Raw genomic sequence first — 144179 nt, 5'->3', positions numbered from 1 at the left:
TTATTTTACAGTTTCCTTTAGTTTTTTAGACAGGAGTGGAACCTGACATGGGATGTGTCTGAAATCGTGTACTGCCTTAGTACACAGTAGGAAAAAAGCAGTATGCCAGAGGGTTAGTATGTCCGAATTCTCAGTAGGCGAGAAACAGTGGGTGATAAATACCCAGATGGTGTACTGCTTCCAGTGAGACTTTGCAGTATGCAACCGATGGACACTAGGCTAGTCAAAGATCCCATAATGCAACGGGACTGGTGCGGACGAGCACGGAGCACAGCATGTCGGCTCTTTTTAAGTATTAAACCTTGGTTAAACAGGACTTGTTTAACCCTACCCGAATAAATTGTTAACTTGTTGAAGGTTTAAATAAGAAAACAGCTGTCACAGCATTTGAAACCTTTTTTGGGATCTCCATCATGCCTTTGCCAGCCAAGCTAACGGCAACGAATTTACCGCAGCCTGTTAACCCCGCCCACATTACATTACTAATTCAGTTAACTTTCCTGAGGTGCATTTTGCCACTAGTGCAGTTGCTTTAATCTGGTGGCCCCATTAATATTTTTTATGTTTATGATTATGTCACAATGACAACTTGGCGTATGTAGTATGTCTGGGATTGTATTCATACTACACACACACGCACTGATTAGTACATACTGTTTTAACGGTCAAGCAATAGGTACTGCATCGATTTCGGACGCAGACATGGTCTTCTGCTGTTATGGCTCATCTGCCTCAAGATACAACATGTTGTGCATTCTGAAATGCTTTTCTGCTCACCATGGTTGTAATAAGTGCTTATTTGAGTTACTGTATTGAATTAAATTAAGTTCAGTTCAGTTCTATTCAAACACTTTATTTGTCAACAAGGGGCAATTTACGAGGTCACAGTGAGTAACATGACCAATATACATGAGAAGCATCATACATTAAATAAATAACACAATGTGCACCATGTACACATTAAATATAATCTGCTACAGGCAGATACCTAAATAAAAATTCAAACCATGTATAAGAATGTATGAATATATATATATATATATATATATATATATATATATATATATATATATATATATATATATATATATATATATATATATATATATGTATACTGTGTGCAGTTAAGAATATAAAAAAGTCACGGCATGGTAAACAAAGGGGTCAGAGATGGTTGAGAATTTAAAATCTGCTCCACTCTAGGAAAAAAGGTTGCCTTCCTCCTTTGTGTCCTACAGCCTGGACAGCGAAGCCGTCGCCCTGAGGGGAGTCACTCAAAAACAGAAAACAGGACATGTGAAGGGTCTTATAAAATCCTGCCGGCAAACCTCAGTGTTTGCTGTTCACTTATAGTGGAAAGAGCCCTAATAGGAAGTCCAATCACTTTTTGAACAGACTTTAACTGTGCACTCCAAACAATTTCTATTTTGTAACCTTCTTGTCAGCTCAAACCAGTCTGGTCATTCTCCACTGGATGCATTTTGTTTCTTTTTTTGGTTTGAATTATTCTGTGTAAACTCTAGAGTCTGTTGTGTGTGTGAAAACCCCAGGAGATCAGCACTTTCTGAAATTCTCAAGCCAACCTGTCTGGCATTAACAACCATGCCACAGTCAAAGTCACTGAGATCACTGAGATTTTGTTTGATGTTGATGTGAAGCTCTTGACCTGTATCTGCATGACATATAATATATTGCACTCATACACAATAGTACACAAAAGGTTTCCAGAGAAACAGGACATGAAGACCTGTAGGAGGAAATTACCTCCTACACACTCAAAAGTACTTTGCTTGCATTGCTGATTAGCATTTACATTTACATTTATTCATTTAGCAGACGCTTTTGTCCAAAGCGACTTACAAATGAGGAAATACAAGCAAAGCAATATATCAAGCGGAGAGCAATACAAGTAGTGATACAATACACGATCTTTTAATTGAGTTCTAGAAAAGCAAAGTGCGCAGAGTAGAGGTGTAGAGTAGAGGGGTTTTTTTAAGGATAATATGGGGTTGGCGTTTTAGGGGTTAGTTCGGTGTTCATGGAAGAGGTGTCTCTTTAGCTGTTTTTTGAAGATAGTGACAGATTCTGTGGTCTGGATTGAGGTTGGAAGTTTATTCCACCACTGAGGGACAGATAGTGTGAAGGTTCTGGAAGGGGACCTTGAGCCACGCTGAGTAGGCACTACTAAGTGTCGGTCATTAATTGATGGCAGATTGCGTGAGCAGAACAATTTCTGTTTGGTTTCTCTGGACACTTGGCACACGATATGCTATATTTCCCAATCTTTTACTACATCTCCTATTAAGAAACATTACGATCATGATAGGAGTGGCTCACAAGTGAATTGTTTAATGAGGTTGAAAATAACCTTCACAGTCACCAGATCTCAACCCGAATGAACGCCTTTGAGAAATTTTGCTAGACACACCAACTGACGGAACATTTTTGGGAAGTTTATTCCTCCAGTATTGTTTCATAGACCTGTTGAATTTATACCAAGCTGCACTGATGGCCTAAAACCACACTAAGTAACTTTATATCGTTTTTTTGTTTTGTTTTTGTTAGCTTTAATTTCTCACCCGTTATTCCTTATGTGTAGTATCTTTTGTCAGAATACTTCATTTAAAAACAACTCATTTTAGCCAGTGAGTAATTCTGCCCTGACATTGCAGCACTGGGACAGGACGTAGACAAGACACCCAGATGGACAGATGGACAGAGTAAGTGTTGTGTCTGGGAACAGCTGAAGGCTTGTCGCCTTGGAGGTGCGCTGTTTTTTAAAGACCCATCCTCAATCCCACAGCCCCACACCTCTCGACTGACACCAGAAGAGCATTGCTGAAGGCAGATTTCAGCAATTCAAAGAAAAAGTTGCATAAATGCTCATTCAAGTTTAAGTAAATCATTTTGATTCCCCAAGAGCTGAAAAGCTCTCCGGGTGAGCAACCATTCTCTGCAATCCACATTCGGCTCAGTAGGAAGTCAAGATATTAAGCCTTACATTTCAGAGCGGAGTCCCACTGGGGTCAATGCTCGACTTCGTTTACTGACCAGCAGCATTAAAAGAGCTACATGGTGAGAATGAGTTTACTGTCCTGTCTGTTTTATTTTTATCTCACCAGGGGACCTTCCCTTCGAGGTGCTAATTACAATGTGATATTACCATCACCCACCTGTCTATCTTTAGGATGTGCTGGGCGTGGATTATATATTTAGATTTAAAGACTTATAAAGAATATCAGATAGCAGAACTTTAAAAAGAAAAGAACACAGAGGAAAGTTGTTTTGTAAATCTTTATTTTTTATTTTTTTTATTTTCCCCCCAAATATATTGCAATTAATAAATTATGAGCTGTAAAAAAAAAAAATACAAAAAATATAAATACGGATATAAAATATTCACTATTTACAAACTTTACAATATTAACAGCACTGAAGAAATGAATAGCCCTTCAGTAAAAATGTCCTCCATGGCAGTTAGCACTGTTCATAATAGCAGTATTGCTGCTGGGGAATCCAGTAATCCTGAGCTGGAGATGAAGGCAGGCTGCTATTCTCTGCATTCTATTGTACACACACACACAAAAAAAGAAATTACATATTAGTCATAATTAGTAATGTGTTATATGTTAATGCATAAGCGCAATTCTTAGGTAATTATTTGCAGATATTAAAGATACTGTAATATTGAGTACCTACCTGACAGTAAGACATATTGAAGACCTCCTGTGTGGAGAAGTTTGGTGTCTGAGGAGCCACTTGGTTAAGGCTCTGTTCATAGAAAGCTGCCGTGTTTGGAGCCTGCATTGGCGCTGAAGGACTCCCGTGAGCTGCCGCTTCTTGCCCGAGCTCCAGCTGAGCCGACAGGTAAGAAATGTAACGCATGGTGAGGCGCAAAGTCTCGATCTTGGTCAGCGTCTGTCCAGCAGGAGCCACTGATGGAGGCAGGTAGGTCCTGAGATGGTGCAATGCTTTGGTCAGGTCCCTCATCCTGAGCTTCTCCCGTTCGCTCGCACTCTGGCGCTTCAGCCCAGGGAACTTAGATCGCGGTCGTCCGGTCCTCTTGCCCACCGTGCTATTTTTCTTCTCTTCTTGATCAGTGTTGTTCATCAAAGGGAAGAGCTCTGGAAAGCTCTCCTGACCTGTTCCATAATGGAAAGTTGGTGGAGAGAAACAACAGGAATCGGTGGAGGAAGCCGGTGAGAGGCTGCTGCAGGCGCTGTAGTAGCCGGCGTCAGAAGCAGAGAATCTTTGCTCCAGGAGGCCCTCACAGTCAAACAGAAACTCTGTGTTATCCTGAAGCTGGATAAGAGAGCTGGAGACATCCATGGTTGCTCAGATTGAGGAAAGGTCTTGAGGAGAGGCTGTGTGGTCTGACTGATGCTGGAGCAGAGTGGAGCTCTTGTATATATCCTCCATGAGGTGTGAGGTGGCACCTCTAGGAGCTGTTCTCAGGCCAGAGAGGAGAGGTGACACCACAGGCAGGGGGTCCATGGGAAAGGGCAGCTCATCCAGGCTCAAGGCTGAGGTGTGAGCGCCACAAGAAACACCTAGCAACTGATCCTCACAACCAGGAAAATGTCTGAAATCACAATTAACACTTCAGATATTTAGATACAAAGTTAGGTATAAATATGAAACATACTATAGCTTCACTTAATGGCCTTTTCTAGTTAACGAGGAAGATTTAATGTAAAGTAAAAAAGTAATAGCAAAGTAATGGCAGAAATGATTTTTGAAGTGGCTAGATTGTACCTGATACATGGTCTATACAACTCAGCCTTCATTTCGGTCAACAGTAAATAAAGTAGGACCTGCTCGATTCGTTAGTTATTATAATCACATCTCGTTGCTGCCGATGCTTGATGATTTACAATGACTTTAATTTACACACCCTGTTTTGTTTTATACAATATCTGTTTAGCCTTATATTATCTTGCTCTTATATGTAGTGCATACAGTATATTCATGTGATTTTACTCAAAACTCTGTCATTATGCCTATCGGTCTTGTCAAGCACTGTGTACACAGTTCCGTCTTGGCTCATGGTTCTGGAGCAGAGGTTCTCAAACTTTTTTGCAGGCAAGGAGTTTACCCCTGAGTGGAGATTTACTGCATTTGATGAATGCAACTTTTCAAATATTTGGCTCATTATTGAAATATGTACTACAATATTTTTGCTATTTATAGGAGAGAAAGACCTTTTTTTTTTTTTTTTCTTCCATTCCTGAACTTTCTACTCACAGAGCACATTAAGTCCAAGGTCACTTCTTTTGGGGTTTCCGAGGTTTGGATTAAACCGATTCAACTCAAGTGAAAGGCTAATCAATAATAAGTTTAACTTTCATAACATTGGCTTGTGTAACAAAGTAATAATAATAATAATAATAATAATAATAAAAACAACAACCTCCTGACTATGCTTGTCAGCCCCCACTACTCTGGAGGAACACTGTTTTGTCATTCTGTACTCTACACTAAAGTTGACCTTTTTTTTTGTGATGCATCCTGAGCCTAAATCTTGGACTGTTTGAATTCTGTTAAAGACAAATTAACATTGCATTCAGTTACATTTCTAACATTTTCCCCCCATCTTTGAATAACTTTGTTTTTAGACTCTAATCCTATATTATACCTGTATTTCAATCTATCTTTTAGAAAAGATCTTAAGTTTGGTTACTCTCTAAAACACATTGTAGATAATAAAAATGAGTTGTTATTATTTTATGATAATAATTATCATTATTATTATCATCACCACTCAAGCATGTTGCTGCTCTGGTGGTCAAGTCAATTAAGGACTGACACTTGTCCATGAATCACAGAACTGCCGATTTTTGAATATGATTTCATATTATTGTTCCACCAAATGCAAAGAATTTATGTATTTAGGATTGCACTCTTCTTGTCTGAGATAAACATGTCATTTCTCCGTTTTCTAGCTTAGGAATCACAGATGTAAGTGCTCTTATAAGCAATGGAACAGTCATATATTTAACTTGACACATGCTCTCTAGTTTCAGGTCCTGGTATTTCTCCAGCTTCTCCTATTCTTATTTTTGATGAATCATCACTTGGGATTGCCACGTCAGTCAAAGCTCTTTGTGCTAGGTGGGTTTACTATTGTCTGGCTAAGTAATATTACTTTACTATTACTTTTTTGAAGGTCTTGTAAACTTTCAGAAAAAAAGGTTATTAAACTGTATTTTTTCCATCACTGAGGTGGTAGTTTAAAGTGTACACCTTTAGTACCTTCAGTATGTATCTTACCTAGAAGGGTGCATGTAGTTAAAGCATTATTCTAAAAACTTTTAGACTTTTAAAACTTTTAAAAATGAATTACAATCCATTTATGTACCTTAAATCCTTTTTAAAGCTACGTTATCCACATTTATTACCGGAGTTATGTATCAAAGGTACGGAAGTGACAAGGAAAGGTACAATTTAGTGCTTTTTTTTCTTGGAGTGAAGGATCTTTGCTTTTCTACTTTCTAGTTGTATTGGAATTTTTTGGAATTGGAAATTGTTTCTGATCTGTTTTACTTTATATACAGAATTAAGAAAGTTTATACTATTGTTTAAATTATGTTGTACTTATACTATGCATCCCAATGTGCCAGAGAAGTCCAATTGTATATAAGCTGAGGTAAATCTGTGTCCTAGTAACATAATCCTGATGCACAGAGTTGTGTCATTGTGCATGTATGCATCTTGTGTATGTATTATAAAATCTGTAATGGTACAGACTATGATATTGCAATGTAATACTTATCCTGAGAGGCAGAAAATTCTCCACGCATGTTAAATTAGCAACAAACGTTGGCTTTAATTGTAAGTTAAGCTCTTGTAAATACGTGTTATCTAACATATCATGTTTGCCACTCACTGCAGAACCTTTAAGCTCAGAACGTAAACCCTGGCTGAGCTGCTGTGGTGGGAACGTGGATTAAAGTGGTGGAGCAGGTCGCTATGAGTCATTCCCACAAACTAAAGTGTTACATTTGACTCCTGGAAACTTAGAGAACGCACACAGCACATGCCATTGCATCCCTAAGCCACCCCCTCACCCCCACTCCCTCCCACCAAACAACCACCAAAAAAACAACAACAACAACAAAAAACCCCACCAGTCTCTCTCTTTCTCTTAGATACACATAATAATGTCTCTATGTATTTTTTTAAGAAAAATAAAACATGCTGAATGTAATTATTAAAGCTGATATACAGTATAATTATTCATATCTATAGAGTACGTATTGCTCTGATTTATGCAACAGACTGGAAAATTCCTCACAAAATGCCTGGATACCCTGGATGGATTTGTTACAAAAAAAAAGAAGAATTCTGAACAAAATTTTTGAAATCCCTTCATTTATGAGCACACTACAGTGCAGTTATACAGTGTATTTTTCTTTAAATTCACATAACCTCTTCTTTTTCCCAAGTCTTTGGTGTGAAATGGCACCTCAGGATCTTCCACTGGTGTGAAATAAAGAGGGTCAAGTTCCCACAACATTTCCACGCTCTCGGCCTAGATTAATCTCAGAGTCTAGATTACATTTCTATCTATCTATCTATCTATCTATCGATCTATATATATATATATATATATATATATATATATATATATATATATATATATATATATATATATACATATAAATGTAATCTGGACTCTGCAAAAAAAAAAAATTACAAGGTGTGAGATGTTAATTCGGAGATCCCTTCAAATGTTATTTAACACACATGATTATGAGTTAATTAACACATCAGCACTACTTATTCATGTCTTTAAATGCTGGGTTCGCCTCTGAAGATAAAAGAGTCTTGTGTGTGTATTGGGATTATGCTTTGCACATCAAATACCATCGCTAATCAGCGCCAAAACAAACTAATTACTTCAAATCCCGTCATTCACACCACTATGTTCTATGCATTTGAAATGTGACCCTCTCACTCGAGGACAACGTTAGTGTGGGAGATGGTGGATGCGGGGTGTAGGGGACGGATTTGTGGCTAGACACGGCAGCGTGAAGAAGCTTTTCACATTCAGTTAAGCACTCATTAGTTACAATAAGCTTCTCTTAGCTATGACTGAATACACATCGCACACTGTCAGAAATAAAAGGTACCAAACTGTACTTTTCCTTGACATGCAATTCAATGAGATATCTTTTGTAGCTTTAATATGTAGCCTTTATGATCTTTTACCTGGGAATTTTGTATAGCTTTTAGACTAAACCTTTACATATACATCAGTGTATGTGCTTTAAATTATTTATCAAAGTATAAGGATACATACTAAAGTTACAAAATGTCCCCTTGAATGTATGACAAAGAAAAGTACACTTTGGTACCCTTATTTCTGACAGTGTGGGATGTGTACTCTTGATTGCACCACCCCAGCAACAAGGACAAGTACAGTTTGCTGTTTTTATTTTTAAAAGTACAGCAGCTTGTTTTTCTGAGGCGAATTCAAATGCTAGTTTGCTATTCATATTTTATAGTAATGGAATTTTGTATGAAACCCTTTTCCCCCTCCTGTTCTCTTGCTACTGGCTGGTAAAAATAAATAAATAAATAAAAAATGTATAAAAGGTTTTATATGATTCCCTTTGCCTGATAGCTAGCATCAGAAAGCATGGTTTGCTAGCTAGTAAACAGAATACTAGCTATCAGACAAAGGAGCTAGCTAGCTTTTCCTGGTAGATAGAAGAAATAGGCTAATAAATATTAGAGCAGGTTAACATTTATTGTACAGTAACACTTTAGAAATCGAATAGACTATATTCAACAATATAGTTGATGAAGTCTTTACCATTTAGACCAAACAAACAGTGTGGTTTATGAAGGACATCTAGCATTACATTTAACTACTATTTACTAGAATGTTAACGCCACTTTATTAACTGTCACTACTAATCTACAGTTCACTTTACAAATCAGATTTCTGTATTTAAAAAAACAAACAAACTCTATTTGATCTTGACACGAAACATATTCTGCTTGCTATACTTTCTAGTTTGCTGTAATACATGTACATTTAGCTTATTTTCTATCATTATTTACCCATCATTGATTACAGATTTGATGGCTCACCTCACATATCAATCAAATACGAACACAAATGCAGTTCATTTACATTTTCATTTCTCTCTTTGTAATGAGAGGAGATGCAAAATATCATTTTATTCTAAATCCTGTAATACAAATTCAAATGTATGTTTTAACACGTTACTTCCATGTCTACAGGAATTCTCTTGAAGTTATTTTAGCCATGTGATAAAAACTGATAAGAAAGCAAACACAGACTGAACAAACACATAGAGCTGATGGCTGTCTGATAGTAAGGTCAACGTGTTAAACTGAATTGAAAGTTGCTGTACTCTTTATACTTTACACCTTCTTCCTGTTACTTTGAATCTGTAGACCACTGTTCAAATCAGAATCAACTTTATTGGCCATGTTTATTGACATATATAAAGAATTAGCTTTGGTTAGATTTAGGTTCTACCAAAGGAATGTACAGGGTGTCCCAAAAGTCTCAATACATGCATACACATCGGTTGTGCCTTCGTCAGTGGATGCTCGTGGACGTCCACTTCTCGTTTGGTCCGCAACACTTCCAGTCTTTTTGGATTTGTTAATAAGTTCGACAACAGTGTCGTGTGTGATGTGCTCACCATGTTTCCTGTTAAAGTCCATCGCAACCTTGTGACAGTTTCCCAATCCAGCCATGAGAATGACGTATGTACAATATGCTCTTCTTTTGGCAAAGGCATTCTTAAAGGTAAAAATCTGAAATAAATAAATAAATAATATAAACTAAGTATGAAACATTTTGGAAGAGATTTTGCTAAAAAAGTGTTAATTTCCCCAATGTATGGAGACTGTTGGGACACCCTGTAGATTTTGCATTTTGCATTATGAAAAAACTGAAGGTCAAAAGTGTTATTTGTTTGGGATAAGTGAAAATTTGAGCTATTTCTCTGACAGTGGTAGCCATGTGAGTTAAGCATAGCCACATTTTTTTTTTTGGATGAGTGTAAGCGCAGGAAGCATGCTTCATTTCTGAAGTTTCTCTTACAGCCAACTCCTCCAATCCATCTGCATAGCTAAGCATCAAGAATGTTATAGTTGGATCAGGTGTGTTTGGATCAGGGAACACGTCTAACTTTGCAGGATAGTGGGGTTCCAGGATATCAGTTACCGCTGTGGCCTTTATAAAGACACGGTTCACAGAAAAGCATTTGGCTAAACATATAGGTATACAACCAGCTCAGGAGATCTGGGAACCTCCTTAACAGGACCGCTTTAAAAGCATGCCAAAAGATAATGTATAAAATTGAAATTTATAAGCAGTGTGCTCTTTGCTCTTTGCAATTCCAGCAAAGAGAACAATGTTCCAGGTTTTTTTTTGTTTTGTTTTGTTTGGCAATAGAGTAACAACAAGATTATAAAATTCCTGTAAAAGCGATTGATAAAAATCATGTTAATACCTTGATATACAGTACTAAACACATCGTAGGACACACAGAAACTGATTCTGCAGCTTATTACTATAGAACAGACTTATGTTTTCATTTAGTCTTTTAGTCCCACGGTGACTTTCTGGCAGGTCTGGGATTCGAACTGTGCTGCTTGTTTATGAAAACGTTACTTTCCTTTGAAAATATGAAAACTCTGACTTGGACTCTTATAACTACAACAAACAACCTCTATAAAACACCCACACAAAAAACTCAACATGCAAGTGAGCCACATAATTTGAATGACATCAATGCTAAAATCTGGTCATGTCTGAGAACCCAATACTAGCATAGTAAATAATTCATGCCGTAATACTTAGCATGGTAGTCGTACAGTAATTTGGTATTTCACTAGTTGGTGGAGGCATGGTAATATATTAACAGTGTCATAAAAGAGAACCCATTTTGATTAAGCATGGCCATCTCTGAATTAAAACAGACCAATCTGAATATAAGAGTAACCGTGTAGCCTGAGTAGTATGTATTAAATGTATGAAAAACAAAGCAATATGACTATGAATTGCACATGCATTTGAAATAATCCATTTATATGCCTGTGGTTTAAATTATGACTACTGTTTTATGTAGACCTATTACACTGTCACTAAAGGCCAGTGAGCAGAGTGAATAGTAACACAGTTATCCGTCAGTTTATTGTTAAAGCCAGTGTTCTGGCGCCATCTTTTGGTTAAGATACTATTGCCCAGTAAAATTATTTTTTTTTTATTGAATTTGAACAATAATAAGAAGGGAATTTTTTTTTAATGAACTAGTTAGGTCACTTTATCAAAACAATCATATCACAACTAACATCGAGAGATAGAGAGAGAGATAGAGAGAGAGAGGGAAAGAGAGATAGAGCGCACTTCTGCTTTACTAACTCTTGTCTTTAGCCTACCTACATACACTTCAACCAAATGTAACTTTGTTTTGTGGGGTGACTCCTGTGCAGGAAGAATTAGTAATGTCTCGTTGGCCAACGAATCGACTCTTTGAACCAGCTCTTTCAAGTGAACACTGGGAGCCAATTCCCACCACTCCTTGTATGTATTTTCTTTATTGCACCATGCTGAATGAACTCTAGAGACTTTTGTGCTTGAAAATCCCATTAGATCAGCAGTTTCTGAAATACTAAAACCAGCCTGTCTGGCACCAACAATCATACCATGGTCAAAATCATGAGATGAGATCACATTTTTTTCCCCCCATTCTGATGGTTGACGTGAACATGAACTGAAGCTCTTCACCTGTGTCTGCATGATTTTATGCATTGCACTGCTGCCACATGATTGTCTGATTAGATAACTGCATGAATGTGTAGGTGCACATGGTATTGTGTAATATATAGGGTTGTGTAATATTCCAGGTTTGGGCCTGGAGCCCATCCCAGGGAGCACAAGGTGCGGGACACCCTGGACGGGGTATGTATGTGTGTATGCATGTCGCCCCCAGTCCATAGTCATGCGTATATATACAGTTGTGCTCATAAGTTTACATACCCCTTGCAGAATCTGCAAAAGTGTTAATAATTGAAAAAAAATTAAGAAGAATCATTAAAATCACATTGTGTTTTATATTTTGTTCTGCCCTGAATAAGCTATTTCACATAGCAGATGTTTACATGTAGTCCACAAGACACAATAATAACTGAATTTACACAAATGAACCGGTTCAGAAGTTTACATACGCTCGATTCTTAATACTGTGTGTCGTTACCTGGATGATCAACGGCTGTTTTAATGTTTTGAGATAGTTGTTCATGAGTCCCTTGTTTGTCCTGAACAGTTAAACTGCCCACTGTTCTTCCTAAGAGTAAAATCCTCCAGATCCTGCACATACTTTGCTTTTCCGGCATCTTCTGCATATTTGATCCCTTTCCGACAGCAGCGCTATGATGTTGAGATGCTGGAAAAGCAGGATCTGGAGGACTTTTCTGAAGAACCATAGGCAGTTTAACTTCTCGGGACAAACAAGGGACTATATAACACACAGCAAAGTATAATGTTATTGTAGTATACAGATGGTAGAGAAAGACTTTGAGAATTACTGAATTAGCTGGATCTTATTGCTGAGCTGTGCTGAACTGAACAGTGCCAGAATTCCCATAGGAGAAACTGATTCTCATCATTATCATTTTTTTGCTTGACAAAACTTCCAGGGGTTACAGAATTACATTCCCCCAGCGTTATTGCTTCAGTATTGCTTCATAACTTGCGTGCACTCAAGGTCTTTCTCAATACTACAAACCGTAAAGCCTTCATTGTTTAGAATTTACATACATGTCAGAAAAAAATTAGTTGCCAGGATTGTTTAGTTAAAATACAGGCTTTATTATAAATACATATTAAATATAATTTTGTATTTATTTTGTATTTACAAAAGACAGATAACATACATACATATATATATATATAAATTAGTATAAAAATTAAATAATAATCTAATCTAAAGCTACATTTTTAGACATTCATGTTAATGGACAGCATGTTTCGGTGTGCTAGTGAGTTTGGTGGTAGAAAGTATTGCAGTGTTTAGCTCCAAAAGGCCGGGGGAACGAGCTGATAGCCGTAAACCTGTAACAGAGAGCAGAGGGAATATTAGCGATACGCCTAAAATATGTTTCTGTCAGAAAGTAGGCTTTAACTGGTAATTTATCTACCCTATGTCTAATGTATTAGTTGATTCACTACTGAAGGTTTCAAATCGATCAAGAACAGTATTTGATTTGTTTTGATCACTACTTCAACAATGCAAGAATCTAAAGCTATTTCAATCGGAGACACGTTATATTAGTAGAGATAACTGGAATCGTGTCTCGATAACTGATCACTGATAACTGATTATCATTGCATTCATACCTGGCAGGACTGTGTGAACTGAGCACACTGCTGTTGCTGAAAGGTATTTGTCTCCGGGCTGTAGATCTGATCCGTCATTGGTTCTGAGAGCTGTGTGCTGTACTGGTTCATGTCCACTCCCTGCTCTGAGTACTCCAAACTGCTCCCAGTCTGATGCTGTTCTGCATAATCATCATATCCTTGTCTCTCTCCCCACTCTGTGCTTGTAGATCTGCATTGAAAGTAGCCGAGAATCTCTGGAGAGGTTTTCCATCCATCTTCATTGCTCATCTGCTTCCTCTGAGACAGATATTCTTCACTGAGCCCGAGCTGAGCTGACAGGTACGAGATGTAGCGGATGGTGAGGCGCAGAGTTTCAATCTTGGTCAGCGTCTGTCCGACAGGAGCCACTGATGGAGGCAGGTAGGTTCTGAGATGGTGCAGAGCTTTGGTTAGGTCCCTCATCCTGAGCTTCTCTTTCTCGCTGGCATTCTGACGCTGCTCACTCGGGTTCTTCAGTCTAGATCTTCGCGTCCTCCTGACAAGACCAGAGGGAGAACTGGGCATTTTGGTCAGTCTGGAGGTGGCTTTGTGAAGCTTGTTGAGTTTGGGTTGGTAAGACGGAGAGCAGTTGAGGTCCATGGAAGGTGCTGGAGAGACAGTCTCAGGGGAGGAGATGCTGTAGAGCTCAGAATCAGAGCTCGGGCTGCTCCACCGGCTGTGAGGATGGTGGATGACGTTGGAGGTATCCATACTTGAAAGGTGGAAAGCGAATACAAGCAGGAGAAGCAGGCTGCAGGAAGGTTGGAGAGTAAATGAAGCTGGAGGTTTTTATGCTGGAAGGTCAGAGAGCGAATGAAGGCAGGACCTGGAGGCTGGAGGTTTTTATGCTGGACTCGGAGGTGTGAGGTGACACCTCTGCAGCCTCCATGCAGCAGGACTCTGTGTGGGAAAGAGCTCATGGAGGCTGCAGGAGCGGAGGTGTGAATTCTGACTCCTCTTCCAAACAACAGCCCAACACAGTTCAACTCTCAGACTGAATTCAGCTTATTTCAATATTTTAATATTAAACCAATGTTTGTTAATGTAGGAGCCTTGTGTGTGTTTTTTTTTTTATTAAAAAAAAAATGCTTTTTAGAATTTGCTAATACATTCATTGCTGAATTTGACAATGGATATGCATGTAAAGACTATCCAGTATTTACTGAACTACAATGCTTATCTTTTTAAATATCTCAAAAAGTTCTGCAAAGTTTTAAAGAACTAATATATATATATATATATATATATATATATATATATATATATATATATTTAAAAATACATTCTTTCTCCTTCTGTTTTAACTCCTCTATTTTTAAATTGGAAAAAATTCACAAATCTGTAATCTGAAACAGAAAACATAAAAAATAAGTCAACATAATTTCTGAGCTTTGAGGTTGTATTTCAAAGGCTAAGCAGCATACTTGACCTTAATGAGGTTTAATTATGCTTAATAACCGCCATTAGTGCGCTACACTTGAGGTGTGACATTTACACTGAAGAGTGATCAGGGCGTCTCCAGATCTATGAGTCAAGTAGCCATTGACACTGAAGCTGTGAAAATGCAGCATGCTTGGCCAGTCATGCGCAGAATATCTCAGCCTTATTTCATGTTTCAGCTCAGCCCATTGAACCTGACCACGAAAGCATTAAATTGTGTGACATACAGCACTTAATATCTATGATTATTGCTTCTGATTATAACGCTTATCCTGTTGGACATTTTGGAAGTAAAAGCTCAGATGAAAAATCCTATTTTCATCACATCATTGATCGGTGAAAATTATAACCGCATTTGAGTTGTATATCATGTATAAAAATGATATCTAAGATTATAACATTCAAACGTAACCTTGGGGTGGAAAGATGCAAAAAATAAAAATGTCAAACCAAAACTTACTACACTGTCCATTTAGGAATTTTAGCTCATACCCAATAACATGTGATGGCGTATCAAATCATTTGAGGCAGAAATAGCCTATCAATAACGAGAACCTTTTAATCAATAAACAAATGAAACCCCTAGCTTTCCCCATTCTACTATTCATCCATCCATCCATCCATTTTCCATACCGCTTATCCTACACAGGGTCACGGGGGAACCTGGAGCCCATCCCAGGGAACTCGGGGCACAAGGCGGGGGACACCCTGGACAGGATTGCCAATACAATCACACACCCATTCACACACTACGGATAATATGGAAATGCCAATGCATGTCTTTGGACTGGGGGAGGAAACCGGAGTACCAGGAGGAAACTCCGGAAGCATGGAGAGAACCCTCCAGCTATTCATCATGAAGCATATTTCAAGTAAAAGCATATTTCATATTAAGTAAAAGAACAATTGGTACGACAGCTGTTGTAATGCAATGTTTACCAATCGTTCTTTTACTTAATGTTAATAAGAAAGAAAAAAGACAGTTTTCATAACAGTCATGTTATGGTGAAACCACAAAGCTCTCCTGTCAGAGCTGCTCTTATAGAAATGTAATTAACGCCTTCTGACCAATCCGATCTGAGAATTCAACAGTGCTGTAGAATAAAAATAAAAGAACCTAGCCAACATTTTTAAATTACACAGATAGAAAAGACTTGATTCAGTGTCTGTGCTAATGCTCTTGAAATCAACTAGAATTTTAACCACTTATAGGTGAAAAAAGCCATCTAGCTTTAATGTCTCAAAATTGTTTGCTTCCAAACAATATGGCTGATATCGCTGTGGCAAGACAGTCCTGTAAAGGAAATACAGTTTAAATATAAAGTACATAAAAAAACAAAAGCAACTATATTTTAGTAAATGTAGCTGTAGTTTGTTTACTTTGTTGGGTTTTATTAGTTTTAACTTTACACAGTCTTAGAAGAGGGGCAGTGTAACTAACACAGTAGATATGGATAATGAACAAAAAGTGTTGGGTGAGATTAGCGAACAGGTAGACCCAGGTCATTGTCGTGGTTAATAGTGTAATAGTATCAGGTAAAAGATTGCTTAGGAGACTCTGCTTGTGAAGGAAAAGCCCAAAAAGCAATTTTCACTTTTATTCATGTATACACTTGTACATCCAGGAAACACAGCTTAACCACTCTGTAAGACGGAATGCTAATGTTAGCACTAGTGTTGGTAACGACTTTATATCTGATTTGTCAGGCTGAGGCGAAGTCATCTTTCTTCTTGAGGCTTCTTGGCGCAACTCTTTATTACAGAAAAGTAACGAATAATCTAAGTTTTAGTTACACTGCGCCGACACTGAATCCGATTTCTGAGCTCTCTTCACATTTCGCACAGATACTCCGGATTACTGCACATATTAGTATGAATCTCCCATACCACACGCCGATTCTGAGATTAGCGCTGAATTACATCAGACTATATACCGAGAAAGAAAGATTCCTAGATATTTAATGTTTGTGGGTTAATAACATATATTCTTATATGCTTAATGTACTGTATACGTTTAATGTATAAGTTAGCCATCATATTTATTTCATTTAAACACATGATATGAAGACTTTACTGACATGAGACTGTAAAGTAGTCACAGTTCAGATTCTCACTGACCCAACCGAACTCTGTAGTGAACTGACTCTGACCTACACTGAAAAGGTCAAGCAGAAGGGCCCGATGACTCTCACGCTTCTCACACGTTCAGCCTCGGTTTTCCCGAAGTGTTCAGCATTGGGGAATTTGGAGCCCTGTTCATCTGTGCAACTCATTTTATTTTTTTCAGGAATCGTCCTCAGCCTTACTCTCGCAGGGAGGGTGAGAGAACGCCAAGGCGATTCAGCATCGTGTTGGGTTTGACACCTCCATGTTTTGGAGGGAAAAGTGAAGCTGGCACCTGTGTGTGTCTTTCCAGTTTTACCTTCCCTTCAGCAGCTCATGGCAGCAGTCCTGAGTAAACACACCAGCTAAAAGGCCATGCACATGTGAAACATGTGTATACGTGTTTGTATATCACTTACCTGGTATTTAATACGTACATATATGGTAATTACAAGTATAAAGTAACTTAAAATCTACCAGGTTTGTACACTGATACTTGCCATAAGGTAGTAATTATTCAGAATTTAAGGAATTAAACACTACAGGATGTGCTGTGCAGTGAGGTGGTGTCACCTGATATAAAGAAGATTTATTCCTCTATTTATACCACAGCAATTTACAATTTGATTTATTAAAGAATGACACACCATACTTTGAATCCACTTAATGTTGTGAAATGTTTCTGAAAAATATCATCACTTATATTATAGCCGCTATAAACACAAATATCGTTCTTTGTTTAAACAAAACGCAACGTGTCATGTTATTAATAAGTCCTCTGACCTGAAGACTTTCCCATGGCGGAAAAGTTAACATCACAGATTAACCTCTGACACGGGTGACTCCTTCCATAAACGCAAAATAAACATCTTCTAACACAAAACTACACAACTATACATAAGTATATATATATATATATATATATATATATATATATATATATATATATATATATATATATATACATATATATAGGGTTAACTTGTTAAAATTATTTGTCGTAAAGCATATTATTTAATAACTACAATGAAACTAATAGAAAGTGTATGGAGTTATAGGAATTAGGAATGTAAGCCTAGACCTGCTGCCATGTCCCTATAAGGAGATAACTAGCACAATTTGAAGTCACATCTTCCATCCAGACACTGTCATACCCTCAGATAATGATTATGATTATGATTATGATTATTATCATGGTTGTTTCAGATTGCATCTCCGCGTAACAGATTTCTCTCTCCATTAAACCCTCAACAGAGCGTGTAATCCTCAGTAACCTTGTGAGACCTCGTGCTGACCGCTGCTCCTGTGGGAAGTCAGGAGTGTGTGTGCAGCATTTTACACCCGAGGTGTGAAGCAAAACAAGCTCTTCTTATCCCAAGCACTGCTTCTATTTCATTCTCTCCAGTGATCAACTTATGATTTCAGTGCATTTTTCCTGCAGAGTATTTGATTATTTGTTGTCAATCGTTTATTTGTTCATTGGTATTATTCCATGTTTTATTTCCTAAATAAAATTACATTTAAAATTTATTAAAAAAAAAAGAAGCCTAAATAACATGATTCATTTACATTTATAGACTTTATCCGACACTGTTATCCAGAACCACTTACAGAAAGGGCATTGAAGTGTAAAAGACGTATCCTCATTCTATTCCAAATAGACTAGATGGTCTAATTACACCATGAGACTAAAACCCTGTTACATAGGAGTTAGTGCGAAATATGGAGGCATGTTCTATGACCTCGATGTTCCCTCTAATCTGCGATATGAGACATTGTTTAACCCTTTGAGAGGTCCAGACGTGAGGTTACTACATACTTTTTTCTCATTAGGTTCACTGTAGTTATGGAAAAATTCATAACATGCTGTAAGATGAAGAGCCTAATGATAAGCTGGGATATTAAGTAGTTAAATCATTTACTGTATATTGTTAACAAACATCTCTCTATAGTTGAATATCTGTAACTATTTTCTCATTGGTAAGAAGAGTAAAATATATGAATACTATCACTAAACTGGATATCCAGATTTCATTTCACACCTTGGCACAAATAAACAGCTACAGGCTGAAGTGTGATTTGTTCACGCGTGTGTGTGCTGCTGTGTTTTTCCACCTGCCTCTTTCTCCTGACTGTCTCAGTCTCAGTCTCTCTATCTCTCTCTCTCTCTCTCTCTCTCTCTCTCACACACACACACACTCACAAAATAAGAGTCAAACTCTTTATTTTTTATATCTGAAAAACATAAAGTAGTAGTCTGTTTAGATATATTTTTAAACATGAAATATAAAAACAGTAAATTAAGCTGTTTTGTTCATATTACCAATTTCACTGCGCTCACACCCCATAAACTATTGTACCTGTGTATAGTGTATAATGCATTAACATGTTTCTGTGGATACAAATGATCAATGATGTTTTTTTGTTCATGACACCTAAATACATCCTTTTGTCCAGATCTGCTGTAATTCAGCTTTAATATCCATCACATGTTTATTATAAAACCATAAAAGTCTGTCACATTGACCGATTGGTGTGAATACAAAGAATTATACGTGGATAATGATATAGGAAATGCTGTATATTGGTGCTGAGAGTATTCCTGAGGGTGCTTGTTACACATTAGGAGCAATAACTAGGTTATGAAATGGTTCTACTGTAATGTAATGTGAAATGTTTGTAATATAAAGGCATGAAGAAAGGATTGTAATACAAAGACAAGGTATAACTTATGTAGTGTGTAGTACTGTGTATTCTGTAAGTATACTGTAAAATAAAGTATATGTCATTCTATTTTTTTCTATAAAATTCTATGGAAATGATGTTATAGTTGAAAGGAAAAGCATTATATACATGCATGAACGTTTGTGTCAGTTGTCAGGTGTTGTGTACTAAAGCTATGATGCATTCACTTTTACACTTTAACTCTTGGCACAATAACCAGTCCAGTCCTCCACATTAGTGGAAAATAAACGTTGTTGTTGTTGTTTTTGGGTTTAAAATGTGCAGTGGAACAGATGCTTTGTGTATCAATCATACATACAGAATCAAATTACTGCCTTCATACTATAACCTAACTTTTTTTTTTTTTTTTAATATTCAAATAAGAAGAAGCTGATACACAGTAAGATAGAAATTCATTTGGTCACAACATGTACGCAAATATAAACTACGGCAAAAAAAAAATCGGATGTAATCTAATCAACAGGTCCAAAAACACCCACAGAACAGAGAAACGTAGAATCTCTAAAGATATATGCTTTCTATAAATATTACAAAACTCTCTCTCACACACACACACACACACACACTCACACACACACTCACACACACACACACACACTGTTCTGTCTTCTGAGGAAGGAACAGACAGTAAATGATTGTCAAAGGGACCATCTTAGATGCGTTTCCAGAAAGATTTGTAATGTCAAGCACTTTGTTTACAACGAGTAATCTGACCCATTCGTTATACACAAAGTACTTCATTAATTGGATCTTGCATGCAGGTCTAGGCAGAGGCTGCTAATTTTAATACAAAAAAAATCACTCATTAATGCATTATTATTATTATTATTATTATTATTATTATTATTATTATGATTATTAGTGGTAGTAGTAGTAGTGGTAGTAGTAGTAGTAGTAGTAGTAATGGTAGTAGTAGTGATAGTAGTAGTGGTAGTAGTAGTAGTAATGGTAGTAGTAGTGATAGTAGTAGTGGTAGTGGTAGTGGTAGTAGTAGTGATAGTAGTAGTGGTAGTAGTAGTAGTAATAGTAGTGATAGTAGTAGTGGTAGTAGTATTAGTAGTAGTGTACTTTCAGCTTGTTTTTTAATTCACTCTTCACCTTAATATAAATAATTAACTCTATATGCTTGTGCTGCTCACTTGCAGACTTGCATTCTCTTACATAAACATATGTCCTTTGTCATGTTATTCTCTAAGATTCATTGTTTTTGGAAAAGCACCCCTGGTTTTTAAAACTAATAAAGCAGTGCATTGGTCCTGTGCTACTGACTGAAGACTACGAGTTCAATTCTCAGGCAGAGCCAGGGTAGTGCCCTTAATTAAACAAGACCTTTAACGGCTCAGCTCTGTGCCTGGATTGGATTCTTATAAATCTCTAAATAAACTGTCTGTCAAATGAAAAAATGTACACTATATGGCCAAAAGTTTCTGGACACCTGACCATCACAACCATATGTGCTTATTTTTAGTTCCCGTTTTCTGTTATTATAATTTCCAATCTTCTGGGAAGGCTTTGCATTAGATTTTGGAACGTGTGGGGATTTGTGCTCATTCAGCTACAAGAGCATTAGTGAGGTCAGACATGTTGGGTGAAGAGGTCTGCGGTGCAGTTGGTGTTCCAGTTCATTTCAAAGGTGTTCAATGGGGTTGAGGTCAGGGCTCTGTGCAGGCCACTCGAGTCTTTCCTCTATAACCTTGGCAAACCATGTCTTCATAGATCTCGCTTTATGCACTGGGGCATTGCCTTGGAACACGTTTGGGCCATTTAGTTCCAGTAAAGGGAAATCCTAATGTTACAGCATACAAACACATCCTATACAATTGTGTGCTTCCAAATTTGTGACAACAATTAGGGGAAGAACCACATATGGCTGTGATGTTCAGGTGTCCACAAACATTTGGCCATATAGTATAAATGTAAGCTAATTAAGGTAAACATCATTTTAACATGTACACAATCAAATCACTTTTCCACCAGTCTCAGAGTGAGACAGTCCAGTTTCCAGCTGGACCATGCATTGCTACGAGGCCTTAATATTTCTGAAGTTTGGCTTTTTGTATGTTAGCTGGGTTTTGTTGATTACTGTAGAATGACTTCACGTGTCTCAGGAAGCTTGAACGCGAGCAGGCCTCCACACGCCATGGCAGAGAAGGACAGTAAGATGGGGACAATCTTGGTGATTCCAACAAACTTGGAGAAGATGAAGGTGCTAATGATGGCTGCCAACTTGCACAGGCCATTCAGCACACCAAAAGCAGTTGCTCTGCAGAGAAAAAGAGCGTAACGTGAGAGCTCAGTGACGGAGAATTTGGTTAAAGATGCTTATTACAACTTATCTAGAGCTAACAATATAAAGGAGAGAAATCACAAAAGTAAGAAGAGACTTCTATAAAGTGACCTTTGTAGTAACTATACTGTATATAGAGGTCAGTGAAAAATAAGAGTGTATTTAGTATGCAATATTATATCCGATTGGTCAGAAAGAGTTGAACTGTTTATAGCAACACAAAATTCAAATCACAGGTTTATATCAATGCGCTCTTTTTAAAGACGTTATTGTTTCTATATAGTAACAACTTACAAAGGACTTGTATAGTTGACGATCCACATAAATAGGTTAAAAAACTGTTGTTGTGGGTATAATAAAGTTTTCTATAGATGTTTATTTAGCTTTTTTGGAAGGAGTCTCCAGTGTCAGCGTATCGCAATAGTTAAATTTGTAAATGGTCTGCACTTATATAGTGTTTTTTTTTTTTTTAATAAAGCGCTTTACATGGTGTCTCATTCACACATTCACACACCAGTGGTAGCAGAGCTGCCATGCAAGGCACTAACTTTCCATCAGGAGCAACTTGGGGTTCAGTGTCTTGCCCAAGGACATTTCGGCATGTGGATTCACATGGACCAGGAATCAAACCGCCAACCCTATGATTAGTGGACAACCCGTTCTACCACCTGAGCCACAGCCGCCAGAGCTAAATGCGTAAGCTTTCTGACACTGGAAAGTCTTCCCAATTGAAGGTGTCTTAATAACATAACAAGCTGCATTAACAAGAGGGAGAAAAAAACAGAACCTGGTGAGGATGCTTTATAGCTGCTATAACATAATTTTTTCATGGATGTTCCACAACTTTAAAGCTAACTGTAAACAGATTTTTAAAAAATTATGCTCCTTACTAAATAAATAAAAATGGTTGCTGTTGGTAAGTTGCTGTATTATAAGAGAAAAGTATTTAACCTCATGGTGATAAAAGCAATTCCGCTTCATGACCACACCATCATTGATTATTTTCGGTTGGTAAACTACTGACTGCTATGAAGGTAACTCAGGTAACAACAACAACATCAACAAAACAAACAAACAAATATACTTTTCTTAGCCAGACAACATTCCAGTGTACAACACTGACAACAAAAATAAAGGCTGAGGATTCTCCACAAGGAGGCGATCTTACTTAAGCAGCAGTGTGCGACTTTGTTGAACACACACCAGCACCACCTGACAAGTGTGAACGTGCGTGCGCTCCCACACTGTGTATATAATTGTATATGATATAATTAAAGATCCAAAACACACCCTACAAAATGCAGCCTACAATCTTCAGCCAGGACCTGCAGACTTAAACCAGGATGTGGAGAAATATGGCCAAGTTGACGCTGTGTATTCGTGCTCTATAAAATAATCTGTGAAATCAGTTTTACCTTTTAGAGGCTGGATAAAGCTCGACTGTTATAACTTCAATTCCGTTCCAAGCAGCTGCAGATGCTGCGTAGAACAGACACTGGAAGCTGACCACAGCACCAGGACTGAAGCAGAGGAAGAGGAAGAAAGTACAGCCAGAGGACACCAGCATGGAGATACCTGTGACCACACACACACACACACACACACACACACACATTTATCTTGCCATCCTTGTGAGGACCATTACCAGAATTATTAATGCTATGCTACACCTAAATCCAAATATGATCTCAGTAACCAAAAGGAAACCTTTAAGCTCTTCATGTGTGTGTGTTTTTTTTTTTTTTGGGAACAAAAACTTTTTTTAGGTTAGTAATCTGACTTTGAAATTGAAAATAATATTTTTTTCTCGAAACTCAAACAACAATATAAAAATGTTTCGTAAATTCACACATTGACATTGAAATAAAAAATTTAAATGATACCCTTATCCGGTATCTTCAATATTTGTTAACCAGGTTTATTTTTTGACAATGACAATCAGAAAGAAAAAAATGTCAGCGATGTAATTCACCTATAATTTTAATTCGTCCTATCTTATCCATCAAGAAGCCTGCGATGATGTTGCCTGGGAGCACAGACAAGCTGCCCAGAAAACTGACTAAATAAATCAAGATGTCGTTTTCCTCCTGGAAGTTAAGATGGCAGCCGCGTTTAGGATGAGAAAATGTGACATTGATGAAGTTGCAGTCGATGAACTTGGAATCAGGCCATAAATCTGCGAAGAACAAAGCAATAAAACTGATACAATTAGCAAGCAACTATAATAAAGGTGGCTGATGTGGTTTAAAATGATTTTACGTCTTTGAATTGAAATACCCGTGTTGTAGAAAAGAGTGTTGATGATGGTGCAGTTCTCAAACAAGGTGTCTGTCGACTTGATGTCCTCGAAGTAACAGTGTTCAAAGGCGGTCTCTTTAAACCTCACGTTTCTCATCTCTATTCCGACAAACCTGTACACACAATACACAGTAATGAACGATCAGTGAACGATCAGGCTAACTAGTAAGCTTGTTAACTTTCAACTATTATATTGAACTTTTAAGTCTTTATTTGATTGGTCAGAAGGTGTTGATTGATTTTCTAATACAGCAACTCTACCAAATCCATCCATCCATCCATCCATCCACTTTCTGTACCGCTTATCCTACACAGGGTCGTGGGGAGCCTGGAGCCTATCCCAGGTGAGGGACACCCTGGACAGGGTGCCATGCCAACCCATCACAGGGCACAATCGCACAAAAATGTTATGAAAAATGTACAATTGTTGATGTAGAGATGCTTTCTGTAAGCTGTTTATATACTTATTTATGGAAGGAGTCTCCAGTGTCAGTGCTTTGTAACACTCAGAAAGTTTTCGACCATGGAAAGTGTTCAGAACAGATGAATGTATGATTACTTAGCAACATGACAAGCTGGGTTTTTGTCGTATTGACAAATTGTGTACGTTCACACATACAGCAACCGACACGACAAAGCCACCAGAGACCATTTGTTTTCAATGAGAGCAGGTGACTTTCGGCGACACGAGCCACAGCAATCGTTGGAGACTAGAAGTGGGCATGTCCAGGGACTCGACAAAGTTGAGAAAAGTTTCACTTTATGCAAATTTGGAGCAAGTTGGTGCAGTGACTACCAGTGGTAGTGAAGACAGTAGAGTGCACGTGAGCCGTGATCCACCAGGCTGCGTGCGAGTCTGAATTGTTTCGTGGACCCAGACAGTCCGGCGCTTGCACTTTTGCCACAGATAGATGGCTGCAATGGCAAAGAGCTCACACTGCTTCTCCTTCATCTCGTAGGATATGATGCATATATACCCTGGTGAATTTTATATACAGGTTCGTTATCAAAAGTGGAATGCTAGTTGTGCAATCCACTGATAAATGTTACTATGGCAACCAGTAGTACTGCAGGAACACCTACTGGCAACTTCATAGTACAGCAACTGACGATTTGCAGAGATAAAATCACTGTATGTGTGAACCTTTAGTCAGAACTTCTTTATATTATTTGCTAAGTTTGTTCTGTCCTGTAAGTAAACTATCCTATGGACAAATAGAAAGGAAAAAAACCCACATACCAGTCACTGATATAATGGCCCTCTGTGTGAATCTGGTTTTTCAAAGAAAAGTTGAAGTGAAAGTGTTCAATCTTATCCTTGTTAAATATCTTGGTCTTAGACTCGTACTCTTCATACTGCAGGTGTTTTATCTGGTCAGGAAACCAGACTGAAAGGCCGTAATATCTACAGAGCAAAGGGAAACACAACAGCAAGTTAGCAAGCTTGTAGAAACCTGTAATGGAATATCATTTAAGGCACATCTGACCTGAAGAACGGGGAGGCATAATGTATTAGATAACTAGTGCAGGAGAAAAAGTCATTTTACCCAAATGCCATCGTAAACCAGACAATGGCGATGAACAATCCATGGAGTCTCAGTTTAGGAGCTGCGAGTGACATCAAGTTCTTCATCACCTTTAAAAATACATGAAGTAACTAATCACTGCAGGGTTTTATAGTCATAAAGCCCTGATTTAAAGCTTGATTTACATTATACCTGCTTGACCAGAGTCATCTGTCTGACCATGAATCTCTGGAAAGCCGTTCCAGTCTCGCTCTGGATCTCAATGAAATCATCCTCCTGAGTTTGAGAAGTTTTAAACTCGGAAACCTGACAAATAGAGTAACCGACAGTTATCCTTTATCCTTAAATACAATCAACAACATGACAAAATAGAGTCAGGTCCAGGCTCTCCCCTAAAAAAAAAGAAAACGCACAATGCTAAGTGCTGATTGTTAGCAAGAGTGAAATTCCTCAGTGAAGATGGAGCAGTATGAAGTACTGAAAGCTTGAGTCTGTACAGATTTACACTGAGCTCTAATCCATACAGTTTTGTGTAGTAGTTCACACTGACAGCTTTGATTGTTTTAGTTGTGTTGTCCACAATGATGTTTACATGCACATCAAATTCCGTTTAGGGTCTATATTTGGGTTGTAGCCATATTCCGAATACGATGTTTATATGTGTACAGACATCGAAATATTCCTGTATACATGGTTGCTGTAAGTATACTGATCTACATATATGCATTTCCTTTCCTGCTGTTATTTCCCAGGTGACTTCCTTGCAGACTAAGCATGCTCATATATGTCCTTTCAGTGGATTTTCTGAATAAGGTGTTTACATGCAACAAATTTCTGATTTAAACAGACATTTTCCAGGGGTGGAAATCAGAATTTGGGGAATCAGAACGTCGCCTTAACCTGCATCGATTTAGATTTAGTCTATGCTGTGATTCACACACCTGAAACACTCTCTCTGGTTCACCTTTCGCCCTCCAGTTGGTGTCATGGACACGTCTCAGGATCATCCAGGCCTCGTCATTCCTTGCATTCTGAAAACACGCATGTTTACAGTTACACTGAGGTTTTAGAAAGTTTACACAGTGGTGCTGCAGCTATTTAATGAAGGTCCAGACATTTCAGATTTTTTTTTTGAGAAAAAAATACTATACTAATATACCTGGCCTGGTTACAATATATTAAGACTTATTGTAAATATGTATACAGTTTTAAAAATAAAGGTGCCAGAAATGGTTCATTAAGGCCATATAATAGCCATTTTAGGTTCCCTAAAGAACCATTGGGCAGCCTAGTGTACTGAAGTGTTGATGCCTCACAGGTTGATCCTGAACTTGGGTCACCTGATCATGCTCGCACACAGCAAAATCCCCATTGTTGAATTAACACCCAGAGTGTTGAATTAACACCCTGCAGTATTTATATATCTCCAATTAGACACAAATGAACTCTGAACATGTTCAAGCAACACGCTGGGTGTTAATTCAATACTGGAGATGTTCACAGCCAAACTGAAATTTTTTTGTACTCTGTCTGGGTAACATGATTGGCATTACCTCGAGGAGGTAGCGTGGGCTCTCGGGCATAAATACGAGTCCAGCGAGAGCAACCACCGCAGGCAGGAAACACACCAACACAAACACTCTCCAGCTGTGGAACTGGAACTCAGTGCCCATACTGAAACCCCAACCTGCAACACACCAGCAGAAATCTCATCTCACTTTATTACCATAACAAGGCTTCTTCTAACATTGATCTGATGTATCTCTAATGTGCAGAGATGTCTAAAGGTGCAGAGATTATTCCTGTTTTTAAAGGAAGAAGACCAAGGGAAGCAGGGTTTGGTTCATTCTTGTCATGGCATGACCCAAACGGAACAGGATTTGAATAACACTTCTTATATAATATATTTTAATGTGGAAAATTGAGACTTAATGTTTTATACTAGAATATAAAACTCCCAGTAGGTTCAGACATTCCTCAGTCTTGCAAATACATTCCTTTCCAATGAGATTCCCTTTCCTTTCCATGTATGAAGCTGCTGGGGTTGCAGATGGATAATAAATATAGATTGATCTTTTGTAAGGACAACAATATGATGGGGCGTGCTGTTGTAGGAAAATAATAAACGACATGGTGGTGGGATGGCCCAACAAGAAACTGAGTTACTCTTACTACCCCAAAGTTGATTATTTTCCAATAACAGAAATGTTTTATTCCTCTTATACCACTACAATTTGCCAATGATTTTATTTATTTATTTAATTAATTGGCACATCATACATTTTTTTATTCATTTATAGTTACATTTAATATTAAGGAACATCCACAAACCAAGTTCTTGCTATCACTAATGTTACAACAGCTTAAAGTTACAGCTTTACCCCTGACTGTTAACATGTAACTAAACAAACATTTAAATAAACAGAAAACTTCACTATATGTCAAACATCAGTGATTATACATGTTTTTAATCCCTTTATGTGGAGCATCCACGATAAAAATAACTTTGTATGTGGTTAGGATAGAAGCAATAATGTATTAGGAAGACTACTTTAATATAAACGTGAGATTTGAATTGCACTACTGAAAACCAAATCTGACCAATCAGAATCGACCTCACTGTGGTATAAAATGGAATATTACACAAAAAAATGAGAAATGATCCACATTATAAATGGAATGAATTAATGTTCATATGATAAGAAGGGAAAAGATTCAAAAGGAGTGTAAAGTAGCCATTTTAGTATTCTAATACTCAGTGTTCATATCCTTATTCATATCCCCATTCATATTTACCTCCCCTCCACCTAAACAGATGCTTCCAGACTTGCCCTCTGATTTTTAAATGATAATTATGGTCTTTATCACCATGGTGATGATTAGCATAAAGATGCTGAAGGTTAATACTGTTATTACCATAATGAGGGATGATTCCCCAGGCGCTGAAGGAAGCGTACAGGCCTCCCAGCATCCAGAACAGACACAGCCAGCTCAGGTGCTCACCCCGTTTATCCATCTGCAGGAACTCAGCAAAGTACGTGTACACGATTGGGATAGAGCCACCTATTCTGTAGAGAACAAAGAAGCACTGGGTGGTACTTACAGTTATACAGTGAGTTAACACAGGGATTTCAGACATTTTGCATGAGGGAAATATGAATGATAATACAGTTATACTTCATAGTCTGACACCATGAGGAGGAACATCTGTTCAACACTGAATGTGTACACTTCTACAAAATGTGTCATTCTCCTTTTGGGTTTTGAGGCATGAAAGCATTAAGAGCAACATACAACGATTAAGGCAATGTCCTACAGGTAGAAACAACAATTTTTTGTCCCTGACAATAATTTTTCAAATCTTTACACCCATCAGCCATAATATTAAAACCACTCACAGGTGAAGTGATTATCATTGATTAACATCGGAATATAGGATCTGCCGCTAACGTCTTGGTGCCAGATACCACAGCACACCTTCAGAGGTCTTGTGGCGTCCATGCCTCAATGGGTCATAGCTGTTTTGTCTGCACAAGGGGGACTTATACAATATTTAGGCAGGTGGTTTTAATCTTATGGCTGATCGGTGTGTACTTGCATTTGTAAAGGAAAACTTGCATTACCCAATTCCGGAGCAGAGTCTGCAGAAGAGGAAGAAGCCATAGCCCTGGGAGAAGGAGGAGATGAAAGAGAAGATGCAGTTGATGGCCAGAGCGTGGAGGAGACATTGACGGCGTCCCAGTTTATCAGCCAGACCACCCCACACTACAGCTCCCAGCATCATCCCCACGTACACAATCAGTCCTGCACACACACACACACACACACACACACACACACACACACATACACACACACACACACACACACAATGCTCATATCCATCTATGACACACAGTATATTTTATATTTACATTTGGTTGCACTGTAGACACAAGGCTTGTTGTTGCGAACTGGTCAGGGAAGATTATAGTTATTGGTTTACCACTGTATAGACTACATGCGTTATTCTTTTTCTTACTGTAAACTTATTTTCAATATAAACCAAAAAAATTAAGTGCTAAGATTTGATTTGACTCTTTACTAATACAGTATATAACATTAATTAGCTAATGATTAGCCTAATAAAATATCCTCCACACAGCTTTGATAACATCGTTACAGTGATTCAGCTCAAACATAGAGGTGAAACAGGTTTGTGTTTTTGGTTAGGTTGACATTTTGCACCAGTACATGAATGGATTACTGAAAGTTTGTGCTTTCAATAGAATCTATCTAATATATATATATATATACCTCTAGAGCACACTGTTTCTATTTTTACACCTATGAGTCATAGGTGAGAGCACCATTTACCATATTGAGAGCATTTCAAGGGACATCTGAGGGCCCAGTTCTGAAATATCAGCCTTCATGAATTGATGAAAGACGAAGGCAGTATTTAACCACTAGAGGTCTCACTTCCACATGGTTTTTCCTACTCTTCTGGAAATTTGTTGGAAACATTTCATAATAAACATAATTGTGCATTTAATTTCTTTTACATAAGGCAAATGTAAATGTCCAAATATAAAATATACAAAATTCCCCCTAACTCCAAAATTACTCAATCAATCAAGGCTTATTTGGTGACTGAAGTTTGCCTCATTAGTACTACAAGGCTAATGTTGCTAACAAGTAAGAGATGTGAGTAGCCTCCAGTTTAGCATCATGCAAACTGAATGCCTAAATGTCCTTTTTGCTCATAACTAGGCCTATATTATTACCCAAATACATTTTAATGTACAAATCTATATTCTACCTGATGCTTTGTGTGGCATGACACCAGAATATGTACTGAGGAAAAAAAAAGTGATCCCGATTTATCTTATCAGATTTTATCTTATAACTATTTTATCTGACTTAAAACTGTTTTTCTAACTATTTTATCAGTTTTTACAACTATTTTATCTGACTGTTTTATCTCTCCATTTTTATAAACAGCAGTCTGACACACAGTAAACAAGTCAGTTTGAGATACTGAGACACGGTATGGGGGAAGTGTGGGATTATGTAGACATGCAGTGATATGATACCAGACACCAGACTGATTGACTACGTTTTGGTTAAGAGGAATAAACATATTTTCTTTGTCCTGAAATTATTTACTTTGTCCTTTGCCCTAATTCTTGACAAAAGCATTGGATATAAAAGTAGGGTTGTTAATACAGCCTCTCACTATTTCTCCTTCTCCTTCTCTCTATCGCTCTCTCCTGTCATCTGGCCTCTGTATTTGTCATCACTCTGCTTTCACTGCAGTTGTGACACCCCCATTAACTTTCGCTCCTAAGTGCCCAGACCAAAAAACCCGTGTAACCTCACTCTTGTACTGCTCCATCTGTCCACCGTTGTAGCATTAGAGCACTCAGAAGTTCACAGTGATGACTTCTCAAGGTGCTTTTATCTGTGCTGTGTTATCATGTCACTTTATAAGAAGGAAGAGATCATCTTTTTCAACATAGCGCTCCAGAGACATTTTCTGCAGTGATATGTACAGTAAATATAATTACATTTATTAAATGTATTTATATCAACTAGGATCTGCTCCTGATCGCTCTGAGCTCTCCACCTTCTGTGTTTCACTACACACTAGGTACACTAGGGATGTAAATGAAAATTAATGCATTATTCTGAATGAACTGGTAAGTTTTTTAAAGCAGGTACAAATGCAGATACGGATTGGAGGCTTGGCAGAAGGGTTTGTCCGTGATTTGGATGAGATTGGAGGTGGACTAGGATCTCTTGGGACACAAAAAGTAAATTGTGTGAGTGGAAGGTTTTTACTTTCATGTAGGACAGGCTTGCGGGACAAACCAAAGGCTTGCGGTGAATCGATGCATTTGTATCATTCATTCATTCAGTCCTTAGTAACTGCCTGGTCATAGTGGTTTAAATTAGGCTACTAGGAGTACATATTTTGGGAAACAAAACCAACTAAATTTCTTAGAAAATTGAGAAAAATACAGTGCTATAAAAAAGTATTTGATTTCTTCTGTATTTGTGTATATCTCCTACTAAATTGTTTCAGAAATTAAAACAAAATCTAAGATAAAACAAGAGCAACCTGAGTAAACACAAAATACAGTTTTTAAATGATAATGTTATTTATTGAAGCAAAAAAGTTATCCAATACCAACTGGGCCTGTGTGAAAATGTATTTGCCCCCATAGTTACTAATTCCCCAAATCTATGAAACTGCATTCATAATGGTGTTCAGCTGGACTAGACACAACCAGACCTGATTACTGCAAACCCTGTTCAATCAAATCAACACTTAAATAGAACTTTTTCAAGTTTGAAGTTGGTTAAAAGATCTTGCCCAGTAACACACTATGCCACACTAATTGAAAGAGATTCCAGAAATGATGAGGTGATTGAAATACATCAGTCTGGGAAGGGTTACAAAGCTGTTTCAAAGGCTCTGGGACTCCAAAGAACCACAGTGAGAGCCATTATCTCCAAATGGAAAAACTCTGCACAGTAGTGAACGTTCCCAGAATTGTCTGACCTGCCAAATGCGCCAAGGACAACATCAAAAGACCTACAGACCTCTCTCACATCAATAAAAGTCACTGTTCATGACTCCACTATCAGAAAGGAACTGGGCAAAAACAGCATCCATGGAAGAGTAGTGAGGTGAAAACCACTACTAACCCAGAACAACATTAAGGCTCGTCTGTATTTTGCCTAAACACATCTTGATGATCCTCAAACCTTTTTGGGAGAATGTTCTGTGGATTGAAGAATCGAAAGTGGAACTGTTTGGAAGACAGGGGTCCCGTTACATCTGGTGTAAACTATACACAGAAGTCAACAAAAGGAACATCATGCCTACAGTCAAGCATGGTGGAGGAAGTGTGATGGTGTGGGGATGCTTTGCTGCTTCAGGGCCTGGGCAACTTGCAGTAATTGAGGGAAACAAATTCTGTTTTCTACCAGAAAATCCTAAAGGAGATTTTCCGGAGTTCAGTCCGTAAGTTGGAACTCAAGAACAATTATGCAACAGACATTGACCCAAAGCATCGGAGTAAATACTAGTCCTAGACGTAAGTGAAAGACTGATCTTCAGTTATCGGAAGCGTTTGGTTGCAGTTATTGCTAGTAAAGGTGGCACAAACAGATTTTAAGTTTAAGGGGACAATTACTTTTTCACATGGGTGATAGGTGTTGGATAACACCTAGTATTTTAATTTTATTTTTTTTGCTTAAATTAAAAAACAACACTCTATTGTGTGTTTACTCAGGTTGCCTTTGTTTTATGTTTTATTTTGTTTGAAGATCTAAAACTATTTAGCATAAGATACAGACAAAAACAGAAGATATAATCAGATATAGTTCTGTTTCACAGCACTGTATCACAGGCAGGGAATCACTATTTGAGATCAATTACGAAGTCGAGTGATGTAGCTGAGGTTGAGGAACAGTCAGAGCACAGTCAAAATTGACAGACCTACTAACACTGCTGAAAAAAATAAAAAAGGACCTTTTAGTTTAGGGTACTCTCACTTAAACTGAATATAGACAAAGAAACATATATCTGGGGCACTAAACAGATACAGATGCAGATACTGTCTTTGTGTTACACCCTTAATATATTACATATATGTGTATTGCATGTATTTATATCACACAGGGTGATGATTTAATGCTAATGATTAAAAGAAATTGACAGTTGATTAAATGAAATTGACAGTTAGAGGCTGTGTAGGTTTGGAGTATGAACTTCTTGCTGGATTAAACTCTCTGGAATGATGTGACCTTGTAGTCTGACCTTTAAAACTGTAAACCTCGTTCACTTATTCATTGCAGTTCTATTTAAGATCTTATTCATGCTGCGATATTTGAATGTTCTAATATTATATGCAACCCTAACAAACCAGAGACAGATGTCCACAAACTCCATTCAGCAACAAAGACGGGTGGCGAAGCGATGCATTTGTATCATGCATTAATTCATTCATACTTAGTCACTGCCTGGTCAGGGTCCCCATGGCAAAATGGCAAAGTGCATGTGCCAAGCACCGGATAAACACCACTAACAACATTATGGGACTGTATACAGTTCCGTTATAAACTGGGAATCCATTGCATGCTCTCACTTTATAGCTTAAAGGTGCAATAATAATTTTTTGCATTTCTTAGTTGTAAAAATAACCAGGAGTATATATATATATATATATATATATATATATATATATATATATATATATATATATATATATAAAACATGATAAATAAACAATTTTTTAAGCCATGGCCTCAGCACAAGTGCAATAAGTTACTGAGAAAATTCAGCCTGAAATTGGCAAGCACCCAGCGCTGCCTGATAATTCTCCTGTGAGCTGAATTTCATGTGTTTATATTTGTATATCTTGGGTTTCAAGCCGATGAACGGCACTATTGTACAGCTTCAAATGCTAATGATGCTAATTATGCTAATAGTGGAGCTTAAAAGCTCAAAAAAAAACATTACAAAGGGAAAAAAGGACAGTCACTACACTCTTGACCATCTCATAATATTTCACGTTTATAATCTTATTACTTGACTTTCTAACAGCTGAATGTCCGAGTGCACTTGACAATTATGTCATGACAGTGATTGCTTATGCTAGCGCTAGTTAGCATGCTAACTCTAGTTGAATCACTGTAGGTTTTGGGAGTTGAGCTTTGTCTACATGGGCAGTCCGGGGAGGTGAGCTCAAGTAATATCAAATCTTATTCTAACTCCACCTAGGAGACCTAATCTTGATAAATTTTGACACATCTTGCCAAATGCTCCTTTAAAGCTATTTTTTTCTTTCTTTTCACAAATGTAATTAGAAACTTAAACACACTCTCTGGAAATAAAATGGTTTCCTTCATGAAAAAGATTCTTGGCATTTTGATTCTGGGTTCTGGGAAAACTGATTAACTTTCCAGTCATACAAAATGCTTGAAAAATGGCAAAACATCAAAAGTCTCGGAAATTTATTAGTTACTTTCTGCAAAAGTGTAGCTTGGCTATAAAAATACCCAAATTGCACATTTGCACATTATTTTCCTCAGCTGACACAATTACTTTATATCACCCATTAAAGTCAGTGTTTGTTTCTGTTTATTCTATGGTTATTTGACCAGGAGAGTCCAAAACATGCGGATATATTGAATTTCTGTTCAAATGTAAGTTTTTTTTATTGACTTAGTCTCAAATTGGTCTTATGGTTTTCATCCACTCTTTAAAATTCTACTATTAACTTTAACTATTAATTAAATATTAACTATTATATTAATTAACTATTATTATAATAGTTAATTAAAATTAACTATTAACTACTATTTAACTGATTGCTTTACAACGAACTAGTCATTGGTCTCTAATCATAAGTAAAGCTATATACTTACAATATTTAAATAAAACCTGGTACAGTAATGTTTCATGTACATCTGTTTCAGTGTTGTACGTGGAAATATTCTAGAAAAGACCTGGAAAATGATTTTCCTTCAAATTCCTGTTTTAGTTATTATTCACTTACCCAACGTGCCCTTGTCGGCGTTGGACAGGCACATGTCCTTCTCTGCACTGGGCAAAGCGAAGGCCACTACAAAACACTCCACACCATCAGCCATGAGCGCCAGGCCCAGCACGGTGAAGAGGGTCCACTGGAAGTGCCCATGGCCGCAGTCCTCCATGATGGTCTCGTACTGCTCAGCCAACGTCTCCTCATCTTCCAAAGTGGCCAACTTGGCTTTCAACCTGGCCTCCCGATGAGCAGCTCGGCGCGCCTCCTTGATTTCGTCTGGGTGCGGAATGCCCTGATATTCCCCTTCATACATCTGTTCATCCTCATCGTGTCCTTCAGTGGCATCACTGGCTGCATCTTCCTCCTGCGCAGGGTAGTTGTGTCCGTAGGGGTATCCATCCTCACCTTCCTCTCTGTAGGTGTACTGGCTTTCTCCTTCATTGTCTTGCATGTTGTTTTGGTAATGACTGTCCATTGTGACCACGTTTTGGAATTGCCTTAGTATCCTCCAAATCACAGCTGGCTATATTAGCATAATCCTCAGAAGGCACTTTGTCTGGATCTCAGAATCACTATTCCAGTGATGACAATATCCTATTTATGGGTTTGCTGCTGGGATCTGCGGTTGCACCATAGGCCTCAGAGTCTATTGTGACAATTTATTTCTCGTTGAAAGCTTATGTTAAAAGAGAGAGAATATTAGTGACTATGATCAGAAATTGAATGTTGGAGTTTCATAAAAAGAATGTACTTCATTTGGTAATAAAGTGACAGTTAAGAGTCTCAGAAACGTATTCAAATATTATGGCAGACACATATTGATCCATTCATAGCAATGGTTATTTGCCTTTGCATTTGTATTTGCACATAACAGCAACAGGCAGTTGAGACTGTAATAGTGAGGTCTAGTGATAACATTCATAAAGCCTCCTCATGTAAGGAATAGAACATGACAGAGAGTTACAGGAAAATAATCCATGACAGGGTGGCGTAAGGTGGCCCGACACAAAGCGGAGATACAGTTACCACCTCGACAACAACGTTTAAAATCAATTTTATTACTTTTTTTTTTTTTTTAACATTTACAGTTAATGTTGTGGAGCATCCATGAAACAAATTATCTCTGAGAAAACAAAAGAACAGTTTTACCTTTGACTGTTACAAAGTGCTGACACTGGAGGCCTCTTCTAAAATGTTACATAAACATCTCACAGCAAACGTCACTATATCAACTATTATGCACATTTTAATACATTTATGTGGAGCATCAGCCATGCAAGTCCCTGTGTAAATTGTTATTACAGAAATGATGACATATTAGAAGATTATTATAAACCTGTGATTTACATCACCACTAGCAGTATTTTATATTACTAGAGCTGCTGTTATTCAGGCCAATCAGAATTGAGAATTCTGATTGTTTAGAGCAAAGCTTACATGGGAGTGGGAATCACTCAGGATAAATCTTGCCTGATTTCTATATATTAACAGTATGATCCATGTTGATATCAAAAAACAGAAATATCATGTACAAGCATTTGGACTTTAAACACACAAACGTATGGGGTATTGTGGGTAACAGATATGCATTGTTTTCATGACAAAAAATGAACAAACAATGCCTGATTAGTTTTTGGATTGCGCAGAGTTTTTTTGTGATTATTGTAGCCAAAAATATTTGATTTTGCTGCGGCTTCTTTTCAAAATTTGGGATACAAGTTGCAGAGTTGGGGTTTTTTTTTTTTTTGTGGAAAACTACTCGGATTGGCAAAATTGTAATCGCACGAAATTGTTTTGCACGGTCTTTCACAGTGGTGTTTGTTGGTAAATGAGACCTTTTAGCTGTGCTCATGTTTGACGCATTTAAATCGAAGAGGACTTTGACTGATTGTGCATTCTGATGATGTCACATGATTGGCCCAAATCTGCAGAAAATCAGCGGGAATTTAGAAAAAATTGAAAGCTGTACCAAATATTGTGGAGTTTGCTTGAATTTGGCGTAAATTTCTGTGATCGCGAAATCCTAGAGGGACTGAAAAAATATTTTTGTATTTATTTTGTGTGAATAAATACAAAAAAAAAATGTTCATCTTGAATGAATAGATAAATAACAATAAATTAAATAAACAATAGAAACATGATGAAAGAAACAATTTTTTTTACATCTTGTAACCCTCTGTAGTGATTTATTGCTATGAAATACTATTTTTGCCATGTAAGGGTTTATGTGGAGGACAAAAAAGAATTTGGTGGAAATGAACGGGGAATAAAAAGTGTGTCATAAAATTCAAATAATCATTCTTTTTCAAGTCACAACATTCATTTTGTGACTCAGAATTATTTTGTTACTCATAAAATTAAAAAATTATCGTCACCCTTTTGTGCACAAGAATTAAAATGTATGGGGTTTTTTCTATCTCTGTACACAACATTGCCTTTATTTCTTTTTTTTATTTCTGTGGACAGAAATGTGCAGCAAAATGTCATTTCCTTCTGCCATGAAAGAAATGCAGTTTGTGGCACAATTCAGTCTGTTCATAAAAAATGGCCTTGTTACAAATGGCACGCCCTAAAAAAAGATCCTCAGTAAGACATTTTTACTAGAACATTTAGAAAGTTGGCTGCTCTTCTTAGACTCTTACATGGTTAAGAAATTGTTTCAAGAGCTGTGATTTAATCCATCTGCACTGTGGGGAATTTCGTTCTGTTGGGTGATCCAGAGTGCAAGAGGGAAGAGAGTACAAATAAGAAATGGAAATAATGATCGTCAGTGATGAGGTAAAAAAAAAAAAAACAAACCCCAGAGAAATATACCAATAGGATGACAAACTGCAGTGTTTTATAAATCAAATTCAAAAGTGAATTTGGAAAGCTGTGTGATGGTAGACATGTCACACTCTTCCAGTGTCTGTTGGAATCTACTGGATCCACATTCACCAGCAAGTCTGTCTGACGCCACACTAAAGATGTGACAGATGAAAAGGGATTATAAAACAAAATCCCCTGCTTTTAGTGTGTAGCCTGTGTGTCTCTGGTGTTGAAACTGTCATTGTGATTCCAGATGGTGTTTCAGACATGTACATTACTGCTATGACTGACATTAGAGCCAGTAAGAACATTTAAGTGTGTTAGAATACATTTTATACTACAGCACTACTAAATTGCTCAGAAGGTGTTGAGTAATTTTCTACAACAGCAACTCTGACCATAGTTCTGACTGTAAGACAAATCCCTGTAATATGTTAGCATTTCTAACAATAATCAAATGAAAAGGTATGACAAGGTCATTGATACGGTGAAGCTTCCTTCAAGAGGATATTTATTTAACATTTATAGAAGGAGTCTCCAGTGCCAGAGCTTTCTCACAGTCAGAGGTAAAGCTGTTTTTTAACTGCTGTAATTTATGTGCTAATATTTCACAGACATTCCGCAACATAAAATGCAACTTTATTTATTTATGAAATATATATATATATATATATATATATATATATATACACACACACACACACACACACACACACACACACACACATATATATATATATATATATATATATATATATATATATATATATATATATATATAAAGATTGTGTGTGTATATATATATATATATATATATATATATATATATATATATATATATATATAGTAACTCAACTTTGTGTTGGGCCATATCACACCACCCCGTCACTGATAATTTTCCCGTAACAGCATGTCCCGATGTGTTTTATTCCTTACATACAGTACATGTATACCACATATGTCTGGTTCTGGTTATCTGTAATATATGTTTTTAAAATATGCAGTATTTTTATAAAAGGCGTTGACCGAGTGTGTAAAAATGTACTCATTTTTATATATACACTATATCACAACTACGGCTTATTTTTATACCAGTGGATTGCATTATGTTTGATTCGTTTTTGACAATTTATTTATAACATTATTGATATGAATTAGATTTTTATTAAAGCCAGGAAATTATGTTGATTGGATAAACAATATCTGCAAGATGACATTGAAAAGAATCAAAACAACTCCACATTGTATGCCTTAAATAGACATATAATTTATATGAGGGGTCAGACATACTTTATGAATCAGTACTGTGGAGAGATACAGCTTTGCATTGACTATAAGACATACTTTTAATCCTGAAATCCAAAAACTGTTGCTGTCAAGCTTTACTACTGAAGAATGAACAAATATACGACTTACCAGAATGATCATTTCTTTTTGATACAAAGCTGTTTCCTTAAAAAATGGTCAAATAATTCCAGGATAAGGAATTTTCGAATGCAAACCCTGTCAGTTTAACAGATGGGACAGACCAGAGGATTAGGATGCAATCTCACAACCTCCCCCCCCCCCAATCAGCTCTAGAGAATCTCCCTCTGCCTGGAGCTGGTAGCCTGAATGATACACTCTGTTCCAGCCAGAAGAACACTGAACTTTACAACAGGGGGAATTGTACAGAAATAAAAGAAAAGTTCCATTGCTACTGTGCTCAAGTCATCAAGCTGTTTCTTTTCTGTGTAGTTACTATGTTCCAATGTATTATAATGGAGGGCTTTGCAGTTTCTTGGTAACATCACAAGCTGCATTATTTTTGTCTCATTAACTTCAAGAGAGAAAAAAGTGAGCCCTGGTAAGGGAAAACCTACTGATCGTTCTTATAACATATTATATAACACTAAATGTAACTATAAATGGATAGCAAGCACATGTTTTTGTTAGTATTTGGAAATTGCTGTGGTATAAAAAAAATACAGCACTTTGGAACGTTTGCACTGGGTTGCATCGCACCACACCATCATTGAACAGCATGCCTCATGTGTATTTTGTGCCTCTCTTTGTTTTGTAGCTCAATTGTGCTCCTGTATCAAATGTGTTGAATATTGCAATTCGGACGTGGAAGAATGACATTTCATCCCATTGTCTGTGATATACTTGAACTTGGACTTAGTCCTGACTTGAGCCAAATTTCATACTTTGACTTAGACTGGAGGCTTATTGTTATATGCTCTTATTATTACTCAACCTACACTATTATAGCCTACTATATAAATCATAAAGGCCATCTTCCCTTGTGCAAGAACTTGGGTAGCAGTTTAAGGACTTTGGATTCGACTTTGATGAAATCACTTAGGCTAGGCATGGACTACTAATTTGACTTGAGGGTAAATCTATTCACTGTAACACTGTTCAGTAGGAAATATAATGCCCTGGCCTTTAACAGAACCTGTGTATTTCAGAACATCAAGCTCAGAAAATCAGAACATGCTAGCATCACTCACTTCACACTATTTACTAGATAATACAAATGAAATACTGTCAACCCTCCACTGTAGTTGGTTTGGCTTGCTTAGACATAATCATGGGTAGGTGATGCCGTGCACAGAGGTAAAGCTGCCTAATCCCACAGCCAGATAATTCTACCAAAGAGGATTAGCTCCACCCAGGCAGAGTCATTGGCTAAATTTAGAGCACACATTCCCCATTTGCTCCACCTCTCTACTTTTTCATGCTGGCTTAGTTTATTCAATCATCATTCAGGCCAGAGATTTAACCAGCCCATTTGCGTGATGTATAACGAGAAGCCTAAAAATGGTTGTTAGTGGCAGATGGCTAGTGGCTGAAATGTGTGGTATTCAGTACATTCATCTCAGTATCTCAAACATAAACTGAGTCTTTTTGTTCCTGGAAAAGTAATTTCTTAGATTAAATTGGTAGCTTGGTGATTTCCTTTACTTCTTGACCTCACGTCTGGGTTGGTTCTGTCTCAGAATGACCCTCTGTTGAATGCAGTAATGTGTGTGGTTTTAATTTCCTGGAAATTGTTGAATGGATGGGGACAGGACCTTACTGATTGTCAAACTGTCCTGTTAATCACAAACGTGTGAGGCATTTGGACTTGATTCTGCATGAAACCTGATGAGTAGTTATACACTTCACACATGAACATCTCTATCTGGAAATTTTAGACAATCGTTGGACATTAAAGGAGCCCTCTGAGATCACTGACCTTCCCAATCTTCCCCTCACACCGAACACTTCTGCTGACCCCAACACTTCTGCTGACCCCAAACACTTCTGCTGACCCCAACACTTATGCTGACCCCAAACACTTCTGCTGACCCCAACACTTCTGCTGACCCCAAACACTTCTGCTGACCCCAACACTTCTGCTGACCCCAAACACTTCTGTTGACCCCAAACACTTCTGTTGACCCCAACACTTCTATTGACCCCAAACACTTCTGCTGACCCCAACACTTCTGCTGACCCCAAACACTTCTACTGACCCCACATTTGATTGGTGTGTTTTTTGGTAAAGAAAATGTAAATAGAAACCTGAAATAAAGATAATAACAAGATCCGTTGCATGGAAATATTGCGATTAACAAGTTTTAAGACACATTGTAATTATATAATTAATTAATAATTATACACCTACAAACAATGATGCACTCTGTAAAATGTGGTATATGATGAATAAAAGCCTTTGTGACACGCTGTTATTGGAAAATAACACCTTTTGGAGTGCATGTCAGATCACACCATGCTGTCATGGATTATTTTCCCATAACAGCATGTCCTGTCATCAGATCTAGTATACCTGGCAAGCTATTAAATCTTCTTATTAAATCTAATAACAATTCTGTTGTAACTAAATTGCAGTGGGGCCAGTTCCACCCTAGCCCCCTTGTCACACCCCTGGGCATTTTTATTGAAGATGAACCGATATCAGGTGTTTGTTGCATGGTGCTGCAAATAATAAGTCCACCAAGTTGATGGGATGTTTGCAATATTTAATATTTCATAATAATGCAAAATGGATCAATGCATTTGATTGTACTGGGAGCAGGATAGAAGAAAATAATGACATTTGCCAAATATGCAACAACTAAACGGTGTGAAATCACCTGCGATAGAGGAGGTGTACAGCTGTCCAACTGATGCTTTGGATAGATAGCTCCATCTAGTGATACTTTCTTGTTGCAATGGGCAACTGAATGACATGACTTATGGTCTATCCATATGTAACCATATGTATTATCATGCAAATCACTTTGGGTTGTACTTGCTACCTGATTATGAGCTTCTTTTTCTCAGCTATGTAGTGTCCTTTTGTCTATTTTTACAGCTAACACACCGTATCTGTAGAACCCACAGTACAGGAAATCGATCTGACAATGGGACCGTATGATAATATTAGCTATGTAGCCAAGTAAGGAATAAAACATGACTGGGTATGCTGTTATAGAAAAATAAGCAATGCTGGGGTGGTATGATGTGACCTGAGTACAACATTCAGGCTATGCCAGTTTTACAATGCTAAAGCTGGAGACGACATTGAAAAAAGGTAAACAAACATCTCCTCACAGGATTTAAAAAAAATCTGTTTATGTGGAAATCTCTTCAAGTTCCATAGTTGTTACTATAGAAACAATAATGTATTTGAACAAACACCTTGTTATGTGTTGTGTTACATGAGCATGAGCTACAGCTTGAAAAGGTGCAGTGGTTGGTTTCACATGTCTTGGAGCACGTGTAGTATTAGTCTTCACCCTGCCCCAGTGGTAGTTGTCATGGGTGGGAAATGGCATATATATATATATATATATATATATATATATATATATATATATATATATATATATATATATATATATGGTGTTCATTTGTACTGTATCTGAACAGTTCCCTTATCAGACTTGACTTAGATTCAACAAATTAATGTATGTATAATTAGAGTTTAATCAGCTGTTACACTCAAATTACACATGCTCATTAAATCTTGTTTTAAGACAGTGTTAATGATTGATTAAATATATCTAGTCTTGTCTGTGGGTAGAAATGACCCATGAGGTCGGCCGCACACAGCACAATCTTTTCTGCACTTTGCTTTGAGTTCTTGAGGCTTTCTGGCGAAGACTCAACCCCCGCCAGCTGCGCTTCCTCCCCCAGCAAGCCCTTCAACTTACAAAACCGCTTTTGTAGTTGCACAAAGGCTGCATGTTCTTCTTTGTGGCATGCTTGCTCCTCATCTCCCTACTTTTTGCAGTTCTGCAGATGAGACGTTACAATTCTGCGCACGTTCCCTTTCCCCTGGCGACAAACAAACGTATTCAAGTGTGGCTCAGCATGGCCGATGCAAGAGACGCCTTTCTCTTGCTGGTTCCTATTTATCTAACACCAGAACTCTTTGCCTGAGAAGACAGTGGCAATGAAGGGATTAAAAAAAAGAGCTCCGTCCCTGTAGCAACACTGTAATACAAACAGGCATGTGCTGATACTGCATTTTGATCACACAGTAATTACTTAACTGATTATTATAGTTTAGAATGCTGTGATTTAAAAAAAAAAAGCTTTAAAAAATTATGTTACACTTTGGCTAGCATTCAGTGAAGTGTTAAAATCAGATTCTTAATGATTCAAAAATCTAGACACTCTATGACACTTGTCCTCACTTGAATCTGGAGTAGTTTGATTTATTTATTTTTTGTCCAACGTAGGTCATAACACTTTATTTCCAGGTGTCATGATAGCCCGGACATACTGAAAAGAGAAATATGCTTTTATTTTAATATGTCAGCCTTAGAGTTCCTAACACTGAGCTCTGACAAGACAAAGTTTACAGCTGATTGTCCCCATACAGCTGAAATTAGATTCATACTGCATTATCTGGCATTATAACAAATCCAGCTGTCCTTGCAAAACTCAATGTCATTTCAGTGTGGTAAATTTAGAACGCAAAGCAGAGGATATTGCTTCTTTATTCCTGCACAGCACATCATTAAGGCTTTTTGGTAGGTTGACCTTTAGGGGCACAAAGGCAGACCTCAGGACAGTGGATTCATCCATCCACCCATTCACTCATGTATGCATCCATTTTCCATACCGCTTATCCTACACAGGGTTGCAGGGAGCCTGGAGCCTATCCCAGTGAAACTAAGGCGAGGACACCCTAGACAGGGGCCAACCCATCACAGAGCACAATCACACACACACTCACACACTACAGACAATTTGGAAATGCTAGTCAGCCTACAACACATGTCTTTTGACTGGGGGAGGAAACCGGAGTACCCGGAGGAAACCCTTGAGGCACGGGGAAAACATGCAAACTCTGTGCCCCCTACAGTGGATTTATAGTGGGGCAAATCCATTACAATAAACCATAAGAGCTGCCCACTCTCCCTTTCTTTGTCCATGACTATCTATCTATCTATCTATCTCTTTTTTTATTTATATTTCTGGATACTTACTGTCTGTGTTGGCATCCTCCAGGTTTCCCCTCCCCCATCTCCCAAAAACATGCTCGTAGGTGGATTCTGATAAAAAATAGCTTATTATTAAAAAAATAATAATAAAATTCTAATTTAGCTTATAGTTACCAATTTAGCATCAAACAGATTGCTTATATGGTTTTTGACACTGTACCACATGCTGTTGTTGAAGCCAGAATCATTTTCTTCCTCAGCATCCATCCATCCATCCATCTTCTACCGCTTACTCCTTTTCAGGGTCACGGGGAACCTGGAGCCTATCCCAGCAAGCATCGGGCACGAGGCAGGGTACACCCTGGACAGGGTGCCAGTCCATCGCAGGGCACAATCACATACACACTCATTCATACACTACGGACACTTTAGACACGCCAATCAGCCTACCATGCATGTCTTTGGACTGGGGGAGGAAACTGGAGTACCCGGAGGAAATCCTTGCAGCACGGGGAGAACATGCAAACTCCGCACACACACGGCCCCGGCGGGAATCGAACCCCGGACCCTGGAGGTGTGAGGCGAACGTGCTAACCCCCTCAGCATACAGTTTTGCATCAATCCACCATCAATTTGCATCAGACTCAGGTTCAAGTTTAAAGCTTAAAGGCAGAATCATTAGAATTGATTTAGTCGGTGATGTGTAATATCAGTATCAGTATCAGTATATATGAAATAATTTACATGATGACTTATTCTGTAAATGTATGAAAGTGTTATTTATTTATTTATTTATTTATTTTTGAGACAAGTGTGTGATGATTTAACTCCCATACTGGTTAATAAAGTATTTCTTGTAGCTCCAGTAGAAACAAAACATGTCTTTGTTGATCAGATTTTTCAGTACTTTTTATGAACTGTAAGAAGACAATTGTGTAGAAATTATTTTACAGTTAGGCTATTCTAATTCTTTAGAATATGAATATAAAAAAGTATGCTAAATGTATGATGCTTTTTAAACCATATTATTGACTTAGTGTAGACTTATTCCTAATATTCAATCTGATAATGCAATCCAAACATTGTTGAGTAGCAATGTTAGACTTCTTTCTTCTTTCCCTGTTTGCATTTCTTAGCAAGAAGAAGAGTAGAGGAGGGCAAAGCAAATCTCTAAACATTTACACCTCACAAAGAAAGCAATGAAAAGAGGACAAGAGAGACACAAAACATAAATTTTGTTTAATTAAAGTTGAAATAATCAGATGGTTGTGAAAGAGAGAATGGGGGGGGTGTTTTGAAATAAGCTTAGCTCATCATCATTATCATCATCATCATCATCATCATAATAATAATAATAATAATAATAATAATAATAATTCAAACATACTTCATCAGCTTATTTTTCTCCTTCACAAAAATGTCCAGGATTTAAACAAGTGTCAGGACTAAAACTCAAATACTAATTCATGATGTTCAACAGTACTTATTAATGTATGTGTGTGTGTGTGTGTGTGTGAGAGAGAGAGAGAGAGAGAGAGAGAGGTAGAGAGCGAAAGAGAGAAAGTGAGAGAGAGAGAGAGAGAGAGAGAGGTAGAGAGCGAAAGAGAGAGAGGTATAGAGAGAAAGAGAGAGAGGGGGAGAGAGAGAGGAAGAGAGAGAGAGAGAAAGAGAGAGGTAGAGAGTGAAAGAGAGAGAGGTATAGAGAGAAAGAGAGAGAGAGAGGTATAGAGAGAAAGAGAGGGAGGAAGAGAGAGAGAGAAAGAGAGAGAGAGGAAGAGAGAGAGAGAAAGAGAGAGAGGGAGGGGGGGGAGAGAGAGAGGGAGCGGGAGAGAGAGAGAGAGAGAGAGAGAGAGAGAGACCTCTGCAGACTGCTTATCCCAACACCACTTCTTAAATCGTCGCGCGCCTCCCCCTCCTGATGTTGCTATTAGAAACATGCGCGCGGCGCTAGTCTTAACGAGCTTCCGGTTAAACCGCGAGCGCTGTTTCTCACAGCAAAACTCACCCTTATTTTTATTTCTAGCTGAAGTTGAAGCTTGTCAGAGCCATGATAACGATCCCCTGTGCGTCTGTGAAAGGAAACAGTTGTGATACGCGCTTCTGAAGCTGAGGTAAGGTCTACAGGAACTACTCTGAGAACTTCTGGGTTAGTTTGAACAGTGTACATACTGTCAACTTTTGAACCCTTTTTAAAAACTCACATTACTAATGTTTTGTAGCTAATGCGAGTTGCTTTTGTTGGTTTGTTTGTTTAGACTTCAGTTTGCCTCGGGAGAAAGTGTTTATATCCAGGTCTGAAGCCGCATATACAGTATACAACTACATGTTAAGTATAATAAACAACATATACTACTGTACATAATACAGCTTCAGAAGTCCCAGAGGAACTGCAGTAGGATTAGTACTATTTCTTAGCATACTAACTAGTGCTGTAGGATTATTTATATGGAATACTTCAGTGTTAGTATAGGTGAACGTTTACAGGTTCAAAACGTTCAAGAAATAATGAAGGAATTGCTTCAAATGGAGCTGGACCAGCGTCTGGTCCTGAAATAACATCATTTCATAATCATTTCATATTTACTTATGTATACTTTAAATGCAACAATTCAGACCTGCTTGTCAGCTCTTATAACTTTCAGGCACTTTACACCATGAGATATTTCAATCACTGTTTCGTATGTCTGTAAGAATATCAGGATGTTGTTGCAAGAAGTTAAAGTCACAGGAGCCATAAGAAGCTTTCATTTTCACCTTTTTCGGTTCCCGTTTCGATCCTGAGTTCCCTCTGTCTGTGTGAAGAGTCACGTTTTCTCTCCGGTTTCTTTCCACCTCCCCAAAACGTATCAGGAGGTGAGTTGGTGACTCTAGACGGTGTGGCACACCCCGAGGTGTGATTGAGTTTGCGAATACGTGAGTACGGTGTCAGGTGATGGACTGACGTCCGATCCAGGGTGTATTCCCAGATCACAAACCGTGTTCCCGGGAAAGGCTGCGGATCCACCGTGACACTGACCAATCAGCAATGAGAGAAACTGCCTGAGTAATTTCTCACGGCTTGGTAAATGATGCTGGCTGAGAGGATGTCTGAATCAAGTGTCACAGGTTCTAATATCCATCCATCCATCCATCCATCCATTTCGCATACTGCTTATTCCATAATCACACACATTCACACACTACGGAAAATCTAGAGATACTACTCAGCCTGCAACGCATGTCTTTGGACTGGGGGAATAAACCGGAGGAAACCCCCGCAACACGGGGAGAACATACAAACTCTGCGCAGACAGGGTGGAGGCGGGATTTGAACCCCCAACCTAGAGGAAGAACATTTCGTTTGCTGTATAATACATAGACATACAGTAAGTTCGACAACAGAGTACATTTTTTCACCCCCTACGAGCTTTCGAATTGTCTCTGGAGGCATCGATGGAAACTTCAGCCTACATTAGACATTTTTAACTACCCACACTTCTAGGGCAGAGCTGCTGGATTTATTTATTTTTTGCCTCTTACAATAATAGGAATAAACATACATGGAGACAAAAGACATATCATTTTTTGTAGCATGTTTAAAAAAAAAACAAAAACATATAAGCTCTGGTCGATGTGATGTGGTGCATCCTTTAAAAAAAAAAAAAACCCAACCTAAAACAACTAAACCAACAAACAGGCAGATTCCTTTCAGAAATATGCCACTGAAATGCCATTTCCATAAAAGTACATAGGAGGCAGATAGCCATGTTTGCTTTAAGCTGTTGTGAGGAAGCTGTCTCATGTGATTGCATGTTGTTGCAGTGGAACACCTTGCACAGCAAAATGTCTGGTGTTAAATGAATACTTCTAGCGCACATTTGTAAACACGGTTATCCTTTATGACTTGCTCGCTGAAGGTGCCATTTAACACGGGCGATTTGGCTTCGTGCTCTGTATCTGACAATAAGTTTACAGTCCCCTCCGAAAGTACTGGACGGGCAAGGCCAATTCTTTTGTTTTTTTCTAGACACTGACTACGTTTACATGGACAGCAGTAATCTAATTATTGACCTTACTCTGAGTAAGATAATATTGTGATTAAGGTGTTAACATGAGTCGCTTTTAGAATACTCCTTTCAGGTTCCCGTTTTACATGTTATAGAACATGGTTTGATTAACAGCACACGTTATTAGGTCCCGTATGGTACCGTATACAGTTTTGGGTGTCTTTATTTCATTTTTTTACGAACGCTTCCAGTGCGGTTAATTATTTGTCATGCTGTACGTGCAAATAGACAACTGCTTGAAGCCGTGGGCTGCGTCCCAAACCGTGTACTTACCTACTGTATAGTAGCCGAGATACATGTATTTCTCCTACTATAGGCCTATGATAGGCAAGTACGTGGTTTGGGACGCAGCCGTGCTCTCTTTTTTGCCGTAAAATGCTTGAGCACTGCCGTGTGTGATTGTGTCCTGTCGCAAAATGCAGTGAAAACCCTCACACGACGTTAATAACGTGATTAAGCTGTTTACATGTCTGTAATACACGTCCATAATGTGACCAAAACAGGAATACTCCACATGTCTTAATTCGATTTGTGTTTACTTCGAATATGACTTTAATCGGATTAAGGTCATTAAAAATTGCTGTTTACATGGTAGATTCTTAATCAGAGTATTGTCTTAATCGGGTTAATAGTGGATAATTGTTGTCCATGTAAACGTACTGACTGAATACATTTGGGTTTGAGATCAAAAGTTGAATGCGGTATGAGATGATAGATCATAATTTCAGCTTTCATTTCCTGTTATTTGCATCTAGATGTGTTAAGCAACTTAATACAGGGCTGCTTTTGTATCAGAGCGGCCAATTTTTAAGCGAGCAAAAGTAATGGAACAATTAGGAGGTGAAATGCTGCTCAACTGGGTTAAGGTCTGGTGATTGACTTGGCCAGTCTAAAACCTTCCACTTTTTCCTCCTGATAAAGTCCTTTGTTGTGTTGGCAGTGCTTGTATTGCTGCATGATGAAGTTCCTCCCAATTAGATCGGATGCATTTCTCAGTATAGACAGGAAGACAGATTGTTTCTGTAGACTTCTGAATTCATTCTGCTGCTACCGTCATGAGTTACGTCAACCAAGAGTAAACATTCAGAGCTGTTAATTCAGCCAGTTCAGTTAATTCAGCTGTAAACAATAACGTCGGGGGTTGAGCCCGATGTGAATACGCTCTTTCCGTAACTACGCACTAAAACACGGACAATGAAGAACGAAAGCATAAAGAATTCACAATATTGTATTAGAGTAGTGTACTCATTGTAGTGTCATTATTTCAGGAGATCAGGTTTTCACAGCAAGGGCAGTTTTCACATGTTTCACATTTGGTTTAATTTCGTCAATTAAAACGCCGTTCACTAACATTTGACGGCATTTTAGTTTAGAGTAAAACTGACTAAAATGAATAAATATGACATGACGAAATATTGACTAAATTTAAAGAAGACAAAAACAATTTTTTTACGTTCCACTTCCAACGTCTGAATAGTCTTAAGAATGAAAAGTTCATCGCTCTTCAAAACGCTGTACTTGCAGTATTATGCTAGAATATTTTCATTATACCAGTGGCATACAATGGTTTTAAAACGACAATAATATCGTTTATCGCAATTATTTCTGGAACGATATATCGACCGACAAAAGGATTTTCATGACGGGCCTACCTTCCCTAAACGTCTCCTTCACCATGTCAAGGATTGTTCGTCTTTCTTTGTTAAATAACACCGTTTTCGAATCCGATTATGTGGAGTGTGGGCTGTACTAGTCCCTATCAATGAGCTGCTTCTATAGAAACGATTTGCGCTGTAGAGAAATCCTCAACACCTTCTGACCAATCAGAGTCGAAGATTCACCAGCACTGCGGTATAATGACAAGCAAGAAGTCTTCATTCAGAGTTCAAATGTACTCATGAAATATGTCATTCTACAAATAGCACTGAGTAGACACGACTTGTAGTATTTGGGACAGAGCCAAAGCCTCACCTAACGGCACGACTGTTTTATTTATTGTGTTCATAAACACAAGCCGCTCTCGTTTTCAGGTTTGGTAGTTGCTGAACTGGTATTCATTAACAACAGTAATAGCACCTGTCTTCAAATGAAGTTTGGGTGTGAGGCTGGAAAAAAAATTAACAGTGCTCTACAGATGTTAGAAAACATTAAACTGTAAAAAAAACAACAAAAAAAAGTAGGTCAATGATGAGTTGCTTTCACAAGAATACAAGCAGAGGGTGAACCTGATAGCAGAACATTAACCTGGGAGGCCTCAGAGAGCAATGAGTAGCGTCAGGGATACAGCTCTCTCTCTCTCTCACACACACACACCTGAAGTGAATGCCTGCTCCTCCCCCACGCAACGTCACCTCCCTTATCTCCTGCCTTGAGCACAAAGCCGCATTTAGCTTCCAGTAATAACAGGGGTGACATAACGTGCCATGCACTGTGAAGACACAAAGCCACTCTTTAAGTCGGACTTTCGTGCTCAAATGCTGAGGTGTTGGATCAAACCGGAGTTCTACACAAGAGTTAAGGTAGGAGTTCTTTAAAGATAGAAAAAGAAACCCGTGTAAGACGCAGTGAGAAAGACAAAAGAAGAAGTGCATCCTGCAAGAGCCGATATAAAGCGAACTGCCTGTTCAACACTAAACCCCACTGCCACCAGCGTTTAGAGGATTTTCAATTTAAAACCACTTTCAATGATCACACACTGAAGCTGTCAGTGTGAATGTTTAGCTTAAGTTAAAAAGTTTACAGCTGTATCATTTCATTGAGCAAAATAAAAGAACAAATTTGCCGAATGCAACGAAACATCATTCGTAAATTCTTCTTTGTTCACTCCGAAGCTTTAAGTTTAAAGACTTTAACAAAGGCCACCATCGCTGTCACCGTGCCCTCTTCAATACAGGAAATAACACTATATGAATAATCTGATTATTACATGAAACTGATACGAAGGCAGAACTGTTATGAGTCCTGTGTGAAGAGTTTTGCATGCTCTGCTCAGGGAAACTGATTCAAACCCAGGAGGAAATGAGCGTAGAGGAGCTCGAAGCTTACAGCTCAGTCACGTCTGTCCCGCAGCGCTCGGCCTAATTTACCATCTGATCCCCACACCTATTGGGTTACACTACAGCTGATTTTCCACTAAACAAGCAGTGAGACACAATGGTGACGTTTAATGCAGTAATTGCATCATTTGATATAAGTATTCAGCTCCTTCCTGTTGGTTTTACTGCTCTAGATAGAGGAGCACATGATCATGGCCTCATGGCCTTTAAGCAGTGACTGCTGATCATGATAGCAGATAGACACACACTTTGTTTGTTAAAGCCAAATAGGCAGCTGCACTCATGATTTCACATCTTTTACATACGTCTGAAAGGATTTACCGAGTACATAAATACCAAACGTAGTCAACAAAAAGATGTAGCACTTTCATTCAAACCAAAAATGTACTGTTCTATCTTCATTCCTTTTGCGTAATTGACGCTTTGTTTGGACCGTGTGTGCTTAGTCAAGCTACGTTTAATTTCTCCTCCATCGGTACTTTCAAAAAAAAAAAAGAGAATGAAAGTGTGCAATAAGATCAGTCCCACTCATTTGCATCTATTACCCCCATGACTGTATTTCACATTGGCGATCACTTCTGACGGCGTGTTACGGATGTGTCAGCGAAGCAGGCTGAAAAATATCAGCTCAAACAGAGATCAGATCTAGAGCCAGGAAGTGTTTGAGTAAGTGTAATCACCTGACATGACGGTCACTGATAGGCTGCATGAGTCGGCTAGAAAGAAATCAACACCAGAGCCACTTCTTCAGACCATTCTGTGTATATATGGGCGTCTGTGGCTCAGGTGGTAGAGCGGGTTGTCCACTAATCGTCCACTAAAAGCGCTATATAAGTGCAGACCATGTACCATATTTCTCTGCGACTGATGGCAGTACTCCTGCCCTTTGCTCCAGAAAAGAAATTTCTTATCAGCAAATAATCTTGTAAAAATGAAACCTTACACTGATGCGTTTTTATCTTTTAAAGACAGGGGTTCAGTCATATTAGCCTGTGATAGACCTGGACTCTTAGCTCTACTGCATTAAAAACACACACACACACACACACACACACACAAAGTCCACACAGCCACAACAGTCTGTAGGTACAATTAAAATAACGATAAGAAGTCAGTATGGGAAATAAACGATCACTTCAATGTTTTAATTAAACTCGGGTTTGGACGAGATACTTGTTTGATGGTATAGCATTGAAATTTGGAAGTATATATATATTGGAAGTATTTAAATATTAAATGTAAACGTTATGCTTTACCAGTAAAAGTGATGATGCCAGGTAAAAGAGTTTCTTATTTTAGGTACAGCCTGGTAGTTGAAATATCCTGCACAATACGTTTAACCTCTTGTGCTAGATAACATTTTCAGGATTAAAAGCGACGTCCTCTAGATGGCACGTCAGAGCCTAAAAATCACTGTAATGTTTGGCGACGTTAAACACGCTCACAAGCTCTGTCTGTCTTTAAAACTTTCTGCCGTCATCGTGATTGTTGTCATGAGCCTCATCACAGATCAAAAACTCTGATCTTCCCCTCAAAAGAATTGACACATCTAGAAAAATACAAAAGATTGGTGCATAAAACAGAGCTTTTGGTAGGTTTAAAGGCTTTTAAATTCAAGCACGTACTGTAATAGGAAAAGCGATTAGTGTTAGTACTCAATAACTGTCTAGAACAGTACATCCGTACGTATGCGATTTGAGACACACCGCTAGTCTGTTTAATTGTGGACACAGTGTCACATGGTGCTATTCTGACCACACTGTTTACATTGGTACTGCACACGTAGCGTTCATTTCTGAGGATGTGCACAAGTGACGCTCCAAAAGGCAGCAGGATACACACAGCAGCAGTTAAAAGCAAGTATAGTTGAGACTTCATGCATGATAAGATCGAGTGCCACCGGGGCCATGTGTGTCCGGAGTTTGCATGTTCTCCCTGTGCTGCGGGGGTTTCCTCCGGGTACTCCGGTTTCCTCCCCCAGTCCAAAGACATGCATGGTAGGCTGATCGGCGTGTCTAAAGTGTCTGTAGTGTATGAATGGGTGTGTGAGTGTGTATGTGATTGTGCCCTGCAATGGGCTGGCACCCTGTCCAGGGTGTACCCCGCCTTGTGCCCGCTGCTTCCTGGGATAGGCTCCAGGTTCCCCGTGATTCTGAAAAGGATTAAGCGGTAGAGGATGGATGGATGGAAAATCCTGATAAGGAATGTCAGTTTGAACCTAATATGTTCTGTTGGTGGGACTTTCCGGAATAAAATCTCTAGTGCTGTAGTAAACCGACACGATTGTATTGTACACATGTAAATAATGTTCATGAAATAAAATCTGTACACTATAAAAAACAAAAAAGAAAAAAACAAAAAAGAAAAGTTGACTTAACTTAAAATTTCAAGGCAACTTGCTGCACAACTTTTTTGAGTTTTTTACAGTGTACAGAGGGCCTCAGGGAATTGATTTTTTTACCGTTTTAAAGGTGATCCTGTCTTAAAACTCTTGAGAACCCCTGGTTCAAAGAATGTACTGTGAAAACTACTACTTTGATAAATTACGTAAGATTAAGAGCAATCGCCTTAAATGCTAAGAAATGACGCCGGTTCCCTCACCAAATAACTGAAACCCATGGAAATAAAGGCTACAAGATTTTTTTTTCTGGATCATATGGTTACAACACTATAGAGTGATGATACATATACTCATCACCCCCCTTACAGCAGTAGATGTTTCTGGCTTGACCTAGTAGATAACGTTTAGTTGTCCTTTCTGTGAACTGTCTGTGCGAGGGGGCAATCACACCTCGGCCATGGAGGAACAGTTAAACAAACTCTGTGGTTAAACATTAAACCCTCCCTTTAGTGAGCCCCGACCATTCCTCACACAATCACACACACACACTGATTCAGTCAACCATGACTAATGTAGCTTGAGAGTTGACCTAAGAGCGAAGAGATCTCTGGGACTGAAATAGATCAGAGGCAGTAGGAGGTACAGTAAATAAGGAAGTTAGTGGTCTATAATATACAATCAAGCGCTACTACATAAGTGAGTGTTCTATGGTAGCTAGATATAAATTCCTCTTCCTCAGGATGACCAAATTCATGTCGAACATAAATCTATCATCGCTTCTGGCACTAGATCTTTCCTTTGTATTCTGTATCGTGCTATTTTGGAATAATCTGGACGGTTTAGCTCATGAATTGAAAGGCAGCTTTGGGCCACATCCTTGTTTTTGGTGTCAATAAGGAAAACTGAAGCGTAGGGTGGAGCACGGGCTCGAGAAGCGGAATAAAATTAGCTCGGGTGGAACTAGGCGAGATATGATACCGTGCAAAACAATGCTACGGTTTTCAGCATAGTGTAGTGTCTGCTTACAACTTCACATTTTTAAACACCACAGCAGAAATGCAAGGGTTGAATTATTTATTAGGCAAACTGCTCAAATATTTAAAATAGACTAGAATAGAGAAGCTGGCTTCTTTGACTTTTGTCTCATGGCGTTTCAAAAAAAGTGATAAAGATATACAAGGTCAAGGAGCATCCAGCATCATGGTATAGGGATGATAGTACACCATAGTACACCATCATCTAAGTATACCATATGTACCACAAAAACATACGATGGTGAAGAGTATGTGTTAAAGCGCATTTGACGTACGTTGAAGTCGTTTCACCTAGATTAGACACTCTAGTGTTATCAGGTGTCACTGAGAGACACCTGGATCAGATGGCTCTGAGCATTAATGTTAAACGTGGTTGTGGCCCTACCATAACTCAGCAAATCTGCCCATTTTTTGTTACCAAAAGAGTATACTTCAAAGCAAATAAATGGCGTAAATGAAAAGTAAGCACGACATCCTGATTGGCAGGAAACACATACGTGGTTTTATGAAGACATGGCAACCATAGCAATATACTTACACTCACTGTACGTAGTGTACCTACAAAATATCCAATCAGCCAATCATGTGGCAGTAGTGCAGTGCAATCAATGAGGCAGATACAAGTCAAGAGGTTTAGTTAATCTTCACATTAAACAAAAGAATGGGGAAAAAATGCTATCTGAGTGACTTTCACAATGCCATGGTTGTTGGTGCCAGATGGTCTGGTTTCAGAAACCTGCTGATGTGCTGTTTTTTCACACGCACCAGTCTCTAGAACGTATTTCCAGTCTTGATCCTGTGCCCACTGTAGACTCAGATTCCTGTTCATGACAGTAATGGTAGTAATGGAACCCAAAATATTGAAAATATTGTGCATGAAAATCCTAGATCAGCGCTTTCTGCTGCCACTTGATTGGCTGACTGAGCAAGTGTACAGTTGCTCATATTAAAGTGTCTCATGAGTATAGGTACCTACCTTTTATACCATAGCATTATTAAATACTGAATTTCAATTGGTCAGAAGGTGCAGAAATGAACACAAAATGAAGCAAATGCAGCTTGCAATTAAAAAAAAAATAATGCAGATTTTCCGCAGATTTGGGCCAAGACACATCATGTGACGTCATCACAGCACGTATTCAGCCAAAGCCGTCTTCGATTCACATGCGTTCAAAGGTCTCATTTACCAAGAAAAATTTAGTGCAATTGCAACTTCACCAATTCAAGTAGTTTTCCGCAAAAAAAAGCCGCCCCCAACCCCCACCCCCCCCAAAAAAAACAAAAAACAAATTCTACAACCTGCATCTTTAATAAATACAACATTGTTAGCATTAGCAAATTGCTGTACTGTTAGAGGAATTATTAGAGGCCATGTTTCATTCCTTATTTATTTCGTGTGGTTGTCATAAAGAACTAGAAAACATTGTCTTGGAATTGAACTTGAGTGCACAAGTATGAATGCGTATGCAGAAACCCTTAGTCGTGCTGCACTTGTATCGAAATCAACATAAATAAAAGCATCTGCCAGATAAATGCTTGTAAGTGTTATGGTCCTGTGGTTTTCCTATATTACGAAGGTAAGTACAGACACACATTGTGTTTAAGGGAAGAGGATTATGACAGCAGTATTATTAGAGCTGGCTGAGTAGCCTTTTACATGACCTTTAATTCCAAGATTAGTCTATATATTTTCTATTCAGTAAGGAAATGATCCAGCAAAAGTCAGCACTATTACACCCTCAGTCCATTTTATTGCCGCTGAAGCAGTTTTAATAAAGCTATAAAGAGAAATAAGAGTGGTGTAATGATGCAGTATGACTTAACGCCCTGTTTTTAGACCAGCGTTCATCCTGTACCAGGAAGTTGCTAAGATTTGTATTGATGCACACAGGCTTATTTGTTGTTTTGTTTTCATTGTATGTATTGACTACTTTTCTGGTTGAACTTCAGGAAAAGCAAAACTGCTGATCCGGAGCGGCAGAAACACTAGCTTGAAGCTTTCGTCAGAGTGTTAATTGCGCCGTACCTCAAGCCTTTCTCTAACATTGTTTTACTTTCTTTGCAGTGTCCAGTGTCATGAAACTTAATCCACGCCAGGCTCCGTTATATGTAAGTACAGCCTCCAAGCTTATTCTGTTCAGCTGCTGCTTTAGATGTGAATATAAATGTATTGCGGACAGTTTTGAATGCGGAAAACGGACCTCTTATCGGCCCAGCCAGTGACAAAGCTTGTCTCTCGATCGTACCCGAAAGCCGATCAGTCGCGTAGGTCTAAGAACACTAAGAAGACTATAACACTTCAGGTATTATAGTCTATTAAACATCAGGAAGCATTAACCCTCACAAGTATGAAAAGGTTTAGTTTTCTAAACCTGTTGCAGATCCTCTGTTGCAGTCTATCCAATCGCGTGTGTTAATATAAATTGCTTAGCTGAAGCCAGCTCATCTGACCAGAGACTAGCTACAGAATTTAGGCTGGAGAAGTGAGGCCAAAAAGGGAAGAGTTTTCACAGACTTTGTTAGACTTATTTATTTTTCTTCTTCTGATTAGTGGAACAGAAATAATACATTTTAACGGTAATGATCACTCATCTTAGTTAGCTTAATCCGAACCTTTATAAGCAAGGAATTTTATGTAACCGGACCTTTACAGATTTGAATACCCTTGTTGTGCCACTTCACAGCTCCAGGGTCTTGGATTCAATCCTGAGCTCAGGTTACTCTCTGTATGGAGTTTTTCATGTTCTGTGAAGAACAAGAGTGCAAATGGATGTGTGATGCCTTGACCTGGGCTGGTCCTCTATCCATGGTGTATTCCTGCCATGTTTCCTGGATACACCTCAGTTATAAAGCGTTTACTGAAGATTAACTAACGAGTATTTCGTTATTGCAGACAATTCAGTTTAAAGTCGAATAAAAACCACGAGGACTAAACTACTATTGCGATGATATTGCAAGTCATAAAGGCATAAAAGGCAGTTTTATTATTTCAGTTGTAGTGACCGGGATGGAACATAATAGTCAAAGGTCTAGTAGGTTACATTATAGAAGAGAAGAAGCAGTGTAGCAGTCCTGGGGTTATGATGTTGCCATCCTGAGTCTCACCTAGTGCACTGAGCGCATCAACAAAGACACGGTCCTGTGCACGGGGGTTTCCCGTCTGCTCTGAAATCTGATCCAGTTTCAAACACACCTCACACAGTGCAATTAAGCAGGTGGAAAGCTATCAGATCAGTCACTAAAGACCGTAGATGTATTCACATACACAGTTATTGTATGTAAAAAAGCAATATGTTAATATCAGGTTTGGGAGGGTTACTTTAAAAATGTATTCCGTTACAGTTACAAATTACTTCATAAAAAATGTAATTAGTAACGTAATCCAAGTATCACAATATGAAAGAAATGTAATCTGATTACTTTTGGATTACATATATAAGTAAAGTCAAGAGAAAAGCAATATGATCTAAAAACGTTTATTTAGAGCTTATTTTAGAGCTTAAAAACATGTTCAATGCTAGGATGTGTTTTAATAAAATAAATAAATAAATGAATAAAAGATCACTGTCCCTGATGCGGGTGACATTACGTCACAAAAGCTAGCGTGACCATATTCTGGTTTTTCAAGTAGAAGACACTTTTCTTTTGGGGGGGGGGGGGGGCGGTGTGTGTGTGTGTGGGGGGGGGGGGTGGTGGTGTTGTATTAAAAGTATTCAAAACAGTGTTACTATGACTGCAGACTTTAATACACTGAAAAAGTCACACTATTAGCATCACATAAATATATATAAAGAAAATTGGTTTCACCCTGCCCACGTTTTACATTTTTCCCTACATTCTTTTGAATGTCCATGAAATAAAATAAAATATTAGATGCCACGAGTGAACCTTCTACCATCATTTACACATTTGAATGGCCACGTAATACAGAGCAATATGATAACATGAAATTTAAAATGACCTTACACTGTATGGCCACGAGCATTGTTTCGATTCAGGACAGCTTCTTTTGCTGCTATTGTCAAGCAACTGTTTGATGCCGAACACAACAGCGCTCCACCTTCACGTGTTCGCTGAGAGTAGGCTAACGGCTGAGAGGCAGGAATTTGGCCAATAGATGCTGCAAGCCTTTTTATAATGGACCAATTGTTGTGAGAGAAGGTGGGAATTACAGAGAGGGGTTAAAGCAATGCAAACATGCACACACATGATGCAGTATTACACCATAAGCACATCATAATGAAACTAAAGCTGAATCCTGGACATTTTCTCAAATGCAGAAATCCCGGCAGGACCCTTTTTAACGTCTGAAAAAGAGGACATGTCCAGGACAAAGAGGACGTATGGACACCCTAACAAAATTTCTACCAAATTAACTTTATTTATTTGTGCATGCACAAGGAGGTTGCCTATGTGAGCCACGACTGGCAAGAGAGAACAAGAACCATAATCAAGCAGCTATAGTCTATATTGTGTTATGTCAAAAGATTCATTTCTTTGGTTTTAAATGAAAAACATTTACAATCCTGATAGTATTCCCATTTTTTTACAAAATGTACCTGTAATCTGAATACTTAGTTTTTTGACGTAACTGTAACGGATTACAGTTACCAGTTTTGTTTGTATCCTGATTACGTAACGCCGTTACATGTATACCGTTACTCCCCAAGCCTGGTTAATATGTAGCTAATGCTTTGCTAATGAGGACATGAATACATCTTAGCAAATCAGGAAATGACGAATCATACACACTAGCAGCCAACTGATTTGTGCGTGAATAGTCATTTATAATGGTAATAATAAATATTATGACTTAGTATTAATAAAGATCATTTACATTATGAAAATCAACTGCTGATATTTTTTCGTTTGTTTGTTTAGAAGCTCAATTATTTGTTAAACCATCTATGCTTCACCCAGTTCCTTGAAAAGTCCCTAAGTCTTTGCCACAGCTCTGCAAATTACTGAGGATTAAAAATATCGATTGCAGTATATATATATATATATAAAAAAAATAATAATAAATTACCCACTTATCCAGTTTTGAACTTATCACTTATCAACACCTTGAAAATAAATATTGTGGCTATATTTAATTCACACAGTCATCAATCTACTTTCCCCAAATCAAGTTTGAAAATCACTCGACTCTTTTATCTGAGATATTTGCTTAATTTTTGTGGTGAAAGGTGAAAGGTGGAGCCGCCCTTCTCGAAGAGTTCACCGCATGTGTTACTGTTCTGCATGTGGTTTTATGCAACTTCTGACTGTGGTAATCTCTGCAGGCCAACAAGAACACGATTTCCTGTTCAAGCACCGTGTCAGTTAACGCTCATTTTTCTGATGAATTACTGTATAGTTAGAACTTGAAGGGCTGTTATGTTCGAATCAGTCATTTGTGATTACGGTAAGCGTGCCTGTGCCTAAATCAATGCTTTCTAGCTAAATGCCTAATCAGAAAATATTAAGGCATTGAAACTGCTGTTCATTGTTTAGTGTCGAGTCAATTTCACAATTTCTTCTTCTTTTTTTTTTTTTTTAAACTGTTTGCACAACACGGAATCATATTGCATGCTACAGATTCAGATCTGATTGGTCAGGGTTTAATGTTGATTAATTTGCAATAACAGCAGCTCTGTACAGTACTTTTGGCTGCAATGTTTATTTTTTATTTCTCTTTATCATTTTCTAATACACAATCGTTTCTGCACTGTAAAAAAAAACATTTACTGTAGCGTTTACAGTAATTTACTAGCAGCAGAGTGAAATTGACAGTAATTAACTGTACAACTTATTGATCGTAACGTACTGTAATATCTTACATAATATAAAACATATAATCCAGTACATTTTGCTCATTTGCCTGAAGCTTTTAAGAAGACTTTGCTCACAACTGAGGCAAGATACAACTGAGTAGGAGTTTCTTGCTCAAGGACCCAACCACGGCATCTTGGTGGTGCTGGGATCTGAACACATAACTCTATAAGTAGCTTGACTATCTTGCATTGACTCATAGATGAACTAGCCTAAATCTTCAACTAGCCTAAATCTTCAACTCAAACAGTGTTTCAGTAAATGGTCTGCGCTTATATAGCGCTTTTATCCAAAGCGCGTTACACTGTGTCTCATTCACACACACACACACACACCAATGGTAGCATGCAAGGCGCAACTTGGGGTTCAGTGTCTTGCTCAAGGACACTTCGGTATGTGGAGTCATGGGACTCCACATACCGAACTTCCACATTCCCCGTGGGCCGGGAATCGAACCTCCAACCCTACGATTAGTGGACAACCCACTCTACCACCTGAGCCACAGCCGCCCCAGAGCAAAGGGTCAGCCATGATACAGCGTCCCTGGAGCAGAGAGGGTTTAGGGCCTTGCTCAAGGGCCCAACAGTGGCAGCTTGGTAGTTCTGGGGCTTGAACCCTCGACCTTCCGATCAGTAACCCAGAGCCTTAACTGCCAAGCCACCAATATCCATCCAATAGTGGATTTTAGTCAAATCTTTTGTCAAATTATCACCTGTGCCAAAAAAACATTAGATATCCCACAATGCATTGCATTTTCTAATATATTACAGCATAACCAATGCAGTCCTCTAATTTCCTAGCTGTTTACAGTGCAATGCTATAACATAACAAAACAGTATATTGGTGTACATACATTTACAGCATTTTATTCCGTCTTTAGTAACAACTTACACAGATGCTCCACATACACTGATTAAACATAGTGTGTAATCACTGATATAGTGAAGATTTCCATGCGCAGACATTTATTGAACATTTTTTGGAAGGAGTCTCCAGTGCCAGCACTTTGTTGTATAATAGTCCGAGGTAAAACCGCAGGTTTTCCAACATGGGAATATCTTCGAGACAGAGGATTTCTCAAGCTGCTTTATTTTGTCTTATGAAAAAACAGAAAGCTGAATTTAGCTGTAATAACACAAGTTCTAACAGGAAGGAGTATCACATTTATTGGATTTAATAGAGATTTGTACATATAGTGCACTAAAATGAACAACATGGCCAACTAAAATACACTATACGGGCAAAAATATGTGGATACCTGACCATCACAGTCATATGTGGTTCTTCCCCAAACTGTTGCCACAAATTTGGAACATTTATATAGAATGTCTTTGTACGCTGTAGCATTACAGTTTCCCTTCACTGGAACTAAGAGGCAGAAAACCTTTTCCAGCATGACAGTGCTCCTGTACACAAAGCGAGCTCGATTATGACCTGGAGTGTCCCGCACAGAGCCCTGACCTCAACCACACTGAACCCCGCTGGGATGAACTGGAACACTGACTGCACCCCAGACCTCCTCATCCAACATCAGTACCTGCGCTTACTAATACTCTGGCTGGATGATCACAAATCCTCACAGCCACACTCCAAAATCTAGTGGAACACCTTCCCAGAAGAGTGGAGGTTATTATATCGGCAAAACGGGACTAAATCTGGAATGAGATGTTCAGCCAACACATGAGTATGATGGTCAGGTGTCCACAAACTTTTGGCCGTATAGTTGATTGTGTGATAGGCTGAATAGTGCAGGATGGTACAGTAACTAGAAGTGTTTAGCTATAGAACCAGTGCTAAGGTATCTAAATCTAAGCTATCTAACTTACTTAGCATAAACTTTGGACAAAATTATGACAGTTATTTTGGTATTTTCCTGACTGTTATGTACATCACTGGGAATATGACAATACAAATAAAGTCTCTGAAATGCCAAACCTGGGCTAGTTTATGGGCTGAAAGTCTACATATTTTTACTAGTTGACCAGTAATTCCAAAAAGTAGCCTCATATCGACTAGTCATGCTTATCATAGTGAAAGCAAAAAAAAAGAACAACCTGTTTCAGGACATTGTTATTTATCTGTGCAGTAATATCAACAGCTACACGCAGGCTACAAGTTACAGTTCCAGCTTCAAGGCTCCCTGTGCTACACTGTTAACAATGAAATGAATACATCAGATCATGATAAATCTGTATATTATATTGCACTATTTAAGGACACACCATATTTTTTTTAAATGCACTCATGTGGACAAACTGGTGGCTCAGCTGAAATAGACAGAGTGCACAGTTTACTGGCGGCTTTTTTTTCTTTTCAGAATCCAGCCTCAGTGACATACAGTGGGTTTTCCCAGACCGCCTCACATATGTCATGTACAGTGCTTTGTAGAAGTATTCACCCCCTGCTGAAATGGACTTTTTGCCATTTGATTTATACATTTATATTATACAATAGTTTTTTTTTACGGGAAGATATGTTGTCATAAATTCAGCCATAATGACGTCAAGTCAAGTCCAGTGGCTTTATTGTCATTTCATCCATGTACAGTACACAGTGAAAAGAAACAGCGTTCCTCCAGGACCAGGGTGCTACATAAAACAGCACACTAACCACATGAGACGACACAGAACTAAATGAGACCTACACATTTTTACATAAAGCGCACGTGCAAACGTGTGCGGACAGCACAAGACAGTACAATAACTACTAAAACAGGACAATAGGCACAGAAAGATACAGTGGAGCGCCGATGAGTACACAGTTCTAGTGTGGAAGTGTCTGATATAACAGGTAATGCAAAAAAGTAACAACATAATTGAAAAAATGCTGGGAATGTAAACATAACATGCTATGACATAGTATTCAGTACTTATCTTATACCAAATATGGACATAGCAGTTATTGCAGTAGCAGCCAGGTAAAGAGTGTAATAGTGGCAATATATTAAATATGATATTTTAAATACAGTACCACAAAAAATGCATGGGAGTGAGTCAGTCCAGTCTCTGAGTATCGAGGAGGTAAGAGGGGGGGTGGGGGGTGGGGGGGGGGGGTGGGGTAAGCTGTTACACAGTCTGGCCGCGAGTGCCCGAATGCTTCGGCACCATTTTCCAGACGGCAGGAGGGTGAAGAGTTTGTGTGAGGGGTGTGAGGGGTGTGAGGGCTCATCCATAATGCTGGTGGCTTTGCAGACGCAGTGTGTGGTGTAAATGTCTATGATTGAGTGAAGAGAGACCCCGATGATCTTCTCAGCTATCCCCATACATTATTAATTTGTATGAATTGTTTTATTGTTTTTATTCACCCTTTCAGGGATATTTTTCAAGCCATAAAATACAGTCTCCTGAAAAAGGGACGTTTCTCTTTTTTTTTTTTTTTTTTTTTTGCTGAGTATCGTTACTGAATAATTCATCAGAGTTACTGAATAACTCAAGACTTTAAAGGGTTAAATGTACAGTGTGCATAACCTAACAAATCAATCGAATTATTCATGCAGTGTTATCATACGGCAAATGTACAATAAAGTCATGAAGTTAATGATTTCTCTTGAGGGCCTGGATACAATGCACTTCTTTAGAGGTGATCATCTTGTAGTTGAATTCTGAAACTCAACTTCGCTTTTCTCTCAGAGGAATCTTTATTTGTGCATACGGCTTGTTCTGTCTTAATGCTGTATAAAGTTCTGGAAGCTTCTCCGCCCTGAAACCGAGTTGCTAAATGACTGCCATTATCATTTTCATTGTAAAGCGACCCTGATTGTGCTTTATAAATAAAACAGATGCTACTCCTGCTACTAATAGTAATAATACCTACGTTGTAAACCTGTGGTGTTGTGCATTAGGGCAGCTGTGTGCTCACCGTTCAGCTCAGCGATGACGAGCTGTGTGCGGGAGAGGACGTGGAGTTTTTCCTGCTCTTCACCGGATCTACTCAGAGGCATGTGAGCAGCACATTGAAGATCAGCCATGACACCCTACAGCTGGTGTGTCCGGGTACGTACTGTTTCTTCATTTACGCAATAAGTGCAACGAGCGTTAGAGGGAACCTTAAAGTCATAATCCAGATCTTGACGTTGATGTACCAGGAACTAGATCCTTAGTCGTTTAAAGACACAATCAAGGGACAAAACCAGAAAATAAAGACAACCATAAGAGAACCAGAGGAACTAAGCGAATTAGGGAATCAGAAACATAGCCTGTGATGATTGTGAAAGAAGAACCTACCCGGATAATAAGACAATAATAACACTACTTACAAGGGCATGGTGTGAACAAATAAGACATGAGTGTAAATAGTGAACAAAGGTCATGGCAGAGACATAGCTACAAATTAATTTCGGATATGTCTTTGTAAGTGTGATGCGCTCTTGCATTTTTTTTTTTTTTTTTGGATAACAAGCAGTAGTAGAACTATACTGTATGTAGTATAATCATCATTTTTCATTTAATTATTTTTACAGCATGATATACCATCAACCAATCTTGCCATATTTAATACAGTTTAGTACAGTTCCACTGAAAAGAATTAAAAAATAACATGCTAGTAACAGACCGAAAATGGCACCTTACTTTTTAAGAGTGTAGAGTTTAGCGCGCTGGCTAGTAGCTTTCTCACATGCAGGACCTCACTTGATGAATCTTGTTTTTCACTATAGCAGCTGGTGGCCAATTAAATGTGATTCAACAAGCTAAGAGATGTGTTCATTTGACATCTGGGCGGTTAAATAGGGAGGATGACTCTGTTGGCTTTTTTATGAACATCATTATAGTGCAATTACGGCACAAAACATTGTTCTTTGACATACATACAGTCAGCTGCTTTATCTTAACCAGCCACACGTTTGGCACTGTCATAAAACAATTTCAGCTAAACTCGAAATCCATCCCAGCTACGACTCTGGCCACGGTCAGGGCAAAGCTGGAAAACCAGTGAGGAAAACGGGAAGCAAGAATGATGGAAAACCCTGCAGTGAAACAACAGACATGCACATAGAGATCTCTATTCCGAGATGTAGACTAAATCAATACAAATATAACGTGCCATACAAATGTAATATATTGTGGGTAATTAGATGCTGTAGAATAGTCTTAATAATAATGATAATGGGGGGCAGTATTGGCTTGACAGTTAAGGCTCTGGGTTACTGATCGGAAGGTTGGGGGTTCAAGCCCCAGCACTGCCAAACTGCTGCTGTTGGGCCCTTGAGCAAGGCCCTTAACCCTCTCTGCTCCTGGGGCGCTGTATCCTTGCTAACCCTGCGCTCTGACCCCAGCTTCCTGACATGCTGGTGTATGCGAAGAAAAGAATTTCACTGTGCTGTAATGTATATCTGATAAATAAAGACTCATTATCATATTAATTTGCGAAATACTGTATGGCTTTCGCAGTTATTTTTTCTGCCAGGCTGTAAAATAGAACACTTGATACATCCTAATTTTTAACGTACTATTTGGTACACACAGCAGCAGAAAATGTGAATCTAAGGCAGGGGCGAACACGTCACCTCCACAGACACGGCACACATAATTAATCACAAGATTATATTTATTTATTTATTTATTTAATATTTCTCTGTTTAATGAACAGCGACAGTTCATACAGAGTTCCACTTGAGTTGTGAAATAAATGTCACAAAATAAAACGACACAAAAGTATAGTCAGAGTCGCAGATAATTGAGCTTGGCACTGAACTTGCACAACTGTATGGCAGAGTACACACTACATGACTTACATGACTCAGAATCGCTGACCCTTTCACACCACACGACTTTAATTACGCGTGAGCCGTTTGTTTGGTGGATGTAAGGGTGAGCCCAGTGCAGTACAAGAGCGCTTGCAGAAGAGTTCGTCTGGGGAGAAATCCTTGAGCCAAATTCCACTTCGGTGACTTTGTGAATTTGTAAATAAGACAAAAAGTGAAATGAGAGAGGATGGGGAGGAAACGCTGGTTGTGGACATCCGAGCAGTGAGGATTGTCTGTTCTGCAAAGAGAACTGGGGGTATTTAGAAGCATTACTATTGTGCTTATAGTTTGCTCTCGCTCTCCCACACAGATAGATGGATGATGGGACTGGATTCAGTGATCTGTCGGGCACGACTGCCTCGCCGACTCTCATTGGCTGTTTCTCATCGTTGTATGTGTGGTTTCACACTGTTCCAAGAAAATCTATATGCATAGTGTGGTGTGCACAAGGCTTAAGTTACACCTGAGGTCTAAAATACTAATTTGCAAGTTCAGTATGAACTCCTCACTCCATACGCTTATCTCAATTCTGAATACACCATGTACTTGATGTACGGCAATAGCTACTACCTAGTTTTTTGTATGGTAGGAACATTATTTTTTGCATTAAACAGAATGAACCGTTCACTATGCGGTACATCATGTCATTGAACCACACTAGAACCATTTTAAAAATCTAAAATGTTCGCCCTCATCCAAGTCTAAAAGAGTGCACTTTTTCTTAGCACTCTACAACAAGAATGGCAAAGAAGGAAATTGCTTGAACCCACACACCACACACACACACACACACACACACACACACACACACACACACACAAAACATACTTTTCCTTTAAGGAGGACGTTGTTTGCATTAGCTTAACCATTTCCATTTCACTGAGAGCCATTTTCTTGGGAAGGTGTAGGAATGTGGTGGTTGTGAGAGAGTATAGTGAATGTTTAACAAAGGAATGAGTGATGTGCACGGGTTTGTGTGTCCAGAGGCATTGCTGTGTGTTTACTGAGTCTAGAATATGTCTAAACTCTGTGTTTGTGATGTTGCGTCACATCACAGACCTTTCCGTCCCTCTTCGCTTGATTGCCAGCAACATGGCTCGACCATCCTGCTCATATGTCCGCCTTCTCACACCAGCAGAGACGCAGCAGCACTCAGGATGTCAACACAACATGCTCAGTGATCTGATTAAAGGCTCAGGTGGATTGGAGCAGACAGAGTAGGGCACAGTGAGCATTAAAGCCCACAGAGAATGCACTCACATTATCTACATTATCTGGCTGGGTGTAATCGAGTGTTACACAGAAACAGGAAGAACAGACTGGATTACCAGTAGTAATGTGAGCTAGGAAAGCATGTGCCAGTAACAAGTCACAGTCAGAAAACCGTCCTCATTTCTCATTTCAATTTTATTTCTAAATTTTGTACAAGTTCTTATTTCGGCCAAATCTGAAGGCAACATCATGTTGTCTTCTTAAAGGGGGTGGAGCTTGCTTTTTCAGTGGAGTGGTTTGTTTTGTGCTGAGAATCGTTAAAGACTGTTTATGCAATTAATGAATGTTTGGGAATTCTCTATTCATGTCATCTCCGGCAATGAAGGACAAATCCAGATCAGTTGCTAACTCATCTGTTTACTCTTCAAATGAACCTTTGATATATGTAGCATACGGAGCAACGCACGAAGGAGCAAACAGCATCAGTTTAATGAACCTACATTATTCCACAGCGCTGCTGAATTCTCAAATCTGATTGGTCAGGCCAGACGGCGAATTCATTTTCTTTTAAAGCAGCTCTGACAGTAGTGCAGGCTGCAAGGTAATTCACGCCATAGTGATCTAAGATGAATAATACACGGGTTAAAAGACATGCTGTTGTTTAACAAAGAAAAAACCGTGAAGCCTTGTGTAAGGAGACGTTTATTTAACGTTCAAGGAGTCTGCAGCGTCAGTGCTTTGTAAAGAGTAGTACGTTTTCCTCCATGAGAAAAGGACAGAGGTTTCTCGGTAACACGAGAAGCTGCGATTTTCTTTCTTTTGTCTCATTAACTTGAAGACAGAGGAAAAAAGAGAGGCTGGAAGGGGAATGACACTTTGTAGCTGTTATAGCACAAGCGATAGCAGGAACTAGTGTGTCTCGTTAATGTCACTTAACGGTTAAAAAGCATGACATGTCATATTTGTAAACGAAAAGTTCAGACGTTGGAATTGGAACGTTTCAAAAAAATTGCTTTTGTCTTCTGATGAAAATGTCCTTTAAATTTAGTCAATATTTCATCGGCATATTTAATCATTTTAGTCAGTTTTTACTCTAAACTAAAATGCCGTCGAATGTTAGTCAATGGCATTTTATAGTTGACGAGAAAACATAAAAATGAAACCAAATATTCACACGTTTTATATATTAACGTCTCGACAAATACGTGTGAAAACTGCCCTTGCTGTGAAAACCTGATCTCCTGAAATAATGACACTACAATGAGTACACTACTATAATGCAACATTGTGAATTCTTTATGCTTTCGTTCTTCATTCTCCGTGTTTTAGTGCGTAGTTACGGAAAGAGCGTACTCACAACGTGACTTACCGTTCTACCTAGCGCCTTACTTACGTTCGAGTTCACTTGTGCGTCCGCGTCATTTTGTGCAGAAGAAAGTTGTAATATTAGGTTTATGCTGTGTATACAGTGTGTCTGATTAATCTCATATGTGTATAGGATGCGTTTGAGTGAGTTAATTACCCCGCTAATAAAGCGCTTCAGTTTACCGCTGTTCATTCACTGTTCAGCTTCAGCTCAGAAAGCTTAAGCGGCTCAATCCCCGACATTACTGACTACGACTGCATTAGTTGAAACTAGAGATGCACCGATGTATCGACCAATAATCGGTATCGGTATAGTTTAAAAACATGTGATGATCAGGGCCGATTATATCCTGTCAATCAAAAGAGGGCGGGAAAACACATCGATTTCGTGCTGTGCGTAAAGATGATGTCTCTTGTGTTGAATTACTTTGAAATGGGTGATAATGACGACAAAAAGCTTTTGTAAGCTCTGCACTGCATGTTAATGAATGAGTGCTTTTACACCAGATGCTGCAGCAATGAAGCGGGAGGTTCGGCATCGAGTCTAATTTATTTTGTTGCCGCGCTGCTCGAACTGAATTAAAGGGCCAGTACACTGTTGAAAGATTGAAATGAAGTTGAGTTGACAAAAAAAGGTATATATTGCATAGAAAAAAATATTTGTAGTGTATTTAATATGAGTTAATATCATCAAAAAAAAGTTGATATTATATATTACCAGTTTGATGTCAGTGATGAAGTAGAAATGCTTGTGTTTGTGGTGAGTGAATGTGAGGTTTTTTAGAATTCAGTCAATGTTATTATGCAGTAATGACATTCAGTAAGTTAAGAAATCTTACTTTAATCTTCAGAATTGAGTTCATGTGTTAATGTTAATTAGAGTAATGTGTTTTCTGTTTATGAGACCAGTTACTGTGAAACAGCTTGCTGAAATGGAGAGAATAGCGTTTTTATTTGCATTTCTTTCAGAATTGTGGAATGAATTATTATTCATTTAAAAGAAGGCATAAAAGGCAGAACTATCGGTTATCGGTATCGGTATCGGCCGATATCACTCTGAATAATCGGTTATCGTATCGGCTGAGGAATTTAGTATCGGTGCATCTCTATTTGAAACACTAGAACTATTCTTCCTAGATTATTCTTCTTCAAAAATCATTGTTAGTACATTGGTAATATCTTGCGTGTCATTTATTTCAACACTATGTTTGAATTAAAATCAGTGCTAGTGCTTGCTGCACGTCTTACGTTCGAACGCACACGGTTTTTGCATTCAAATGTGCATTTCTGTCTTAAATTCAGCGAATATTCGAAGATCGAATTTTGACAGTCGGGAGGACGGAAGCAACGGGAATGGCTAAAATGTTGGTGACATTCATTCTTATGTAAACTAACACACCTGTAAACACAACGGGCAATATCGAAGTCAGGAAAAATGATCGAGGTCATGCCCATATATAGTACGATAAGACGATAACATAATTATCGTGACAGATCATTTGGATAGTATAATAAACTGTCAAAAATGGAATATCAGCACATGTCTAGACTTCACACATCTCTACATCTCTACCCAGCCGCTCAGCCACTCATTTCTGCATATAGAAACTCAGCCAGCCAGAATGTTTTGACTTTGTGGTCAGCTTGGTTGGTCTTTGTGGCCTGTATGAAACGATTGAGCACTAAAGCTAGTCAAGGCCCAACACGGCTGGGTGTGGTGCAAATGGCTGATGGGTGTGCAGAGGAATTTCCTGGGTGAACTTATGACCCCAGCTTTAGTTTTTCTGTCTTTATGGGTTTGCTAGTGTAATATTTTGTCATTAACATATGAGACATGTGTCATTTATGGCATGTTAATGATTGAACATACCTAATTATTTTATGCGTCCTCTTTCCTGAGCACTATTGTGTTATGATGTTTTCATGCATCTGTCACGTCAGTTCCCCTTTTTTTTTTTTTCTTTCCGTTTTTGGTTAACACATTGGGAAACAGCAAGCTCACACTGTGACTGTGTATTACTGTTGATTTTCTTGCTTGGTGCTTGGTTGATGTAACCTTGGACTTTGACAGTCTTGTGTGTTGCTGTGTAGGGTGAGACTTGGCTGTCACTTTTACAGGAACCACAGGCTCCCGCTGTAGTGCTTATGGGCTGGGTGTGGGTTGCCATACAGATAATGAGTCCACTTTACTGCTGTGAGGAAGCTGGTACTTTAACACTGCGAGGTTTATAGGAAAGAAAGAGCATTTTCCTGTATAACATGCCTCTTACAAAAGTGTTTGTCTGTTTGGCATATGGCGTGTAAATTCCAATGGCCTTCTGCAGTAGGTGGAGCATTTTTCATTATATATAGTCATTACAGCACGATTACAGGTTAGTTAAGAAATTACAGTCCCTTATGTGAGTCACATTTAATTGCATACATGAAGTCATTACCTCTTTATTAGGTCTTTAATATTAAACCTTAAATGTACTTTATATAATGTGTAATATGGCTGAGCAATATTGTGAAAAATTGCCCAGACTACCCCTCATTCATAAAAATAGCGCAGATTTAAGTGCATAGTAGAGTATAGAAGGAGATACGATGCATCTGGGTGTGAATCATGCAAGATCCCGCCTCGTATACGTGCGTCTAATTTGTTGTGACAGTGGACCAATCAAATGAAAGCGATAAGCAGGCAATATATATCCAAGATCCCAGGAAAGAAGTATATTGCATGGGGAAAATATATAAGGTTGTTGCAAATAAAAACAAGGTAGTTAGTGAACTCGATTTATAGTTGGTATTCGATTTAATTTGGACCAGTTCAGATTGAGCTTTAATTAAAGCTTTAGTTATTAATGTTGGTGAAGCAGGTTTCCATCTTCCATCCTAAACTAATCTGACATGTTTTGAGGTTATAGGAAAAAAGCTACGATTTGTATCTCATCTTTCTTTCTGTGTTTTCTCCCTCTCCAGCCCATGACCGCTGTGAGTCAGTGGTGGTCACTCTGTGTTCTGGGAGTCCAGATGGCCTCGTTCATCACCTGTCCTCAGAGCAGATGTGTTTTGTCCAGGACTTGGCCTTGGACATGGCCCAGTTCCTGGTGAGTGCAGTGGGCCAGGAAGAAGGGACAGAGGGGGCACTGTTGCTGAACGAGTGTCACATACCTCTGCAGGAGTGTGAGAAGATGGACCAGAGCCTGGCGCTCGCCTTCAAACACCTCACACTGCCTCCTGAGTGGAGTCTGTTAGGGGACAATAACGGTGAGAGCCTCTGTAGAGACAATGTGCTGGAACCAGTCCATGCAATAATAATTGTGTGGCAACCCAGGGAAAACCCTTCACATGGTCGAATCTTGATATTTCTACAATAACTACTATATGTGCTACACCCAAGAGTGAAAAAAGGAAGCATAATTGATGTGAAGCACAAATGCTTCTGCTTACCGTAAAAATGTTTAAGACCCCGATTCACGGAAAATAACTGTAAAGTCTCTGGACTGGGATTGAAATCCATCACTTTCCAGTCCTCTTCTGCAGTTAAACTAACAAAGCTAAATATACAAAAACAATGTACGAACACAAGCCAATGTAATACAGGACACCATATAAGCTGATATGACTCATATTAATTCATTTAAAAACCTGTAGAGGGCATCTGAGAATCAGAATACGAGCTATAGTCTGAACTGTCTGGACAGTTTAGCTGTGTTTTGAATAACTAAGCAATTATTTGATATATTTACAAAATGAGACGTTCTGTGGATGGTATAAGCAGTTGGCAGCACCCAGGATCCTTATAGAACGTTTCTCAAGTAGCAGCAGAAACACTGCTGTTATTCTTACCCTCTCTATCACTGTTTTTTCCCATTTCGAATTCCCATTTGGTTGCCAGGGTTACCATGAATATAACGCATGCCATTCTAGGACAAACATTCTGGGTGGATTATAATAACAACTCTGCATCTTTAGGACCCAGTCTTTGTGCATGGAGTTTAGACCCCTTCAGTCTCATTGAACAGGAAGTTATTAATGTATTTTGCTACATTCACAAGTACATCTGAGATTGTTTAGACCAGTTGATACACTCAAGTCTGTAGTTATATCTATGGCGTTTCTATGAGCCGTATAAACAGAAATGTGGCAAAACTTTTAGTTCCTTAAGCAGTACCTCATGACATCTGCAAATACTTTCACTCTCTACCACAGGATCAACTGAAATACTATATAATTCAGTGTTTAACCTTATTGTAAAATAAGAGATTTGAAAAACAGTGTAACTCTTTATTATGTGGACTTCAGGAATCATGGGCATAAAACATGGGGTCGAATATATGTATTATATGTAAGATAATAGGTCAAAGAAAAAGGTCAAACCGATTGACGGAGATGAACTAGAACAAAATAAACCATGGCTTGATAACATACGAAACAACCAACGAGACTTACGTAACCAAACACAAACAACAGGATATAAACAGACAAACTAATTACAGGGCTAAACACAGAACAGGTGCACACATTTGGGTAACAACCATATGACATGACCCAAAGGGAGGAGGCAGGACCAAAACCAAAACAAAGGCACATGGCAAAGCATAAACAAAAAGCGCATAAGGAAATAACAAACACATGCAGAGCTTGCTATGCTGGGAAATGTGCCACATGCTGAGAAGGAGAATTTGTGACAATGCTTTTATCAAAAGCAAGTTACCGTTGAGCTGAGGGTCAAGGGTCTTGATCAGAAGCACCTCGGGATACGTCCTTCTAATCATGTAGCTCAAAGTCTTCCCCAGTGAGGAGAGATTTTACACCGACCAAATAACAGAAACGGCACTCTCTGGTTAATAAATAATCATGACAAATCCAGCTACATGGTAAGAAATTAGTTCAGTGCCAATTTGCAGTATGTGAACGCTACAAAGGAGGAGCACAGCACATTGGTGCATGAGTTTTCAAAGCAAAAAAATAATAGATGACATATACGTCCACCTTCTTTACCCTGTATGACCATCTCTTGTACATAAACCTCTGTATTAAACTTTATTGAACTTGATTCAAAGAGGAGGAGTGTGTGTATAAAGGGAAAGAAGGTGACAGAGAGAGAGAAAACATCTTTTATGTAGGTTTGCAAGAAACCTGTAGTGACCTGAGTTCGGTGCATGTCAGGGCAGCACTGCAATTACTTTTGTCTAGCAATTTTTAATTGAAAATGAACACGTGAATGTAGCATCCCATTCATCATTGCACTTACTTGCCCAATGAAAAGGGACACGTCACTTTGTTGAGTCTAGGCTGAACCTGTCTCCTGCTTTTTGTGCTGACACAATGGTTACAAATCATCCAATCACATATGTTGACACGCTTCACTATTCAAGTGAAGCTGATATTAAAGTGAAAGCAAGTATACATTGACCTGCTGCTAAAACATTGGGACTGTTTTGGACTACCTGCTTTCTGAGCATGCTGACATTTGTGCTGTAGATCTGGAGCCTCGAGAGACTCTTCTGCACTTTGCTGTTCGGCGTGGGCTCGAGCGAGTGACGTCCTTCCTCCTGCAGCAGCCTGGAGCGAGACTGGCGCTGGCACTTCCCAACAGAGAAGGCGCGACCCCAGCTATCCTGGCACAGGGTTGTGGACACAGTGCACTGCTAGAACTACTCACACAGTGAGTGAATCATCATAGCAGTGAGCTACTACACTCATGGGGTTTACAAACTAACCCTGGGATTATGTTTAAGCAAACTTTCACACAATTATACAATCATAAAGTACAGCAATTGTAATATGTACCAATTAGCAGGATACAGTTAGCTAAAGGACTTACCAAACTGGGTTCCATTGTTAGCAACATTAAGGTTTTTTTGGGCATATTGAATGTCGCCCAAATAAATAAAAAAAAAGACCTAATTTGAATAACAAAATCTAACTGGCTCCGTCCAGCTTAGATTAATAATTATCCACATACACAATTTCAAATGTGTTTTATTTACTGTAGCCCAAAGCTAAGTTTCTTTGGCTTACCTAAATGATAATTTCAATTTGTGTTGGCTGACTAAGCCAAGCAGTCATTCCCTCAGAACTTCAGAATATAATGAATGGGCTAATGGGAAAATTCTATAGTGCGTTTTACATGCACACAGATCAGCCATAAGATTAAAACCACCTGCCTAATTTTGTGTAAGTCCCCCTTGTGCCGCCAAAACGGCACTGACCCGCTGAGGCATGGACTCCACAAGACCTCTGAAGGTGTGCTGTGGTATCTGGCACCAAGACAAGAGCAGCAGATCTTTTAAGTCCTTTAATTTGCGAGGTGGGACCTCCATGGATTGGACTTGTTTTTTCAGCACATCCCACAGATGCTCGATCGGATTGAGACCTGGGCAATTTGGAGGCCGAGTCAACACCTTGAACACTTTGTCATATTCCTCAAAGCATTCCTGAACAGGTTTTGCAGTGTGGCAGGACGCATTATCCTGCTGAAAGAGGCCACTGCCATTACAGAAGACCGTTGCCATGAAGGGGTGTACTTGGTCTGTGACAATGTTTAGGTAGGTGGTACGTGTCAAAGTAACCCAGCAGAACATTTCCCAGAGTCTCACTCTTCCTCCGCCGGCTTGTCTTCTTCCCGTAATGCATCCTGGTGCCATCTTTTCCCCAGGTAAGTGATGCACTCACACCCGGCCGTCAGCCGTCACCCGGGGTCAGCATGGGCACTCTTACTGATCTGCAGCTACGCAGCCACATACTCAGCAAGCTGCGATGCACTGTGTGTTCTGACACCTTTCCATCATAGCCAGCATTAACTTGTTCAACAATTTGTGCTACTGTAGCTTATATGTGGGATCAAACCAGACGTGCTAGCCTTTGCTCCCATGTGCGCCCATGACCCTGTCGCCGGTTCACCGGTTCACATCCCACAAGACCTGCCGTTTTGGAAATGCTCTGACCCGGTCGTCTAGCCACCAGTTTGTTCCATGTCAAAGTCGCTCAGATACTTACACTTGCTCATTTTTCCTGCTTCCAACACATCAATTTCACGAACTGATTGTTCACTTTCTGTCTGATATATCCCACCCCTTGACAGGTGCTACTGTAAGGAGATAATCAATGTTCTTCACTTTACCTCTCTGTGGTTTTAATGTTATGGCTGATCGGTATATTTATGCCACAGCACTGTTGAATTCTTCATTATGATTGGTCAGAAGGTTTTTGATTAATAAATAAATGGATATCAACACTTAAAAAAAAGCAAGTATTTTCACAACATACACTCACTGACCACTTTTTACTTTGCAAATATCCAGTCAGCCAATCATGTAGCAGCAGTGCAATGCATACAGTCATGCAGATACAGGTTAAGTGCGTCAGTTAATGTTTACATCAAAATATCAGAATGGGGGAAAAATATGATTGGCATGTTGCGCATTCTGAGATGCTTTTCTGCTCACCATGATTGTAAAGAGTGGTTATTTGCATTGCCATAACCTTCCTGTCACACCATTCTCCTCTGAAGTCTCACATTAACAAAGTGTTTCAGTCTGTTTGTGTGAAAATCCCAGGAGATCAGCAGTTTCTGAAGTACTCCAATCATCCTGGCACCAACAACCATGCCATGGTCAAAGTCACTGAGATCACATTTCTTCATATTCTGATGTTTGATAAGAAGGTGTACAGGCGTTCCTGTTAAAGTGGCCAGAGAGTGTATTTGCAAAAAGATCCATGAAGCAACATTTTTAATGAAACGATGGAGGATCAAGGATGTTTTGAGAGATGTTATGTGAGAATATTCAAAAAGAATTACACAGCAGGGTTCCCCTTTGGCTAAAGTATATCTCGGGAGATAACCTAGGACAAGCGTGGGTTGCATCCTGCTATATTATGTCCTCCTTCCTCCTCCACATGGAAAGAGAGGCTTCTGAGATTTTTTTTTAGCAACCAAGCATGGGAATATCCCATACAATATAGGAAAGCTGCTATTTTTTAAATTACATTTAGCATGTGCGGAGTTATTACGCTTGCCTGGTTTGTGAAAATGCCCATCTGCTGTGGAGATAAATGTGTGACTAGAGGAATGCAGATTGCATCATTGATTCCTTTATTAACAGATAATTGGATGATTTTCACACAAACACACACAAAACTTACTCTTGCCTGCTCTGGTGACATCAGTCTGATTCAGAGCCATACCGCTTTCATTCGGGCCTCGCTAAGAAAGTCCACCCCACCCAGGATTGCACAATCTCTGAGGTCAGACGAAAAAGGGTTTCACCCACTACACCTCATATAGCACAAACTGACTTCAGCTGAGAGAGCGGACTCGCGATTGAGAGAAATCTATCTTCAGTGTAACTGATTAACAGTTTAATGTTTACAGAGGAATTCTGTTTTGAGCGTGTGTAGGAGGCATTTGGTATGTTTGGGTGTGTTTTATAATCAGGTGGTATGTTTTGAGCAGGGAGGAGACGGGCACTCAGGATAGCACCGAGACACATAGACAACTCGGTTCTGGTGCCAACGTGGTGCAGCACCACCCGGATCTGAACACCTACACCTTGTCAGCGGTTAGCGAGCCTGGCACAACGCCACACAACCTGCAGGCAGACGTGCAAGACTTGCGCCGCAGGATTCTACAAAACACAACCCAGGTGGAGGTGAGTCATGCTATATACAGTGCGGTCCAAATGTCTGACACCACACTTATTTTTCATTGAAAGCTTTTTAGAATGTTTAAAACGAAGAAAGTAAATGTTATTTATTGATATTGAAGATTCTGCACTGTTTCTAGGCGTATATTTAAATGTAAACGAAGGTGTGATTAATGAATATGTTTACTGCTTTGTACAAAAGGTCAGATTTTCCTCATGCCCAGTCTCTTCTATTGAAACATGTGTTCAGACAACACTCAGACGATGGATTTGATCTAAAATGGGTCATAAGGTTTTGCATAAACTTGTGGAGTCCATGCCAGCTCGAGTGCACACTGTCATAAAAAGGGGACGTAGCAAATACTAAGAACCTCTGAAATTCGTGTGAAGATTCTACTTTTCACTCAGTAATATAATTTGGAATGAAAATTGTTGTATTCATTTGGAAAAGAATGCAATATAAAAGCATTTTCACTAGTAGTCTCAGACTTTTTGACCCCACTGTAGCTGGAAGGGTTTGGCATTTTTGCTTTATTTCTGTCCTCCTTTTTTACTCATATAATTGCCCTTAAGGAATTACTACACATATACCAGGACAAGCAATGTGTGCATTAAAGGTGCCCTTCTGATTTTAACCTTTCATTATGTGTAATCTGCAAGAATGTGAGATACCGAGTCAGTGTTTTATATAACTGCAAGGACTGCTGCTGATAAGGTTGAAACGATGTCGCATAATTGAAGTTCCATTACCGGCGACGCTATTATTTATATTATTATTCTTTTATTCAGCTGCCACACATCGGCCAAGAACGTGCAGACGACCCGGAGGCCTGTTCCGAACACTCACTGGACACCTCTGTCAACACCACAGAGGAAGAGTTCTGTGAGAAAAGAAACTCAAACGAGCATCCAGGTCCACTCCAGTGCAGAGAAGTTGACGGAGATCGTCGTTCAAGCACCAAAGCCACTGCGTCTCTGCCTGGCAACTGCGACGAGGAACGGGTGTGTTCTTGTGAAAACATCGACCGAGATTATGGAGCGCAAGCTGAGAGCGTAGCTGCTGGCATACTAGGAGATAGCAGTGGCAGCTTTCAGAACAGCTCCGAAGGAGAAAGTGCAGCCCCATCCTGTGGAAAGGAGCGAGGGGAAACTGATAGGGCTCAGGATCTGATCTGCGAGGCACGGCAGAGTACCGAGGGGCCTGAAAGGGAGGTCCAGGAAGAGGGGTACAGCTTGGTGAGAGCAGATGAAGACCAGTGTTTGGAGCTATCAGAGTCAGCAGCAGGAGATATGGGAATCACTCAATCTGCAGACACACCTGAAAGTTCTGAGGCGGAATCTTGTTCCCAGGGAGAAGAAAGCTGTGATGAGAGTGAGATGGGGAATGGGAACAGCGACTCTTTGGAGCAGGAGGAGATGGAGGGAATAAATGAAGTCTCAGCAATGGATCAGCCAGGAAGTGGCGAGCAAGAACCAAACGAGGCCGATTTACAATCTGCAAGTCCATTTATTCCAGCAGATGTGATACATCCAGTGGATGACAAGCATGAAATAAACGCCAGTGAGACAAGTAATGGCTATGAACCAGGACCCGAAGAACAGGAAAAAACTGCAAAAGACAATAATGATGCACAGGAAGTAGATTCCCTTGATATTTCCCATCGTGATGCCGAAACAGAAAGTAATCACGAACAATTTGATACCATGTACCATCACAGAGAGGAATCTGGCACTGCCCCAGAGGAAACATGCCAAAAGAACGATACGGTTGGAGAACTTCAGGTGCTCTTAGATGCAGAGACTAATCAGTATAGTTCAGGTTTTGAACTTGAGGATACATCTTGTGTGACACTTGATACTATTTCCCAGAACAGCGCTCACTTACCTGAATCAGAACCATTAGCAGCCACAGGGGAACCAGACTCAACAGTCATAAGTGAAACAACAGCAGGAAGTGAGAGTGAAGGACAAACATTGGAGTGCACCACTGACGTCTCCCTGGCTACGCTTGGCTCAGAGCCTGAATCTTCCACACCATCCAGCGAGGACGCTTTAGAACCTGAGGAAACTGAGTGGGTTTCCGCAAACATGGTACAAAGAGTGTCTGCCAGCGGCCAGCAGGAAGTCTCACAGCAGAACAGCCTCACATATGAATGTGACCACACGCACGTCTCAGAAAACAGAGAGAGCAGGATTTCTTCAGAAGAACTGACGTTAAAAAACAGAGATGGGCTACCAGAAACAAGTGACGTTCTTCCTCTAAACAATAATAACGTTCCTGAACAAGAAAACAGTCCTGCTTCTCCGAACACTCTAGTTTCAGAAGAAACTCTGGAATTGAGAACTACTGAAGACAGACTCGTCATTATCGAGGAAGAAGTCCAGCCTTGTCCGGACCACAGCGAGCCCGTGCTTTATAATTTCTCGACCACAGGCCCAGCTGATATTGTAGACGGTTCACTCTCACTTGATGAGCAGACAAGACTAAGAAATGAGGATAGTGCTAAGCCTGAAGTAGTGGACAAAGATTCTGCGGTTACAGAGTTGACCGAGGCGAAAGAAACGCAGAGCGTTGAACGTGAAGAGGACGTCGATGGACACATCAGAGCTCATCGGGAAGGTAAGATGGAATTTTCCCTTTACGCCTCAAAGATCCAATTAAAGATACGTAACACTAAGAGGTTTGTTCTCACAATATTCTGTATGCAGCTAGCGAAGGATTTCTGTTCAAAATGATGGATAAAATGACTTGTCATGAATAAAACACAACTTTTATAGATAAATAAGTCCGTGATGGACGAAGCAGAGTTAGTGTTACCGTCCCAAAGTTGATTTCAAAATGTTTTATTCTTCTTATAACACAGGAATTTCCCAGTGATGATATATTTCTATTTATTAAAGATGACACGTTGTATGTTTTATCCATTTATAGTCAACGTTCAATGTTGTGGAACTTTCGCAAAACAAGTTAGTTCCTTATAAAAGCTATAAACAGTTGTTTCCACTTGAAGTTAATAAGATGAAAAGAATTCAGCTTGTCATGTTACCAAGAAGCTCTCCTTCATGAAGCCTTTCCTGCCTCAAAATACTCGCAGCTTTAACCATTAGTCAAAGCTCTAACACTGGAAACGCCTTCGAAAAAATGCTGTATGACCCTCACCGTGACAACGATTACCAAATCTGTTCATGTGGAGCGTCTGAAAATACTGTCCCAAAAGTCTCCATACACAGGGGACTATGTTTGCCAGCACCGCGTCAGTCGTGCCTTCGTCAGTGGACGTCGTGGATGTTGGTCCATGGTCTTTTTGAGTTCGTTACTAGGTTTGGCAGCAGCGTCGTGTGTGATGTGCTTACCATGTTTCGTGTGAAAGTCCATCGCAACCTTGCGACAGCTTCCTGATCCAGCCATGAGAATGATTTCAATGCGTTCTTCTTTTGTCAAAGGCATTCTTAAAGGCTATCTGAAAAAAATATAAACTAAGTATGAAAAACTTTGCTGAAAAGTGTTCATTGCACCCATGTCTGGAGACTTTTGGGACACCCCATGGAACGAGTGCATTAATATAAACCTGTTATTTGAAATACAGTCAGAACTATTATCAGAGCTTGCTTTTATTGAACACCGTTTGACCCATCAGAGTCGAGACATCAGACTGAGCTGTGCTATAATTATAGTTATAGCACATATAGTGTGTGTAGTTTTTGCTCAATATCAAAAGCATGTTTATTTATCACAATTATTCTGTGAATTTCGGATTTTATTAAAAAAAAATTGGATTTTATTGTCTTTATTATTTAAAATGAACATTTCTTTCTTTCACGTTGCAGCGTATAGTAAAAAAAAGTCAAAATATAGCATATAGTCTATGTATAGAAAATAAAATGGCACATTATCTCAGGACCTGATCGTAAGTCTAGAGCATCTTGTTTTTAGTCCCATTTGTTTGAGAAAACAGAAACTGTCATGTTGTCGAGGTGCACTGTGATTGATCATCCATTTAAAATATATCTTCCAATGCTAGTCAAGTTAGCATACTTTATCTAAGCTCACAATTTCGCGGTCGACTCTTGGTTGCTTTACTGCTTGCCCTGCAGTTATTGTCGTTCTAACAATAAATCACTGTTTAGACTATGTAACATTCCATAACCTCTATTCTTTTGACTACTTCTGTCATAAAAACACAAATAAGGTGTATTAAGTCTTGCATAAGGCAGCCATTCATGCTCTGCGTCAATGCTGAGATCATAAAAACAAAAGCGTCCTCCTCCTGGCTAGATGCTGATGGAGAGAATGTAGTAAAGCCACTATTAGATCATCTCTGACTCGGCAATGGCAGGAAGAGTCCGAAAGGCTTTCTTTGATTAACCAAAGCATGGTAATTATTTCTTCCCAAACCCAAAGGAATCATTAAAAGTAGCATGTGTAACTCCATCCTGCCCAAGCCAGAAGGAAATGGGGTGTGCTCCTGTATCCCAGGATATAGTTACAACAGAGTGTAACTTAGCAACGGGTGAAGTCATCGAGATAACCAGGAAAAGCAAAGACGACACTGTCTTCCATTCAGCCCTTTTCCTGACCAATTATTTTTGTTCTTCTCTGTCAAAGCAAAAGCACACGTTTACGCCCATAAGGGTTATTGTTATCTCTGTGGAATTACATAATAGAACTGACATAGCTGGCCTAGTTATTTTCAGAAACGTCTCTGTTCTTTGTGGCTGGGAATGTTTTTAAATTCATTAATCCCTCCCTAAAAAAAAAAAATGACGGATATTTTCCACTCTCAATCAGGAATCGAAAAATGGCCCGTAGCCCAGAGTTCTACCAAGTTTTGTTGGGTAGATTTTGTACCTCTGTTACCATGCTATCTGACTGAGTGCTTGCCCGTGTCAAAATGTGTCCTTACAGAGTTAGAGGTCTCCCTGGACGATCGGGTGGACTTGCAAACAGAGAGCTGTCTCAGAGGTGTAAACACAGATGTCGATGTATCTATGGTGAGTACCAGTTTTCCTCATAGCAGGAAGTCTCCTCTTAAATCCAGGATGTGTTAGTCACAAAGAGTTGGGCGTGTAAGCGGATTATGCATGGATTAACGATCTTTCCCAGTTCTTCTATTCAAGATTGATCAAACTGAACGCTTAATATGGAAACACTGACAAAAACCTTATCATCTAAGAACACTCGAAAGTATGCGTTTTTGGGAAGTGTTATTGAAGCTGCTCACTGATTTTGCCACAGAGTTTTTTTTTTCTTTTTCCTTTTCGAGCTGCGTTTAAGCGGGATTTCTTTTCACACGAGAGATGGTGAGCATAAATAAAGTACAACAGGTGGCCATAGATACTGTAGATATAGATATGTAGAATTGCATGTCCAATTGGTGGCAGTATTTGCCCTTGTAAAAGCCACTGACACTGAGACACCACCATTTCTTCACTGATGCAGCGTTTTCCTTGGCTCCCTCTAGCGCAACTCTTTATATAACTGACACCAGATGTGCTTTTTTTCTGCATTTTCATCGTTGTCTTCGTGATTGATAATGATAGGGAGATGATTAAACTGCACTCTGAACGAACAAACAAACAAACAAACAAACCCAATAAAGCAGACGCCAGCCATGCGGCCATTTTGTGTACAATGAGACACTGAATGTTTTTTTGTCCACACATTAGCAGATGTATACACAATACACAATCTGGCCATGTGCTCTCAGCCAGGGCGCTTAATGAAATTGACTCTACATGGCGAGATTTCCGAGTTCTGGTTTGTTTACCTAATGTGCTCCTGAGTGCTTCGCAAGTGTACATGAGAGTGGACCAGAGTTACAAAGCAAAGCGGCTTCCACTGTATGTGCCAAGTCCAAGCAAAGCTAGCTGGCTTCGAGCTAGCATGTGAAGTTGGGGAGCAATGTGGAAGTGTTTACTTTTGGGAGAGGTCAAACTGGTGGGGGTGGGCAAGAAGACAGATAACAGGAAGCCATGTAGCAATGTGTGTGTGTGTGTGTGTGTGTGTGTGTGTGTGTGTGTGTGTGTGAGTGTGAGTGTGTGTGAGTTTGCTCCATGTGCACGCTGCATGTGCGTGTGTAAAGGTTTAGGAGGAGAACAGTGAAGCAATGTACTCCAAGTCAGAGTGTCTGTCAGGATGCCATAGCTCATTACATTTTTTTTAACGGCTTTTGAGGTTTTTATTATGTGGAAAGAAGCAGTAAAGCTGCAGTAACGCTACAGGAGAAGAAGGTTAATTAGCTTTGCTGCGAAAGTGCGGACCAAACCACTAACCTTCCGATCAAAATCCCTCACCATTCATTCTACATTCGAATCATGTATTGTGAGCTTTGCCTGAAGGAACGCCATACAATCCTATTATTAAACTGCTACTTGATTTCTGAAAAATGGAAATATTTTACGTTATTGCAGATTATTTAAATGATTATTACAATGTTATTCAAATGAGTTACGAGTGCGTAATGTGAGAAATTGTGCACATCTGGATTCAGACCTTAGACGTGACTACAGACAGGAGTAGCTATAAAAATTATAAGCAGGAACTGTAACTATTCCGAATTTGCATAGGGTACGCATACAGGCCGGATTTCGATGAAAACAGGGGAGTGCCTCAGTTCCGTGAGATTTTGACCTTTGACTTAAGCGTAAACAGTCCATGGACAGTTTATTTCATTCATTTGTTAACTCCAGATAACACATTTAAAGCATGATAATATAGACTAAGTCCTGGGCATGCGTTACAATTTCATGCCCTTGATTTAGTGTCTCAATAATAATTGGATGTGCTGGATCAAGTGCTATTTCATAAGATGCTGAATTCTGGAGCCATATTGTTCAAATAAACCAAATTTGCAGTGCTTTAATAGTAGAATTGTTCATGAAGCAATATATCGGTGTATACTAGATTCCTGTTAGATGTTTATTTATGTTTATTTATGTTTAAGACAATGAACCCCAAGTTGGTCCCAATGGCAGGCTAGTGCCCTGCTATTAGTGTGTGTGTGTGTGTGTGTGTGTGTGTGTGTGAACGGGTGAATGAGAAACATTCAGTGTAAAACGCTTTGTAGAACCTCTAAGGTTAAAAGACGCTATATAAGTGCAGACCATTTACCATTTATTTCTCATTTATGTATCATCATATTAGTTACTTGCTTTTATGTTATGTTATATTGCAGTTATATTACAGACAGCAAAAAGGTCATTTCTTTCTTCAGTCCTCATTTTCCATCCCTGATTTTTTCAGGTTTAAAAGTAAGTGCTTGTGCTTTAACTTAAGTACGTACGTAGGTAACCTGACTCTGAATACGTGTAACTTTCTATGCGTAAATATTGACGCAACTTTTGGATTTCAGACGCCGACACTGAATATGCATAATCGTAAACAATCCATTTTTAACCGTAGGTAAAACACAAAACAGAGGCTTTTCTGCCTGAACAAGAGCACAGCCTTTTATTTGCTCTCCCCCTTAGGGTGGATTCAGTGCTTTCTTACATGGGATTGTCAGTGTAATGTATTAACCTTAGGGCCAGCTGTCTTTTCACGCCTTTCCAAGTTCGTGCTGAAGTTTGTAATAAATTGCGTGCAGATCTCTCCTGCCAAGCTGAAGCTGTGATTCTCGCTTATCTCATCTTCAGGGATTATAAGCCGATGGAGAAAATCAGCATAAAGTGTTGCCTTATATTTAAGCAACCCCTGGGCTTCCTTATCTACTTTGCTACTAAGGGCGTGTCCTGTTGCGTGTGTATTCACAGCACGCTGATCACCGAAGACATCGGGCACGCCATAGGATGTCCATGTAGATCCTGAGGTCATGCAGACCTGTTATCAATCAGCAGCACTGCACAGACTTCCCTGCAACTCAGGAACTGAGCTCATAGGTGTGATTCAAAGAGAGAAGGGGTGGGGGTGGGGGGGTGAATATGGGCATGCAGAGGATGGAAAAGGGTGTGTATGGGTGGATACGTACAGAAGGAAAGGACATGCAACTGTGCGTGTGTGTGTGTGTGTGTTTGTGAGAAAGAGAGAGAGAGAGAAAGAGAGGGGGAGCAGAGGGCTGAGCGAGGTTGAACGAGTGAAAGGGGCCGGCTCTTCACACAGATGTGAAAGATTAGGAGTCTCTCATTTTTTCCAAAAGCTCCAGCAGCAGAGACGTTGCTCTTAAGGGCCTCATGTTGGAAATAAGCCCCGTTTTGCGGATCAACTTTTCCTTACTTTTTTGGGGAAAATGTACGAGAGACACAAGCGGCGGTACAGTTTGTGTGCGAAAAGAGGACGAGCTGTGGATGTGGTTTTAATAAAGGTAAGGAGAGACTGATTTTTTTTTTGTGTGTGTGTGTTTCAGTGTAACAACTTTCATAACTAAGTCGACTGGTTAACACAGAATTATATCATTGTCAGTCCGCCGTTTGCATCAGATTATGTGGAAGTTGAATCATAAGTTTGATTTCTTCATTAATGAAACTTGTCAAGTGATGAGTATCCAGCAGAATCATATGTCATACTGTCTGTGTGTACAGTATGTGTGTGTGTGTGTGTGTGTGTGTGTGTGTGTGTGTGTGTGTGTACAGTGTTTGTGTAATGAGGATGAATCAAGCCTGGGAACCCACTACTGTCCAGCATGAGAAGGCCGTGTTATTGATATGATGCATCACTTGAATCATTAATGTTTTTTTTTTTTAACCAATTCCCATGAGTTAGAGTTCTTGTAGGAAAATTACAGGTGTTGTGTGTTTCGAGTTCTTGTTTTTCTCATGCACATTAGCTGATAATGTTAAGGATTCTTTCGTAAATCACGGTGTAAAATTACAGGCTTTTCTTACAGTCAGTTTGGTCAGATCATCGTGCTTTAATGCGCAGATGCCTGGGATTGAACAGAGAAGGCTGTAATGAAACGGTCAGTCAGCAGACATTCCTCAGTTTGGTTTTGAAAACCCGTACCACTTAATGACTCCTTAAGGCAAGATATATTTTTCACTTTGGCTGTGCTGCAGCCTTTCTGATGGCTCGAGCACAGTGCTGTGGCAGTAATCTCTATGTGTGTGTGTGTGTGTGTGTGTGTGTGTGTGTGTGTGTGTGTGTGTGTGTGCGTGTGAGGAGACTGCACGGGCAAAAGGGGTGAGGGGATTTTGATGGCAGTCTGGAAGCCAGTGTCTCGATCCTAACGGTTTCCTTTGGCCCACGGCCTGGAGAGACTGATGGAAACGGGGCACTCAGCCAAGTGACTTCATACCACTGTACTTCAGCCCGAAATCTCGACACTTTTGACGCCGCTGCAGATTTAAGACAGAGCTTGGGAACATTTCGAGAATGCTTCTCTAAGAACGTAGCAACAGTGTGGTTACTAAGTGTTACTAGAAACAAAATTGACAGCAGCATTTTTTTTTTTTGGTTCCCAGCCTTTTGAATCAGGCATGCATCAAGACTGAGTCCTAGGACTGTTTATTTTTATCCCATGTGTGTTTTTATTGGGTGCATTTTCGAGTGATTGGCTTCCGACCAGGCCTGCTAGTGCGGCCCTGCACACTCCTCTCCCTGGTGCTACAGATCTGTAATGAGAACAGAAGTAGTGCCAGGTTCTTGTGAGAGACCTCAGGCCATTTCTGGTCGCATGCTGGGTAGCAGAAGCATGTACTTTGTGTTTGGTTGAGGGGTCTGTAACTGAACAAACAGCAGAGCTGAAAGAGTTTAAGCGAAATAACAGACAAAGCACAAGCTTCTGCTAAAGTTTGAATATCTATAACCATCACATCAGTGTTCAGATAATCAGATGATGCTATTGAGCTAGTTTTATTGCCTTCAGAGGGATCCGTCAATGTGTGTTTGAATGGCTTTATTTTACCATGCATATATCAAAGCACACACACATATATATATATATATATATATATATATATATATATATATATATATATATATATGGGTCATGGTGGCTTTGTGGTTAGCACATTTGCCTCGTACCTCCAGGGTTCGGGGTTTGAGTTGTGTGTGTGCGGAGGTTGCATGTTCTGCCCCGTGCTTCGGGGATTTCTTCGCAGATTTCCTCTGGTTTCCTCCACCAGTTCAAAGACATGCATCGTAGGATGATCGGCATTTCCAAATGGCCTGTAGTGTGTGAATGTGTGCGCGATTGTGCCCTGCAATGGTTTGGCATAGATTGATAGATAGATACATATAGAGATAGATAGATATGTATATATAGATATAGACTGTATTATAAAATGATTTGACCTACATGTAGGTTTAGGCGTACATCAGGTTTTTTTTATGGTTTTAAATTTGTTCATGATCGTGGCAAATAAAGAATAAACCACACCAGAGCATGCTGTTATAGGAATATAATAAACGACAGGGTTGTGTGATGCGTCACAGTTACTGTTACGGCACATCCCAAAGTGTTTTCTGACTCTTAAACCACACCGATTTGTCACCAATGACACTTTTTCAAATTAATGAATGACTTGCTTTTTAACCATTTATAGTTGCATTTAATGTATTGGAACATCTGTGAGACAAGTTTTCACAGCGTTATAGCAGCTATAAAGCATCATTCCTGCACCTTTTCTGTTTTTACCACCCTCTCGCTTGACGTTAATAAGACAACTTGTCCTACTACAGAGAACCTCTGTCCTGATGACTTTCCCATAGTGGAAAACGTACTTACTGTTACAAAGCGCTGACTCCTTATATAAATGGTAAACAAACATCTCCTAACAGAAAACGTCACCATATGATTCTAGGTTTATTTTGTATTAAAGAACAACACAGTTTTTAAAATCGTTTTATTATTAGTCTTAGATTACGTCGATCGTTCACCCTGTGAAACCTGCGATTTGTATTGGAGCAGAAACAAAAGTCAAGGCTGCTGCCGTTCAACACCTTCTGACCAATCAGATCTGAGAATTCAGCAGTGCTGTGGTAGAAACTTTTATATTAATGACACACAATATTGTTGTCAATATAGTCAATATGGCAATATAATATCGATATTGTAATACTTTAAGTCACAGTACAGTATTCTGAGATATCCTGGATATTGTGATATATTTTTTAAAGAAATGTTTCAACGTTTTTAAAAAAGGAGCCATTCATTGGAAGCAGCTAAACCGATGTTTTACCAAATCTTTTCAAATAAAAGCACAATCTTTCAAATAAACGTATAATCAAAATCGAACAGTTTTTCACTACTGTTTCGCTAGCAGTTTCTGAACAAACCTATATATCGCGTGTCATGGGAACGTCTTTGAGAATCGCAAGATGTCTCTTGTCTTTCATATTGAGAATATTGCGAATGGCAAGCACTACGCCTGTATTTCATTCAGGACGAGCAGTTTTGGGCAGCATTACAACTCCTGAGATAAAGTCTGCCCCATTTGAAAGCTAGCACAGCTGTCTTGTAAGGCCAATGGTTCTCAAAGTCGGGTCCAGAGACACCCAGGAGTCTGTGATGCTGTTAATCTGTGCTGCGAAAGGGTTCCCTGACTATAAAACTGTCAATGATTCAAGGTTACTTATTCTGAGTGAATTGTAAGAGAAAGGCATTACAGATTGTTAAACGTGAGAGAATAGTAGCTGTGATGCTGCTGAGTTTCATATACGGCAGCAAGACCTACTCAATCAATACTGATATAATTAAGGATACATAGGTAGTATGAAAAAAAAATTATTATTATGTTTTTTGATACTCGTTACTGATACAGATTTGAGGGCCCTACTTATCCTACTAATCAATCAGGGACGTCACATAACGTATTATTTAGCTTTTTTTTATGTTTCCCTGGTTTAAACGCAGCCACGAAGAGTGCACACGTGTGTGTTCACTCACTTATACTACTTAGTTAGTTGCTTTTTAATGCACGTAGTACATTAACTAGCTATATTAGTTAACTTGGATTGAGTACAGTTTCAATGGGGCTTTTTGTTTTACTTCTGTACAGCTGCGACTAAAGTACGTTTTGTTTGCATTGCGTCCGAATCCCTTGTTGTCAACGACCGATGCTGTCTGTGACTTATCATGGAGAACAACATACTGGGGAAGAGTTGTTATGTTCACTAAGCGTCGACTGTGGAATTGTTTTCCCGACCTAGCTAGTGTTGCTGCTTCATGTTACTAGCAGTGAACTCGTGCTGAAGACATTTTACATGTATTGAACGAAAATGCTAGTAGTTGCTTCTCTTGATTATTTTCGCTAAGAACGGTTTGCTTTGCTTTGATTTCCATCATTAATCGTGAAATAATATTCCAAACCATGATAAACGTCAGGAAATTTCATGCGGGCACCTGCAAAATGTCTGTTGTATGGTACTTGTACCATGCCACCACTTCAGCTTTATTTTTAGCTAAACATGAGTGTACGACTAAGCGTAATCATTTTATTACTTAAGCATCTGTATTTGGGGTTTTCCCCTGTGTTCACTGTGAGATATTTGTAGTACACACTGGTGGGAACTGCTGAGAGCAGGCCTCTGTGTGTATGTGGGTGTGTGTGTGTGTGTGTGTTCCATGCCTATCTACCCTCTCCGGAGGCACTTCCCGAGGCCTGTGCGTCGGACAACAGAGGGCTGTGTTCTCTCTCTCGCCTGCCTTCTCAAAGACACACAGTGGCTACTCAGTAGCACAGTTGGGAAGATCCCATCAATGGAGCGTTGTGTATCGTAATAGCTTTAAAACTGTGCAGAGATGCTGTGCCCCCACTCAAAAGCGCTAGCGCTGTAAAACTAATTAGCCTTCAACCAAAGGGGGAAGTTGTACCCACGCGCCACCCTCACGCGCCTCAGAAAACATCAGAAGATATAATCATTGCCGAGCTTGCTTTTATTTCTTTATTTGGATCGCTCTCTTTCTTCTACCACCCCGTCATACACAAAACCCACGGTCACTGTCTTCCATTTTTCTGCCGCATTCACTCCCTCGTGGCTGCTCTTTGTGGTTCTTCAACCCATCCCGGCTCTTGAAAAACCTGTTATCAGCTCTTTACCAAAGCGCTGTTTGTGTATAACAAAGCAGCAGAGCTGTGTTCTGCGAGCAGGTGAACATGCACTTTGCCTTTATTCTCATTTTCTGTTCTGGGTAGCTTTGTTCCCGACGCTGTTAGTAGCGTGCATAACATGATAGCTGTGTAAACATTACTAACAGGAGAACACGCATTCACCTTTTCCACATTATAGGGATCAAACGCTGACATTATTAGCGCTATTAAACTGGTTTATTATGACTGACTCACTGAATTACTGGTTAGCGTGTGACGTGAATTTCCAGGTGTTCTGCGACGCTTTCAGTTAGTGTTGCCTTCATTAACGATGGTTTAATATACAGTAGGGTCCAAAGGTTTTTTTCTTTTAAAACTGGAAATAAACAGAAAGATTTGGAACTTTTAAAACAGGGAAGGACATTTTCATGATTCTGCACTATTTCTAGGAAGGGGTGTGGGATATTGAGAAAAAAATCGATAAAAAATATCTAAATCGATAATTTCTCTAGAACTCAATTATAAATCTTCCTCATTTGTAAGTCGCTCTGGATAAAAGCGTCTGCTAAATGAATGAATGTAAATGTATAGTTTTTTAATGGGATTTTAGTCACATTGTGCAGTTTATGTGCCAGAGTTTGGCGACATGAATCATACTATTAATAATATTGATAATATGATTATAATCATACTGAAATATTTTCATCCAGACAGTGTGCATCTTGGGTCTGAAGTATTCAAAAGTTGTTTGAAGCCATCTCTCTCAGCTGCTTGAATGTGCACTTGTATCTTTTGCGATGTAACTGGTGACAGCATTTATGTCTTGTCAAGTGTTGCTTTCTCGTGATTGATAAATGATACCTCTAAACGTTGCTGAGTGTGTGTTTTTGTGCTGGTTAAGCCGTGTGATGGACAGCTGACTCCCGAAGCTTTTCATTTTCTTCATATTCAGTGCGGTGCTTAGTTCCCAGATGGTGAAACTAGCTAGTTGTCGAGCTGTCTTTAGCGGCAACCGATTTCCGACATTTTGATTTGCAGTTTGCAGAACCACCTCCATGCGAGTGAGGAAGATCCACGTCTAGCAATTCAATCTATTCAGTCGTAGATTGCGAGGCCGGTGGTGTTTGTATTTTACCTCCTGGCGCTGTTTGTTCAGTCGTTTTTTATCTTCAGTCATGCATTTTTAGGCAGCTACGCTACGCTGTGTGCACTCTCAATGTGCACCCGCAGTAGTCTATCCTACTAGGCTACTTCACGCTGTGAATGCTTGAACACTCAAGGCGTTTTATTTATTTATTTTGACTGGTTTTTGCAAAGTGACTTGAGAATGTCATTATTGTTATTGTTAGTTCGCACAAACAACAATTAAGATATTGTGCAAAAGATTTAACATGGTCAATTTATAAATAGGGGTAATATGATGGAAATAGGGATGTGCGATATGTATCGTAGGCAAAATGCATAATTTTCTTTGAGTCTTATCGACATTCCAGTGGATTTGCTTGAACACGGCTCATCAGGTTTTACACAAACTTGTTGAGTTTATGCCAGCTCGAGTGCATGCTGTCATTTAAGCCTAAGGGGAGCATAGCAAATACTAAGAAATTTTGAAATTCATTTCAATATTCTACTTTTAAGTGTTGAAATAATTTGTAATGAAAAAAATCGTATCATTACAAAAATACAAGTGTTTTCACTAGTGGTCTCATTCTTTTGGACACTTATGGGTAAAAATGAGATACCAGTGGAACCAAATTTATCAACTGCTGGAACAAATCTGCAAAGGCAAGTGGCCAAAAAAGGGGTAGCTACAGCAGAACTTCTATACATGCAGCCATATTGCCTCAGAGCATAGGCTTTCTGCCTGCTCTTAATCTTTTAATCTTTCCTCCATTTTCTTCCTAATTTGTTCATTTCTTTATCCTCCCCCAACAGCTTGTTCTCCCCTACCACCAGGGGTGTAGCCCCTTTTGCAAGATGTCTTTAGAACTCATTAAAAATACAGACTTCTGAATATGCCCCCCCCCCCTTTTTATTAATAATTACATCTTACATCTTTACATTACATTAGATTAGGAATTGATTGTGTGTGTGTGTGTGTGTGTGTGTGTGTGTGTGTGTGTGTGGTTGTCTGAGAGTGAGAAAGAGAAAATCATTTATTATTTTTCAAACCAAATTGTTGAGGCCCCCAGGGCGCCCCCTGGCCGCAGCCCCCACTTTGAAAACCACTGGCCTAGTGCATGCTTCTTCGAGGTACGTGAAGCCAACTGCCTCATCTTTTTGAACTCAAAGGGCAGTGTATCACTCCATGAGGAAAGCATTGTCTGCCCTCTTTCACATACATGAGCTCACATATGCCCAATATTGGCTAGTGCTGATGTGATTGACAGAGGAGAGAGCACGGTCACCGATGGCTGTGGCATCGTCAGGATTCGAACTCGCAATCTCCTGATGAAAGGGTGACTGAGCCACTATGGAGCTTTTACTGAGAGTCAAAACTGCATGGAAATGGGGTATGAGCTAACTGTGATTTAATGTAGCCGTAGCTTACAAAACAGTCCTCAAAGTGTTGCCAAAAATTGTGACAATATTTATATATTCATTTCCAATATTACTCTCTAAACTATCATTTTCATCATCAGAATCAGTATTTTGTTCGCTGACAGCTTCATCATCAGGTCCACCACCTAGCGACGCTTATATTTGATTACGTACTTGTTCTACAGTAAATCGCTGAGCCGTGTCAGAGGTAATTATGGTTGACGAATCAAATCATCATTGTTTATTAAAAATTTCCCCCTGGAGGATTACAGGAGAGGTGCACTTATTGAGATGTGAGAGATTCAATATTGTTGCACAGAAATACATACATACACTATTACATACCTCGGGTCAGAAGCGACCCTATGAACTTTTTACAATAAATTAATTCGGAAACAGATATTATTTTACAATTTTTTTATACTTTTTTTCTCGTTATATTGTTGATAATACATAGAATGTGGGATGCTAAGAGGGTAGTGGATGATGAGGTATGTGTTAAAGCGTTAAATGAATGCCTTACACCATTTCCATTGGTCTCAGCCGCAGATGCCTCATGAGCTTTAGAATCTTGAAACTTGCAATCTGATTGGATGTCCATACTTTCATGTATAGGCACTTCTGCACACTGGTGTCTAGCAGAGAAACAAATTTTAAACACAGGGACACTTTTCTTAGCAAGATCTGGTCACCAGACTGGGAAAGGTTTCCAGCATCACTTCTTTAAACGTTATTGTTTGAAACAGAGGGTTTGCAGTTTGCAGTGTCAGTCCAAAACTCTTCAGCGGTACCAAAATGTTGGTAAATATTGTGATTTGCGTGGTTGTATTGAACACCCCTAACCCTTGACTTTTGTGGGGTTTTTTTTCTTCTAAAATCCAAACTTTTTGAAACCATAAACGCATCCATCCATCCATTTTCTTTACTGCTTATACTACACAGGTTCGCGGGGAACCTGGAGCCTATCCCAGGGGACTAGGGGCACAAGGCGGGGGACACCCTGGATGGGCTGTCAACTCATCGCACACACACGCACACACACATTCACACACACCATGGACAATTTGGAAATGCCACTCAGCCTACAGCGCATGTTTTTGGACTTGAGGAGGAACCCGGTGTACCCAGAGAAAACCCCCGAAGCACAGGGAGAACATGCAAACCTTCAACCCACCCACCCTGTCCCTCACCATGAGCACATGTTCATCCAAATCAAGGCATATTTGTTGGTTTGGTGCCCATTTTTAGTCGGGTGGTTTTGCTCCTGATTGCTGGTATTATTTTTTTTGGTGTGAGGTGGTGTGTGTGTGTGTGTGTGTGTGTGTGTGTGTGTGTGTGTGTGTGTGGTCTGTGCCTAAGACCCATCTTCTTTGGAGGCCTTGGACGTATAGTTTGGCAAAACTACTCACTGATTTTAACCCCACGCTGTCCGTGGCATGTGTGCAGGATGCTGTCCGGTTCAGTGTGTGTGTCAAGCTTGAGTGCTGTCTGTGATGGTGAATGACAGGCTTCTGTAATTCGATAACATCAAGCCATACGAATAATAAGCATTTCTACTTCCCTGTGCGTTATAATAATTATGACCATTCATCCAGTCTGTTGATTTTTAAGATCCACACTCGTTGATCCAGTGCCAGATATTAGAGATGATAATATGTATTACGTGTCATGAGTGTGTGTGTGTGTGTGCGTGTGTGTGTGTGTGTGTGTGTGTGTGTGTGTATGTGTGTCAGCCCACTCTTTCCAGTTAGACACAGTCACATGCTTAATATTTCTTCCTGTTTCTACTTCCAGATTCACAGAGAGGGGCACTCGCTGTGTCTCGACAACTCCACACACAGCAGGCCTCTAGAGAAGAGACACAGCTCTGCTTCCACAGGTAAGGCTAATGCTTTTCTCAATGGACAGTCTCATGCTTTTCTCACTGGACTTTTCTCACTGGACAGTCAGTTCTTTAGCCCAGAGGTAATGTTTATATGATCTAGCATATATAATATATCAAACTATTAGGCCAATACTTTGTGTCTACAATGGTCTAAATCATGTAGACACTGATGTTTTCATTCACAAAGTTTATGTCTGAATACCAACTGAGACAAATACGTCTCAAATACAAGAATGTATATCGATTCGTTTGTATTAGAGATGCAAACGAGTAGCTGGCATTTCTACCCACGCTTTTCCAGTGTTTCCCAGAAAGAAAGAAAAACCCTTTCCAGTTTAGGCCACACCTTCTTCGGGGTTAAATCCGAATGCAGGTACAGATACAGATACAGACAGTGGCATTAGGTTATACCCCTAAATTGTATATTTATTAACATGAATGTGACAGAATATGAGAATTTCGATTTCTAAACTTTACAGGCATTTGTAGGTTCTGCTGTGGTTTTTGTTACTCTACTTTTAAACTGTTAAAGAATGACAGAATAAACAAACACATCTTCAGTCTTGGTCATCTGGGATACGGTGTATTGAAATGGAACATAAATGAAAGACTAGTTTTATTCAGTTTTTATCCGGGTCTCTAAATCTTACAAGCGTTTGTACGTTCTATTGTCATTTCCGTTACGCCACATTTTTAAACACCACAAATGAGAATAAATGACCACATCTTCAATCCTAGTCATCTGAGATGTCATTTAAGGAAATGGAACGCAAATGAAAGATATATTGTGTGTGTGTGTATATATGTATATATATATATATATTTAGTGAGAAATTGCTGGTAATCCAAATAAAAAGCTCTAAGCAAGCCAGTTTTTAAGCAAACAGACCGTTATTGCATATATGCCAATGCGTGACATCACTGAAATGCCACGGCTATGACAGAATCTATAGAGTGTCCTGCAGTTGCTACGTAGACGCAAATGAGTCAGCTGTGTAGTGTCTGAATGGCGAGGCCCTGCTTATTGAGCCGGGGTCTGATACACGGCAGAATGCACTCATTGTTCATGCCAGCTCTTCATCTGCACCAGCTGTGTGTAGGTCTTGTTGTTTTTTTTTTTGCTTTGATGTTTGAGCGTGACATGACAGGATGCGTGGCAGGAAGTGCTATAGATAACTTATGCTTCTGATGAAGGGAAACGTTCCAGTAGAAGAGTGCCTTATTATATGAAAGGTCATAAATCGCTGATTCTATAAGATTTCTCTTGCAAGCGCAGCAAGTAAAAGGGTAAAAGTAGTTTTTGCTTCGCTGCATGGCGGATTAGACTGGCTTCGTTGTTGTTGTTGTTGTTGTTTTTTCGCACAAAAAAATGAAAACAAAATACAACCTTTTTTTTTTTTTTAAATACAGCAATAAAAAAAATGCTTTCATGCAGAAATACTCTCATACCCATATAGGATGTTTGTTTGTAATGCCCTATAATGAACATGAGATGAGCTTCGAATGAGGACGTTTCACTGAATCAGTGTTCCTCATTAGAGGGACGTGTGGACAAAGTGGACCACGACCACTCCTTCTTTTCTCAAGACAGCATGGCACCTGTGGTGTGTGTGACAGCTGATGAGACTCTGACACACACGCCTGTGCTGACACTATATAGTAGACTTCAACAAAGAGCTAGCTGTGCTGTCTTCAACAAAAACTAGTAACGCTGTAGAAATGAGAGACGGATGCGAATAATGGGACTCATTTGCAGTTCTTCTGGGTTTTGTTTTCCCTTTCCTGTGCGCTTGGGACTGGTTATCGATTGCGTGTGACCGAATGATACAACTGTAGTGGTGATATTAGCATTGAAGATTCAGATGAGGAGATGCTCCATTGGGAGAAAGCCAAGATTTTAGTCAACAGAAAAAGACTGTTAGAAGAAGCAGTTTAGATTTTTCTGCTAAATCAGGTGTGTCAGTATTTTATTTATATATATTTATTTATATTGCTCAGCAGGGTTTTTATATCCAACTATGAGAAAATCTGAGAATTGAGAAGTGAAAATGGTAAAAATACGCCTTTGTGTGTGTGTGTGTGTGTGTGTGTGTGTGTGTTGCAGAGAGTTCTCGGTCTCCAGCTCGATACAGCACCGGCAGCACAACCCTCCGAGATTCAGGCAGTGACACGGATGGCTTCATCAGCACTGACACAGGAGAAGACAGCGTCTTCAGAAAGGTGAGAGAGACACAGAGAGAAATGGAAATATGTGGAGGAATCAAGACAGGAAACGCAACAACTTCACATGGCTCTGTTGTTTTGTTATTGTTTAACTGATCAGCAATTAGTTTTTTCGTCATTGTCGCGAACAGAAATGCTTAATTTTGCTGTGATTTTCGTGCTTTAGTTGCTTTATTTGAGTTTTTCTGTGCTTTTTTGTTGTTGTCGCAGAAATCTACTTGATTTTGGTGAAATTGCAGTTGTTTTACTCGGTCTTTTAGCTATACTAATGTTCGTAAATGAGACCCTTTAGTAAATGAGACTAATGTTCGTAAATGAGACAAGTAGCTATACTAATATTCGTAAATGAGACCCTTCAGCTATACTAATGTTCGTAAATGAGACCCTTCTGCTATACTAATATTAGTAAATGAGACCCTTCTGCTATACTAATATTAGTAAATGAGACCCTTCTGCTATACTAATGTTCGTAAATGAGACCCTTTAGTAAATGAGACAAGTAGCTATACTAATATTCGTAAATGAGACCCTTCAGCTATACTAATGTTAGTAAATGAGACCCTTCTGCTATACTAATGTTAGTAAATGAGACCCTTCAGCTATACTGATGTTAGTAAATTAGACCCTTCAACTATAATAATGTTCGTAAATGAGAACCTTTAGCTATAATAATGTTTGGGAATGAGACCCTTTAGCTATAATAATGTTCGTAAATGAGACATGTAGCTACACTAATGCACGTGATACGCGGTACTCGAAGAGGGCTTTGACTGAATGCGCAGTGTGATGACGTCACATGATGTGTCTAAGATCAAATCCGCAGATAATCTGCGTTCATTTTGAAAAATTGAGTTTTGATTTTGCGTTAATTCCTGTGATCGCTAAATCCTGGAGGGACTGATTAAGGCAGCTTCTGGAGTGTTGTGATTTTTCGACGATTTCCATTTTGATGATTTAGTGAACAGTTCATGTTGCCGACAGTGAGACTGTTAGCTGTTAGTGACAATGTTAATTAAATGCACAGCGTCTGAACTGTTTTTCCATTTGGTTTTCTTCAGAAATAGAAATTCTACAGAAAACCACATTCTGCGCTCTTGTTTTCTATAGGGTTTAAGAAACAGGAGCCCCGATACGGTAAACTAGCAAAACCTAGAAATGGTGCATAGACATAGATACCATTTAAAACATTACAGACTACATCTTAATTTCGAGGCAAGCAAAACTAACTCCTAGTGATAATTCCTTTTTCTTGTTCTCACATCCTTAACCATGGAAAGGAACTCTTTTTTTTTTTTTTACCAGGTAGATTTTCTTAATGCTCAGTCACTGTTTATGACAAATATAATTAGTGCAGTTGATGCTTATGTAACAATTCCATTTAAATATTGCATAATTCCATATTATTTCATAGTCTTGGTCTCCTCACTATTATTCTTAAACGTGCAAAATAATGGAAATAAACTGACGAGTGGTACCTCCCTGCTAATCCTGCAAGCTAGACGTCTAAAATTCGCTAGAGTCATCAGATTCAGCAGATTTCATCACTAAAGAAGCGATTAAACTGCCGTGACAGATGACCGACTTGTTTACTCAAAACTGCTTCAAGCAAAACACCTTAATAACTTTAATTAACAGGATTCCATGACCGTTTTTCCGTAAGCGTGATCCATTGATTACATGGAGCTTTGTGGAAAGCTGGCACATCAAGGGGTATATGTAGGGGATTGTGGAGAGCCAGTCGGATCGAAGATTCTGAAGCTTGTGGCCAGAAAATTGTACAAAACATATCAGACACTCTGATGCGTGATATTTGGCAAAATCTTTGCATAGTCACTTATTTTGAATTCTACATGCCATTTGTATTTCTTTTAGCATTACCTGTATTGGTAAGAAGTATGACGGTCATGTGACCAGAGTTGTAATACTCTAGGTTTCCATCTACTCTGTGAAAGCTCGCCCACACACATGCCCTCATAGTCCTCGTCTTCTTCACACACATGCGTTGGAAGTCATTTCTGGGACACATGAATAGAAAGCTTTCATCCCCCAGAGTCCCAACAAAACCCCCAGTGTGTGTGTGTGTGTGTGTGTGTGTGTGTGTGTGTGTGTGTGTGATGTAGGCACAGAGCCCTTCCACTCCCTCCACTCTCTCTCACACTACTTCTGCACAGCACAAGGGACTGGCCAAAGCCTCACACCCAGCACCATGGGATTAGTTCAGGCTTAAAGGTCTTTGTAAAGTTTGGAGTGCGGTTTCTGTTTTTCTGTTTGTGTGTGTGTGTGTATGTGTGATCGGTGACTTCGCACTGTAGGTAGCGACCGTCGGAAACTTTTCCCCTCGTAGTCTCATTTCACAGGCTGAGTCACTGTTTCTCTTGGGTCCTGTTCTTCCCTTTATACCGCACTGATCCAAAAAGAGTAAAACTGTGATTTGTTATAGGAATGGTTTTACCAAATTATTGGTGTCCGAGTGTTCTCAGTCATTATAAGCGGCGCTAGCATTTTGTCTGAATCGTTCCATTAAATAATGCTGTGCCTTGTTAAATCAACCTGATAGTGAGTGATTGAGGTCAAACCGAATTATATTACCAAATTGCTGACTGCTGATGATGTCTGTAAAGTTGTAGATTTCTAAAAAAAAATTTTTTAAATGGCATAACCAATAGCACAGATAGGTCTTTATTGTTGACCAGGGATTAGAAATTAATTATTTTTCATTTCGGTTGATTCAGTGATATTTTTACGTTCCATCACCCGCCCCCCCACTTTCGAATGAAAAGACATTTTGACATTTGACATTCAGACATTTTGTGTCTGGAAAGTTATATTGGTTATGTTTTCGATGATGTTCAACAGTTTTCATTCCCCTGTAACTACAAACCGACAAAAACTCTCAGTAGACCTGAGTCTATCTCACTCTGTCTGTCTCTGTCTCTCTCAGGGCCAGGAGGTTCTAGGTGTGAGCGACAGTGCCAGCGAGGTGTCCGTCTCCTGCTCGTCCACAGACGACACGGCCAGCCTGTGCCAGCCGAGTTCCTCCACCGAGAGCTCTGTAGAAGTGCGGTGCCGAGGAGCAGGAGGAGGAGGAGAAGCCGAAGAGGAGGCCAAAGACCACGTGACCGAGGTCCCACTGCGCTCATCTCTGCTCCGCTCCTCTGTCCGCTCACAGTCTCCATTCCGCCGTCACAGCTGGGGGCCGGGCAAAAACCAGGCTGGAGAGGGAGACATGAATCAGCGCAGGTATGTTAGAGGACGGAAGACACCATGGGATACACCATGGGGTGTATGATAGTTCAAAAGTCTGTGTCTAACTTACAGTTACATTGAATGTTGTGTCCTTAACTCCAACAAAAATGTCTCTGTTCTTAAAGGACAGAGTACAAAATATAGAACGCACATCTGGGCATTTTAGCCATGCAGGTAAATGTATGTAAATGTAGGTAAAAAAATGACTGACAGTCGCTACAGCGTTATTAGCGTGCACTGATTGGCCACTTTATTAGAGAGACCTACCTTGTTGATCCAGCATGTACGTATGTGGTGGTTTGGGAAAACTCATCGGATGTGGATGAATTCTGCCAACAATAACAGCCAAAAATGACCAAAGTATTGCTGCCAGTACTATACTTCAGCATTTGTACTTTAAGAAAACAACAACAACAAAAAAAACACTTCAGCAAAATTACGTCGAAATGTTTTATTCACTCGCATCATCAAAACCTAGAAGAGTGCTTACACACTCTTACAGATGTCAGTAGACGATATTTTAGATTATACAGTCGAGGTCATTAGTTCACATACGCCTTGCAGAATCTGAAAAATTTTAATAATTAAAACAAATATAAGATGCATCTTGTTTTTTTATTTTGTCCTTTCACATAGCAGATGTTTACATGTAGTCCACAAGACACAATAATAACTGAATTTACACAAATGAACCGGTTCAGAAGTTTACATACGCTCGATTATTAATACTGTGTGTCGTTACCTGGATGATCACCGACATGATGTTTTTATGTTCTGTGATAGTTGATCATGAGTCCCTTGTTTGTCCTGAGCGGTTAAACTGCCCACTGTTCTTCAGAAAAATCCTCCAGGTCCTGCACATTCTTTGCTTTTCCAGCATCTTCTGCATGTTTGACTCCTTTTCAGCAGCAGCTATATGATGTTGAGATCCATCTTTTCACACTGAGGACAATTGAGGGACTCGTACACAACTATTACAAAAGATGCAAACATTCACTGACTCTCAAGAAGGCAACACGATACATTAAGAGCCGGGGGGGATGTAAACTTTTGAACAGGATGATCGGTGTAAATTATTATTAAGGACTAGTTCCTAGCTCAGTAACACTGTTACCCCTGCCTCTACAATGACAGTGTCACTGTAGTGCCGAGAACAGTCCAGTCCACAAATGATGGACAGAGCGCGGTCGGCAAACTGCATAGCAGGAGTTAGTAATTACAGCCTGTAATTGTACATCTCCAAAATGCTTCGAAAGCCTCTTTTCCATTACATGGCTGAATGATTACAGCTGCATCACGGCATCACGCTGTTTTGTGCAGTGCTCAAAAAGTAACACCAATACCATGTCCCATATTTGTAATAAATATGCAGCAGTTTTTAAAATATGTTGTATGTGATGAATTATGCCGGTGTATTGATTCAGAATACGAACCTGTAATTGAGAATAACACTGCTGGAAAAGGAAGTGTACTGTATGTTCAGCCATGCTACAGTATTATTAAAAGAAATGGCAAGGAATGCTAAAGGAAACGATATTAAAGCCGTCCACCACTCATTTGTTTTCGGAAGCGCACGGCAAATAAATCATCTGAGAATATGAGAAAATGAAATTTCAGAGTTTCATAATAGGATTTATCAAACCGCTAGAAAGCATTCGTCTCCATTTTTAGATCATTTATTCATGAGGGCGTATAGTAAGTATCAGCCGGGTTTAGTGTAGGTTTCTGTGTACAGTAGGATTAAAAAAATAGACGACGTCGGAGTTTGATCATGAGTGGAAATGAAACCGTATACGGTATCCGTCTGTGCAGTGGGTCATTCAGTCAGGACTTCTGAGTCATCAGAGGACACACTTTCACCATCCCATCTTTTTCAAACCTTTTCACTCTCCCTTCCTTTTGTAATCTGTAGATCAATGTTTCCTTAAACACTTAGACTGCATGCTCAGTAATGATTAAGGATTGGTCTTCTGTCACCTGCTCAGGCTGTTTTAATAAAAAGCAATCTCACTCACTAGTTCTGCTTTCTCTCATCTTTTTTTTTTTCCCTGCCTCATCCGTCCATTTCCAGTTATTTACGAAGTCCCGGGGATCTAAAGCCCACCTTTCATAGAAGAAGGTATCATCTCTTTCAAATGCTTCTTTTTTCTTTCTTTTCCTTTTTTTTTTTTTTTTTTTTATACTTCTGTAATTCATATTCAATTTCTGTGAAGGTCTGAAGATAATCTCCTTAGGCTTTGGCAATCCTTCCTGTCATTTCAAAGACTTAATTCCATTAGTTCATTTTCATTCAGCATGTCTCAGATCATAAGCATTGAGAGCAAATGAATTTTTCTTTTTTTTTTTTTTTTCTTTCTGCTTTCACTAAACCTCAAAGTGTCTTTGGTTTTGGTTCATCTTCATCCCTTTCTCAGTCATAGCTGGTGTCCCACTGAGATCCCCTTCAGTTCTGACCTGGATGAGATTAGCCAGCTTCTCAGGTACAGCATGTGTTATTTTGTGTGTGTGTGTGTGTGTGTGTGTGTGTGTGTGTGTGTGTGTGTACATGCATTTGCTCAGGAAAAGAGCCAGCCCCTTTTTGACTTGTGCATGCAACTTTTGCATTGAGATTTGCATCACCTTTTTTTTTTTTTATCGCATGAGACAAAGAGAGTTCGTGCCGATTTGGTTTGCTACGATTTAACTCGGCTTAAGTGCAGAGTAAGCTTCAGAGAAGGAAATACTGCTGGAAATACTGCTGCACAGGCTTTTGAAACAGGATGACTAATATACTCATTGTCGTAACTTGTGCAGATGACAAGTAAGTACAGCTCTTGAGCAAAACTGCATCTAAAGAACATTGACTGAGCTGATATTGCATAACAAACATGTTCTGGCATTAAGTTAACCTTTTCATGCATAGTGTCCAACCTTACTGTATGTACACTCGAGGACGTTTTTAGGAAAAATAGAAGATGCAAATCACCTCCAAATCACTTGTCAGCATTAACTGTGCAAACTTTCTAGGCAAAATATTAAACTAAATGAAAAAAATATTTTGTGATAAATTCTGGTGAAAACATAGTATTATTATCGAATATATACATTTTTATTTTGATATAAATTCTGATATTTTGGTATTTTGTGATAAATTCTGGTGAAAACATAGTATTATTATCGAATATATACATTTTTTTACTGCCAAAATGAGCTGCATCGTGCAACAGGTCTAAACTCTGTAAATTTGTCAAGAATACGGCTATATTTTTGTTCAAAAATGATTTTTTTGTATAATTCCGGTCAATATTTTAGACCTGAATTGTAACCTTATTACTCATAGTATTCCTTCACATGGATAAACATTTTTAAATGCAGGTGATATTTAGAGAAAAAAAAGTCAAATGAAAAAACCATCGGAAGAATCTGGAAATGTTTTATTTTTTTTTTTAAATGTTATGTATGAAAGGATTCATTTAGATTACGTTACATTAGATACTGAATGGTTTCAGTGTAGTAGTAGTAGTAGTAGTAGGTGTAGTAATGTGGCCATAATGAAAATCAGTCTTTTTTCATTGTGAAAGTCTGTAGAGTTTGCTATGTTATGTCATTCTAAAGTTATTAGCACATTAAAGATGTCTTTGTGTTGTTGAAAGAAGGAAAGAAAAATCAGCCTTGCGTAACTACACACAAGCTCTTTCCATAAAGTAGAGATAACTCAGTCCATCGGTGTGCGGTGTGTTTTGCAAGATTGTTCTGTCATTGTCACCTTGCACTTCCTCTTCAGCTGGAAATACCAAACGTTTAACACTTACAGAGCTGCGTGCATGCTAGCACTCTGATGAGGTGTTCAAGACGTGGGACTGTTGGATTTAAAAGCTTCTCTTGTACACCAATAGTTACAGCCTAGAGGGTCTGGACGCAGAGAGGGATGATGGGAAACGATGGCAGGCGCAGGAAGCACGCTCCTCTCAGGACCAGCAGAGCGAAGACACGGGCTCCCAGGTGTCTCTCACTGAGGAAGGGCAGGAGTCCGACCTGGGAGACAGCAGCAGTCTGGACAGTCAGGTAGGTGATATTTAATGGTCTGTTGTCCACCAGGGATGACATTCCCAGTCAGGAGCAGTTTGTTTTTTTAGCACGTTAGCACGTTCGTCTCACACCTCCAGGGTCCGGGGTTCGATTCCCGCCGGGGCCATGTGTGTGTGGAGTTTGCATGTTCTCCCCGTGCTGCGGGGGTTTACTCCGGGTACTCCGGTTTCCTCCCCCAGTCCAAAGACATGCATGGTAGGCTGATTGGCGTGTCCAAAGTGTCCGTAGTGTATGACACTACGGACACATGAACGGACATGTGTCCGTAGTGTCGGACACATGAATGGGTGTGTGAGTGCGTATGTGATTGTGCCCTGCGATGGACTGGCACCCTGTCCAGGGTGTACCCCGCCTTGTGCCCGATGCTTCCTGGGATAGGCTCCAGGTTCCCCGCGACCCTGAAAAGGAGTAAGCGGTTGAAGATGGATGGATGGATGGATGGATGGTTTGGATAATGAGCTGGTGAGATAAGGCAGGTGGGTTAGGGCAAGGAGACATGCTGTGTGTGTTTGTGTGTGTCCCTCTGCAATCACAAATACCTCCCTCTGCAATATGAGAGGAAGAAAGAGGACAAGGGGAGGGTCCAGAAAAAAAAAAATCAATGTGACACAAACTCGTTCTCAAGGGTGCACATTATTTCACTCTTTTTACTTTTCTTGCTTTCCAGTGCTTTCTGAATCACATCAACATAAACATACACATAGTTCTGTGCAGCTCAGTTCAGCTCTCTCTGTGTCCCTCTCTCTCTGTGTGTCTCTCTCTCTCTGTGTGTGTCTCTCTCTCTCTCTGTCTCTCTCTCTCTTTCTGTGTCTCTCTCTCTCTGTGTCTCTCTCTCTCTCTCTCTCTCTGTGTGTCTCTCTCGCTCTCTCTCTCTCTCTGTGTCTCTCTCTCTGTGTCTCTCTCTCTCTGTGTCTCTCTCTGTGTGTGTGTCTCTCTCTCTCTCTGTGTCTCTCTCTGTCTCTCTCTGTCTCTCTCTCTCTCTGTGTCTCTCTCTCTCTCTCTCTCTCTCTGTGTCTCTCTCTGTCTCTCTCTGTGTCTCTCTCTCTGTCTCTCTCTCTCTCTCTCCGTCTCTGTCTCTCTCTGTCTCTCTCTCTCTCTCTGTGCGTCTCTCTCTCTGTGTCTCTCTCACTCTGTCTCTCTCTCTCTCTCTCTCTCTGTAGCTCTGTCTCTGTGTGGCTCTCTCTCTCTCTGTCTCTCTTTCTCTCTGTCTCTTGCTCTCTGTGGCTCTCTCTGTCTCTCTCTGTCTCTCTCTCTCTGTGTGCGTCTCTCTCTCTCTGTGTCTCTCTCAATATGTCTCTCTCTCTCTCTGTGTGGCTCTCTCTGTCTCTGTCTCTCTGTCTCTCTTTCTCTCTGTCTCTTGCTCTCTGTGTCTCTCTCTGTCTCTGTCTCTCTCTCTCTTGCTCTCTCTCTCTCTGTGGCTCTCTCTCTGTGTGGCTCTCTGTCTCTCTTTCTCTCTGTCTCTTGCTCTCTGTGGCTCTCTCTGTCTCTCTCTGTCTCTCTGTCTCTCTCTCTCTCTCTCTCTCTCTCTCTCTCGTGGTGCTCCTCTCTGCATTCACAAACCTTAGCTGGACCACGCCCCCGCCTACACAATCAATTATCAGAGATTTTCTTCGGACAACATTTAATAATCTTTAACTGTTCTAAATAAACAGTGCACATGAGTGCTTCCTGATTCTGTCCCTGGAGTAAAATGTTTTGGGGTTTTTGTGTTTTTGTTTTGTTTCATTTCTTTTTTTTTTTGCTCTGATACACCTGATTCAAAAAATCAGCTCATTAAGTAAGGTGTTAAGGAAAGAAAAAAACACATCAGGGCATGCTGTTATAGGAAAATAATCAGTGATTGAGTAGGTTGGTGTGGCCGGATACAAAGTGTAGTTACTGTCACCATCCTGAAGGTGATTATTTTCCAATGACAACATACTTTCCAGAAGTGTTTTATTCCTTTATACCACATAAATATATATTACAATTTTGTTTATTCAATTAAATAAGAAGACATTGTACATTTTATTTGTTTATACATACAGTACATACAGAGGTGTGGAACATTGGTGAAACAAGCCAGACAGTCCCCAGTCTCTTTTTCCTCTCTTTTTTAATAATAAGACAAAAACTGTAAGGTAATAAGACAAAAAAAGAAGACAGTTTGTCATGTTACAGCAGAAAAGCTGTCCTGGAGACTTTCCTGTGTCTGAAAACTTACAATTACCGTGCTCATATTACAGCAAGTCCATTAATCTAAACCATGTGGCCTGCACTAATATCAGAGCTGCTGTTATGGACAATTAATCAGCATGTTGCGGCCAATCAGGATCAAGAATTCAGCAGTGCGCTGACATAATTAAAATGATATCAGTGGCTAGTCATTACAAGACAACATTTAACAATCAGTGTTGTCAAGCATGTACATTCTGGAACATTCTGCATCAGTGACGCACACATATTTTCTTTTAGAAATCGAGAAGATATCGGCCATTCCGGCGCGGCTGTCAGTCTATGACTCTTCCCCTCCGAGAGAGCGTCTCCATGCTGTCCATCAGTCAGAGGGACATCGACGGTGAGTCATGTCTTGCTGTCTGTGAATCTGTTAGAGTATAAAAGACAAACTGATTGTAGAGCAGAACGGTTATTCTGAGACGTTTGCTAAATATAATTGGAAGCTCTGCAGTGCTCATCGTGTATGGTAGAGACTAGTATTACCGAAAAAGTTTTTTTTCTTGAAGCCCCGTATTTTCTCCCTCTAAGTTCTACTTCTGTATCTTCAGAGAAATAACTGCTGTTAATAAAGTGCTGTTATGGTTTCTTTTATGCCCTCAATTGCCATCGTTCAGCAAAAGCAAGGGTTCGGCAAAAGAGACGGCTTTCTTTTTCCTTGAACATCGCGCCACTTCTTCACAAATCCAAACGTGATTTTTCAGTCAGCTCTTCATCCAGTGATGAGGAGGACTCTATAAGTAAGTTATAGCTATAGAGAATCAACAGTGGTGATAACTTTACAATCCCCTAATAGAAACTAGTAGAAACATTGCAGCTAGCTGTAGAAATGTAGGTATTAGGTAGAGGCTGTGGCTCCGGTGCTAGAGCTGGCTGTCTTCTAATCGTAAAGTTGCCCCAAGTTGCTCCTGATGACAGTCTAGCACCTTGCGTGTGTGTGAATGGGTGAATGAGAAAGTTTTGTAGAACCGCTAAAGTTAAATAAGCACTATATAAGTGCAGACCACAGTTAGAATGGGCCTCAAGTAACAAATATCAAGCTGGCTCCAAAAGTATGTATTCAGAAATTCTTCACAAGAGCCTTCACAGTCTGTTCAGGAAAAAAACATTCCAAGAGCTCCTGGGTTTGTGTTTTTTACATATAAGAGTTTTAAATTTACATATAAGGAGATTCGCTACATTATATGTATACACTGAAAAAGACCCATGTCACACCCCTCTTCATCTCCCTCCACTGGCTTCCTGTAGCCGCCCCTATCAAATTCAAGGCCTTGATGCTCACATACAAGACCTTGTCTGGAACAGCACCGCCCTACATCAACTCCCTCCTGAAGGCTTACGTTCCCTCACGCAGTCTGCGATCGATTAACGACCGACTCTTAGTAGTGCCTACTCAGTGTGGCTCAAGGTCCCTTTCCAGAACCTTCACACTATCTGTCCCTCAGAGGTGGAATAAACTTCCAACCTCAATCCAGACCACAGAATCTGTCACTATCTTCAAAAAACAGCTAAAGAGACACCTCTTCCATGAACACCGAACTAACCCCTAAAACACCAACCCCCACATTATCCTTTAAAAAAACAAACAAAAAAAAACTCTGGCACTAACACCTCTACTCTGTGCATTTTGCTTTTCTAGAACTCAAGTAAAAGTTCTTGTACAGTAGCACCACTTGTATTGTTCTCCGCTTGATATATCGCTTTGCTTGTATTTCCTCATTTGTAAGTCGCTTTGGATAAAAGCGTCTGCTAAATGAATAAATGTAAATGTAAATGTAAATGTACATGATTGATTGACTTCATATCATATAATTAGCTATGGATTATGTCAGTTGCACACACAAATGTATTACAATAGATGTATTACATGTATTATACTAGATATTCAATTAGATATTCAATTAAGTGAGCCCTATAAAAGGAGTTAGAGTTATGCTCCATTTAAGTAAAGGTCGTAATTCATCATTTTCGACCTCCAACTAAGAAAAACCAAATAAAACGCTCCTTCAATTCGGAGTTCCTACTCAGGAACTCGGGAAGGTCTCCTCAACCACAAGTTCATCAAGTGATGTCAAATCAACATGGCTACTAAAACCATCAACAGTAAACAAATCAGTACTTCTTACCTGTAAACGAGTTGTGCTGTATGTACTAGTATTTGCTTTAGATCAGTCAATATACAGACAGTGAGGTTTTTCCCACTTGCGCAGAGGTCAAAAATGACATAGTTCCTGCACTGCTTTAAGATTTAGAGCATGTCATGCTTAGGAGATGTTTTATTTTATTTATTCATTTAGTTATTTTTTTAAAAAAGTTGCCATTTTGTCATTTTCAGCCCTATGATCATTGCCTTTTATGGAGTTTTGAGGGCATCACTGAATGCAAATTAACCGTGCCATGAATGTGCTTGGTAATTTACGATGATTGGCATTTATTAATAGATAAGCATGAATATCATGAAAATCAGCATGAAAATCAGCATTACCAAAACTTAAATCCGGTGGGAATTTTTAGTTCGGTTTGGCCGACGGAAACATTTCCACACCACTTTACTAAAATATTGGTAATTGAAGCCCACTGTTTCACACAACACCTTAAAATGCAAACACGGCTGCGAAATGACTGCTTTTGAGCCCAGCAGTTATTTTCGCCCTCTTGAATCCCCATGCTTTTACTGTGGGTTAAAGATTAGAACGTACTGAAATGTTTACAATATTTTTCCATCTCCATGGCTGAGTTGCTAACAACACAACCTTGCCAACTTTCTCTACTTTGTCTTTTTTTGGAACCGTTTCTCCCAAAGCCCCTGAATTACCGTCTTTCAGCGTGACTGTAAAAACCGAGACACTTTTTTTTGCGGTTTTCATATTTGCAATAGACATGTCCCTGCTTTCCCATGACTCTTATACAAAAGAATTTGAGAATCTTCTCTTTTCACAGTGCGATAAAATAACCATATGACAAAAAATTCTAATGAAGAAAATAAGATAGAGTTGATATACTAAGCAAACAGTTTGTTTTGGTTGAATATATCCTTAATAAGTGAAAATCATGATTTGACTTTGATTTGCTTTGCTTTATTGCTGTCCTTCCAGCTATGAGATCCTGTGGTAGCACTTCAAATTCTCTGGCCTACAGGTAAGAGCTCCCACAGTTTGCTAACTATTGTGAAAGATTCAGTGAGTATAACTTTGTACCGCCCTGCCTACACTGCGTATCCCAGGAGCTCTGCAATATTAATAGTCAATCATTTTAATATTACACCAACTGTAGTATTAATGTACTGTTGGGAAACTAAATATTTAGAGCACTTAGAGAGTATACATATATTATATATACGCTGAGTTGCCAGTTTAGTACATTTGATAATCTTTTCATATAACACATACTGTATACTAATTTTTCAAAAATAAATAAATTGTCAGTAACAGAGATGTTATCATTATGAAATTACATAGAAATTATACAGTGAATTATTAAACAAATCAAAAGCACGTATTATATATGTATATATATATATATATATATATATATATATATATATACACACACACACACACACACATGTAAACCACATATTTTTTATATATATATATATATATATATATATATATATATATATATATATATATACACACACATATATACACACACATATATATATACTGTTAGTGTATGTGCAGTATGTAACCTATATTGGAAAATATATACACATAACAATACGCATAACATGACATATAGATCATCAAATTTAATTTAATTATCTTCAAGCAGAATAATTAAAGAAAACAAATAACCTGTATATACAGAATATATATTGTGTATATTGTAATATTTTCCTGTGTATGTGTCTTTTCAGTATCACAGAAGAGGAGCCTGGCCCTTTAAGAGGGGTTTTTGAATTAAAAAGCGAAAACAAAATGAGTCGCACGTTTAGTTACCTGAAGAGTAAAATGTACAAGAAGTCTCGGGTAAGTTATAATCAAAGACGGGTTTACACTTGTATGATGAAAATCGGCCTGGTTTCGCCGTCACAGAAAAAAAGTCAGTGAGAATGTGTTAGTCGTGAGTTGAGACCAGTGATTTTAGAACGCATAATGTGGCATGTGGTGGTACATTTTAATCCCAGCCTGAGCAAAGATGGCCGACAGCAAATTTCTGACAGTGTCCAAAATGTGAGAGTCACATGAATTAATATAATGATACCAGCCTACACTGTTGGCCTCTTGTACAGTGAGTTGCAAAGCTACCATACATGCTAATGGATGTAAAACATCTTTATTAACCCAAGCTCACTTTGAATCTACTGTCGGCTTTCCATATTGTCTTCTTTTACCCAGGCTCAAATGGCTCCAAACTCCTCTTCTTCTCCTTTTAAACCATGTTTTTTCTAGCTACTAAGCTACTGGGCTTGGTTCTGCTTATGCGAGCCCATTGTATGCACTTCATCATGTAATCTGATATGGAGAACACATTTTATCACAAAGTCCATTATAGAATTAGGCTGTGCATTAATTACGATAATCTCATACTGTATGACAAGTAATTATCTGAAAACACTGCTGAATTCGTGTAAATAACAGTGTTGATTTCTATATCTCCCCCAACCCCCCCCCCCCCCCCCCCCCCCCCACATATTTATGTAATGCTAATGTGCTGTGCAGTCCAGTGCTTATTTTCTCCCCTTAAACAACACAACAATTGCAACACTGTGTACTGCAGTAAACGATATTACGTTGCAGTTCTAAATAATAGTTGTGTGAGTCAGCTGTGCTTATGTCATGGAGGTGAAAGTCTGCTTAAACACTTGTGAAAGCTTGAGAACCATTCAGGGGTCTCACCCATCTGTTCCGCAGAGGAAGTCAGGCAGGAAGATGAGGCACGGTGTGATCCGTGCGCTTTGTGCTCTACCTAAAGAAGTCCCGTTGTTTTCTATAAGCGCTTCCTTATAGGTGACCATAAATATCAGAGGCATGCTGGAAATCAGTTGCACTTTTTTTCGTTCTTTTTTAACTTGAAGCCTAAACTTACACTGAAACCCGATGATGTCATGCTCGTTGCCTTTTAGTGTCTACTGATCAGTTTCCCTTATATCGTAATGAGCACTGTGTTTTGTTTATGCGCTAATTCAGCTGATCCTAAATCAGTTCTGAACAAAGGAAGAGCACCTCCTATGTTGAGCTCATCACTTCCTCTATGCTGCATGCGTGAAGCTGAAGTGTCTCGCCTCTCAGTGTGAGCGAGCCACAGAAGGCGCTATTCCTCTGACCAATATGTTAAGTTATAGAAAGCTTTTTGAACACGGTCGCTACATTAAGATACTCGGCTTTACAGGAGAAGAGGTAGGTTGACCTTTTTGAGGAGTATGCGTTCATTGAGATTGTAGCTGGTAGAGTTTTCGGTAGGTATTTTCAATTCGGTAATGATGCTAGTTATCTCTACAGTGCTCAGGCATTATGAATTTGAAGGGATTTTCCCTTGAAATTGTGGGTGTTTACATTTAACACTTCATTTCAGAAAAGACATTTCAATACAGCTGTCTGCACTGCAGTGGCCGTGTTTTTGCTCTTTTGTCCACTTTGTTGCAAACAGGAAGTTGGCAATAGGGGAACTTAACTAAGTAGTTCTACTTACATGTGTGTGTGCATTACAATGCAATGTAAATGGTTTTAAATGCATTTAAATGTTTATAAAATGACCGGTTTTCACAACACGATCCCTTTGTAGAACACACTGCAACTGAGAAAATGACAAAGTGTTACGAATGACCAATATTAGTATTGTGTCTGTGTTAAAAGTCTGTAAAACTCACTGTCTCTCTTTCTTGTCCACCTAACTGTCTACCATACAGGAAAAAGACAAAGAGAAGAGCCGGGAAAAAGACAGAGAAGGCAAAGAAAAGGAAAAGAAGGCCGTGAACGGGCATTTGTTCAGCTCCGTGAGCTTGGGCCATACAGCTTTTTGCCAGCACTGTAACAAAAGCCTCAACGTTAAAGACACTGTCAGTTGTATGGGTAAGAGACTGTCGATCTAACTGTTGCTGTAGATTTCTTTCTCCTTCCAACCCTGTGCTTTCAGTCCTAGTGTAAATGCTTGACGGCTCCAGATATGCACTAATGAAATCTTTGGAGATATTTTGATTTCTTAAAATAGCGACTTTAAGCACAGTTACATAATCGATGTATGAACAGAGATGAAAATCCTGTGCATAGGATGGAGACAGCATGTCTGCCACCCCACCAGTGGGGAAGCTGAACTCTTTGGAAAACAGCGCAGATTGACATTACATATGGTGTGACTCATATGAGTAAGTGGATCAGCTACAGCAAATGTCTCAGAGTCTTTTAGCCCCAAGCAATTCCATGAGAGCTAGAGGACCAGTGGAATCAGGATTACTCAGAATATTGGTTTGTGTTGAAAGCAGCTTTGCAGACCCAACGTGTTTAAGTGGACTTCTATCAGTGAACAAAAAAATCCTGCGCTCTCATGAGATGATCATGAAATTATTTGTTGGTTTCTACTGGGCCAGACAAACTAAAATGTCTGTTTAATGTATCAATAACACATCAAAACTCCTCTTAAATGTGTTACTTTATCAGCATTTATCTGAATGGACAAATATAGAGAGACTCTGCCTCTCTAAGATACTCTTTTTATACCCAGTCATGTTACTGACCTGTTGCCAGTTAACCTAATTAGTTGCTAAATGTTCCTCCAGCTGTTTTGTTTTAGTAACACTTACTTTTCCAGCCTTTTGTTGGCCCCGTCCCAACTTTTTTTGAGACTTGTTGCGGCCATCAAATTCTAAATTACCTTATTTTTTCCTTTAAATTGTACATTTCCTCAGTTTAAACATTTGATATGTTTTCAGTTTAAACATTTCATATGTTCTATAGTGAATATCATATGGGTTTATGAGATTTGCAAATCATTGCATTCTGCTTTTATTTACATTTCATATGCACAACTCCAATTCCAAAAAAGTTGGAACGCTGTGAAATGTAAATAGAAAATGCAGTACTAAAAAAACTAATCTTAATGCTATAGCAGGTGTGTGTGTGTGTGCGCGCATGTGTGTGTGTAATTGTGGTTATATGCTATAGCATTAGGATTTCCCTACACTGGATGTAAGAGTCCCAAAAATTGCTCCAGCATGACAGTGCCCCAGTGCACAATGCGAGCTCAATGAAGACATGGTTTGCCAAGGTTGCAGTGGAAGAACTCGAGTGGCCTGCACAGACCCCTGACCTCAACCCCAATGAACACCTTTGGGATGAACTGGAACACTGATGGTGCCCCAGGCCTCCTCCCCAACATCAGTACCTGACCTCACTAATGCTCATGTGACTCACTGTGTAACTCCCCATAGCCACGCTCCAAAATCTAGTGGAAATCCTTTCCAGAAGAGTGGAAGTTATTACTGCAGCAAAGCGGGCACTAACTCCACATTAATGCCTGTGATTTTGGAATGAGATGTTCAATATGGGTATGATGATCAGGTGTCCACATACTTTTGGTATTATATAATACCAAAAGTATAGTAATCCTATATAGTATTACAGTATATTCTTGTACTGTATAATATAATACGACTCTCCCTAATCATTATTGGAATAACACAGACCAGCTCTTTTTTCTCATTTTCGATTCACATTTTGGTCCATAAGAGGATTTTAGTTTAGAACACAGATTGTAAATTCATTTGATGGACCAGATTAGAGGTGTTATAAGGCTGGTCCTGCTCCATGGACCATATGTTTGAGACCCCTGCTTTAAAGTATCTGCAGCATGACTGATCGCCACAGTGCAAAAGCAGGTCATTTTTGTGATTGGAATTTTTTCATAACTAATACACAATACTACTGGAACTTCCTCGTCCTTCATCACCGGACATATTGTCATTTCACAAGGCAACTTTATTGCTCAACAGCGCATCCCTTTCTGCTAACCTTCTCTTTTTGCTTCCTCATGGACTAGTCAAAGTGAGATCCGCTTCATTTAGAGACTGAGATTTTGGTTTTTTTTGCATTCATTTCTAAGTTTGTTTTATGACCTTGAGCCATGAAGGATTTGTTATGCTTTTTAATAGTGTCATTGAACCATAAGTTCAGTCCATATACCTACAACTACATGACTTTTTTCCCACTTAGCCTAGTTCTAGCACAGAAGAACCATGTATACTTATTTGTAATGATACTCTTTTTGTTTCTTCTCTACCGCATAAAGCAAATATGCCTTAAATGTTAATAGAAGGTCTCTAGAATCTGTTTTACATCTACACTGTGGTGACCTCCATATATATCTGTTTAGTAGAAATAATATGGAAATGGACATTTCTATTCTAATTTTAGTGGAGCATTAGATTTGCCATCAAAGCAGTGATGACTGGTCATGATATTTACAGTTACATTTATTCATTTAGCAGACGCTTTTATCCAAAGTGATTTACAAATGAGGAAATACAAGCAAAGCGATATATCAGGCGGAGAATTTAGGATAATGTGGGGGTTGGTGTTTTAGGGGTTAGTTCAGTGTTCACGGAAGAGGTGTCTCTTTAGCTGTTTTTTGAAGTTAGTGACAGATTCTGCGGTCCGGATTGAGGTTGGAAGTTCATTCCACCACTGAGGAACAGATAGTTTGAAGGTTCTGGAAAGGGATGTTGAGCCACACTGAGTAGGTAGTACTAAGCGTCGGTCGTTAATCGATCTCACATTGCGTGAGGGAACGTAAGCCTTCAGGAGAGTGTTGAGGTAGGAGGGTGCTGTTCCAGACAAGGTCCAGTACGTGAGCATCAAGGCCATGAATTTGATACAGGCAGCTACAGGAAGCCAGTGGAGGGAGATGAAGAGGGGTGTGACATGGGTCCTTTTGGGCTGGTTGAGAACGAGGCGTGCTGCTGCATTCTGAATCATCTGAAGGGGTTTGATGGAGCTGGCTGGGAGGCCTGAGAGTAGTGTGTTGAAGTAATCCAGTTTTGATATGATTAGGGCCTGGACTAGTAGTTGTGTAGCCTGTTTGGTGAGATAGCGTCTGATTTTAGATGAGATACCTATTGAAAGCTTGACAATTAAACTAATAGGGTTGAGCAAAGCATTATATCACAAGGTGTCATTGATGGCATAATAATGTGGTTCAAACTATTACAGGCACACACATATGTAAAGGTCAGCCAGCTGCATTCATGATTTCAAGTTTCAAGACTGTAATGCTCTTCCAAAAACATTAAGCATACAGTTCTGTTGTCTGTCCTTTAGTGTAACTTGTACTTTGATTGAAGAAAAGGGTGATAGAGTAAATAATCTACCTTGTTTGTATTCACTTCAAAGACATTCGTTAATGGCATATAATCTGATGTGGAGGCCAAAAAAATTAAACACTGAATTGATTTCCTTGGTTTTTCCTTTTTCCTTGAAAGACAGGCTTAATCCTGCTATCCACCCCTTCGGTGAAGACTCTAAAAAAAAATCCACATTTGTGTTTTCACTTGCTATAGAACTATAGGTGCATCTCAAAAAATTAGAATAACATGGAAAATTTTATTTTTTCCCGTAATTTAATTTAAAAAGTGGAACTTTCATATATTATAGATTCATTACACATAAAGTGAAATATTTCAAGCCTTTAAAAAAAAAAATAATAATCTTGATGATCATGGAAATCAAAAATCCAGTATCTTAAAATATTAGAATAAATAATTTATAATATAGAAATTTCGACCTACTGAAAAGTATGTTAATTTATGCACTCAATACTTGGTCAGGGCTTTAATCCTTTTGCACGAATTACTGCATCGATGTGGCGTTGCATGAAGGCGATCAGCCTGTGGCACTGCTGAGGTGTTTTGGAAGCCCAGGTTGCTTTGATAGCGGCCTTCAGCTCGTCTGTATTGTTGGGTCTGGTGTCTCTCATAGATTCTCTATGGGGTTCAGGTCAGGTGAGTTGGCTGGCCAATCAAGCACAGTAATACCATGTTACCAGTTACTAGTAGTTTTGACACTGTGGGCAGGTGCCAAGTCCTGCTGGAAAAGGAAATCAGCATCTCCATAAAGCTCATCAGCAGATGGAAGCATGAAGTGCTCTAAAATCTCCTGGTAGATGCTGCATTGACTCTCGACTTGAGAAAACACAGTGGACCAACACCAGCAGATGACATGGCACCTCAAATCATCACTGGCTGTGGAAACTTCACACTGGACTTCAAGAAACTTGGATTCTGTTCCTCTCCACTCTTCCTCCAGACTCTGGGACCTTGATTTCCAAATGAAATGCGAAATTTACTTTCATCTTCCCCATGACTGTGATTGTGTGTACTGAACCAGACTGAGAGATTAAAGGCTCAGGAAACCTTTGCAGGTGTTTTGAGTTAATTAGCTGATTAGAAATCTTCTCAAGTCGATATTTCTTTATTATAAATTCTTTATTCGAATGTTTTGAGATACTGGATTTCTGATTTCCATGAGCTGTAAGCCTTAATCATCAAGATTAAAGCAAAAAAAAGGCTTGAAATATTTCACTTTATGTGTAATGAATCTAGAATATATGAATGTTCCACTTTTTGAATTAAATTACGGAAAAAAATGAACTTTTCCACAATATAATTTTTTTTTTGAGATGCACCTGTAATGCAAATAGAATTGTTGTAAATCAATTGGTGAATTACATTTGACATACACTATGTAAAGGTTTATAAATGTAATAGTAACATATAATTGTCTGTTAAATGTAGTAGATGATATGGCTGTTCCAGTCAGATCCATGCTTTTTAAGGATCGTCTCTGGTTTGCAGGATTGTGTGGGTTGCAGCTCGGGTTTATTTGTGTGCTTGGTGGAGTTTCCTGGCTGGCACTGTCTCTAGGTCAAATCGCAAACCCAAGACTATGATTTAAGCAAATCACCCTTATTAACCCTTGGTTTTTCTGGCTGAGGGAGAATCTCATTTTACATAGTCGCTTTATGCTCGTTGATCCAGGATGAGCTTTTGGATTGATTTATTTATTTATTTAGCCATATGGAACAAGTTCACTATATTTGTACACAGGATATGCTTCCTGTGCTACTTTTAAACCACTGATGAATGTTCATAGAACGATCATTAAAACAAATGCAACACATCGCCCTGGAATGGTGGCTCATATAAAGTGTTTGTTCTCTTTTAGTTTGCAGTGTGTGTGTTCATAAGAGTTGCCGAGACAGCATTCCTGTGTGCACCAAAGGAAAGGTAAGGAACGTCTCCGTGAAGTCGATTTGTGAAATGGATTTCTTAATTACAAACCAACGAAATGCTTTTAGTGGTGAATTTGCTTTTTCTGTGTCTTCTTTTCAGTTTCCAAAACAGCCCCAGATTGTAATGCCAGAGTCGACCACTATGCCTGGAGTCACTTTAAGAGCAAAAAGTATGTTATGTGTCATTTCTTTTCCCAAACCAAGAGGCACAATGTTCAGTACTGCACTGTTATCTTACTATATTTGTATGTTTGTTTATTTATTTATTTAGCCTCTGCCCAACGGGAAAGACCCTGGTCAGCCATCTTGTCTCCAGACGACCATCTTTCTTTGATGGCCGCTCCCCGTAGACACACAAGCATCTTGCCTTTCAACAGCAGCAACCTGTCCAAGAGCGTGTCCATCAGCAACATCGCAGCGTGAGGATCCGATTTAACAATACCGTACACAATTATCCGAGTGCCCACCTAGAACCTTAAAGGAAAACTTGACCCTCAAACTAAATGAAACCTTAAAATATTTGCAATGAGTTTAGCAATTCTGGTGTTAATTTGTTGGTTGCTGTACTTTCTTTATTTTTGTAACTAATGTAACGGGGACAGAGGCTTGGCACAGCTGGTTAGCAAATTGGAAAACAGACCGATTCATTGATTAAAATGTTTAAACCACAAACATCAACTCAGAATTTAACCATAAACTAAATCATTTGCATCTGAAAATGACATATTGATTCAAAACATTGATTGAAGTCATTCAGGGAGGATTTGTCCTTTAACAGCTGTGCTGCCTCTTCCCCCATGCATCTAACGACCCTTGTAAAGTGTTTCCTGAAAATAAGTCATAACTGGAAACCTTTATTAACTCCTGAGAATTCAATTAGGCCTTTGATGGATTTATAGCTGCCAGCCGTAATCGCCTCCAACTCACTTCCTTGTTGTCGTCCTTCAGATTTGATGAAATGCCATTAAAGAGTCTGAGATATTTATCCCAATCCACCGACAATTTGCACAAAGCCAACAAGGTCAACGAGTCCACCGAGTCTCTGATAGATGAAGGTAAGCAGCCTCACTTCTTCCTGAAAAGCCCGTCATCTGTTTCTATTTCCTGGAGCTTCCTCTTATCTTCCCAAACAGCTAGTGAGCAGGTGCTGGCTTCAAACGAGCTCGTGCCTGAAATCTGTTAGAGCCAGCAATTGACCAGAAGCAGGCTACAATTTATTAGTGACATTTGCTGCATGTTCCTGATTCACCATAGCGCACTTTATTGCACACGTTTATTAAACTCATTTCTGTGTTGTTTATAGGAACGGAGATTGATGGGCAGCTGATGGGAGAGTTCGAGGCGGATGCTAAAGATTTGGAGGCCGACTCGTGGAGCTTTACAGCGGATAAGAAATACCTGAAGCAACTGAAAAAGGATGTCATCAAGCAGCAAGATGTCATTTATGGTAGGGCCACCTGTGGGAAGCACCTTATGTAACCAGCAGTCTTCATCTGATTCATTTGACATTTTGGACACTGAATGTATTTCAGTAGGAAGGACTTAAGGTTTTACGACCAATATATTATCTGGGAAATGCACTGTGTGTCATCCAAACCAGTTTACTACGTTTTTTTTTTTCCTCACATCTCTAGCAATTGTTCTAGTCCAGTCTTGATTGAATCTGTATATCTATATGTTGCATATGTCTTACAGCACTGAGATAAAGCTCTGTTTCAGCTGCATTTCCGCTGATGCATTGTTCTCTGGTCTACAGACATTGTTTTCTAGCTGTAATGTAAAAGATAAACACACTGTCACCATTTTTGCAGAATGTTCCAAATCCTAGAACATAGGATTTGTGATTTGTGATAGCAAGCACGCGTGTGTGTGTGTGTGTGTTCTATTAATGCCCTCTGAGCATTTATAGTCAGCTGGATTATCTGCCGCATATAGCAAAAGGTCATATACTGTATATGTTGTTAAAGTTTCAGCTGAGTGTGTTTCGAAAGAGTGCTGTTTCATAAAAACCACTAATTAGCTAATTAGCTAGCAAGCTGTTCAGAATAACCTTTATGTCACAAATATGCCATTCTCTTTCCTTTTTCGTCGTTGTGGTACGTTCACTTGAATTATAGTCAGTATGAAATAAAACACTTGGGGGTGTGCTGGTATAGGAAACGAATCAATGTCGTGAAGTTCCTGTTATCAATCTAAAGATGATTCGTTTTTAATAACAAACAGCAAACAGTGTTTTATTGCTCTCATGCCACAGCAATTTGCAAATGATTACGTTTATTTAATGAAGCAGTGACATGTAGCATCTTTTATGTGTTCATGCTGTGGTTCTGTTTAATTTGTTGGCGTTTTCACTTTCATTTCAGTAACTATGAATAGTCATTCCCTCACCAGCACTTCTCCTTTTTCTCTCTTTCTCGCTAATTAGAATTAGAAAAGTGCACAAAACTCAAGGTCTTTTGTCCTGAAGACTTTCTCATGTAGGAAAATTTAAAGGAACCTTAAAATAACCTCACCAGAGGAATGTCTATACGGTTTTCATTGTTATAGAACTTCCGCTTGTTAAAATTAAAATTACACGAGAGTCTGCTATAGAAGTCTCTGGGAATGAGCTGCTACGATAGAGACAATAATACAGTAGAACAAGCTCATTAATATAAGTCTGTGATCTGAATTACAGCCGGTACTCTTGTCAGAGCCACTGTTTTGGAAAACGAATCAACATCTTATGTAATTCAGCAATTCTGTGGTATAAGAAGCGAATCCAAGAACAGTACTGATAATCACTTGATATCACATGGAAACGCTGTCTCTCTTCCTTCCAGAGCTGATTCAGACGGAGATGCACCATGTGCGTACGTTGCGGATCATGGCGGACGTATACAGCAAGGGGCTGCTGAAAGAGGTTCAGCTAGAGGCCCAGACGGTGGACAAAGTGTTCCCGGTGTTGGATGACCTACTGGAGATGCACACACTCTTCTTCAGCAGCTTGCTCGAGAGGAGGAGAGAGGCCAAGCAGGAGGGCAAAGATGGAAACTTCATTGTCAACAGGATTGGGGATATACTGGTCAACCAGGTGAGGAGAGACTGGTGCTCCAATTATGTTTCATTAAGCCCACTACCAAGGGCTGTTTTTATTTTTTAATAACACAACAGTTTACAGAACATAATTCAGAGATTATATCTGTATATCTTTTTTTTTTATTCGCTCAATATTTAATTCAAACACTTTTATGATACGTATAAATTTTACAATTTAATTAAGATGGCACTATGTGTCATCATCCCTACTGCCTTCAGTACAAAGTTGGACAAAACCATTGACTTCACTTCATAAAGAATGCACTCAGATTAGATAAGTGTTGAAAGCATAACATGAAAAAAATTGGAAAAAGAAAAGTGTACAGCAAGTAGAGATGTGGGCGTGGCCTATGCAGACCCCCAGTAAGACACTGCTGATTTGGACCTTTACTATCTGTATGGAGTTTCACATGTTCTCCCTGTGTGTGGTGTGGTTTCCTGAGGGTTCTCCAGTTTCCTCAAACCTCCCAAAACCATGCCAGTAGATGGATTGGCTACAGTAAGTTATCCATAGGTGTGAATGTCTGTGTGCATGTGATGGACTGGCGTCCCATCCAGGGTGTATTCCTGCCTTGCACCGAAATAGGCTCCGGGTACACCGCAACCCGATCAAGATAAATCATTACTGAAGATGAGTCGATCAATGAATGATGAGATTTTTAGATGAATGATGAGAAGAAGAAAAAACAGCTTGAAATCATATTATATTATTCAATGAAATTGAAATACAGATGGTTTAAGTGTAGAAACGGAATTCATAATCGTCATATCAGAAATAATGAAAACACTAAAATATTGAATCAAAAGGAATCAGGAAATATTAGAAAATGTAGGATTATCCAGACGAGTCCTAAAGTTCCAGGAAAATCTCAACATACCAGACAGCGCAGAGCTTCACAGAACCTCTCACTTGGATTATAGCCACCCGAAGGAGCAGAGCATATATCCACTGTAGTAAAGTTCCAGTTTTAGAAAGAAAAGAAAAAAAGACAGTGCTTCTGGGATCTGGGATCCAGATCAACCTGGATAATGACTCTGCTCAGCACATACTCCAAAAAAAAAAAAAAAAAAAGATATTTAGAAGATCCTAGGATGTCCAGAAGGACCAATATAGTGTGAAGAAATGATTTCCCATTGACATCATCAAACCCCTGGAGACTTAGCAAAGCAGTGGCCAGCAGAAATCAAAGTAGAAGGAGAAACGGAAGCTTTACTGATGAGATCACTGGATAGCGGTAAATATTAGACTGGTAAATATAAAGTGCAGGGCAGAAACAGGAACTGATGGAGAGACAGTCAGGGTTCAGCTTCCCTGTGTGGTCATCCTGGGAGGCCCTATGTTGGTCTTAAGATGGGGAACTTCGTCTTAGAACCTTATGTAGGGTCATGGGACAGACCTTTATTTGGGATGATAAACAAGTTTAACATGCAAACATTTTTATTCTTCTGGTAATGCTGGGGGGGGGGTTACTCTTACAGTTTTGAATAGCAATAATAATAATAAAAAAGGTATACAGTCGAAGCTTCTCTCAGTAATGCAGTGTAGAACAAAAACGCAATGTATAAAAACAGTTTCTTTTATAATAATAATAAGAAGAAAATGAAGCAGAAAGCAGAGCTGCAAAAGTGGCACACAAAATGAATACAAGCAGACTTGGATCTGGAGCTCTGTTACATCTGATAACCAAAGACTCAATCCAATTAACAAAGATGGATAAAGTACAAATAGTGATTTTTTTTTTTTAGGTGAGACATTTCATTGAGTAAATTACTGAGAATAGACTGTTGAACCTATTAATCATGGCAGGAGAGTGTACTGGCAATACTATAATCAGACAGTAAATTATGAGCAGGTATCTCGTGAAGAACAAATGACTGTCCAGTTTGGGTGAGCCAGTGCAGACTGTAGCTTCGTATTGCTGTTCTTGGCTCTGGAGTGGAACCTGATGTAGTCTTCTGCTGTTATAGCCCATCCCATTCAAGGTTTGGTGTGTTTTGTGCATTCTGAATTGCTTTACTGCTCACCACGGTTGTAAAGAGTGCTTATTTGAGTTACTGTAGGTTTCCTGTCAGCTCAGACCAGTCTGGTCAGTCATCTTTGACCTCGCTCATCAAGGCGCTTCTGCCTGAAATACTCAAACCAGCCCACTTGGCACCAACAACCATGCAACTGTCAAAATCACTGAGATCACATTTTCCCCCATTCTGCTGTTTGATATGAACATTAACTGATGCTCTTGACCTTTATCTGCATGATTTTATATACATTACACTGCTGATTGCTGATTGGCTGACTGGATGATTGCATGAACAAGCAGGATAGAGTAATATTTTCAGCCATAGACAGTTCTATACTTTGGAGGATAACTCAAATACGAGGAACAGCCATTAAAGCAAGGGGTGCTTAATGACTGCAATTGAAACATAGTATATGAAGCACAGTGAGGGGGCTCAATTCATGCTTTGGGATGCAGATGAAGGGTAGAATCATTGTCGCTTTTTCTCTTACGAAGAAACAGCAGCTGCAACACAATTTACAGCTTAATTAAAGAAATTACAGAAAGATCACAACATGATAAAAGAGGATAAATGAAGAAAAAGAAGGAATGAGATAGACAAGACGACTGGCACAGATGGTGTAACTGCAGAGTAAGATAAATCATTACACAGGACAAAAATTACATCCTGCATTGCTGAATATTTTTAATTGGGTACTCCAGAAAAGATACGGTCCAAAGATTATTTACTAGAGAATAGAAAGATAAGTTTAGTTGTGGTCATTTCAGCCTATCCATTCATCCATGCATCTAATTTCCATACCACTTATCCTGCACATGGTCACGGGGGAGCCTGGAACCCATCCCATTACAGGACACAATCTCCCCATACATTCACACACCCATTCACACACTACGGACAATTTGGAAATGCCAGTCAGCCTACAACGCAGGTCTTTTGACTGAGGGAGGAAACCAGAGTACCCGGAGGAAACCCTGAAGTATGTGGAGAACATGCAGACTCCATGGGAATCAAACCCCCAACCCTGTAGGTTTAAGGCAAATGTGCTAACCACTTAAATTGAACCACTTAAATAAACCACTAAAATGAAACTGAAATGGACGAAAATGAGGCAGGGATGTCCAGTCCCCTCCTTTTTGCATTATTGAACTACTGAGTTATGCATAATTTGGTAACTGAAAGGAATGTAAGAAAATTAAGAAGAATATTCACTGATAATGTATAGAACTACCTAGCACAACCCATACAGTGATTACCAACATGCATGGCTTTCCTTGAGGAATATTGGGCATTTCCAGGTTATATTCAATATGCACAAAATCTTATTAGAGAGAAACCCTACTTTAACTGGCATGCCCAATCAATGAAATATTTACATGTTAATGTGTCTTGAGAGGTTTGGGACTTAATTATGGCCCCTTAAAGGCAAGTCAGTCAGACTTGAAACTATCATTCCTTTTTTTTTTGAACCCAAACTCTAAATATATATAATGAACATTCTTCCATTTTTCCATTATTGCATGATCATTTTTAAACAATAGCAAATACTGTACATAATGAACAAAACATGACATGGCATGCAGTTACAGTGTGCAGAGTGGTGTGATACTGGCCAACACAATGAAGTGTGTTTCCCATGTATATATGTTACTATAGAAACAATAACCAATCATACCAATCTCTGATCCTGACCAATCATATTCCAAGAATTAAAAACGCTCTGTGGTATAAAGTAGTATATTATACAAAGGGGGACAGTCCAGATATTGGAAATCTACAAAGAAAATTTGGTTTGTTAAAGGAAAATTATCAAATGAACGCTTTTACCAGTTAAACAGGAAAAAGAAACAGTTCTTGGTAGTAGACTCATTTTATGACCTATTTGCATATTTATGTGATCATGCTTTACAGTATTTCATTAGTCTATAATATATGTTTTAGTTTTCTGGCTCCAATGCTGAAAGCATGAAGAAAGTTTACGGGAAGTTCTGCAGCCGTCACAACGAAGCAGTGAACTTGTACAAGGAACTGCATGCCAAAGACAAGCGCTTCCAGACTTTTATCAGGGTAATCAATTCACTGGCTCACTTGTTTTTAGCTTTTCGGCTTGGAGTGTTTTTGCAGCAATTAACAGTTTACAGTTCTCACTAGATGTGTGCTAATTAACATCTGAACCGTGCGACGTGTTCTGCCTTGATCATTTCAGAAAAAGATGAGCAGCAGTATTGTTCGTCGCCTGGGGATCCCCGAGTGCATATTACTAGTCACTCAGCGATTAACGAAGTACCCGGTCCTGCTGCAGAGGATCCTGCAGCACACTAAAGGTGAGCCTGTTTAACACAGTTCAGAGACATGGACATCGTCGACATAAGCAAGCATCGCTAATGCCTTAGCTCAGAGTCTTAGCTCAGACAATCCATACATCCCCCACCCCTCTTCCCCGTCTCTGTGTTTAACCAGCGCTGCAGAATTTCTCCCTCTGTAAACATTCGCGTCTTATGGATGGCTCTGCTGCTGTCCGTATGAGGTGCCGTGTTTACACACTGCTCATTCCCCACAAAGTAGGACATCCGAAAGAGTTTGTGTCCCAAACATTGCCATAAGACAAGAGCAGTGTGAGATTTAACAGAACAGGCTTGTTGAATTGAATCGCTTTTAGTGGCACATTAAAAATAGGTGTAACCTATTCTCCGGAAAAAGTGTTGCTCGGGTACATAAAGCTAAATAATAATTGTACAAAAAAGCATCGTGCATCATGTTAGCAAAAACCACAAACTCCATCTGTCCAGAAGACTTTATCGACCATGCATAAAGTTAACCACCATGCAAGTCCCTATGTGTGTTTTAACTATAGAATCGATAACAATGTAGGATCTGATTTTATATTCAAGTAATCAACACCTCCCAACCAATCAGATTCAAAAATCTTTTATAAGTCACATTAAAGGTGGGGTCTCCTCACATTGCTCACATAAAATATGCACTAAGAGGAAAGGCACTGGTCTCTCTGGTACTCCAGGGCCACCAGCAGCCAACAAATCAGGACGAGGCATGTCCATTCACCTGTCAATCATGCTGTTTGTCAATTTACTAATCTGTCTATGAGGATATCCTTGTTACATTGTACTGTTCAGTGCTGAAAGCTTCTATTGACTAATTGACTATGTAAGGTGTAGGTTTTTTTTTTTTTTGGGGGGGGGGGGGTGTATGAAAGTTGTATTTTTAATGTATTGTTAGCACTAAGTTATCAGGGGCATCCTACCTGCCTTACCTTTCTGTAAATGCAAGAGAAAGCACACAATTAGGCTTGTTAAAGTGAGGTTATGAAATCCTCTGTAATTAAATCAGCTGGCCTTTTTAGTCATTTGTGTGTGTGTGCGTGTGCGTGTGCGTACACAGAGAACGAAGAGGACTATCAGGACCTCACACAGGCTCTGCAACTCATCAAGGATGTAATAGCTGCTGTGGACAACAAGGTGAACGAGCACGAGAAGAAGAAGAAGCTAGAGGAGATCTATAACCGGACAGACGGCAGAACCATCACACGCATGAAAAGCGGTCAGATGTTTGCTCGAGAAGACCTGAAACGAGGAAGGAAGCTCCTTCATGATGGGCCACTCCAACTGAAAACCACGGCAGGACGACTGAAGGGTAAAATAAAAAGCTTCAGGTTTCTCTGCAGTAGTGCAATGGATATAAAAAGTCTACACACCCCTGTTAAAATGGCAGGTTTTTGTGAAGTACAAGAAATGTGCAAAGTATACAAATAAAGTGAAAAACAATCAGAAACCTTTTTAGGGAAAAAACAAAACAAAACAAAAAAACGTACAATAACCTAGTTGCATAAGTGTGTACACCCCTAAACTAATACTTTGTTGAAGCACCTTTTGATTTTATTAGCCCACTCAGTCGTTTTGGGTGAGAGTCTATCAGCATGGCACTTGACTTGACTTGGCAATATTTTCCCACTCTTTCTTGCAAAAACATTGTAGAGCCGTGCGATTGTGAGGGCATCTCCTGTGCACAGCCTGCTTCAGGTCACCCCACAGATTTTTAGATCTTCTCTTGGTTAAGAGATTGAATGTGATTGGTTCATTCTGAGCACAGCCACATCCCCAATTATAAAAGGTGTGCACACGTGTCATGGATTTCCCCTCGCGTCCGGGATTTCAGTGACTGTGTTTTCTTTTGACACGCGTGTTTTGTTTTGGTTTCTGTCCTGTCTCCGCCCCTGTTATGTTATTGGTTATTTCCTAATCAGTACATTTACATGGACAACAGTCGGTATGTTTACATGGACAACAATAATCCAATATTAACCCGATTAAGGCAATACTCTGATTAAGAAACTAGCATGTAACAGCAATTTTTAATGACCTTAATCTGATTAAAGTCATACTCGAAGTAAACACAAATGGAATTAAGACATGTGGAGTACTCCTGTTTTAGTCGCATTATCGAGGTGTATTACAGACACGTACACACCTTAATCACACTATTAACGTCGTGTGACGTGCATACACGGCAGTGCATTTTACGGCAAACAAGAGAGCACGGCTCCATCCCAAACCGCGTAGTTATCTACTATAGGCCTATAGTAGGCGATATACATGCATCACAGCTACTATATAGAAGGTAAGTGTGCGGTTTGGGACGCAGCCCACGGCTTCAAGCAGTCGTCTGTTTGCACGTATAGCATGACAAATAATTAACTGCACTTGAAGCTTTCGTACAATTAAAAATTAAACACCCAAACCCTTGCATCCGTCTCCAATCCCCATTACATGACAATATCTATGCAACCAGGTTATTGCTTTAAAAAATTTTTTTTTTTCCTATTTGTCCCGTGTTTTTGATTGTTTTGTTTATTCACTTAATTTTTTTGCAATTCGTTTCATTGATTTTACTTCACGAAAACCTGCCATTTTAACATGGGTATGTAGACTTTTTATATCCACTGTATAAAGAATTGCGCACTCTTCCTGAAAACACTTTGTGATATACTACATGTATTGTAATGTTATTTTGTCCAACAGGTATGTGTTTTAATATTCCTGTTTTCTGTTGTACTCCTGTGACAGATGTTCAAGCCTTGCTTCTCTCTGACGTCTTAATATTCCTGCAAGAGAAGGACCAGAAATATGTCTTCGCTTCTCTAGTAAGTTTTACACAAATTATTAGGGTTTGACATTACAGTCACTTTGTGAGATTATTGACAGTCTGAAAGAATTACCCCAGCTTTTCATATGTTTTCTTTTTCATGCCTCTGTCAGTTACAGTTTGTGTGATTATAGACATAATGGCTCAGTACATATTTTCCCTTTCCAAATCCTGAGTGTGGTGTGTTATCAGAAAATGTTTTTGCAAAGTAAATATGCTGGCCTTTTGGTTATACAGTCCCTCCAGGATTGAGCGATTGCAGAAATTAACGCAAAATCAAACAAACTCCGCAATACTCAGAGGAGCTTGCAATTTTTAAAAATTACTACAGATTTGAGCCAAGACGCATCATGTGACCGCATCACATTGCACATGAAGTCAAAGCCCTCTTCGATTCATATGCGTTAAACATGAATACAGCTAAAAGGTGCAATTTCGCCAATTCAAGTAGTTTTCCACAAAAAAGCACAAAAAAACGATTTTTTTTTAAAAGCCGCAGCAAAATCAAGCATTTATGGCCGTAACAATCACAAAAACAAAAATTATTTTTTAAAAATTCAGCGAAATCCTGCACGGACTCGTTATATTATAAATTAGGCATGTGTTGATGTTTCTTTTGCATGCCTGCTATTTTCCATGCTTTATGATATTATCCTGATGTTGTATTTAATATTTAATAGTCAGACAATTTTTTTTCAAACTAGTATTGAATAGCTGTTTAGTGAACGGTATTATGGGAGACTGAAGAATCATCTTTAAGTTTATAAAAATGAATAATCATGCACAAGTCAGCTGCTCTTATGTTGAGTATGATAGCAGTAGTTATGATCGTTTGCAGCGTCCATGATAAGAAAGCTATTATTCTATGTTGTATCACTGATTACTGGCACAATGTTAATAAATGATGAAATGTCATTGTAATTGTGAAACATTTCAGTTGAACTCTGCTGACCTATTGTTGATGCATTGGGTTGTTGTTTGTACCTTTCTCTCTTCCTCTGTCATCTCTTCTGCTCCCTGCCTCCCTCTAACTCCGCCCACATTCTCGGTTCATTTTACTTAATATCCTCTCTCTCTCTCTCTCTCTCTCTCTCTCTCTCTCCTGCATACTCACCATCCCCAGGACCAACGCGCCACCGTTATCCCTCTACAGAAGCTAATCGTCAGAGAGGTGGCTAACGAGGACCGCGGCTTCTTCATCATCGCGGTAGGCATCCAGCAGCCAGAGATGGTGGAAGTTCATGCCATTTCACGAGACGAGCGCAACACATGGATGCAGCTCATCCAGAACGCTATGCAGTCTAGGTAAGTACTGCTCAAACCCTCAGGGGTATGTCTTTTTTTTGTATATTTAGTTAGATGATTGTTTATCAGATCAATAATTGGACCTTAGAGATCACTGTTGTACTTTAAATGGTACATTTGCATTGTTTAATGCCGAGGAACAGAAACGTACCTGTAATAGTACTGTTTCAGTTACAGGTGGTTATCATTGACAAAAAATAAAATAAAATAAAATAGGTGTATAGCTGCATGCTTATAAGTAGGGAAAAGTTGCACTGACTAAACACAGCTAAAGGAATTGAGCAAGTCTGGATTGCAGTTGTATAAATTGATTGCGCTCTCACAGAGAAAAGGACGATGACGAGGGCATCCCTAGCGAGACGGAGGAAGATAAAAAGTTGCTGGAGTCCAAAGCGAAAGAGATGAGAGGTGAGGAGAAAAACACTAATGGAAGGTTTTTTTTACTTGCTTTATAAATGGTGTGGAATTTCAAACGTAATTGTAACTAAACAAAGTGCCAGTTTTTAAAAAGATTGCTTGGGTATTCTCTTCTCCCCCTTCTGTCCTTCTCTCAGCCATGCTTCAGAGGAAGGATGATCAGATCCTGGCTCTCCTGAATGAAAAGATAAAGCTCTTCAGTGACATGTGTGGCTCTGGATCGCGTGAAGACACGGCCTCGGCCATCAGGATGCTGTTCAGGGCCTGCAATGATGACGTGCCCAAAGGAGAGAATATCATGAAGGAAGCAATTAGAGAAGGTAAGTGACACTTTATACAGAACCTGAAGAAAAACTAAATTCTGTGTATTTCTGTGAGAAATGTTTTTTTGGGGGGTTTTTTGTACATGAAAGCTGTGCCTTGTGGCATCATTAGGGCTCATTTCCACCATTAAATGTCAAGCAGGACTCTTTGGTAACTCGTTTAATGTAATGCGGTTAGTGACGTGGGTGTCTTTGTGGGTTTGTGTGTACTACAGTGGAGATGTTGCAGACGCTGGTCCACAGCGGTCTGGGAGCAGCCGTGAGCCAGCAGGGGGCCGTTGATCCCGGAAACACAGCTTCGGTGCTCCTGCCTCGCAGATCCGAGACCTTTGGAGGCTTCGATAGCCACCAGATGAGCAGCTCCAAACGTGAGGGCATGTTTCGGCTCTGTCAATTGTGGAGATTCTGAGCACAAGAAATTTATTAGACCGTTGCATCTTGAAGCATTCTTTTATAGCTTTTTAAAATTTATTTATTTAATTTTATTTATTCAGTTGTATTTATTACGGTTTGAATAGTTTTCCATTTTGCTTCCTTTTAGGACTTGTTGGCATATTTGTGTTTTTATTCATTTCCCCTTTGTTATTTTAAACGATCCGAATTGTTCTGTTTTACTCTGTGTCTTTAAATCCATTGTGGACTCCTCAGAGAGGTCCGTAAAACAAACCCAGTTGGTCTGTGACTTTCTAATTTTTGTTACTGTGGTGAAAACCACAACCCACCATTACCAAAATGATTATGCTTATAAAGCATGTCAACTTGAGTCTAATGACAATTTGAATTAATTTTGTAATGAAACTTTTAATGGTGGAACCTTCCAAAAAAACAAATAGTCGAAGTATTATTATATACATTTAAATAATGTGCCTAAATGTTTGAAGTTTGAAAGCTTATATGACGCACATCTGGCAGCAATTCTTTGTTGTTGTCATCGCTGTCTCCTGTTTACAGCAGCAACAGCAAAATGTTTGCCATGTCTGCTGCAGTTTTATGCTAATTGCATTCACCAGTGGGGAAATTATACAGCATGAGCAGCAACTGTCTGTGTTTCTCAGCTGATCATTTATTTTTATGTTCACAGATTCAGTGCAATAGAATCTAAGCTAAATATTTAGTGTGTCTCTGCTTGTGGCTAACGTTTGTCTGGATTTTCAGACGGGGATAAAGAGGAGGTCGAGGACTTGAGGAGGACAGAGTCCGACAGCGTTCTCAAAAAGGTCAGGAGTCCATGATGGAGTTGGTCCAAAATGAAGTTAGCCAAAACGCGTTTGGTTTTTCTATTTTGAACAATCCATTGCTTGACATGGGAGAAAAAAAAAAAAAACGCGCAGAAGCACCTACAATGATAAAGCTCTTACATTTTATTACTTGCATTAATTAATCAGCAATTTGCCAACCATTAAAATTTAGAATTTATTACTGAATCACGCATTGTGCATTTACTGTACCCGTTAATAGTTACATTAATGTGGCAAGTTAGTTCCTGCTATCACATTATGGCAGCTAAAAAAAAAAATGCAGTTTCTATGCCTCTGAGAAATGAAAAGTGGCAGAAAATTGACTAAATGTGACAAAAAAAAACTCCGTGCGTAAACGTTAAATAAATATCTCCTTAAAGAAAGCTTCAGCATATCAACAGTTAGACATTTTCTTTGTTAAATAACATGTTTATTTCAGTGTCTTTATTATTCAGCTTAGATTTTGTGGAGTATCTGCCTTTCCTGTGAATGAGTTAGTCCTGTAGTGTAGCGTAATGATAATGCATTAGCTGTGACTGGAATTTGAATGTTTTAGAAGATGAATCATCAACCTCTATCTAATCAGATTGGAGAATTCAGTAGTGCAGTGTTATAAGATGAGATACCATTCATCCATCACTGCTGTTTCACCTCAGTGGCAATTTTCACACTATTCACTTAATAAATTCCTCCAGGATTTAATAATATATATATATATATATGTATTTTTTAAATCAGGTTTGGTATGACGTTAAGGTTTTGTGCATCTGCCGTATGAATAACATCACTGGGGGATGGGGGGTGGTAAATAATTGTCAGTTTGAAAGGTGTAAGGTGCACTTTGGCCGTTTTGAGCTCATAATGAGAAGCGCAGCACTGAGCTCATGGCTACTGGTCTCTGGAGTCAGGCTGATTAAAAAAGTCTCTCAGCTGGACTCCATTCTCTGCTTTGTCTTCTTCACAGGGAGGAAACACCAACCTGCCGCTGGTGCTGAAGAGGAACAGAGAGGTAACGCCTCTGAACATGCTTCAATCTCAATGAGCTGTGTTATCGGTAGTCAATGGCTGCTGGATTTAGCTGCTTAACAGACTGAAGATGGCAGCTGGAACAGAGCAGGAAGCCATTTGTTTAGCTCTGGTGTTGGTCTTTGCTTGGCTTTAAGAGCAAATTGATTCAAGTCGTCACAGGATTATTTGAAATCTGACATGTTTAAAGCTGTATATTGAATTTTGTATTAATATAACAAATCTAACGTAATAAGTAGGCAAACCATCACAATTTCTGTGTAGACACAGTGTTGTGTTGTCTTACGTTCTAAGCTGGGAAATTCAACCCGGTAACATCAGAGAAAAAAAAAAAAATCAGTGTTGGTCTGTTCGCAATTTTTAATCCTCAGATTGTTTTAACCCTACTGCTTAGTGAGATTACAGCGTTTGCAAACACATTAAGAGACGTTAAGAACCCTTTCCCCTTGATATGGAGTGCATGTGAAGCAGTGCTTATGAGTGTGCTGTTGTGAATGTCAGTGAGATTAAAGTGTGATGTGGCTGTGTTTGTACAGCAGGTCCTGAGCAGTGTTACACATCTCCATGATCTCCTCAGTTCACTGCAGGTGTGTGTTCACTTCTATAGCACACTCACATCAGCACTGCACTCAGTCTCACACCATCTTACTTATGATAGATAGATTGATTGATAAGGAGTGACTCTATATATTTCTCTATTTATCTATCTGTCTGTCAAATATGTTTTCTTTCTTTCTTTCTTTTGAAATGCTCTTTCTTTTGTTTTCTTTCTTTCTTTCTTTCCTCTTCTTATTATTATTATTAGAATGAAATGTAGGCAGTTGTCTTATGCACTTTGGAGCAGTATTTCACCCTGTGAAGTAATTGAGATCAAGATAAAAAGCCGTTGGACATTTAAAAATAAATCATACAGTTGATTTGCAATAAAATCTAAGACACAGACTGATGATTTGAAAAATGATTCTGCCCAAGTAAACTACGTCGTGTATGTGCATTTGTGCAGGGTGTGGTGGTTCAGCAAGACACCTTCCTGGAGGAACAGCGTCAGGCTCTAAGCGAGCGTCCCTCCTCACGTCCCTCGTCTCGGCCTCCGTCTCTAGTGGAGCAGGAGAAGCAGCGTAGTGCAGAGCGACAGCGACAGGAAGCAGCCGCTCACGCTGAGGAGAGGAAGCGCAGAGAGAAAGAGTGGGAGGCACGAGACAAAGAGTTGAGCAACCGAGAGCAGCTCCTCAATACCAAAGAGGAGGAGGCGCAGAAGAGGCGCTCCGAGCTGGAGGAGGCTCAGCGGGAGCTGCAGAGCAGGAAAGAGGACTACCAGAAAGACCTGGAAAGACTGAGGGATGCACAGAGGAGGCTGGAGAGAGAGAAGGAGCAGATGCAGAGAGAGATAGAGATGCTGGAGCAGCTCAAGGAGAAGGAGGTGAGACCTATACACCAATACAGTGTGCTCACTTTTCTTGTTGCATCTTTCTCTTAATCTTGTTGGGATACTGATTAGTGCACAGTATGACAATTAGAGATTATTCAGAATTTCATTGCCGTATTTGATGACGTAAAACATGATGGTAAAATGAATTATTAAATTAGGGAACTGCACAGCGCAGATCATTTGATTGCAAAAAACAAAACAATTGACTCCATGACTATTCTGAAATACACACAGGTTCTGTTTCATCCATAGTCAGAAACTTATTAGAAATGGTTTCCAAAACGTTATACTTTATATAGTATCAAACAACTAGCAAAATACATTTAGCCCTTGTAACTGTAAAAATCTAACTTTTATGCACATAACCATTAAAAAAACGTTAACCCGTCTCAGGCAACAGTCTTATTTTTTTACAAGCTGGGGATGGCTACATTTCTCTATTAAATGATTTTTATTTTTCTTGCATAGAATTATCAAATGCACAGAATGTGCACAGAATCCATGCTAATGGCATGAGGACATTTACTTATCTATAATTTGGTTAACAGGGTGGTTATTGATAACATTTACTGACAAGATCTTTTTGATTATCAAAATGTACCACAGCGCGGTTGAATGCTCGAATCTGATTGGTCAGCATGGCTGGGAATGTAGTTCTGACTGTAATAGTAATCGGACAGGTAGATGTTGACCTGCTATGGCATTACTGCCTGTCACACCACCTCCAGTGCCCCTAGGATTTCCCTGCTCATCCTTAAGACTTGCCAACATGCAACCAAAACCATACAGGCCTCCGGAGTGACTAAGGCTATGGCGAGCCCACTGGCACCATTAATGCATGCACAGTGCCACTGGTTCCATATGGTTTCCTCCTGTTACACCAAATACCACTCCGGCACTTTTGCCTAACATAACCAGAGCCATGCGGACCTTCCCAGTTACTAGGGCTGTGACAAGCCCCACTGGCACCTTTAATGCATGCTCAGTGCCACTGATTCCGTATGGCATAGGTCAGCTGCAGGGACGTCTCCCTGCCACCCCCTGCAACTATACCTCGGGTTAGGTGTTACTACCCCCAACACTTCTCCTTTCTCCTGACCCAGAGCCGAAAGCTGTTCTTCTCTGCCTCTTCAGGCAGGTCTTTCAGGGCCTTCTGTTGGTTTAATCCAGTTACTCCCATATCCCTTAGGAGGCAAACATGAACAGTAGGATAATATTAAGGCGCTTGTTATGATATATTATTGTTTCTATGGCAACAGCTCATACACAGGGATTTGTACAGTGGACACTCCACATAATCTAAGACTAATTATAAATGGATTTTAAAAACATGTTGTTTAAGAAAGTAAATTGTTTAATCATTGATGTGGCGATGTTAGTTGTTAGGAGACGAGCGCTTTCTAACAGCCACAGTAGTTGTGAAGTTTATTAGCGAGAGAGAGAGAGAAAAGAGTGAGGCTGATGAGTTAATGAATGTTTATCGTGGTTATAACGTAAGTAAGAACAGTCTGTTGTGTGTTATTCCTTACAGGTGATTGAACATGTAGAAAAAATAATGAGAGAATTTTTCGTCTCCCCATGATCTTCAGGATAATCAGATTTCTATTGAAAATGTGACTTGTGGAATATTACAGATATTTCATAGGGGTGAATGTGATCAGGTAACAGGGTTGAGTAATAACCTTTAATGGATGATTCATGGAAAAGGATATGTCACATATGAAATGTTAAATGGATTCACACAATAATGAATAAATAGTATGATTATTCAGTATTTTATTGATTCTATTTCAAGGTAAAGTATAGAAAAAAAGCTGTATTGTTTTAAGTTATCTGAAATATGCACATACATAATATGCACAAATATGTTGTGCTTTTTTCACCTTTACTTTACATGCATATTTGTAAATGGAATATTAGTAGAACGTACATTAAATGGCACCCAATCATGGAAACACACCAAAAGGCCAAAAGAACTGATTTTTGGATTGAATGTATTGCAGAAGAAGGTGAGCAGGACTCTTTCGAGCACGTCCGAGGACTCATTAAACATTCAGAGCAGCAGCTCTGTGGAGCCAGAGACGAAGCAGGAGAAGCACGAAGGTGAACAGTCCACCAGCCCCAGAAAGAATTCTCTCTCCAGAATGGACTCCAAACAGAAAGGCCGAAACCTCAACGCCTTCAATCCTTTCGCTCCTAAAGCCGTGAGCACAGAGGGCCAGAAACAGATCCCCAACTGCCTCCTCCAGCTCACCAGGCCCAAAGAGAAGAAAGATAAGAAGAAGAAGAAGAAAAGCAAGAGCAAGCCCACTCAGGAAGCAGGTAACACTGTTAGTCCAGTAAATGACCGGTTTAAATGACCCACACTGACGGAGCATAAATCACCTGATTAACCCACGTGTCCTGTGCACTACGTAATCATCTTATTGATGCAGGCCATCTGTTTTCACACTGCAGCAATACAATTGCTAATCTTTATCTAATTATTGATGGAAATAGAGCCTCAGAAGTTCTTCACATGTTTGAGGTGCATGTATAGAAAGAGCTAGAGAAAAAGCTTGCTGAGAAAAGGTGCATGTATAGAAAAAGTCAATTAACTAATTAACCAATTTTTTAAATACTCATAATATTGGAGATTAAACACTTAATTTGATCATGTTATTTTCAAAATAATCGAATATTTGGTAACAATTTCTACAATTTCTTCTATGTCATATTTATAAAGCATTATAACTGTTCTTGGTAATGATTCCTTTTACATTTTATCAGCATTATTTAGAATAATGGCTCTAATAATGTGCTGTAAATAATTCCATGATAATCAGAGTGTAAAACAAGTGCTACTATTCATTTATGGAGAAAGTTGTACTGTTTCAATTACAATCTTTCTTGTCAAATAATTCTATTCATGAAGTTTTCAAATCAGGTTTTATTCCATTACATAGCACTGAATCTGCTCTTTTAAGAGTTCCAAATGGCATTGTTCTTATGACTGATACAGGGAAATCCATGGCTCTAGTCCTGACAGATCTAAGCGCTGCATTTGATTTGATTGACCATGATATACTTCTGTCTCGCCTGGAGACATATGGGTCTTCATGGCACTGTATTAAAATGGTTTCGCTCCAACTTGTCAAACAGGTGGTTTACTGTCCATCTGGGATATCATTCTTCTTCCAGTATACCTCTTGGTTGTGGTGTTCCTCAGGGATCAGTTCTTGGTCTGGTGTTGTTTTCCCTGTATATGCTCCCATGGCTTCTATTTTTGATTAATGTGGAATGTCCTTTCATTTATATGCCGACGATACCCAAATCTATCTTCCCTTTAACCGTAAAAATGAAAACTCACTTCAGCTGCTGTTAAGATTGCCGATTTGAACTTAAACTACGGCTTTCAAGTAATTTTTTAAACCTCAACGAAAAGAAGACTGAACTCATTTTGTTTGGCCCTAAGGAAAACAGTGTTTCTCGATCTCGGTATCTCTTGCCTCATATAATATGCGGTGTGCGAGAAACCTATTTGACAGCAGCCTAAAGTTTGACAAACCGATAACTGCTGTTGTCAAGTCTTGTTTTTTTAATCGTTTTCTTCTTTCTAACGTTAAGCCCTTTTTATCCACGAGTAACTTTGAAACAGTGATCTTTGTAATATCTCGACTTGGTTACTGTAACTCGCTGTATCACGGTATTTCTCAGTCCTCCAGTTTCTCAGTACAAGTTGCAGCTGGCTTCTTAAATGGATCCTACCCATTCTAATCTCCTTGCACTGGCTCCTTGATAAGTATCGGATTGATGTCAAAATCTTATTTGTCTACAAAGCCCTCAGTAATCTGGCACCTCAATACTTAACTGACTTATTGCTCCCGTACACTCCTTCTCGAACCTTGAGATCGCGTGACCATCACCTACTCACCGTCCCTAGAGCCAAACTTAAAAATCGAGGTGATCGCGCCTTCACTACCGCTGGTCCAACACTTTGGAATAGCCGTCCTCTTTATATCAGGCATGCTCCATCCATCTCTGCTTTTAAATCTTCTCTTAAGACTTATCTATTTTCCCTGGCTTTTAACATTCCCTCACTATATTATTATCTTGGGGTCTTTTATATTCATGACTTCAATTGTTTGTTTGAATTTATTCCTTTTATTCACTGTACAGCACTTGGGTCAACCTCGGTTGTTTTTAAATGTGCTCTATGAATAAACATAGATTGACTGATTGATTATAATGTCATGTGGTCTAACCTTTATAACTAATAATGACCTGTACATAATTATAAAGCAAATGTAGTATTTATTAACAATTATAAAACATTATGAACATTTAAAATGGTATCACTGAGTGCTTCAAGTTAAGTAGATAATATGTTAAATTATTCCTCATTATAAGTTGTAAGACACAAGTGATTTTTTTTTCTATCTGAAGTACATACAGACAGATGTTTAAAATCTTTAATGTAGAATATACTAAAGGCACATTACAAGGACAAGGACACATGTACAGTGCATATGAGCAAAGAAGGCTGTGAAAAATTGTTTTTATTTTTTAACCTTTTTATCTTTTCTTCAAAAAATTCACAAAAACACTCTGCGCTCATGGATATCAAACAGTTGAATGGCTCTTTAATGTTTTGGTCTGTTTTTCTGCCAGAGGACCTGGACATTTTGTTAGGATACATGGCATCATGGGCTCTATCAAATATCAACAGATATTAAATGAAAACCTGCCTGCCTCTGCCAGAAAGCTTAAAATGGGGCATGGTTGGATCTTCCAGAAGGACATTGGTCCAAAACATACATCAAAGTCAACACAAAAATGGTTTACTGACCACAAAATCAAGGTCCTGCCATGACCATCCCAGACCCCTGACTTGAAATCCATAGAAAACCTGTGGCATGAACTGAAGAGGAGAGTCCACCAGCATGGACCTCGAAATTTGAAGGATCTGGAGAGATTCTGTATGGAGGAATTGTCTCAGATCCCTTGCCATGTATTCTCCAACCTCATCAGGTATTATAGGAGAAGACTCAGCGCTGTTATCTTGGAAAAGGGAGGTAGCACAAAATATTGACTAAAAGTGTGCCAATAATTGTTGCACACCTATATTTAACAAAGATATATATTTTTTTGATAAACCTGTGTTTTGTTTGCAATTGTTTGATATCCATGAGAGCAGAGTATTTTTGTGATTTTTTTTAAACAAAGGATCAAAAGGTTAAATAATAAAGACAATTTTTACAGTCTTCTTTGCCCATATTTTCCAAGGGTGCCAATATTAGTGGAGGGCACTGTATGTAGTGCCTGTTTAACCTTGAAGGGACAGGAGGCTAAGTGCTACATGTGTGCACCCTTGTTATATTTGGAAGTAATCAGTGGTGACATTTTAACTCAAATCAAAGATCATTCTGCAGTAATGTAAAAACAAACACAACCACAAGCTATACACATAAAACATATACAGGTCATTATTAGCTAGAAAGATTTTTCAGTACACCACATGGCATTAAGATGAATAGTAACACTTCCATTACAACATGATTTCTTATTACAACTTTTATTCTTATTATTTATAGCACATTTTTGGAGCTTTATAAAGGCATTATGAGTGTCATGAGGTAATATAAAAATGATTACAAGGAGTCATTACCACATTACAAAGAGTTATAAGCATGGTTATAAAGATTAACGAATACACAAGATTTTCCTTCCAGGAGTTTGCGATCGCAGAAATTAACACAATATCAAGGAAACTCCGTAATATTTGAAGGAGCTTGCAATTTTTCAAAATTACCGCAGATTTTCTGCAGATTTGGGCCACGATGCGTCATGTGACGTCATCTCAATGTGCATTCAGCCAAAGCCCTCTTCGATTCACATGCGTCAAACACGAGTACAGCTAAAAGGTCTCATTTACCAACACGCATCACTGCGAAAGACCGTGCAAAACAATTTCGTGCAATTACAATTTCGCCAAGTAGTTTTCCCAATTTCGCCAAGAAGTTGCATCGCAAACAATCACAACAATCACAAAAACACACCGTGAAATCCTGTACGGACTGAACAGAAAGAATATTTCAAATATACCAAAACATTATTTTGTGTTTGATTAGAGAAATTAAGGGAAAATATGAATATTGTTTTGAGCTTAATTCTTTGTTATTTCTCTTCCCAACCCCTACTGAAATATTATGTGTATAATAATTTAGTTTGTTGAGTTCGAGTCATTTCCTGGGTCTTTATATTGTACATTGTGGGAGGCTGTGGCTCAGTTGGTAGGGTGGGTTGTCCACTAATCGTAGGGTTGGTGGTTCAATTCCTGGCCCAGGTGACTCCACATGATGAAGTGTCCTTGGGCAAGACGCTGAACAACGAGTTGCTCCCGATGGCAAGCTAGCACCTTGCATGGCAGCTCTGCTACCATTGGTGTGTGAGTGTGTGAGTGTGTGTGTGAATGGGTGAATGGGTGAATGAGACACAGTGTATAGCGCTTTGGAACTGCTAAGGTTAAAAAAGTGCTATATAAGTGCAGACCATTTACCATGTGCAGTTATTTGTCTTCCAGTTTAAACAAGGCCATTTGATTGTTAGTGAAATGAATGATGATTATCTATAGGTATAGCATCTGTTGAATCTGTTTTTTTTTTACTGACTATAAAGGTCACCTCTGTCCTTTTCTCCAGAATCCCATCTGCTGCCACTGACAGAGCCTCCACTGGACGGAGAAATTTTCTTCTGCTGATTTGGCCTTCGCTACCAATCAACTCATAACTCCCTTGTTCTCTAAGCTATCTGCACCGGCTGAATGTAACTCAGTGCAGGATGCCTGCCAAAGTGCCCGCACTGTGTCCCTGGCACGCTCCGTCACGCTAATAGGGCTGAATCCGCCCTGAAATATTTCCACATCCTGCATATGTTGCGCGTCCACGTGGGATATGTTTCTGTATGTGCAATTCACAGAGTGACGCTCACATCTGAATGTTACACACTCAAACCGACTTCATCAGTCTGACCTCAATATGAATAATGCCGCAGAAATCTTTTTTTTTTATATACTGGAGGCCAAAATATGAGAAGGTTTTGTTTTTAAATAGTCTGGTTTTTATTATTGAGAGCAGTCAAAACCAATTGTGGATAATTACACCAAAATGTTGACGAAACGAGGTTCTACAGTTATTTAACTTCCCTCTGAGACTGAAATTTTTATCAGGCACTTTATAAACCCCCACGAATACAGTGACAATCAGTGTAGACATTATTAACCCAAGACACTCTATTCCAGAGATCCTTTATACTGTGGTTATTACCACTTGTTTATATACGTACATTATGACATATCACAATGTGTGATTCTAAATACTGTGGACATCCTGCTAGTATTCCAGGCGTATTTTTCTAGCAAAACAAGGCTAAAAAGAGTAAAAGTGTAAATATTGTAGAAATCATAGAAATAAATTGACCTGCTGGACAGGGAGTGTGTGTGTGCACAGAAGATGCAACACCCACTAAAAACTGCAAAAACTACGCATTCACACCACTTAGGCACAAAGCCTAACAGTTGCCACAACCACTTTCATTTATGTCATGTTTATTATTGTTTTTAAATAATACAACGAAATGTTCACCTGGGTAGATTTCTGTCAAGTGGGTTTAATCGATCAGCTTTTGTGGTCTTTGACTGAATCCATTCTTTAGAAGTCACACTTTGACTTGACGTGTGTATCTCTAGCATACGCATACTGTTTTTGTTTGTTTCAGCTAGCATTCGCTTGCATTGACTGAATCAACCCAGTAGGAGGCGACAAAGAGTACTGCGTTGTTTATCATTAAGAATGGTCATGCACCTATATATATATATATATATGACCCAGAACTGAGGAATTACACTCTGTTGAGAGAAAATGGTCCTAATACACAAAAAGGGAATACATTTTTTCCCCCTTTATGGCCTTACAAAATCTGAGGACGTGTGCAGTTTCAGTCTTGGCCACACTTTTGTGTGAGACTAAACAGGGAAACATACAGTAAATCAGGCAAAGTATTTATAATTGCTCATAAAAGTCAGATTGTGTAGCTTAAACGAATTATGAAATGCACTAAAATACAGTGCAGCATTTTCTCAGGAGTGCAAACCTTTTGTAAAAACGAAAAGAAAAAAAAGTAAGAAATATTCAGTACTTGAAGGTACAGTATTGTTATCTTGCTGAATTATGTAAAGGGACAAAATTAAGACTGTAAATATTTTGTGAATGATAGTAACTGTATAAGAAAGGACCATACTGTATGTTTGTCTAATTTGTAGTTGATTTCACTATTTTGTAAGAAGACTTTATTTATCATTGACCCTTTATTTGGAGGCGAAAATGTAATATTGTCCTCAAAATAATTAAAAGAAACGTGTTTAAATTAACCGTTCTGCAGTTTTCATTAGAAAATCCAATCTTTCAGTGAGTATTGGTCAAGAATGTCTGTGGGAGAATGAAGTAACATTTGAAATATTCACGTATTATATTGGGTTTAACGTGCCATCAGTTCTGAGGCGAGATCTCATGGTTTTACATTTTCATTTTAGTTTAACAAGCGTTTCAATCCACAGCAGCTGGATTAGAAACATAAAACACCATACTTTATGTGGCACTTGTTACCTTCTCTTATTTTTCTTTTCCACTCATGCACGTACACACCACAGGGTATCCCAAAAGTCCCCAAACATGACTATTTATGTCAGCACCATGTGCCTTCGCTGGTGGCTGTTCGTGGACGTCCACATTTCGGTTGGTCTGCAACACACCCATGCCTTTTGAATTTGTTAATAAGTTTGTTAACAGTGTCGTGTGTGATGTGCTTTCCATGTTTCCTGTTAAAGTCCATCGCAACCTTGCGGCAGCTTCCCGATGCAGCCATGAGAATAATTTCAGTACGTTCTTTCTATTTAGGACTAATAGCGATGTGATAAGTTGAAATAAGAAGGTGATGTGAAACAGGTGAGGCAATCGTCAATCATAGTATATAAGGAGCCTCCAAAAAAGGCCTAGACCTTCAAGAGCAAGGATGGGTCGAGGCTCGCCAATCTGCCAACAGATGCTTCAACGAATAATCCAACACTTTGAGAACAACATTCTCCAAAGATAAACCGGTAGGATTTTGGGCATTTCACCTTCTACAGTGCACAATATAATTAAAAGATTCAAGGAATCCGGTCAAATCTCGGTACATAAAGGGCAAGGCCTAAAACCACTTCTGAATGCGTGTGATCTCCGATCCCTCTGACGTCTCTGTCTTAAAAACCGTCATGAATCTGTAATAGATATCCTGACATGGGCTCGAGAATACTTTGGTAAACCTTTGTTAGTCAACACCATTCGCCGCTGCATCCACGAATACAACTTAAGGCTTTACTATGCAAAGCAGAATCAACACTGTCAAGAAGCACCGCTGACTTCTCTGAGCTCAGTCTCATCTGAGACGGACAGTAGCACAGTGGAATCGTGTTTTGTGGTCTGACGAGTCAACATTTCAAATAGTTTTTGGACAAAACAGCCGTCGCATTCTCTGGGCCAAAGAGGAAAAGGACCATCCAAGCTGTTATCAGCGTCAGGTCCAAAAGCCAGCGTCTGTCATAGTATGGGGGTGTGTCAGTGCCGTTGGCATGGGTAACTTGCACATTTGTGATGGCACCATTAATGCAGAAAGATATATACACAGTTTGGATCAACATATGCTGCCATCCAGAGCAGGACAACGCCAAACCACATTCTGTCCGGGTTACAAACGCATGATTGCATAAGCAGAGAGCGCGGGTGCTAGCATGGCCTACCTGTAGTCCTGACCTGCCTGATTGAGAATGTGTGGCGCATTATGAAGCTCAAAATAAGCCAATGAAGGCTCCGTACAGTTGTGCAGCTGAAGAAATGCATAATGGATGAATGGGGGAAAATTTCTCTTGCTAAACTGAACCAACTGGTGTCTTCACTCAGCGACAAAACGCTTAATACGTG

At 39.2% G+C, this 144179-nt stretch overlaps 4 protein-coding genes across 7 annotated transcripts; 1 reads left to right on the top strand and 3 right to left on the bottom strand.

The window, feature by feature from the left end:
* Positions 1 to 3133: 3133 nt before the first annotated feature.
* On the bottom strand, positions 3134 to 4329 carry mespaa (mesoderm posterior aa). The gene has a single exon (XM_053635569.1). It carries the CDS (start codon positions 4327 to 4329, stop codon positions 3658 to 3660), a length of 672 nt encoding a protein of 223 aa, XP_053491544.1. The 3' UTR covers positions 3134 to 3657.
* Positions 4330 to 13060: 8731 nt separating this feature from the next.
* On the bottom strand, positions 13061 to 14441 carry mespba (mesoderm posterior ba). Its single transcript, XM_053633982.1, has 2 exons — positions 13388 to 14441; positions 13061 to 13102 (listed from the first exon to the last, which is right to left on the bottom strand). The coding sequence occupies exons 1-2, from the start codon at positions 14117 to 14119 to the stop codon at positions 13061 to 13063; spliced, it is 774 nt and encodes a 257-aa protein (XP_053489957.1). The 5' UTR covers positions 14120 to 14441.
* A 6251-nt stretch (positions 14442 to 20692) lies between these two features.
* Positions 20693 to 35921, bottom strand: sv2ba (synaptic vesicle glycoprotein 2Ba). The gene is made up of 12 exons (XM_053635430.1): positions 35359 to 35921; positions 29431 to 29611; positions 28724 to 28875; positions 27361 to 27494; positions 26749 to 26838; positions 26000 to 26113; positions 25829 to 25917; positions 25522 to 25686; positions 24261 to 24394; positions 23956 to 24159; positions 23399 to 23558; positions 20693 to 21959 (listed from the first exon to the last, which is right to left on the bottom strand). The coding sequence occupies exons 1-12, from the start codon at positions 35819 to 35821 to the stop codon at positions 21776 to 21778; spliced, it is 2070 nt and encodes a 689-aa protein (XP_053491405.1). The 5' UTR covers positions 35822 to 35921; the 3' UTR covers positions 20693 to 21775.
* Positions 35922 to 46541: 10620 nt separating this feature from the next.
* On the top strand, positions 46542 to 142591 carry LOC128614124 (A-kinase anchor protein 13). 4 transcript variants are annotated; one of them, XM_053635427.1, is made up of 38 exons: positions 46542 to 46690; positions 57122 to 57165; positions 64712 to 64862; positions 72152 to 72439; positions 74660 to 74843; positions 77634 to 77829; positions 78613 to 80443; positions 82730 to 82815; positions 95125 to 95209; positions 97320 to 97435; positions 100380 to 100678; positions 102756 to 102803; positions 103099 to 103164; positions 104560 to 104728; positions 107207 to 107309; positions 110062 to 110104; positions 110826 to 110937; positions 112818 to 112980; positions 118123 to 118184; positions 118290 to 118359; positions 118461 to 118608; positions 119138 to 119244; positions 119493 to 119636; positions 121012 to 121262; positions 125228 to 125353; positions 125493 to 125610; positions 126686 to 126937; positions 128368 to 128444; positions 129570 to 129751; positions 130077 to 130159; positions 130306 to 130488; positions 130707 to 130859; positions 131647 to 131708; positions 132694 to 132738; positions 133295 to 133342; positions 133759 to 134175; positions 136188 to 136506; positions 140865 to 142591. In XM_053635427.1, the coding sequence occupies exons 2-38, from the start codon at positions 57133 to 57135 to the stop codon at positions 140921 to 140923; spliced, it is 6879 nt and encodes a 2292-aa protein (XP_053491402.1). In that variant the 5' UTR covers positions 46542 to 46690; positions 57122 to 57132; the 3' UTR covers positions 140924 to 142591. The 4 variants fall into 4 exon arrangements, with proteins under 4 accessions (XP_053491402.1, XP_053491400.1, XP_053491403.1 ...); XM_053635425.1 differs by having other exon boundaries at positions 46543 to 46690; positions 133292 to 133342; XM_053635426.1 differs by lacking the exon at positions 46542 to 46690 and adding an exon at positions 50706 to 51144 and having other exon boundaries at positions 133292 to 133342.
* Positions 142592 to 144179: the final 1588 nt, after the last annotated feature.

Source organism: Ictalurus furcatus, chromosome 10 (genome assembly GCF_023375685.1).
Source record: "Ictalurus furcatus strain D&B chromosome 10, Billie_1.0, whole genome shotgun sequence".
Classification (NCBI taxonomy): Eukaryota; Metazoa; Chordata; class Actinopteri; order Siluriformes; family Ictaluridae; genus Ictalurus; species Ictalurus furcatus.
This window is presented reverse-complemented; position numbering and strand designations above follow the sequence as displayed.

Bases quoted from the DNA above. Each gene is read 5' to 3' on its own strand.
- mespaa (XM_053635569.1), bottom strand. From the start codon at position 4,329: ATGGATGTCTCCAGCTCTCTTATCCAGCTTCAGGATAACACAGAGTTT.
- mespba (XM_053633982.1), bottom strand. From the start codon at position 14,119: ATGGATACCTCCAACGTCATCCACCATCCTCACAGCCGGTGGAGCAGC. The intron at 13,103-13,387 runs GTATGAATGCAA...TCTCTGTTACAG, and splicing joins AGTTCACACAGTCCTGCCAG to GTTTACGGCTATCAGCTCGT.
- sv2ba (XM_053635430.1), bottom strand. From the start codon at position 35,821: ATGGACAGTCATTACCAAAACAACATGCAAGACAATGAAGGAGAAAGC. The intron at 25,687-25,828 runs GTAAAATGACTT...TTTGCTCTGTAG, and splicing joins TGGTTTACGATGGCATTTGG to ATATTACGGCCTTTCAGTCT. The intron at 24,395-25,521 runs GTATGTGGGTTT...TTGTGTGTACAG, and splicing joins GGCCATTATATCAGTGACTG to GTTTGTCGGAATAGAGATGA.
- LOC128614124 (XM_053635425.1), top strand. From the start codon at position 57,133: ATGAAACTTAATCCACGCCAGGCTCCGTTATAT. The intron at 119,637-121,011 runs GTAGGGCCACCT...TCTTCCTTCCAG, and splicing joins GCAGCAAGATGTCATTTATG to AGCTGATTCAGACGGAGATG. The intron at 130,160-130,305 runs GTGAGGAGAAAA...TCCTTCTCTCAG, and splicing joins CAAAGCGAAAGAGATGAGAG to CCATGCTTCAGAGGAAGGAT.